The sequence below is a fragment of the Indicator indicator genome, chromosome 4 (genome assembly GCF_027791375.1).
Source record: "Indicator indicator isolate 239-I01 chromosome 4, UM_Iind_1.1, whole genome shotgun sequence".
Classification (NCBI taxonomy): Eukaryota; Metazoa; Chordata; class Aves; order Piciformes; family Indicatoridae; genus Indicator; species Indicator indicator.
The window spans coordinates 39,812,744-39,947,743 of NC_072013.1; the positions used below are offsets into that span (position 1 = coordinate 39,812,744).

Sequence of the window (135,000 nt, forward strand, 5' to 3'; positions counted from 1 at the left end):
CACCTTGAGTCCTGTGTCCAGTTCTGGGCTCCTCAATTCAAGAAAGATGTTGAGTTACTGGAATGTGTCCAGAGAAGGGCAACAAAGCTGGGGAGGGGTCTGGAGCACAGCCCTGTGAGGAGAGGCTGAGGGAGCTGGGGGTGTTTAGCCTGGAGAAGAGGAGGCTCAGGGGAGACCTCATTGCTGTCTACAACTACCTGAAGGGAGGTTGTAGCCAGGTGGGGGTTGGTCTCTTCTCCCAGGCAACCAGCACCAGAACAAGAGGACACAGTCTCAAGCTGCACCAGGGGACGTTTAGGCACAAGGTGAGGAGAAAGTTCTTCACAGAGAGGGTGATTGACCATTGGAATGTGCTGCCCAGGGAGGTGGTGGAGTCACCATCCCTGGAGACATTCAAGATGAGACTGGATGAGGCACTTAATGCCATGGTCTGGTTGATTGCTTAGGGCTGGGTGATAGGTTAGACTGGATGATCTTGGAGGTCTCTTCCAACCTAGCTGATTCTATGATTCTGTGATATGTTGATGTGGCTCAACTTCATTTGCCAGTACCCTAAGTGCAGCCCCATGCCCCTTGTTTTCGTTTAAAGAGCAGACAGATAAAGTTTTACTCCCAAAGCAAGTAAAATAAAGACTCTCTTTCATTGAACTGGAGAGAAATATAAAACATATAGGAAAATACAGAACACATGAATCCTTAACAGCTAATACATACACAGGTTACATGAAAACCCCAAAACCCTTCCTCCAGCCAGACTAAACCACAAGCCCCAGTGCTCCTTTTCTCCCCTCCATGCCTCCCAGACCAATATTGTGCAAGGAAAATGGAGAGCTGACAGGAGGGAGAAAAGAGACCAAGCTGGCCTTGCTGCCAGCTTATAAAGAGATAGCAGAATTATGGAACTGAATAACAAAATTACAATTTCCTGGGACCACTTGCTGGACTGTCTAGGCCCTGGGGGGACTTTCTGTCCCTATGGTTAAGACTTCCAGCGCTTAATCCCTGCTTCGAGGGATTTGGCTGGCTGCTCTCAAATGCAGTTTGCACAATGTGGGTTCAGACTGTTTGGAAAAGTCTTCTGTGAGAAAGAACTGTAAGAAGGGGGATGGTTGTACTCCCCTTGCTCAGAAGCTGCTTTCAAGCCCCTGCCCTTCCTTTTGGTCCCTGTCAAGGGTCCCTGCTCATGTATCACAGGATCACAGTATATCAAAGGTTGGAAGGGACCTCAAGAGATCATCAGGTACAACCCCCCTGCCAGAGCAGCATCACTTAGGGTAGTCCACACAGGAATGCATCCAGGTGGGTTTGGAAAGGCTCAAGAGAAGGAGACTCCACAATCCCCCTGGGCAGCCTGCTCCAGGGCTCTGTCACCCTCACTGGAAAGAAGTTTCTCCTCATGTTGAGCTGAAATCTTCTATGTCCAAGTTTGAACCCATTGCTCTTATCACTGTGAACCACTTAAAAGAGCCTGGCCCCCTCCACTTGACACCCACCCCTCAGCTATTGATAGACATTGATCAGATCCCCTGTACCCTACTGACCCACTAACTTGACTTTTCAGTTTAGACCTGCATCTGTCTCACTACTACAGATTTGTCTGGCAACCCCTAACTGTTGGCTGATCCTCATTACCATTACTGGACCTTCGTTAGTACAATCACAGCCCTGCACCTGCCTTGGGCCACCCTTGGCTCTTGGCTCACTTTCCTTTAGAGAGCTTCCTGCTCTTGCTGCTCCCTGACATCTTTCTGTGTTGTAAGAAGTCCAGGTGTAACACATCCTCCTTGGCCTCAAAAGAAAAAAAGACAAGAGGGGGAAAAAATAGAACACAAACACAGCAAGGGATAAAAGTCCTTTGCAGGTCACCTTAGGCATTGCTTTTTGGCAGAAACCAATTTGAGTATTTATAGCCAAGCTAAAACCCATTGAAAGCAGAGGTCAAAATGGAAACACTGACCCTTAGCTACTGCAGGGCATGTGAGCACCACCTCTGTCTAAGTACTTGTAAGCTGCTTGCAATAAAAAAACCTCTTAGTTTTAGCCCTCCAAGTGTCAGTCCTCTGCACTGGTTAATATTATCAAGGGAATCCTTGCCTGACAGAATGTAATTTAGGATCCATTAAATATGATTACTTGGCCTTGAAAATGATGGATATTGAACAGAATTACAGGATCACTTTACAAAAGAAAGGTCTCTTTTACATCCTTTCTTGTGGGGCATTAAATAAAGTCTGAGAAAACTCCTAAGGGATTCCTGGCATTTATAGGTTACATTTATGAAAAGAAGGATTGATATTCATAATAAAAAACTCCACAAAAATCTCACAGGGTGTTGTGGCAAGCACGTGGACAGCTGTTACATGCCTAAAAAGTGAGTGACATGTTCACCAACTGTTTTCCTTGCTTCAGTTATACCAGAGATATGAAAAGTGCCTTTAATTTCAGACTAATCTTTCATGTTCTTTGTTGGAATATTAACCCCAAGTGGTCTCCTTGGTTTTCCGTACTTCTCACCACATCTTCATTTTTAACTGTGTGCCAGTGGTTTTCAGGTTTCTCAGGTCACTCTTTTCATCATACCCCTTTTACCCTTTTAGCCATATGCTGAAAGCGAGTTTGTATGAAGGCTTTAAACTAACTGAGGTCTAATCTTAAGGCTATAATTTAGGTACAGACCAAGCCTGACTTTATGACTGAAGGATCTGCCCTGAAGTTCCAACATACAATGAAAACAGACAGTTTGATCTTACTCACACTTCTCCCACTTGAATTTCTGATCAAAAGTGATAAACTGAATTCAACTACCATTTCTTTTTATTCCTTTTACCATGGAAATATGGCCCCCAAAATTAGAAACATAAGATCACAGAATCACAGAATGGCTTAGGTTGGAAGGGATCTCAGCAGGGACGCCTCTCAGCTAGACTTGGCTGCTCAGGGCCTCATCCAACCCAGCCTTGAACACCCCCCAAGAAGGAGGCATCCACAACCTCCTTTGGAAGCATATTCCAGAGTCTTACCACCTTCTTCTTAAGAACTTCTTCCTAAGATCCAGTCTAACCCTGCTCTCCCTCAGCTTAAACCATTCTCTCTTGTCCTGTCACTAGACACCGTGATGAAGAGTCCCTCTGCAGCCTTCCTGTGGTATCCCTTTACGTACTCAGAATGACATGAGAAAAAGGAAAAAATAGAATAAAATAAATCAGGAGATCTAATTTTTCTTTGATCTTCCTCAGCTGACCCTCTTTCTATATACCAAGCTGCCCTAGAAAGCACAGTATACTAAAATGAGCATCTTCACTCCAGTTAGTCTCAACAGGTAAGAGTTCACTATACAGACAGACATTCCAGATGCTTTACCTGAATCTTCCTCATTAACCACAAGGCAGGAGAGTCATCACTAAGCCAAAAGCACATTCAGCATCTACTTCATAACCAACAGTTCTGGGCTCCTCAATTTAAGAAGGACATTGAGATACTTGGACATGTCCAGAGAAGGGCAACAAAGCTGGGGAGGGGTCTGGAGCACAGCCCTGTGAGGAGAGGCTGAGGGAGCTGGGGGTGTTTAGCCTGGAGAAGAGGAGGCTCAGGGGAGACCTCATTGCTGTCTACAGCTACCTGAAGGGAGGTTGTAGCCAGGTGGGGGTTGGTCTCTTCTCCCAGGCAACCAGCACCAGAACAAGAGGACACAGTCTCAAGCTGCACCAGGGGAAGTTTAGGCTCGAGGTGAGGAGAAAGTTCTTCACAGAAAGAGTAATTGGCCATGGAATGTGCTGCCCAGGGAGGTGGCGGAGGTGTTCAAAAGAGGATTGGATGTGGCACTTGGAGCCACAGTTTAACTGTCAGGAGGTGTTAGGTATTAGGCAATAGGTTGGACTTGATGATCTCTGAGGTCTTTTCCATCCTGGTTGATTCTGTGATTCTGCAAACATGAGGAGGAACTTCTTCACTGTGAGGGTGACAGAGCACTGGAACAGGCTGCCCAGAGAGGTTGTGGAGTCTCCTTCTCTGGAGACTTTCAAGACTCATCTGGATACACTCCTCTGTGCCCTGCACTAGATTCTCTGGTCCTGCTCTGGAAGGGGGGCTGGACTTGATGATCTTCAGAGGTCCCTTCCAACCCCTAACATCCTGTGAAAGCTGGGAACAGCACAGGACATGCCCCACTGATAAATTTTGGCTTATGTGCTTTCTACTTTGAGATGAGGAAGAGATTTAATGCCTTATAGATGCAAAATTTTCAAGGCAGTATTAGCAATTAATTCCTTGACAACTGATTTTTGATTGCAGTTTGTATGTTGAGCACAGACAATACAAGACAGTTGATGCAGGCCTTGAACCATTGGCATCCACTGGCATCTACATTTTAGACATCTTAAAAATGCTAATAGGTCACCTCACATAGAATCACAGAATGTTAGGGGTTGGAAGGGACCTTGACTGATCATCTAATCAAACTCCCTGCTAGAGCAGGATCACCTAGAGCAGGTCACACAGGAATGCACTCAGGAGGGTTTTGAATGTCTCCAGTGAAGGAGACTCCACAACCACCCTGGACAGCCTGTTCCAGGGCTCTGTCTGGGTCTCTTAGTTCAGGAAGGACAGACAACTGCTTGTGCAGAGCCACAAAGATGCTGAAGGGAGTGGAACATCTCCCTGTTGAGGAAAGGCTGAAGGAACTGGGACTCTAGAGTTTGCAGAAGAGGAGCCTGAGGGGTGACCTCATTCATGTTCACAAAGTTGTGCAGGGCAGTGTCAGGAGGATTGGGCCAGGCTCTTCGCACTGATCTCCAGTGATAGGACAAGGGGCAATGGATGCAAGCTGGAGCAGAGGAGGTGCCATGGGAACATAAGGAAAAACTTTTTCCCTGTGAGGGTGACAGAGCCCTGGAACAGGCTGCCCAGAGAGGTTGTGGAGTCTCCTTCACTGGAGACATTTAAAAGCCAACAACATTAAATCACCTCTCTGGCTTCTTAGGTCTGACTACATGCAGCACACATCTCAAGCAAGTCTGACTGCTTCCAGAGGCAGCCTTTCTGCTACTTCACATTATGTATGATCCTTTTTACCTGTGTAAACATGGCACAGTATTTTATGGGACTACAATGCTTTAATTTACACAGACAGCAGCTACAACATAAACCTAGAGCTGGGCAGATTTCAGGAAATCTGATTCTACAGCAAAGTAGGTTAACTCTGAGCTGTTAGGGTTTTTTTTTAAGTAGTGGAAGAGTGACACTCAGCAGCCTCATGCCTCAGGCACACATCACATACATACACATGGATTTAAATTCCAGTTTTGCCAAATTCAGGGCAGAGATCTGCACTGGGATTTTCCACATCCCCTATGAATGCCTTAGCTGTTTGTTTATTTGGGAACAGGGGCAATTTCACTTTCCTGTTTCAGCCACAAAACTTCACAAAAAAAAAAAAAAAAAAAAAAAAAGAGTTGTGTTAAAACTGATAGATAGCTCCAAAAAAAAAAAAAACCCACAAATGACAGTTTTTAGTGAATGAGGGTTTTCTGATCAAAAGTTGGCTTCACTAAGCAGATTTTGACCAGTTCTACTTATGTGAGCTTTGCACTAATTTTGGTAACTTCATAATATGTAAGAAAATTAGTAATGAAGGCCCCATTGAATTCAATTGATAATTCAATTGATACAAAAGCATTTCCTGATACCATCCTTCTGATTTCACAGCCCTTAGCTTGCAGACTAATCACAAAATCACAGAATGCTAGGGGTTAGAAGGGACCTCCAGAGATCATCGAGTCCAACTCCCCTGCCAGAGCAGGATCACCTAGTGCAGATCACACAGCAATGCATCCAGGTGGATTTTGAAAGTCACTGGAGAAGGAGACTCCACAACCTCTCTGGGCAGCCTGCTCCAGTGCTCCATCACCCTCACCATAAAGAAGTGTCTCCTCGTGTTGAGGTGGAACCACCTGAAGTACTTAACCTCTCCCTTTTTTAAAGGAATCTGTTTACATACCTGGGAATATTTAGCAACATATGGAGATTCTTTGTGTTTCGTTTTTCTTTTCATTCTTGGAGATAACAATATCTGAAAAGTTCTATCAGCCACTTGACTGCTAGAAGGAGATGCAAAGGGAAAAAAAAATAGTTACAGAATCATAGAATGGCTTAGATTGGAAGGGACCTTACAGATCATCTACTCCAACCTCCCTGCCATGTTGAAGTGAGTCCAGAGGAGGGCCACAAAGATGATCCAAGGGCTGGAACACCTCTGCTATGAGGATAGGCTGAGGGAGCTGGGGGTGTTCAGCCTAGAGAAGACTGGGGGGACCTGAAGAGCTGCCTTCCAATATCTGAAGGGATCCTACAGGAAGGCTGCAGAGGGACTTTTCATAAGGGTGTCCAGCAATAGGACAAGGGGGAATGGTTTGAAGCTGAGGGAGAGTAGGTTTAGACTGGATCTTAGGAAGTTCTTCAGGGGTGGTAGTAGGCTGCCCAGGGAGGTTGTGGATGTCTCCTGCCTGGTGGTGCTTAAGGCCAGGTTGGATGAGGCAAAGAAGCAAAGAAGCCTTGTTGCCCTTCTCTGGACATGTTCAAGTATCTCAATTTCCTTCTTAAATTGAGGAGCCCAGAACTGGACACAGTACTCAAGGTGTGGTCTAACCAGTGCAGAGTCTAGGGGAAGAATGACTTCCCTGTTCCTGCTGGCCACACTATTTCTGATTCTTCTTGGTGGTCCACTGAAAGGACAAGAAGCAAGAGGCACAGACTGAAGTGTAGGAAATTTCACCCAAACATGAGGAAAAAAAAAAACAGGGAAAAAACCACCACCACCGAAACAAACCACAAACCTTCTTTGATTTGACAATGGTAAAACACTAGAAGAGGTTGACCAAAGAGGTTGTGGAGTCTCCATCCTTGGAGATATTCAGTACCTGGCTGGAACTCTGCTTGAGCCAGCTGCCTACTCTTGCTGAATGTTTTGGGCAGAGATTTAAACTATAGAATTTCCAGACGTGCATTTCAGCCTTGGTTGGTCTGGTATCAGGTTTAAGGCTCATGTTAGGGGCTTGAAATACTACATTTTAAAAATTGCTTTCTAGTCATGAAGTGTGTAGGCTCTTATCTTTAGAAGCAGTTGGTTTCTGAGGCCTGTGTAGTCAAGGAAGCAGGTGCAAGAATCTTCACAACACTACCTTGAAAATCAGGAACTCTCACACAGAGTTACAAATAGTTAAAAGTATTTCTGACAACACAAGAAATATGTTGGAATTTGACAAATGTACTTGATGTCAGCTAAAGCCATATTGCTGGGAGCATAAAAATATTAACTTGGAGGAAAATAAACTTTTGACTTCTAAGGATAGATTTTTACTCACATAAGGTCTGTAGGACTGGATATTAAGGTAAAAAATATTTTCCATCTCACAGTGCTTCACCCTCCTGACTTCAGCTCTAAATGACCTTCATTTTTGTAACATGAGTTACAAAAATAGTTGTGCATCCTTGACTACTCCAAAATTGTCATGAGAGTGTAAAACCTTTCCACTTAAATGCCAGCCCACAGGTGTCTACTACCCTTTGCATCTGAAAGCTAAAACCCACTGATTTTTCAGGGTCCCATTCCTGCCTTCCACAGACTGTCAACCTTTTACCATATGTTACTGAAGTTGTCAGCTTTCTATTTGTAGTTTAAGTGTTCTTGAAGTCCTTTAAGCAAAGGAATAGAGCTTAGATCATAGAATCATAGAATGGTCTGGGTTGGAAGGGACCTCCAAAGGTCATCCAGTCCAACACCCTCTGCAGTCAGCAGGGACATCCTCCACTAGGTCAGGTTGCCCAGAGCCTTGTTGAGCCTCACCTTGAATATCTCCAGGGATGGGGTCTCAACTACCTCCCTGGGCAACCTGTTCCAGTCTTCCACTACCCTCATGGTGCAGAACTTGTTCCTAACATCCAGTCTAAATCTCCTCTTCTCTCATTTCAAACCATTGTCCCTCATCCTGTCCCTGCAGGCCTTTGCAAGCAGTCTTTCTGCAGCCTTCTTGTAGCCCCTTCAGGTACTGGCAGGCTGCTCTTAGGTCTCCGTGAAGCCTTTTCTTCACCAGACTGAACACCTCAGCTCCCTCATCTTGTCCTTATAGCAGAGGCCTTCCAGCCCCCTAATAATTTTGGTGGTCCTCCTCTGGACCCACTCCATCAGGTCCATGTCCTTCCTGTGTTGAGATCTCCAGAGCTGGATGCAGTACTCCAGATGAGGTCAATCCTAGGAGCTCCATGTGATCCTTTGAAAATCTGGAAGTAGTCGTATTTCCATTTTTGGTAACCTGACTTTCAGCTGTTCACAAACCCAATCCTTGCCCTAGTGGGGATGTTGAGACTCTTTCAGGACAAAGTCCAAAACACCTTGTTTGCTTGACATCAGTCATCTAATATCACTGCACAGACTGGTGGCATAAGCGAGCTGCCAGGCTTAGGCATGAAGTTCCAGAAAGTGTCTTCACATAAGGTATATCATTGAGTTATTCAGAAGAAGCAGCTTTCTTACTAATAGTACTGAGTGGGTTACCTAGAGGTAACCCTTAAGGCTTTCCAGTAGTTAAACAGTTCAGATAAATTGCATGTTTGGCTTCAAAAGTGACACTGAAACTACTTGTGCCCAGCAGCATGATCACTGATATATGGGGATTCTGAAAACCTTGATGCATTTCTTAATTTACAGCTCTGGCTTTTTCTCTTAGTCAGAAAGCAGGCCCCATCCCTGGAGATATTCAAGGTCAGACTCAACAAGGCTTTGGGCAACCTGATCTAGTGGAGGATGTTCCTGCTGACTGCAGTGAGCCTGGACTAGGTGACCATTGAAGGGCCCTTCCAATCCAAACTATTCTATGACTCTATGATTCTGTGAGTCTATGACACATCTCTAAATTGTCTCACCAAATTAAATGTTTTTCTCTTCAGCCTGGGTGGTGCAGGTTCTTGTTGGGTTCACTTTGAGAAAGGAGAAAGAAGAGGGATGTGCAAAGTGAATGTACACTGCAATAAAACTGGCTGGACTACTTCAGCACCATAGCAGCATATCTACAGAAACAGAACCCTGAAAACCATGTAATGTGTTAGAATCTTAAAACATATCCAATATATATGGCAAACCCTAATCAGCCAATCCTGTTGTATTCTACTTGTGTGTTGTTATCTACTTTCCTGCCATGCAGCCAGCTTGTGACAATATCCTTAAGGGACTAGATGCAGTTGTTTTGAAATCTGATTATAGCCTTTGCCTTTGAAGTGCTAAGGTTGTGTTAGCACTTCCATTAGAAGCTCCTGTTTGCCAGGGTTTATGTTGTACCATAAAAATATGATTCTGACCCATCTGGCTGCCTAAGGAATAATTAAAACATGCCAAATTAAAAAGATGGTTTTATGTGCATTTCCATACATTGGAACATAGGTGAGGAGAAAGTTCTTCACAGAGAGGGTGATTGACCATTGGAATGTGCTGCCCAGGGAGGTGGTGGAGTCACCATCCCTGGAGGTGTTCACAAAAAGATTGGATGTGTCACTTGGAGCCATGGTTTAGTTGTCAGAAGTTGTTAGGTATTAGGTAATAGGTTGGACTTGATGATTTCTGAGGTCTTTTCCAACCTGCTTGATTCTGTGTGATTTTGTGTAACTCTGGCTCCAGGTTCTTTACTCCCTCCCATTACGTATTCATCCACATTGATAAGACCATCCTTAAGCTATCTCTTCCTGAGGCTAAATAGTCCCAGCACTCTCAGCCTCTTCTCATGTAACAGATGCTCCTTAGTCATCTTAGTGGCTTTTTGCTGGACTCATTCTTGTATGCCCACCTCTTGCAGTGGGCACAGGACCAAGAACACATTGCTTATCTCCAGTCCTGGTTTTGTTTGTGTTCATTTCTCTGGTTCCATGAGAGGAATTAATTTCCATTTTACTTAGTTTTTCAGCTCCACTCCTGCATACATGGGCAAGATATTGAAAAGTTTAATGTTTCTGTGCTGTAAGCAATGCTTCATCACTCAGAGGCCACCTGGGCCAGCAAATGGCATTGAATGTGCAAAGTCAGACACAAAAGCTTACACATTACACACAGCATGTGCAATTGCATTTTGCATTTGATTTTTTTCCCCTTCTAGACCATCAGAATTCCTTTTCAATTGAAACAAACGAATCTACAGGAAGAGGGTGAACAGAAGGGGAACTTTCTATGGAGTGTGTCAATCTGTAGATTAATTAATACATTGATTTCATTTGAGAGCCTTCATGTACCTGTCTTCCCATTGAGATCCCTACTGTGCAATCAGTGGTAATTTAAAAATCAATTGCTCTTCTGTAGTAATTAAATTTGTCCATTTAAATAGATATAATTGATAGAGCCTGCAACTAATTTCAAAGCAGTGATACTTAAGGGATTCTAGAGATCAAGAGCTGTGAGACAGCAATTTCAGGGTTTTTTTTACTCACCAAATGAGCACCTAAATAAACCGGGCTTGTATATCAATTTAAAAACACTATACCAGATACGAAATTTATCTTAAAAGATAGTGTTATACAAAGCAAAATATGTTGCTAGGCAAAGCCAAAAAGTTAAAGGAAGTGACTTTACTTAGCTGCTGTTACATCTTAAAGGTATTGAAATATAAGTGTTCTTGTATTTTACAAAACTTAAAGTGTTGCCTGTGAAGCCTTCTTTTTTTTTTTTTATGATACGAGTCTCTAACATTTTATAAGTCTGGTTTAATAAAGTTTGCTTTTCTCTAAAATGTCCTTAGAAGTTGCTTTTTTGGTTTTGAGCATTCAGAAAGAATTTATTACTTTTGCCATGCATTCTCACAGAATCACAGAATGTTAGGGTTTGGAAGGGACCTCGAAAGATCAGTCCAACCACTCTGCTAAAGCAGCCCACACTGGAATGCATCCAGGCAGGTTTTGAGTATCTCCAGAGAGGGATACTTCACAACCTGCCCTGGGCAGCCTGTTCCAGAGTTCCATCACCCTCACAGTGAAAAAATGTTTCCTCATGTTTGCATGGAACTTCCTATGCCTCAGCTTCCACCCATTGCCCCTTGTCCTGTCTGTCTGAACAGAGCCTGGCTCCATCCTCTTGGCACTCACCCTGCACATCTTTATAAACATTCATGAATTCACCTCTCAGTCTCCTCTTCGCCAAGCTAAAGAGCCTCAGCTCCCTCAGTCTCTTCTTATAAGGAAGATGTTCCACTCCCTTAGGAATTTTTGTGGTGCTCTACTGGACTCTTTCAAGCAGTTCCCTGAGATCCTTCTTGAACTGAGGGACCCAGAACTGGACACAGTATTCCAGATGCAGCCTCCCCAGGGCAGAGTAGAAGGGGAGGAGAACTTCTCTCAACCTACTCAGCACACCCCTTCTAATACACCCCAGGATGTCATTGGCTTTCTTGGCCACAAGAGCACATTGCTGGCTCATGGTCATCCTTCCATCCACTAGGACCCCCTGCTTAATCAAATAAAACACAAAGCTTGCACATGCAAAAGAAGTATTTCTGATATTCATTAAACAAATATCTCCCCTCAAGGCTTTTCAATGTTATTCACCAGAGGGCTTTAAGATGGACTATTAAGGGAGGAAAAAAGTAGAAAATAGGGCAAGAGGAAAAGGGAGAAACCTAAAACTAGCATGAAATGAGTATTTACAGTTTTAAAAGTCTTTGCAATTGAGTTCAGCCCTGAGGTGGCATTAATTGACACATTAGCAAGTTATATACTGTGCTATGTGCCTATTTAGCCTGGAATTCAATAAAAATAACACCAGGGGAATTGCTGTTAACACACTGCACATACAGCATGTGTTTGAAGTAGGGAACACCTTACATAAGCAGACACAACATTAATGATAACATCTTGCAGTTAACCCAGGGACTGCCCCTGCCACTCCTGTAATTGAATTGCCAACTGTCAGTTCACAGAGGCATCTTTACAATGCTGTGAGGCAAAAACCTTAGGATTCCTAAAAATTAATGAGAATTGAAATTTGTCTGAAATATCACTGAATGTGAGGGGCTGGAAGGGACCTCCAGAGGTCATAGAGTCTAACCCTCCTGCCAGAGGAGGATCACCTAGGGCAGGCTGCACAGGAATGCATCCAGGTGGGTTTTGAAAGTCTCCATAGAAGAACACTCCACAACCTCTCTGGGCAGCCTGTTCCACGGTTCTGTCACCCTCACCATAAAGAAGTGTCTCCTTGTGTTGAAGTGGAACCTCCTGTGTTTCTGCTTGTACCTGTTGTTCCTTGTTCTAGCACTGGACACTACCAAAAATAGCCTGGCACCTTCATCCTGACACCCACCCCTCAGATATTTATAGATGTTGATAAGATCCCCCTCTCAGCTTTCCCTTCTCTAGACTAAATAGCCCCAGGTCTCTCAGCCTGTATTTATAGCAGAGATGAGTTCAAGTCCCACAATCATTCTTGTAGCTCTCAGTTGGACTCTCTCTAGCAGATCTCTGTGTCTCTTGAACTGGGGATTCCAAAACTGGACATAACATTCCAGGTGTGGTCTCAACAGGGCAGAGCAGAGGGGCAGGAGAACCTTGCTAGACCTTCATGCACCCCAGGCTGCCCTTGGCCCTGTTGGCCACAAGCCACATTGCTGTCCCATGCAGAACTTGCTGTCCACTAGGACTCCAAGGTCCTTCTCCATGGAGCTGCTTTCCAGCAGGACAACCCCTAGTCTGTACTGGTGCCTGCTATTTTCTGATTGTGGGAAAGAACAAGGCCCACCTCCAGAGACCAAGTCCAGCGCCCTGCTAAAAGAGATTTGCCTATGTCAGGTTATACAGGAATGTGGTCAGGCAGGTTTTGAAAGTCTGCAGAGAAGGAGACTCCATAACCTGCTTGTGGTAAGATGACAAAGGGAATCACCATCCATCTGGAAAGGCTGACAGCAGGGCAGACCCTCCACTTGTAATAAGCTGGTGAAGGGAACAGGAGAGTTTGCAATTTCATAAAATCCTGGAGATCCCAGGATGCCCAAATTCATTATGATGTGCAGAAAAGCAACATCTCAGTCATAGGCTAAATACAGCTCTCTCTGTGTGTTATTTGCTTTTGCTTAGTGAGCTTTGCTAAATCCTGTGAATTATTGTATTAAATATAACCAATTATTGATTTTTGACTGATTTCTGTTGCTGTTTTCTAAGTGACCACAGCAGTGCTGATGCACTATAAATGCTATTTATTTACTTAAATGCTGCTGCCTCAAGTGTACGTAAGAAACACAATATTACATTAAAGTACTACACTGAAGTCCCAATACCCAAACCCTCTTAGGCATAACCTGTTGACCACATCTGGGACTAGGGGTAGATCTAACCATATTCTCTGAAGGAGTTTGGAAAGCAAGGGGGTCTGTTCTGAACCTCATGACCAAATGGAAGGACTTCCTTTAGCTCTTACTCTCCCAATCTCCCCATACATTTATTCATAAACTGTTGACCAGGTCTAAGCTTGGATCTAGCCACACCTAGGTTCCTCTCTGCGGAGTTTAGAGAGCAAGGAAGTCTGTTCTGGAAACCTGGTATCCTGGGTTGCATCAAGAAGGGTGTGTCCAGCAGGTCTAGGGAAGTTCTCCCCCTCTACTCTGCCCTGACCACACCTGCAATCCTGTGTCCAGTTTTGAGCTCCCCAGTTCAAGAGAGACAGAGACCTGATGGACAGAATCCAACAGAGAGCCAGGAGGATGCTTAGGGGACTTGAGCATCTCCCCTGTGAAGAGAGACTGAGAGCCCTGGGGCTCTTTAGTCTGGAGAAGAGAAGACTGAGAGGGGATCTGATCAATGTCTCTCAATAGCTGAGGGGTGGGTGTCAAGTGGAGGGGGCCAGGCTCTTTTCAGTGGTTCATAGTGATAAGACAAGGAACAATGGGTTCAAACTTGAACACAGAAGATTTCACCTCAACATGAGGAGGAATTTCTTTACAAGGAGGGTGACAGAGCACTGGAACAGGCTGCCCAGGGGGCTTGTGAAGTCTCCTTCTCTGAAGACTTTCAAAACACCCCTGGATGCATTCCTGTGCAGACTACCCTAAGTGATCCTGCTTTGGCAGGGGGCTTGGACCTGATGATCTCTTGAGGTCCCTTCCAGCCTCTGATACACTGTGATACTGTGAAACCTAATAGCTCAACCACTGCCCTTCTATTCCCAGTTCTGATGAAAATCAGCCCAACTCCAAGTATCTTTCTGATACGTATGTTCACATATGTATTTTATTTCAATCAGTTGAATCCATTTTCTTTGTAGTAAGTAACATAGTGACCTTCCCAGCAAAGTGAACCTCCATTAATCTTTGTCTATTTTTGGCCTATCAAATTCATTTAAGCTGTGTACAATTATTAACCTACCTCAATAAAACTTACTGCTCCCTTTTGTTATGTGAGGTGCAATTTGCTCATTCCACAGCAAGAAGAGCCTCAGACTAGGATTCTGCAACACGTGATTTAAGGGATTTAAAGGGGAATCATTCAAAATCCCTGTGACAAGATATCACTAGAGCCAGAGCTGTTTAAGCTCTCAAGTGCCAACCCAGATCACAATTACAGAGATTATTTCACCACACTCCTGTTTTATTTGCCTGTGCTCTTGGGCTTTGGCCAGAGACCTCATGAAGTGGGGAAGGGATTGCCTCTGTGCTTTCCTTCAATCTCCATTCAGTCATGCCTGGCTCATTTAATACTTGGAAAGTACTTCTTTAAGAGATGCTGATTTACCCAAGACACATCTGAGGTGCAAACAAAATAATTTCTTTATTAAAAGTTAGGTAAATACTTCAAAATTCCTCCGTGTTCCACTTTTGTGTAGGTCTAGCTGTCATTTCTGTGCACAAAACAAAATGTGCTTAATAGAAATCAGCTGAATGCAGGGAATTGCAAACTGTAAATGTGAAATCACACGGCTTTGAGAGAGCTGCTCAGTATTTTAAATTACTTTCTCTGCCCCCCCTCCTATTGCTGTTAGTGTGATTTTTTTCCCCTTTACTCTGCTCTTGTGAGACCCCATCTGGAGTACTATGTCCAGAAATATTTTTTCCCAGCAAGAGTGGTCAGGCATTGGAACAGGTTGCCCAGGAAGGTGGTTGAGTTCCCCAACCTGGATGTGTTTAAAGGTGGTTTGGATGTGGTACTTGGAGATATGGTTCAGGGGTGAACCTTGAAGAGCAGGGTTAATGGTTGGACTTGATGATCCTGAGGGTCTTTCCAACCTGAATGTTTCTGTGATTTCTGTGAAACTTCTTTGCTGTGAGGGTGCTGGAGCCCTGGATCAGGCTGCCCAGAGAGGTTGTGGAGTCTCCTGCTTTGGAGAGATTTCAAACCCACCTGGACATCATGATCCTGGGATCACAATGATGATCACAAGATGTAGGAAAAAAGTGTAAGTGAATGACCAAAATCAGTTTAGAGTTAAAATAAATCCACTTTCCACTCATAGGTAGTCCTGCATTGTTGCTACAACATTGCAACATTATCTCCTGCACACCCTGCATGTTTTATTTTTGGTATCATAAAAGCAAATAATCGATTGCCTCAGTTTATGCTTTCTACTAAAACATATTGAACAATTTCACCTGTTTTGTTATAATTGGGCTAACACTGAATTTAGTATTTTTGGACTACACTCTCTGCTAACTCCCCAAACTATACAAGCAGACCTTCAGCTGGTATCCATTGCTGCAGCTTTATTAAAATCCAAAGAGCTACAACAATCTACAGTAGCTGTGGATCTGCTATATTAGTTTCTTACTCAGCTGCTTGCATTCTTGCTCAGAACAAGCCAGAGTTTTCATGAAGAACAGACTGCTACTACTGGTTATAATTTAAAATAAAAGAGTTGCTTTAAAAGGAAGAAGATATATAATCAAGTGATCTGCAGTTATTAAAGGATTTTTTTTCTGAATAGCTTTATGAGATGCATGTGGCAAGTATTAGGCATTCTTTATAGCTGAGAAATTGATATTTAGAAGGCTAAGTGGCTTGCCTGTGGTCACATAAGTGTTTCCAACCTTTCAGCTCGAAGTTGTCACAATCTCCATTTTAACTCCAAGACTTGGCTGTTTTTCAATGAGGTTAATAAATGATGGCATGTTATTGAGACAATGATCAACACTATTCAAGCCATGCTCTTGAGCATTTCAGCTTAACTGCAATTTTTGTTCCATGTTGTTAAAATTTGGCTTATGTGTTGCAAACTATGTCAGATATCGGACTAGATGATCTCTCCAGGTCCCTTCCAGCCCCTAACATTCTGTGATATTCTTTACTACCACTGGTGATGAGAGTGAGTTGATTTCTAATACTGCTAAATGCAGAAGTAGTGATTGTTCAGCACTTATTTCCAGGTATCAAAACATACACCTCAGGCACAGTTCTGCGGGGATATGAGGGCCTGCAAAAATTTTCTTATGCATAGGCCTGTAAATGCTGCCAACCTCTTATTCATCAATGTACCTCACTATATTGTCTTCTCAGGTACTTGTAGAGGGTGATAAGGTCTCCCTTTATCCTCCTCTTCCACAAACTAAACACTCGCAGTTTCCTCCACTGCTCTTCCTCACACTCATTCTCTGGGCCCTCCACCACCTTAGTTGCTCTTTTTTGCACCCACTCCAGCCCCTCAACGTCTTCTTTGTATTGAGATGTCCACAACTGAAGCCAGCACTGAACGCAGAAGGTGAACCTGGGCAAGCCTGTTCCTTTCGTGCCCACGTTATTGGACTTCTTTAGACTTCCGGAAGCGATGTCTCCTTCCCCTCTCCCTTCCAGGCACCACTTCCCAGCTTGTTATGCAGCTGGGTTTGACCTTACGGTACATTCATCGCGCAACCGGGTAACTCCATCACCATGCTTTAGCTGCAAACCCTGCAAGCACCGAGAATCCCTTCTTTGCTTTTAGGATGCCGAAGTAGCAAATGCAGCTTTTCTCTCGGGAATAACGAGTCACCAGCGCCTCTTAATTCAGCAGCAGCGCCTGGGGACGTTTTCTGCCCGGACAAAGATGAAGGGCCGGGAGCACCTTCCCTGCGTCCCGGCCCGGCCGCAGCCCGGCCCGGCGCCTCGGAGCGGCGGCGGAAAGGGGGCAGGATTGTGAGGGGAACGGAAAGCTCCGGCCCGGGTTTCCCGGCGTCCCGGTGCCATCCGGGTGGGAAGCATTTAAGTGGCAGCAATCCCGGGAGGAGTGGAGGAACGTAGAGGTGTGGTAGTTGTCTCTCCAGGTCGTTTCCTTTTTCGTCCTGAGGCCCCCGCTTGTCGGCCTTCCCTGCGAGCTCCGCGGTGGCCTCGGGCCGCTGGGCCAGTAACGGCCGCGGCGCTGCCGCCCGCCGGTGCCGCGCGTCTGGGCAGAGCCTGTGAGCATCGCCGGGCGCGGGTGCGACTGCCGGGGGCTGCCGGTGGCCGTCCCGCAGGCGGCCGGGGCTTGCACGGCGCGGTGGAGGAGCCGCGGCCGGGCCGGCGCGGCCTCAGCAGGGAGCCCGCTTCCCCCTGAAGGGACGCGCCCGCCGTCTGTGTCTGTTCGCGGCCTGCTTGCTGTAAGAGCTGCCTCGCCGGTTGCTTTTCAGTTTTGACCTGGATTTGAGTGTGTCCTGCTTGGGGGGGTGTATGTTGGGGGGAGGAGGGTGTCACTACCAGGGGTTCGGGTCCCTTTCAGCACAACTTGGGTTTGTTCTTAAGCCAGCCCTCCTTCACCACCGTGTGATGTTTTGCTTTGGAAAACGTTTCGGAAAATAAATGGAAAACGGGGAAGAAGGAGAGGGGTTAGCTTTGAGCAGCTGGTGTTGATTTTTGTATTAATTTGCAGGTGAAGGTTATATTTCTGTTGTAGTTTTTTGGTTTTTTTTTTTTTGCCTTTATTGCAGCAGTCTAAGCTTTTCCCTAGGGAAAGGGGGTGAGGAAATCTAGCTTGCAATGTGTTCGCCTCATTGCTCAGATACTTCTCTATTGCATGCTATATATACTGCGTAAATCACCAGTTAGATTTTTCCCTTTCTAGTCTGCAGTTAATGTTACAATAGGCACCTTAAGTTTCCTTACACAGTTATTTTTTTTGTCATTGTGTCTAGAAAACTATAATCATTAGCATCTCTCAAAGATCTGAGGATACATGAAGAAGAATAACGTGGAAGAATCCTTCAGTGGCAAATTTGGGAATATATTGAATTTTAGATTTCTTAAGTGGCTGCTTTTGTGTTATGTTAATGAGTCACAGGCAAACAAGCCAGAATATTGATCATGTGTAGGGTCAGCTATATGTGTGTGGGAATTGGAGAGAAAATTGTGCAAGTTTTTTTTTTTGAGACTTCCAGTGTTGGAGATTGAGTGATGTCCCCACACAAGTTATTTGTGAATTCATTAAGAAAAACTTTGCAGCTGTAAGACAGTAATGTACTTGAATTGTCTGTGCTATGACTTGAAGCCATTTCTAGCCAGTTGTACATGGCTTGAGGAACAGCTTATTCCTGTTTTCTTTTTCTTTAAAGCTGGTTCTTGTGGTTTGGTTTGCTGTCTTTCTTTTTTTTTTTTTTTTTTTTTTAACCAGGTCTCTTAATTTAAACATTAGTAGTTACTTTAATCTTTCCCCTGTATGTTATGCATTTAAGCTCTGATCATTCTTGATCCTCTTCTCTGAATTCATTCCAATTAGCTCATCGGCTTGACTCAATTTGAAAGGCAGTATTCAAAACTGGATAGGGTATTCCAGATGAATGCTAAACAGTAGTGAGTAGTATGGAAAATTTATGTGCTAGTAAAGCTTTACATCTGTTTGTGCACCCTAGTATGGATGGCATGCTGTTGGCAAATTCCACTTCTGTTCCAGTTTAGATTCTAGGTCTTTCCTGCACCACAATAACCTAATATGTTGACTATTCTTGCTTACATTGAAGATCTTGCATTTCTTCTTAACATGCCCATACTGCTTATTTTTTAACGTTTCTTTTAATTAAAAAACAAGCAACAACAAAAAAAAAAAAAAACCAAACCCAAAAGCAATCAGAAAAAAAGCCCACCCCACCTTTTCTGATTAATTCTAATCTATTCTTTCATAGTTTTCTTCCATCAAGTTTCATTTTGTTGCAACTTGCTGCCATCTGTAATATTAATAACCATAATCTTTACTGATTTATACTAGACTTAGGAGGTTTCTTTGTGAACCTTCAGTGGCCTGCATTACTTCTTGATTCTATGTTTCGGCATGACCTTGCAGCCAAGATGAAAATGAGCATCCTGTTAGTATTAAATTGGACCTATGCCACAAACAAAATCTTTTTCTCATAGGGAAGTACCTTTTATGACTCTAATTAGGATGAGCTTGTGTACTTCCAAGGCTGGCAGGAGGCAATATTCCAAGCTTATCTTTTGCTCTTTGATCTTTAGCAGCAGCATGTTTGTTCCTTAGATGTGCAAGGCACAGAGCTCCCTGAAATAGATGTGGAGAAGTCTGTCCTTAGTAAATAGGATTTGAAAATACATTTGGGGCAGGCAATAATGCCCATCTCAGTGCCTTTCTCCTTCCTCTGCATACCTTAAGTTTGCCTCATCTGAGTCTTTAGTCTTTCACAGGGCAAAAAGACCCCCACTCTGATTTTAACACCTTGTACTTTAGAGCATTTTTTTCATTCACCAAATAGAATCTTTAAAAAGTTGCTAAGCTAAATATGAAATCCCTTGTGGAATATGCCACAGCTGCCTCTTACTTTGGCCTTTTTTTCTTTACCTGTCATTAGACTGCTTGAGCATTTTCCCAATCTGTAAATTAGATCTGTATGACAGTATGTTAACTAAAACTCATCAATTTTTACAGCTCTTTCTCAGGAGGCTTTCCTTCCCTGCTAATGGAGGCTGCCTTGAGCTGCACAGAAACTTTCAACAGAACAGAGAAGCTTTTCTCATTTTCTCAGCCTACCTGTCTTGAGCTTCACAGCACAAACTAGAAAGCATTTGGTGTCACACACAGTCTCTTTAAACTTCCAGCTTTCACATGATATGACAACAGCTGGGAGAAAAAGGGGGTCTCCTAAGAGTGGTGTTTTCTTGCATCTTCAGAAGAAAACTGAAACTAAGTAGCTGTTAAAAGTCTATGGGAAAAGACAATAGGAAGGGAAAAGTTGACTTTCTCCACTGCTTCAGAGCATTGAGAAATTCCATTCTGAACTATTTCAGTGAGATTAGGTAACTCCTTACTACTGTAGTGACAACTGCAGCTAAGGTGTACATCCAGATGTTTAATAAAGCCCACATTTATGTAGAATCATAGGAATCCTAAGATGGTTTGGGTTGAAAGGGACGTCTAAAGGCCATCTAGTCCAACCACCTGTGATTATATACAGAAACATATCTGTTAGAGGTAGAATGACCCTCCCAGGTGGCCAGGTTTCTTACCATTAAGCTTAAGAAAAATCTTGGTTCAGTAAATATTTTCAGACTTCTGTGCAGGTGTCGTGAATCTTTGTAACTTGCTTTACATTGTGTTAGGCTTTTATTCTTTCTTATCACTTTGAATGGACTTTTTAGCTGCTTCTGAATTTTTTTTTAAACTAGGGAAATTCATTCTTTGTGAAGGGACAGGGCTTTTGGAGGTGCTGATTAGATATTTTTTTTAATTCTGGTAGGCAGAAAGAATATACAACTTATGAGTTGTTGTATCAAAATATCACAAATCATAGTAAGTAGAAATGTCCTAACAATTATGCTGTTGCTTTAAAGTTTGCTCCCTCCATTCATTTTCTCTTTTATAGGGGGATAGAGGTAATACCATAGTCGTATGCTGCAATTTACCAATTGAAGTTAATTCAGAGACAAAATGGCCAAATGGTTCTCTCTTGGTTTGGTGAGGTTTGTGGAGTTTGGTTTTGTTATGTTGTTCGTTTGGTTTTGGTTTTGTGGCTGGTTGTTGGTTTGATTTTTTTTTTTTTCCCCCTCTTTTTCTCCCTGGTGGGCTTAAAAACTATACATAGAAAAAAAGCCAGATTTCTCCTAGTTTCCTAGAAAAAGAGAAAAAAGAAATTTTGAGTACTTAAATTTGTGACAGAGAACACTTAGTTTCAAGGTTCATAAGGGGAAGGACAATGAAAATAACTGTGGTAAAGAAAGGATCAGCTGAGAGCAACAAAAAGCTTCATGAGAGCATTGGAGCAGGAGCCCTGAAGGTCAAAGAGCCTCCTGCAGCAGAAGCTAAGACTACTCTGGAGGCCATCTAGACATGAGTTGGCTTCACAGTGGATAGCTTGGGCAAAGTAGTTGCTTTGGGTGCTTTCTAGCTGTTCTGTGAGTATTTGAATAACTTATTATGCACTCAGGTACTTGTGAAGTTATTGTTACTTGGTTTTAAGTCATTATGGCTTAGCTTGCCCAGGTGTGTTCTGTCTGTTAAAAATTCAAGGAAAATTAAAACTATTTCAAGACTTTGGTTTATACTCCAAATTCCTTATGATGAATTATGTTATCAACCCTTATTGATGCTGACTTAAGAGTATATGCATGGTTAGGTATCACAACTGATACTCTTCCTGGCTCTGTGGGTGAGATAGTGACCATAGCCTGTGCTCATTCTTACTCTGGGGGTTATCCTTGTTCTGCTCATAGTTTATGATTAGAGTGTTGTTCTTCCTGACTGGTTCTGGCATTTGCCATTTTGAGAGAGTAAAAGCTATTGCATTACTGGATACAGTTGATAGGCAGCAGAAATGTGAACAGTAACTTTAACACTGCATTGAAACTAAATATTTTTAATTCTAACTAATGCTGCACTTAGTTATTTTTTATTTCTGTAGCCCGGGAATCCCTTGTTCTTTTTTCTCTCATTTTCATAAATACTATGTTAGAATTACTGCTGTAGGGGAGAAGTTTATTACAGTAAGTTCTTGTGGGTTTCATTTGGGTTTTAGTTTTGTTTTGGTTTTTTCTTTTTTAAGAAAATGCCTTTTTTATATATATATATATATACTGTGTGTGTATATATATATACTGTAGCTGAACTGTATATTATTTGGAAATATAGCTGCATTTACAGCACAGATGACTTAAGCTTGTTTCTTCTGGAAATCAGTTCAATTTTTCTATATCTTGTAACATACTGATTAATTCCTCTGTTTATAAAGAAAGTATTTTAAGCTAAGTTAAATCAGGAGTATTCTGATCTAGGTGCTTTTGGTCTCATGTAGAAAACAAGAGACAAGCTTAGGCAATTATGTGTTAATATAGGCTAAAATAATACTCTTTTTCTTATTTTAGGGACCTGTGGGATTTAAGAATATTTCTCCTAAGAAAGTTTCCTGCTTCTACAGCCTTCCACCTTAGCATGCAATTGATGATTTCGCTTGAGATACCTGTCTGAAGAGCCTAACGCTAGGCAAGCTGTAATTGCTGTTTTAAAAATGTTAAAGGTTCAGCAGCGTGTAACAGCTGACAGGATACCCAAGAAAAAGCCATACAGTTGTGACATTTGCTATAAACAGTTTGAAACTCCATCAAAATTAGCTAGGCATTTTCTGATACATACTGGTCAAAAGCCATTTGAATGTCACGTATGCCATAAAACATTTAGGCAGTTAGTCCATCTGGAGAGGCATCAGTTAACCCATAATCTGCCTTTTAAGTGTATTGTTTGTTACAGAAACTTCAAAAACTTAATCACTTTCTTAAAGCATCAGGAGCTTCATAATGAGAACTGTCAGAATGATACCAAGCAAGCAGAAAGCTCTGTGAAGACTGAGCAAGACAGAGTCACTTCTGGTGTATTTCAATGTTCTACGTGCTGGAAATCTTTCACAACTGAAGAGAGGTGGATGTTGCATCAATGTCTGAAAGGAGATCATCTACATGGTGCCAGAAGGAGAAAGAAAACTCATGCTTGTGAATCATGTAAGAAGACATTTCCATCAAGATCTAAGCTAGCAAGACACTTCCTTATTCACACCGGCCAGAAACCTTATAAGTGTTCTCTGTGTGGTAAATGTTTCAGACAGTCAACACACTTGAAAATCCATCAGCTCACACACACAGAAGAAAGGCCTTTTCAGTGCTGCTTTTGTCAGAAAGGGTTTAAAATACAGAGCAAGCTCATAAAGCACAAGCAGCTCCATGCCAGAAATAAGACTTTTCCCAATATTGTACACAGAGCAAAGAGTCTTAAATATCCCAGACCACACAACCTGGTGGAAGGGAAGAGGAGTAGTTTTGAGAATGCTGACGCTTGTGAGCTGCAGGAGAACGACCCACACGATGTTCACACAATTTACATTGTACCCTTTCAGTGCCCAGTGTGTGAGCAGTGTTTTGAAACTGAGCAGGTTCTAAATTTGCACAAGTGTTATCCGAAGGTTGGCAAAGGTTCAAATGGTGGTACGGCGGCGTGCAGCCAAGCGGTCAGCATGAAGAATAAGGTTCTAATGAAGCTGAAGCATACTGGAGGAAAGGCAACAGATTTCTCTCTGCCTGGCAGAAAAAACACAAAATCGGGTCACTTTAAAAGTCCTGACCTGGTTGCAACTAAAGATCAGCGTTCAGATCAGCATTCTTCCACTAAACCTTTCAAGGATTGCTGCAGCAAGCTTGACATGTGCAAGGTACTTAGTAATCGGATGAAGCGAACATTTGCTGTGCCACTACCTTGGCAAGAGCACCCACAACCTTCTGACTTGGGAATCCATTTAAAAGGTATGCTCGCTGGGGAGAGTGTGTTAAACATCCAGGATTCGCTGGATAATAAAGGTGATGCTTTTTATGGTTCTTCAGATGATAGTCTCTTTGATAAGCCAGAGGTACTTCGCTGCGTTCTTTCGGCTTCTGCTAAAACTAGACATAGCAGACACAAAGTGTGTAAATGTGACAGATGTGAAAAGAGCTTTCCCTCTTCATCCAAACTTCAAAGGCATTATCTTACACACACGGGACAGAAGCCCTTTGGCTGCAATATTTGTGGGAAGGCATTCAGACAGTCAGCTCACTTGAAAAGACATCAGCTCACCCATACCAGAAAGAGACCCTATAAAAGCCCTGTTCGCAGGGTAGAATGTGAAAACCTGAACAAACTTCTCAATCAGCAGGGAGATGACATTGAATTGAAGCCTTTTCAGTCTCCTCAAACACCTTCACAACCATCTAGCTTTCAAGAATTTGAGCTGGTTCAGTCAAACCAAGCAGCTGAAATCAAAGTTGAAATCAAGTCAGAGGACTTTGTTCTTGACACCAGCAGCAGAGACTCACAGCCTTACTTGTGTGGTAAATTGGTGGAAAAGGAGCAAAGCCATTCCAGCTATCTGCTTAATTTTTCTGAAGATACTAAAAAAAGCGTCATTGGTAACAAATTCTATCAATGCAGCATCTGCTATAAAGCTTTTAAGTCACCTTCCAAGCTTGAAAGACATTACTTAATGCATGCTGGACAGAAGCCATTTGAATGCTTAGTTTGTGGTAAAAATTTCAGGCAGGCCCCACATTTGAAAAGACATCACCTTATTCATTCCAGAGAGAGCTTAAAACTGGGTTCCACTGAGCAAAAACCAGAGAATATATTTGGTTTGTCAAAAGTGGATAATGGCTTATGAAATTAGATATTAACCTTTTGTTGCAGAATTATTAAAAGGCTTATTTTAGACTGAACAATTGAGTGAAGGGAATTATCCTTTGCTGTTGTGGAGACTACCTGGTGAAGAGTTAATTTACTGTCTTCACAACTTCTCTCAATTAGTTCTGATGAATGTGAGATGTTTAAAACAAAAAATCCACTTTGCATTTCTTTTTCTTAATTTATAAATACATATTCTGCATTAGTAGTGTTGTAACAATCTGCTGTGCTCTATGGCTCAGATATTTAAAGTTCTACCTTCTCCCATATAGGATTTTATGACTTTATGCTGTCTAGAGATAACTATCAGAAAATAAAGACACAAAAAGGTGATTTCCAGAATACAGAAAAAAAATTGGCCCTTCTACTTTCTTCTGGCTCCCTAGATGTTGCAAACAAAGAACATTTGCTGTACTTAATACTTTTTAAAAAAAATAAATGCTTATTTTAAAAAAGCGGGGGGGGGGGGAAAGGTAGAAAAAGGGGAAAATAATGAGGCAAAAGAAAAAAGTTGTGGCATTACAGGATAGTGAATAGAAGAAATTAAACTGCTTTGTAATGTGCTTCCAGATCTGTGGATGAGGAATTAGATCATTTTCCCTTGAAATGATGAAATATTAAGCAGACAATGCTAAAATAGCAGGGTTTATAATCAATGAATCCATTTCACCACTTCATTATCTCAACTTGTTTGTATGTTTCTTGCCTTTCCTAATTTTTTTTTTTTTGTCTAATTCATACAATACTAAACTATGCTTCTGCAAGAGAACAAGAAATTATCACAAACATTACAAATCTGTCCTGGTCTCCTTTCCTTTTAGTGTAGATACTGTACCAGTAGAGGAAATGTTCTCTAAGATGTGATAATAACTCAGAGGAGTAGTTTTGTTGGGAAGTCATATTCTCGTTAAATACAAGAGTTTAAAAATTACTCTCAGCTCAAATTAACTAATTCCAATTTTATGTTAATAGAATCTGTAGTTAAACTTTCTGGTAAATACAGAGCTTCGCCCATTGTAGCTGTGGGGCTGGCAAAAAGTGTGAGTGCAGTGGAATTTTAATCATTATGAAAAATGAAGTTTGTTTTGCTTTTTTTCCTCTTAAAAAAAAAAGTAACCTTTAGGATATTTTCCTTTGTTATGCAACTTTTCACTAGTTGAAACCTGAAGCTTTTAATTCTAAATCAACATGGCTGTAAGATACATGGCATTCTTTTTACTATTTATATAGATCCATATTTATTGAAGTAAGATGGTTTGGTTTTGCTGTGGCATGAGCTTTGTAGTATTTGGTATAAATGAAGTGAAGGGAGAGGGAAGCTTTTATTTTCCTACATGCTATTCTTCCCATTTTCAGAGACAATAAAGACAGGAAAGATACTCAAACAGTCTGTAGGTGCTATGGGTTTTGTCTGACAGAAATTCAGTACATTAATAGACTACAGTTATATATTAAGACTTATTTCCTCCCTATGTGAATTGTTTCATATTGAAAGACAGAATACTGTATAAAATGATTTGAAAGTGTATTGTAGAGCTCTTCTAAAATACTTCTAATAAACTATTTTATTTATATTGTACTTTTAATTGTATACTTTATGTGCAAATCAGAGTTTTGGAGGTATATGCAGAGAAGCTACCATGATCTGGTAGGGCACTGATGCAGCCCTAAAGGGCTACATCAGAGGAGTGTGGCTAGCAGGGCAAGAGAGGAGATTCTGCCCCTTTACTCTGCTCTTCTGGGACCCCACCTCAAATACTGCATCAGGTTCTGCTGTCCCCATCATAAGAAGGACACAGAGCTGTTGGAATGAGTCCAGAGGAGGGCCACAAAGATGATCCAAGGGCTGGAGCACCTCTGTTACGAGGACAGGCTCAGGGAGTAGGTTTAGACTGGATCTTAGGAAGATGCTCTTCAGTACGAGGGTGGTAAGACTCTGGCACAGGCTGCCCAGGGAGGCTGTGGCTGCCTTCTCCCTGGGGGTGTTCAAGCCTGGGTTGGATGAGGCCTTGAGCAGCTGAGTCTAGTTGAGAGGTGTCCCTGCTCATGGTGGGGAGGTTGGAGTAGAAGATCTCTGAAGTCCCTTCCAACCTAGCCATTTTATGAATTTTGGATGTTAGAACAATAGGGTTTGTTTCAGATTTTTGTTTTGGGAATAAAATAGAAATACATTTAAGCATAATAAGGTCTTTCTTAAGGAAAGTAGTTTAAAAAAACGCTTTGTTTGAGAGTCTTTGCTTAGAGAACAGCAAACCTGGTATGTTTTAATAAGACCAGTTTCAGTAAAATGAGGGGATGGTTCAGGGATGAACGACATACATGGGAAGTGTTACTGTCTGATTAATTTGGAAACTAATGTTATTTGTGAGCTCCAGGGGATTTCAGAAGGGCAGTAAGGGCCACTTTGTTTATCTGTCTCTCTGTGAAAAGTTTCTAGGGGGACTAGCATAAACTAGCTCAGAAGAGGTAAAGCTCTTCCTAAGAGTCCTGTAGAAAAAAAACAAGGCTGAAATCTTGTTTCTTTTGAAGTTCACAGTAAAATTCTCCAAGTCCCTTGGAGAATTTGAGCTGGAATGGTTTTTCCCAGTGTTAACAATAACACTTTGTGTGGTTCATTAATATGTTAGTCATTTTTCCACAATGCTTCAAGGCAAGTTCAAGCCATCAATCTTTGAAGTATCTCTGGTGACAGAGACATGGCCTGTGGTTTTGGAAGAAGGAGCTGATAGCAAATAATAACAATCACAAAGTACTGAAGCAATGATTTTTTTTTTTAAGACTATATGAAGAAATAAAGCATATTGTAAGGAGGAAAGCAGTTCTGTGTTAATACTGAGCTCCCCTCAAGAAAAACCTCTCAAACTGCATTGGTTCTGCTTTGAGAGAATTCTAGGTAGAATAAAAGAAGGGTCAAATGTTTTAAAAGAAGCAGAAAAAGGTAAAAGGGATTTTTTTTTTCCAAGACTAATTAATGCAATGTGAAGTCCACTGAAACTGCAAGACTAACTGATCACATCATTCATTTTCTATCTAGATAGGTAGCTGTTGGTAACTCTTGAAACATTTATTAATTTGATTGCTCTTTTACCTGTGCAGTTCTTGCAGGAAGTCAAGACTTGGGAAAGTTGTGGGCTTCTAGGTTGGGGTTGTTTTTTGTGGTTTTATTTGTTTTGGTTCAGGTTTGGTTTGGGGTTTTGTTGTTGTTGGTTTTTGTTTGGTTTTGTTTGGGGGGTTTTGTTTGTTTGTTTTTCCTGTAAGTATTCCTACATATGTCTAAGGAAAAAAAAATCAAAAAGGAAGGAAGCCAATCATAAACGACACCATTTAAGCACTTCGGTAGCTGCTTCTCACTATTTGGTTTCTCACTTGCCTGTGATCTGCTCTCACTATTGTACCCAGAGTCAACAGGAAAAGTGAGGCAAATAGGAGATAAGCACAAAAGAAACTCAGCTGAGGTTAATGAGACCTTAGGCTTCAAATGAAGATGCTGGATCTAGTGTGTAGTTTTCCTGGCTGCCTTCTAGTGTAAGTGTAAAACTGGAAGTCACAGTCTCACAATAGTTCACTTGAATAACACTTGGCTAAGTACAGCTGGATGACTCTTGATCATGAAGTGAGTCCTTCTAATAGCCCCTTGTAATAATGTTGGAAGTCCTTAGGTCTCCTAAATAACTAAAGGGGGTATGGTTCATATTCCTAGCGTGAGGTGTTGTGGATTTTTAAAAAGCAAGTTTTAACTTAATAGAGTAGTTTTATGGTCTGATGGCTATGAATGAGATGTCTGAGTAACAGTTATAAGGAAAATTGAAATTACAGAAGTGTCTTTTCTATGCTCTTATATACTTTATTTTCTCCAGGCTGAGCATATGAATTGCACTTTTGCTATCACGATTAATACTGTCAAGCAGTTTTTAAACAGCATCTTTTTTAGCATGTTAAAAAAAATAATCTTCAAAGTCCATGTAAGTGGAGGAGAAATCAGCCTTCTGCCAGCAAAATCAATCACAAGTAGAACTGATCATTTCCTTCTTCAGAAACTGCCATTATAACGTGAAAGTGTCATATTGTCAGCCCTGAGTTGTCACAAGTCTTTGAATGCTGTTTTACTTCTCTGCTCTGCTTTTCTCATTCCTGTCTGCTTCCAGGATATACTAATCATAGAATTGTGCAAGCTGGAAAAGACCTTTAAGATCAAGCCCAACCATAATGTGTGGCTTCATTCTGCCACGCACCTGACATAGTTTGGATACATGGCTGAAATTTTTCATCTTCACTGGAATCCTGCCAGTGTCCCTGGTCCCAGTATGGATGGATTTCTGGAACCCTGTGTGTGACTACACTCAGTTGCTATTGGCACCAAGGAAAATCCATCTTCCTGGTATGCATACCTGCAGTATTTCATTGGTGTGTTTTTAAGAGAGTATAAATGCTTGGTATGTGTTTGCAAAAGTAACTTGCTGAGCTACAGAAGCTCAGATGATTTCCTCAATTCCTACTTCAGGATCTTCTTATAATCAAAATGGAAATACAAGCAGAGAGGTCCTGTTCCCTGCAGGGGGTTACAAGAAGGCTGCAGAGGGACTGTTTGCAAAGGCCTGAAGTGACAGGACAAGTGGCAAGGGTTTGAAATGAGAGAAGATTTAGACTGGATGTTAGGAACAAGTTCTGCACCTTGAAGGTGGTGGAACATGAGCAGGTTGCCCAGGGAAGCAGTTGAGGCACCATCCCTGGATATATGCAAGGTCAGTCTGGGCTGACCTTGCAAGGGCTCTGAGCCGCCCGATTTAGTGGAGGATGTCCTTGCTCAGTGCAGGGAGGTTGGACTAAATGACCTTTGAAAGTCCCTTCCAACCCAAACAATTCTGTATTTCCATTACATATGCTTTACTTTTGTCTGCAGTCTGCTTTTTATTTTTATCATGTGAAAGACTGTGATTAAGAATCTACTTTTGCAGTGATGCTGCAAATAGGCTCAACTTTCCATAACATTTCCCATGCTAGCACTAGCAGAAAGGAAATTATTAATCTTACAACCTCATTTCAGTGATGAAGGGCCTCATGTTTCTCTACCAAACATACTAAACTCTTTGTTTGTTGGTGGTTTTGTTTGTGGGTTTTTTTGTTGTTGTTGTTCTTGTTCCACAGAAACTTTATCCCATAGCCTCTCACAGGATATCTAGCAAAGATTTCTAGAGCCATAGTGACTATTGTTCTCTCATTCTGCATCATTCTGATGCATTCTGGCCTGCATTGGAAATAGTGTGGCCAGCAGGAGCAGGGAAGTCATTCTTCCCCTATACTTAGCACTGGTTATTGTACCCAGTTCTGGGCTCCTCAATTTAAGAAGGACATTGAGATACTTGAACATGTCCAGAGAAGGGCAATGAGGCTGGGGAGAGGTCTGGAGCACAGCCCTGTGAGGAGAGATTGAGGGTGCTTGACTTGGAGGAGGCTCAGGGGAGACCTTATTGCTGTCTACAGCTACCTGAAGGGAGGTTGTAGCCAGGTGGGGGTTGGTCTCTTCTCCCAGGCAACCAGGGACAGAACCAAGAGGACACAGTCTCAAGCTGTGCCAGGGGAAGTTTAGGCTCAAGGTGAGGAGAAAGTTCTTCACAGAAAGAGTAACTGGTCATGGAATGTGCTGCCCAGGGAGGTGGTAGAGTCACTGTCCCTGGAAGTGTTCAAAAAAAGCTTGGATGTGGCACTTGGAGCCATGATTTATTTGTCAGGAGGTGTTAGGTAATAGATTGGACTTGATGATCTCTGAGGTCTTTTCCAACCTGATCAATTCTGTGATTCTGTAATCTTCACACCACTGTTCTGCTCCTGTTGGTAGGAACCTAGCTCTGCATGTCTGAAGAGAATTAGAATAGCCCAGTCTGTTCTAACTTGAGCTGTTACCCAAATGTGTGCCCAGCAACAGAAAGCTAAGAATGACATAAGCTCTCATATTTCCCCTCCTCCTTCACTAGAGGCACTGCTTGCTATTCTGGGATGTAAAAGCAGCTGGGTTGCTGAATTAACCATATTTTTCTGCAGTCAAAGCTCAGAATTTCCATTGAAGTTACTGTAAGTTTTGCACAAAAAAGCAAGGGCAGTACATTGGCCAGAACGTGTGCTAGATAAATATTTATACACAAATCAGAATGCTACTGACGGCTTCTTTACACTTTAAAATTCTAAATATTTTAAGAAGCATCTGTTACTAAACTGAGGCATCATTTTTGAAAGTCCCCATATTTACTGAGTGGAAGTACACATATTTACTGAGTTAAGTACCCATATTTAATGAGATGAGCACAGTGACAAACTCTTGGACTAGGAGAACGTACATAAATAAAATAGTAAAAGCAATGAATTAAAGCTATAAGCAGCCTGAACCTGTAGTTTGTGACTATTAACCTTTAGAAGGCTAAGCTATAACCAAAGGAATTATCCTTGTCATTGTGCCTAAGCATTTTATACACTGAAAGATTCCTCTGATCTTTTTTTGAGAAGCTATTCTGAATTTTGTTTACCTGAAAGCAGGTTAAATCACTGTGTTGATTTGAATAGGTAAGACACACAGGAGGTTTCTGCTCTCCGCTGAATAATGTACATGGTTCCATCTCTATTCATCCACCCCAATCCCTTTCAAAAACTTAGTTCATATAACTTTGTAAGTAATAATTTAAAATGCTGCATATTCATAGAATCACAGAATGGCTCAGGTTGGAAGGGACCTCAGAGATCGTCTACTCCAACCTCCCTGCCATGGACAGGAACACCTCTCAACTAGACTTGGCTGTTCATCCAACCTGGCCTTCAACCACCCCCCAAGGAGGAGGCATTCACAACCTCCCTGGGCAGCCTATTTCAGAGTCTCACCCCCCTTGTACTAAAGAACTTCCTAAGATCCAGTCTAAACCTACTCTCCTTCAACTTCAAACCATTCCCTCTTGCCCTGTCACTGGCCACCCTTACGAGAAGTCCCTCTCCAGCCTTCATGATATTCATAATCCTCCTTTGGTTAGAAGAAAAGCTGTATGTGCAAGTTTGTACATATGCATGATAAGACTTGAAATGCTCATGTTTGGAGCTTTGTTTCAGAGTTTTTCAAAGGGATGCCTCTCAAAACCACTTGTGTTTGTGTGTGTGCAAGTCTACAAGGCAGAAAAGCTGATTAACAAAAGAAATGCAGTCTCCTAAGCTTTACAGCCTTGCTTCACAGGAAGCTAACCCAACCTATGGCTGAATGTCACAAGGGCTGGGATTCACCTAACCTAAGGTAAGGTATCTAGTGTGGAGTCAGGTACTTCATTTAACCTAATCGTATGCATTTAGTATAATGCAACTATATTACTTGGGGGGGGGGGGGGGTGGGGGAGGGAGGGAAGGCATGTGGATTTCCCTTGGCCACTGACTTATGTGCCATGAAGTCCAAGAAACAGAGTGCTCAACATACATAGAGTGAAAACTCCTGTTGTAACTGGAAGTACAGCCACATACAATCATTTTAGAAGGAAGCAGAAGTGCCTGCATCTCTGCTGGGAGCAGGTGTTGATCTGTTAGAAGGTAGAAGTGCTCTGCAGAGGGACCTTGACAGGCTGGACAGATGGGCAGAGTCCAACAGGATGGCATTCAACAAATCCAAGTGCCAGGTGCTGCACTTTGGCCACAACAACCCCATGCAGAGCTACAGGCTGGGGTCAGAGTGGCTGGAGAGCAGCCAGGTGGAAAGGGACCTGGGGGTACTGGTTGACAGCTGCCTGAACATGAGCCAGCAGTGTGCCCAGGTGGTCAAGAGAGCCAATGGCATCCTGGCCTGCATCAGGCATAGTGTGGCCAGCAGGAGCAGGGAGGTCATTGTACCCCTGTACACAGCACTGGTTAGGCCACACCTCGATTACTGTGTCCAGTTCTGGGCCCCTCAGTTTAGGAAAGATGTTGAAATGCTGGAGCATGTCCAGAGAAGGGCAAGGAGGCTGGGGAGAGGCCTTGAGCACAAGCCCTATGAGGAGAGGCTGAGGGAGCTGGGACTGTTTAGCCTGGAGAAGAGGAGGCTCAGGGGAGACCTCATTGCTGTCTACAACTACCTGAAGGGAGGTTGTAGCCAGGAGGGGGTTGGTCTCTTCTCCCAGGCAACCAGCACCAGAACAAGGGGACACAGTCTCAAGCTGCACCAGGGGAGGTTTAGGCTGGAGGTGAGGAGAAAGTTCTTCACAGAGAGGGTGGTTGGCCATTGGAATGGGCTGCCCAGGGAGGTGGTGGAGTCACCATCCCTGGAGGTGTTCAAGAGGGGATTGGACGTGGCACTTGGTGCCATGGTTTAGATAGTCATGAGGTGTAGGGTGACAGGTTGGACTCGATGATCTTTGAGGTCTCTTCCAGCCTTCTTGATTCTATGATTCTATGATTCTAGCAAGAAGTAATACAGGCCCAAGCCTCAGCAGCCTTGATCATGCACTGGAACTTTAGGCCTAGCTTGAAACTGTAGTGGTGGACCAGCAGGAGAAGAGCCCCTGCGTGGGAGAGCATGGCGCGATACAATGCTGCCAGTGAGACACTCCCTGTTTGATCAGAGCAGTGTTAGCATGCTCTCAGCTTGAGAGAACAGAGTTCTCACCCAGCAAGAAGGTTTTCATAGCTTCATTTCCATCTTCTGTCAGGGGAACCTCTGCTCCCTAATGATAGTAGAGTTGTGATAGTTCTCATCCTGTTGTTCCAGATCAAAGCTGCAGCTGTACTGCAGTGACCAGCTGAGACACATGGGGAATCATCTATGCTCATATTTGTTACCTGCTTTGGAACAAAGCTTTCCCACCAGAGTTTACCTAGGTGCAAGATGGCACCCATACTAAATCTGCATCTCTCAGTGCAGGTTTTATGTCTAAGAAGCTGAAAGATGGAAACTTCAAAGGATAAACCTCTGCATTTGTGTGAAAGAGAAATAGTAAAAAGTGAAACTGCTTTTATATTAGATGTAGCTGCTCAATCTAATTTCACTGGTCATGTCTCACTGAAAACCCTAAAACTAAAGCAAACCTTAAAATTAATTAATACTAGAAGAACTTAGAGATTAATTGTTTGGAATTTTCATTGCTAGAAATGAATAATTTCTATGACTCTAGGAGGAAAATGTTTTCACTGTAAGGGTGACAGAACACTGGAACAGGCTGCCCAGGGGGATTGAGGAGTCTCCTTCTCTGGAGATTTTCAAAACCTGCCTGGATGTATTCCTGTGTGATCTGCTCTCTATGTGATCCTGCTCTGGCAGGATCTGGGGGTTGGACTGGATGATCTTTCAAGGTCCCCTCCAATTCCTAACATTCTGTGATAAGCTAAAAGGTAGACAGGACAGAACACAGAATCAGTCCCTGCTGCCTGTCACTAGATACTTCCTGACCCACTGATAACTGTGTTTAGAAGAGTATTATTGAGATAAAAGCAGTGGCCAGCTTATTGATGATCTTGGTTTGTATGGTTTATGAAGAAGGGGAGAAAAGCCTGTTTTTCCTGGCTACAATAACCATGGAAGGGCAAGCATCCAAAACAACCAGAGCTAATTAAGCAAGCAGCATTGAATATAAATTGACCACGACTCTACACAGCCTAGAAATGAGTAATAGTCTTGAAAACTGCATCTACTCAAATGTGTGACTTTTTAAATAATACATGGCTTCATGAATGAATTAACATATTTTTTTTTTCTGAAGAGAAAGAATGTTTGATTATTCTTGACATGTTAAGTCAATGAGTACAGAAATAGGGAGAACTTCACAGAAGGCTGTGGGGACAACAGGGTGCAGGGGTTTATTTTACCCCTGACTACAAAGCAGTTTGGTAGTGGAAAGTGACAGATGTGCCTCCACTCTGGGGGAAAATGAGCCTAGCATTCTAGAGAGCAGTCTGGAGGCAGTTGTGAGCTGAGGTGAGAGACATGGGTACAACACTGCGTGTCATTATTGGTCTTACCACAACTTTATAAAGGTTCAGCTGGTCCTGAGGCATGGAAGCAATGTTTTCTTCCAAAGCTCTAGTTTATACTTTTGCTATTCATTTCTAATCCTTCTGTCCCAGCACACTGCAACTGAATACCCCACAAAGAGGAATATTGAATCCATTATTTACAGGGAGGAGATCTTCATCGCTTCATTTGACATTGATGCTGAGGGATGCAATCAATTTGCCTAACATTAGGCATCTAATATTAGTTTCTGATAGAGGAAAATCCTTCAGAAAAATGAGTCAGAGCACTTCAGTTCGTTCTGATTTGCCCTCTGGAAGGCCCTCTGTCACCACATTGTGAAGTTTAATGTAACTGACCTCCTCACTGGGACACCCAAATGCCAAAAGTTTAGGTAAACACAAATTCCTCCTTGAACTTTCATAGCTTTGATACTATGTGGGAATTGGTGGGGTTTGACACAGGCCTGATGATCTATGAGAGATCAGAAGATACTCAAATAACACACTAATTGCAAGTTGGAGAGGACACTGTTGTTAGGAACAAATTCTTTACCATGAGGTTAGTGGAACACTAGAACAGGTTCTCTGGAGAGGTAGTTGAGGCCCCATCCTGGAGAGCTTCAAGGTGAAGCTGGACAGGGCTCTGGGCAACCTGATCTAGTGGAGGATGTCCCTGCTGACTGCAGGGGGGTTGGAATGGATGACCTTTGGAGGTCCCTTCCAACTCATACCATTCTATGATTATAAGCTAAGATGCAACCACACGTGAGCATGGCTCAGACAGACAGCTCACAGTTTAGGTCAGTTTTACTTCTATTTTCTACACCTGTCCATGGCTGCAAATGCTAGCAGTTGTACCAAGTAATGAAGAAGGCGTAGTTATAGTTGTGTAGATTTTTGATAAGCCCAATTCAGTCACCAAGCTGTGACCTCTAGATTGGATAATTTAAATTGAAGCATATTAATATACTGATTTTTGTGAACATTTAAGTGCCAGAGGGGGTGTCTTGGTTTAAGTGCATTGCATTTTTTTTTTCACCAAATACAGATTTCTCTGAAGGTTTGACTCAGTAGACAAGACAAAGTACAATTCTTGTTCTTTACAGAATTTCTGACTTGCATTTGTATGTTTTTGGGTTTAGTGGTGTCCCTACAGGAAAAACCTCTGGATCCTTTAAGGCAAAGGCATGCAGTAGGCATATTTATTTGAATGCAGCCATTGTCTGATCCTATTCAAGGCACTGCTGTGACTTTTTCCATTCCCATTGTCCATTCTAATTCATCTTCAAAAAGAATATTTAGTTTAACCTCTGCTTGAAGGAATGAAATGGAGATCACCTTGATATCAAAACAAAAGAAGGTCATATTCAACCAGACCTCAGTGGAATCCTGCCTGGAAGTTTAAAGTACTCCAAGGGCAGGTGTTGGATAATGAGCACAGGAACAAAGCCCTGTGACTTCTCTAGGGACTCTGTTAATTTCCTTTTTAATCTCTCTGTTTGCCAGAGTAAGTTAATTGCAAACCACTTTAAATCATTACCTAACTGCTGACTTCTGTGAGGCTGTAATTTTTCCCTTGTACCTGTGCCTCTCCTCCACAGATCGCCCAAGTGACAGGGACTGGGCACACAGCAGTGCTCACATCGAATCATAGCATGGTCCAGGGACCTCCAAAGCTCACCCAGTCTGACCTCTCTGCAGGCAACAGGGACATCCCCAACTGGATCAGGCTGCCCAGGGCCTCGTCCAGCCTCACCTCGAGTATCTCCAGGGAAGGAGCCTCAACCACCTCTCTGGGCAACCTGTGCCATCGTTCCGCCACCCTCATGGTGAAGAACTTCTTCTGGAGAGCCAGTCTGACATCCCAGTGGCGATTCTTTCGTGGATTTTTTTCCACCCGAGAGGGAGTGAAACCTTTGTTCTTATTTATTTATTTCTTGATTTATTTTTTTTTATTTATAAATAAAAGGAGTCATCCTAGGTGGACTTACAGAACGTTTGGAGGGTAAGCGTTGAAGCAGCTTCCCACTTCCTTGTCCTCAGCCTTTCGGCTTTCACGGGCTCCTGAAGAGCTGACGGGTGCGCTATCGGGGCCGGCCAGGCGTAGCAGGCACCCCGCTACTGACAGCCGCAGCCCGGACACCGTCCCCGCCCGGGCAGGAAGGCGGAGGCAGCTGGACCAGCCGCTCTGCGGCCGCCGGATGCAGTGGCAGGCAGGGCGCGGCAGGTGGCGCCTCTGCTCCCCGTGACGCTCTAGTTTTTGGCGCCCCGGAAGCGCTCCCCTGGGCGCTGCTCCTCAGCCGGGGGTTATTCCGGCTCGGTCTCCACTCCGGCCAGCGCTTCCCGGGCTGGGTACGGGCTGAGAGCAACGCGGGGATAGCGGGGAGTTGGGCCGGCGGCACCATGGCGGCCCCGGCGTCCTCGGCCCCGCCGAAGAAGATCGTGGCTCCCACCGTGTCGCAGATCAACGCGGAGTACGTGACCCAGGTAGGGCCGGCGGAGGAGCGAGCGGCCCGTGGGGGCTCCGGGGCGCCTCTCCTGTCTCCGCGGGCGCTGCCTCCGTGTTTAAAGAGTTCTTGCAGTCTGTGGGTGTTAAGAAAGGGCTCTTGTTTTGTTGTTAGTGGTGAGAGGTGTGCCTGCGTTAGCATATGAAAGGCTGCGTGCCTCCCGCGCTTTCAGACTAGAGAGATCCGCAAGAGCAGCACTACAAAACCAGCCAGAATTCGCTGCCAGCTTCTTGTAGCTGAACACTTGAAGCGGTTTTGTGCAAGTGGTTATTTTGTGTGTGTGTGCTGGAAATGCTGCTTTCCAACCTCTTCTACAGCTCATAGAATCATAGAATTTTCAGGGTTGGAAGGGACCTCAAGGATCAGCCAGTTCCAACCCCCCTGCCATGGGCAGGGACACCTCACACTACAGCAGGTTGCTCACAGCCACATCCAGCCTGGCTGCAAAAACCTCCAGGGATGAGGCTTCCACCACCTCCCTGGGCAACCTGTGCCAGTGTCTCACCACCCTCATGGGGAAGAATTTCTTCCTAACATCTGATGTGAATCTACCCATTTCTAGTTTTGCTGCATTCCCCCCAGTCCTGTCAGTAACTGACAGCCTAAAAAGTCCCTCCCCAGCTTTCTTGTAGCCCCCTTCAGATACTGGAAGGCCACAGTAAGGTCTTCTTGAAGCCATTTCTTCTCCAGACTGAGAAGATTGAATAAAGTTATGAAGCTCTGGCCACCACAATGGCTCAGGAATTTTGTTGAGGTGGTGGTGGCTACAGTAAATAGCCTTAAAATACCTTTATATATAGGTACAGTAGATAGCCTTAAAATACCTTTATATATAGCCTCTAGTTTGTGAAATTTCTCAACATGTAATTGTTTGCAATCTGGAATTCCCTTAAAAGATCATGATATATTTTTGAGGGATTTGCTGAGAGTAGCATAGCAAAAAAAAAAAAAAGTTTATCGTCTGTCAGTCTATACAGCAAAAACTTTTATTGAGGATCACACCTCTGATGGGAAAGGTTCAGGCATCAAATCTTCAGTGGTTCACCCACACTGCTGTTGAAAAACATTGTTTTGTTACCTGCAGTTGCTGTGACCTGCAGTGAAGCAGGATACTAGAGAAATAAGGTTTGGAGATGGGATGTGTTATGCAGTTATTGTATCACTACAACTGAAAATATGTATATAACCTTTTTCTTTTTTTTACTATTATTATTTTCCCTTCATACAGTTAGCAAATAAATACTGGGCTCCACACGTGAAGAAAAAGTTGTCTTTTGATTCAAAGGTAAATGCTTCTACTGGAATTGTTTTGGAGTGTAAATGAATGAAGATCAACCCTTGTCCGATGTGCCAACCTCCAGTGCTGTGTAGGAGACTGCTTGGAAAGCCAACAGTTTCCTAACACACTGTAATTTGTTATGCATCCATAGTTCATAAATGTAAGCACTGTTAGGGAGGTTTGCTGTAGCAGTGCAATTGTTCTGTGTGTTAGTTGTTCAGTTTATTTTGGTCAAGAACTTGTGAGAGCAGAGGACTGTTGAGCATCTCCTTTGAGATTAAAAGGTGTTGAGGAGGGAGTACTCTCAGAAAGCAATGGAGGATAAAAGGTGCAGGAATTCCTGAGGTGTATCCCTTCTTTCTAAAAACTTCAGAGAGTTTTGATCAGACAGCTGATCAGATCTGTGCTGTTCTCGTGGATATCTGTGTTTTCAGTGTTTAAAATTTGGCATGATGTGTTTGGTTTTCTCTTGGTGGTTTTTTTGATGTGTAGGATTCTGGAAGCCTCTTTCATTCTCTCATGCCAGCTTCAAGACTCTCTCATGCCAGCTTCATTTTACTCTCTTTGTGATACTGTCAGAACTAGAAGCTGAATTTCATTTCTCTCATAAGCCATTCAAAGCATGCCTCTTACAAGAGAGAGTGCAGATCACACACAATGACAGAATGGTCTGGGTTGGAAGGGACCTCCTAAGGGCATCGAGTCCACCCTCCCTGCAGTCAGCAGGAACATCCTCCACTAGATCAGGTTGCTCATAGCCTTGTCAAGCCTACCCTTGAATGTCTGCAGGGACGGGGCCTCAACTACCTCACTGGGCAACCTGTTCCAGTGCTCAACCACCCTCCTGGTAAAGAACTTGTTCCTATCATCCAATCTAAATCTGCTCTCATTTCAAATCATTGCCCCTTATCCTAACTCTGCAGGCCTCTGTAAGCAGTCTCTCTGCAGCTGCATTGTAGGTCCCCTTCAGGTACTGGAAGGCTACTATTAGGTCTCCCCCAAGCTTTCTCCTCTCCAAGCTGGACAACCCCAGCTCCTGTTGGGGAAACTAGGTAAAAGTGTTGGGATTTGATTAAATGTCAGAAAAAACCAGCAACAACAATTAACCAAGTTGATTCAGTCATGACTCTTGAAGACTGTTCTTGAAATTCAATAGTAAGCCTGAGATTAACAATAAAATGTTTGTCTTTCATAGAAAAATCTTGGTAAGATGTAGGTTAATCCTTCCAAATAATGGAATGAAGGCCCTCTCAGTTCCATGCCATTGTGTGCTGTCCCCTAAGTCGCTTCATTTTCTTGGTGACAGTGTATGTCTGTGAAGCTTTTGGACTCTTCAGAGCGAAGACATAATTGTTAACAATCATCAAGTAGCAGTAAGCAGAGAGCAAATAATTCAGAGTAACATTGAGTCTAGTAAGATGTCTTAATACTTTCTGAATCACTTTATAGAGTATATAAAATTCTTACCTTTTTTTTTTAATATTTTTTCCCATAGGTTATTGAAGATGTGTATATAAAAGAAATTGTCAGGTCCAAGTAAGTACAATAGTGACTTTAATTTGCAGGTATTCCAGTATGTCTTAAAGTAGTTTCTGATGTTTCATAGAACGTTTTAGAATGCATGAGCATGTTGAAAGTAGATGAAAATGACTTGGAGTACATTGGAGTCATTTAATCATTACTGTGTTTCAGAGTCTGAATGTGTCAAAAAGAATGTTCTTGAGCTCATAATCCTTAAATGTAGTGTTTGGATAGAATATTGTTTGATTCCATGATCTGGTAGTCTGTTGGCTGGGATCAGCAATGGTGTGACCAGCAGGAGCAGGGCAGTGATTGTTCCTCTGTACTCAGCAGTGGGGAGGCCACACCTCGAGTGCTGGGTTCAGTTTTGGGCACCTCAGTACAAGAAAGACATCAGGGGGCTGGAGCAGGTGCTGAGGAGGCCAAAATGGAACAAACCAACTCAATTAGAGTTTTGCACCCCACAAATCTTACTGGTGTGAGGCTTGTGAGCAGTGAGCAGCTTTTTCTGTTTGAGACAAACTGGAACAGGTGCCACTGAAGCTGTGTACCCCTGTGTTCAGCTATGTTGTCCTGGCAGGATCTGTGTCCAGCTCAGGGGCTTCTAACACAGGAGAGAGATGGACCTGCTGGAACAGGTCCAGAGGAGGTCACAAAGATGATCAGAGGGCTGAGGCACTTCTCATATGAAAACAGGCTGAGAGAGTTAGGGCTGTTCAGCCTGGAGAAGGCTCTGGAGAGACCTTAGAGCTACATTTCAGTATCTGAAGAGCAACTAAGCTGGTGGAGGGCTAGATGAAGTCTGATGAAGACTGTCTGAGGGGAGCTGGGACTGAGGAATATGAGGCTGGGGGGACTAAGACCTTGGAAACAGTGAGGCAGAAGTAATTCCTAGACATTTCTAGGGGTTTTGTCATTGAAGAAAATAAGGGAAAACACAGCAATTTTCCATGCAGCTGTGTATAGGAGGCTTTCTTTACTGTGCTAATTGTTTACTTTTTCCTTTTTAGGTTTGCTATTAGAAAGATAATGCTTCTTGAATTCAGGTAAGCTAACTGGAGTGGAATTTTAAGGTTTTGGGATTTTTTATAGGAACCCATAAAGATAAGAAATGAGTGCAGGGCAGGAAGTCAGTTAGAAGGTGATATACTAATTTTTTTTTCCTGCTTACTAAAGCCTAGGAAAATTAAAGTGAAGAGAGCTTAATTTAAGGCAGAAATAATTTCAAGTAACATATCAGAGTATCTTGGTTTATGACTATGAAATTTTAGTGTAAGTGAAGCACTGAAGAAGAGACTGGGAATGAAGTAGGTGAAAACCGTGGGTCTGTCATTTGGAATGTGTCATTTAACCTTCAATTTGAGCTCACTGAATTCAGGAAGTTTTTGGATTAAGTCCCTTACTGTGAGGGTAAAAATGAGTTGTGCTGCAGCAGCATCACTGACATTTTCTTCACTTGAAAAGAAACGGAAATCTGTTCCAAAGATTCTTACAGCTACTTCAGACTTCCCTGGAAGAACCTCTAAAGCATGTCTAAAATGATGTAAAATATATATTGGCAGTGTTTACATATTTAAACTCACAACATTTATTGTTCTCTTTGGCTCTGTTTCATCTCTCAAATCGTAGGAGCAAATAGATTGAGGTGATTTTTGGCCAAGACAGGCTCTTTGTTTCAAAAAGAGATAGAAGTAGTACAACTAACTACCAAAATAGGGCAAACTTTTCTCTGTTTCCTGCCTCTTTATTAGGAAAAGGCAGAAGAGAAAATACAAGCTATGGTTTGGGTTCAGTCTGGAGAGGAGAAAGCTCTGAGGAGACCTTAATGTGGCCTTCCAGGATCTGAAGGGGGCCTACAAGAAAGCTGGGGAGGGACTTTTTAGGGTGTCAGGTAGTGATAGGACTAAGGGGAATGGAACAAAACTAGAAATGGCTCGATTCAGATTGGATCTTTGGAAGAAATTCTCCCCCATGAGGGTGGTGAGACACTGGAACATGGTGGAAGCCTCATCTCTGGAGATTTTTAAGGCCAGGCTGAATGTGGCTATGAGCAGCCTGCTGTAGTGTGAGGTGTCCCTGCCCATGGCAGGGGCTTTGAAACTGGCTGATCCTTGAGGTCCCTTCCAACCCTGACAATTCTATTCTTCTATCTGTCTCTTGTAGCAGTTATGGAGTCTAATAAGTTTTGCTGCAGTGACCTAGATGAGAGGTAACTTCAGGAACTACTCACAAACTGTAAAGATGGGTTTAAGGAGAGAGAGGAAGAAACCCCTGTGGATAACTGCTCTTTTAAATGAGTGACAGATTATGTGGGTGGCAGCAGCTAATGAAATATTCTTTGTCTTTTCACAGCCAGTACCTTGAAAATTACCTATGGATGAATTATTCTCCAGAGGTGTCCAGTAAGGCATATTTAATGTCAATCTGCTGCATGGTGAATGAGAAGTTCAGAGAGAATGTCCCTGCGTGGGAGGTAACCAATTTTTGTTACAGCTGGAATTGATTTTTGATCTGCAAGTTGCAGCTTTTGTGGCGTGCTCACTTGCACTGACAGAAGTTAGCAAAGCCTGTAGTGGTGCCTCAGCTGCTGTGTGTTGTATGCAGAGAAAGCCATGGTCAGGCACTTGCAGAGAAGGTCTTCCTTTGGTGTTGAAAGAAAAAAAAAAAGCTTTTTACAGCTGTGGATATAAGGTGACATCACTGGAAGTCTAACATAGTATCCACTGGTGTCTTACTTAAAACCTGCAAATAGCATTTTGTAGCTTTCTTGCACGAAACTTTTATACTGAGATAATCTCTTACTCTGCTTTTGTGTATCCTGGAGTTTTGGAGTCCTAGGTTTAGAAATTACTTGGTCCAGTTTTCACAGGCCACCTCAGCACCACGAACCTCGCTAGAAATTCTATGTAAGCCTTACTTCAGAAGCACACTTACCAATGGCAGTGCCATTATTTTGGTGCTGGTAAAGCACAAAGGGTGAGGATAGCTTTTTCCTATAATGTTGGTGTCTTTCTTTTGTCCTGCTAGAGATACTGGGTGCAAAATAAATGCTGTGTGTTACTTTCCAGGCATCTTAATTAAATTTATTTGATGCATGGCTGCTCTTAAAGAAACCCTTTTATCTTGATGACTGTTTGGTTTACCTTTTTCCTGCTGAGGTGACAAAATGGAAGTTCCACAACCATAATTAATCTCTGGGGTTTTTTTATCTGCTTGCTTTTTGCAAGTCACTAAGCAGCTGCTATAGTTGTGGTCCAAATCTTCCAATGCTCTTCTAGTCTGTGTCATTTTACATTAAGTCTGTGCAGCCACCAGTTGAACATCTCCACACCATAATCCACTCATGCTTCTTGTTCAGTTTGTTCTATGCATCACCCATGTTAGCCTACACAGAAGTCAGTAGTGACACCAAGAGCCTTCCCCTAGTGTGAGGTATCCTTGCTCAGGAGGATTTCATTAGCAGTCAATAGTGACACCAAGAGCCTTATCTGTAGTGTGAGGATCCTTGATCAGGAGGATCTCATTAGCAGTCAGTAGTGACACCAAGAGCCTTATCTGTAGTGTGAGGATCCTTGCTCAGGAGGATTTCATTAGCAGTCAATAGTGACACCAAGAGCCTTATCTGTAGTGTGGGGATCCTTGCTCAGGAGGATTTCATTAGCAGTCAATAGTGACACCAAGAGCCTTATCTGTAGTGTGAGGATCCTTGCTCAGGATCCTTGCTCAGGAGGATCTCATTAGCAGTCAGTAGTGACACCAAGAGCCTTATCTGTAGTGTGAGGATCCTTGCTCAGGAGGATCTCATTAGCAGTCAGTAGTGACACCAAGAGCCTTATCTGTAGTGTGAGGATCCTTGCTCAGGAGGATTTCATTAGCATTCAGTAGTGACACCAAGAGCTTTATCTGTAGTGTGAGGATCCTTGCTCAGGAGGATCTCATTAGCAGTCAGTAGTGACACCAAGAGCCTTATCTGTAGTGTGAGGATCCTTGCTCAGGAGGATCTCATTAGCATTCAGTAGTGACACCAAGAGCCTTATCTGTAGTGTGAGGATCCTTGCTCAGGAGGATCTCATTAGCAGTCAGTAGTGACACCAAGAGCCTTATCTGTAGTGTGAGGATCCTTGATCAGGAGGATCTCATTAGCAGTCAGTAGTGACACCAAGAGCCTTATCTGTAGTGTGAGGATCCTTGCTCAGGAGGATCTCATTAGCAGTCAATAGTGACACCAAGAGCCTTATCTGTAGTGTGAGGATCCTTGCTCAGGAGGATTTCATTAGCAGTCAGTAGTGACACCAAGAGCCTTCCCCTAGTGTGAGGATCCTTGCTCAGGAGGATTTCATTAGCAGTCAGTAGTGACACCAAGAGCCTTATCTGTAGTGTGAGGATCCTTGCTCAGGAGGATTTCATTAGCAGTCAGTAGTGACACCAAGAGCCTTATCTGTAGTGTGAGGATCCTTGCTCAGGAGGATTTCATTAGCAGTCAGTAGTGACACCAAGAGCCTTCCCCTAGTGTGAGGATCCTTGCTCAGGAGGATTTCATTAGCAGTCAGTAGTGACACCAAGAGCCTTATCTGTAATGTGAGGATCCTTGCTCAGGAGGATTTCATTAGCATTCAGTAGTGACACCAAGAGCCTTACCTGTAGTGTGAGGATCCTTGCTCAGGAGGATTTCATTAGCAGTCAGTAGTGACACCAAGAGCCTTACCTGTAGTGTGAGGATCCTTGCTCAGGAGGATTTCATTAGCAGTCAGTAGTGACACCAAGAGCCTTATCTGTAGTGTGGGGATCCTTGCTCAGGAGGATTTCATTAGCAGTCAGTAGTGACACCAAGAGCCTTATCTGTAGTGTGAGGATCCTTGCTCAGGAGGATCTCATTAGCAATCAGTAGTGACACCAAGAGCCTTATCTGTAGTGTGAAGATCCTTGCTCAGGAGGATCTCATTGGAAGTCAATAGTGATAGCAAAAGCCTTCCCATAGTGTGAGGATCCTTGCTCAGGAGAATATCACCTGCCTGTTTTGAGTGTGCTGTCTGGTCAGAATAAATGAAAAAGAAATCTAACCTTTCCTATTCCAGACTTAAATGGATGTAGGGAACTTAAGCTATATGATGTGAATGAAGATTGAAGTAGTTTGTACCAGCTTGACCCAGAATCAGCTGTCTCTTCTTCTTCTATTCCTAGACATTCAAAAAAAAGCCAGAACATTTTCCCTTTTTTTTCAAATGCATTCTGGAAGCATCACTGGTGGAAAATGACAGTGAATACTCTCTGCATGAACAGACAGTCCTGCTGCTTTTCCTTGATCACTGCTTCAACAGTTTGGTATGTTACAAGTAACTCTGAAACTTCCACTGTCTTTATGCCCTTCTGTGTTAATAGGAGTTGGAGCAATTTCATTTTAAGATAGATGAAGCAAAATTTCCATTTGAGGAAGATGGTGCTGGAGGGCTTTTACCTCTCTTTTTGACTCTTGCTTTATCTGTCTCATCAGATTTGCTTTTCTCTGACACAAGGTCATAGACTTGAAATTGGATGACTGGCACTTACTGGAATTTATTCAGACATATTTAAAACAGTACTTTAAAAATATTTGTATTTTAAAAGGTATTTAGAAGGAGATTACTTACTACTGTGCTCTTTTTGGTTTGGCTGGGAAACTGCACAAAATTATTTACATTATCTATTGAGGAAGACTAATTCTTTTTTCACTTTTGAAACCAGGTTTAAGTAAGAGAGGAAAGAAAGAATCACAGAATGTTAGGGGTTGGAAGGGACCTCAAAAGATCATCCAGTCCAACCCCCCTGCCAGAGCAGGATCACCTAGGGTAGGTCACGTAGGAACACATCCAGGCAGGTTTTGAATGTCTTCAGAGAAGGAGACTCCACAACCTCTCATTGTGAGAAAACTTTGTGAATCCAAATCACAGTCAGAGCTGGAGAGAGAACATGTGAAAAAACAGTTACATGAATTATAGACAAAATCAGTTCCTTCGAGTGATCATAAAATCATAAAATGGTTTGGATTGGAAGGGACCTTCAAGATTATCTAGTTCCAACCCCCTGCCATGGGCTGGGATACCTTCCACTAGACCAGGTTGCTCGAGGCCTCATCCAGCCTGGCCTTCAACCCCTATATGGGAGCCCTAGAGCATCCACAGCCATCCTGGGCAACCTGTTCCAGTGTCTCACCACCCTCACTATAAATAATTTCTTCCTAATCTGCAGTCTGTATTTTCCCTCTTCCATTTCAAGGCCATTCCCCTTTATTCTGTCACTACAAACCCTTGTAAAAAGTCCCTTCCCAGCTCTCCTGTAGCCTTCAGGTACTGGAAGGTCTGTTTTAAGATCTCCCCAGAGCCTTCTCCAAGATGAACAGCCCCAGCTCTCTTGGCCTGTCCCCACAGGGGAGGTGCATCAGCCCTCTGATCATCTTCATGGCCTCTTTAGACCTACTCCAACTGTTTAATGTCCCTTCCTGTGCTGGGCACCCCAGCGCTGGATGCAGTGGGAAGAGTGCAGATGAAGTGGGAGAAACTTGCTAAATGAAGGGCTTCATGAGAGAAACAATAGAGTGAAAACAAACAGAGAAAGCACAGTAAGAAAGCTCAGTTCAGGAATGAGAAATGACTGAAGAGGGAATATCACAGGATCACAGGATGTCAGGGGGTAGAAGGGACCCAAATAGATCATCGAGTCCAACCCCACTGGCCAGAACAGGACCATAGAATCGAGCTCAAGTCACAGACGAACACATCCAGATGGGCCTTGAAAGTCTCCAGAGCAGAAGACTCCACAGCCTCTCTGGGCAGCCTGTTCCAGTGCTCTGTGACCCTTAGAGTAAAGAAGTTCCTCCTTGTGCTGAGGTAGAACCTCTTGTGCTGCAGCTTACATCCATTGCTCCTTGTCCTATCACAGGGAGCAAGTGAGCAGAGCCTGTCCCTTCCCTCCTGACCCCCAGCCCTCAGGTATTTATAAACATTTATTAAATCCCCTCTAAGTCTTCTCTTTTCCAGACTAAAAAGCCCCAGGTCCCTCAGCCTCTCCTCACCAGGCAGTGCTCCAGTCCCCTAATCATCCTCATAGCCCTCTGCTGGACCCTCTCCAGCAGGTCCCTGTCCCTCCTAGACTCATCAGCTGCTGTGCTAAAAATACTTCCATGGATAAAGCTGAAGCTTCAAGAACCGGCAGAATTCATGAAAAGAATCTTAAGATGTGGAAGTTGTCAACTGTTGTGCAGTTTCCTGTTAGGAACTTGAGCAATCTAATCCAACAGCCTATATATCTGTGAGGTGGTGCTGTACATTGATGGACTTTGTAAGACAGGCATGGCAGAAAACACAACCCAAAAAAACCCCAACAACCATTTTTCTGCCTTTATTTTTCTAACAGGAGGTGGATTTGATCAGAGGTCAGGTGCAGCAGCTCATCTCTTTACCCATGTGGATGGCTCTACAACCTGTAAGCATGACACTCTTAAACTGGAAAAAAAAAATCAATCTTCTAGGCATTATCCAAGTACTGTCCAGTCAATCCTTATGGAACACTCTTATGGCAGTGTAGTATTTAAAACTGCTATGGAATTATATTTTTGTCTGCTTGGTAAAACTAACCTTTCTTGTTTGTTATTGATTTCTGTGTAAGGATGATTATTAGATATATGAAAATTCCATAATCAAGTTTTGTTTGTAGCTTCTTCAAGCTATGATTTGTAGACAAAGCCATGAGATCACAGGGAGTAGGCAATGGAGCTGTTGTCTAGCCATGGGTGGACTTTCTGTCAGTGTTACCTTCTTGTTTTTTATCAATCTAGATTGATACTTAAGTAGATTGATACTTAAGTATCAATCTGAGACATTTCAGTTTGTTAGTTTGGGTTTTTTTTTGTTTGTTGTTTTTTTTTTTTTTTTTTTTTTTTGTTTGGTTTTGTGTTGTTTTGTTTTTTAATAAGACCAACTAGATTGTATTTTTCTCTCTTCTGAAAACAAGGATTCCTGCTGACTGAATAACATTCTACCATTTCAGAAACGCCTGGAACAAGAGCTGAAAAAGACACCAAAACTAAGGAAATTCTGGAATCTAATTAAGAAAAATGATGAGAAAATGGATGAAGAGGCGAGAAAGAAGTATGTTACAGAAACCTCTCTTCCTCTTAAATACAAAGCCCTTTTTAGCTGTGTTTCAGCTGAACTATGTTCTATCAATTAAAACTGAAAATTAAAATAGGAAGGTGACAAATGAGGATTGATCATATGTGGGCTCCTGGAATCTGTCCTGGTTTTCAGTAGTTACAATACGAAGAACTGTTACAGAACTTAACATTTTATTTGATCAGTGAATTCGTGATAGCAAATCTTAGAGCTATGGAATGGAAGCCATAAAATAATATTCATGTCTTACTCATGACCTTTAGCAGATGTTTAGCTCTTAAAGCAAACAGCTTATGCAATTACAGGCTCACAGAATGTTAGGGGTTGGAAAGGACCTCTGGAGATCTCTGAGTCCAACCCCCCTGCCAGAGCAGGACTGTAGAATCTAGCACAGGTCACACAGGAATGCTTCCAGATGAGTCTTGCAAGTCTCCAGAGGAGACTCCGCAACAATTCTGGGCAGCCTGTTCCAGTGCTTTGTGTCCACCACAGTGAAGAAGTTCTTCCTCATGTTGAGGTGGAACATTCTGTGCTGTAGTTCACATTCACTGGCCCTTGTCCTATCACAGGGCACAAGTGAACAGAGGCTGTCCCTTCCTTCCTGACACCCAGCCCTCAGATACATTTATTCAATCCCCTCTCAGTCTTCCCTTCTCTAGATTCAAAAGCCCCAGGTCTTGCAGCCTTCCTCATAAGGCAGTGCTCCAGTCCCACCTGCCTGAGTGCAGAGAGAAAAGTTACCATTTAAACAGTCTAGGTTTGTTCTAAAGGAACCTGCTAGCATTCTGTAAGTTTTAAATCAGGTAACTGTTTTAGTGAAAGATAGGATGTGCTCCTGGCTTGCCTGTAAGCAATATTCATGCTTTTGTCTTGTGTCTGATTTTAGAGCATACCGGGAGAGAAGATTTCTTTCACAGCTCATTCAGAAGTTCATTTCTGTGCTGAAATCAATCCCTGTCTCAGGTAACTCTGCTTCTTTCTTAATTATGTTACTTTCCTACCTACTAATCTGTCTTCTGTTGCTGAAGCAACTGCTCCTTACAATACCAACCTGAGGTTGGAGACTTTATCTGAATGGGGGTTTAGTGCCTGTGTGGATTTCATGTCACAATTAATATTCAGGCTGTATGTGCTTTGAAAATCATGGAATCACAGAATGGCTTAGGTTGGAAGGGACCTCAGAGATGATCTGCTCTAACCTCCCCACCACAGGCAGAGACACCTCTCATCTAGACTCAGCTGCTCAAGGCCTCATCCTGCCCAGCCTTGAACACCCCCAGGGAGGAGGCATCCACAGCCTCCTTGGGAAATCTGTTCTGGAGTCCCACCACCCTCATACTGAAGAACTTCCTGAGATCCAGCCTGAACCTCCTCTCCCTCAGCTACACACTATTCCCCCTTGTCCTGTTGCTGGACACCATTATGAATAGTCCCTCTCCAGCCTTCCTGTAGGATCCCTTAAGGTACAGGAAGTCAGCTCTAAGGTTCTCCCAGAGTGTTTTCTCCAGGCTGGACAACCCCAGCTCCCTCAGCCTATCCTCATAGTGGAGGTGTTCCAGCCCTTGGATTATCTTTGTGGCCCTCCTAAATCAAATAGCAGAAAGCTGCTTTAAACCTCTATTCCTGTTGGGTATGGACTTGATAAAAAAAAAAAAAAAATTCTGGTTACTGATCTTCTTTATTGTGTGCTTCCAGCTTTCCTGCAGCATTAAAGCATTTCTTACATACTTAGATGCCTTGTTAAACAGGTGGTATAAATGCATATCACAAGGCTCTATTCTGTCAGTCCTGTTGATTTATGGTAGGAACAAAAAAGTAAAGGGAAATTCTGTAAGATTTGACTGCTTTTGATTCATAAGTCACTGTGACAAGCAAAATTATATGCTTGCCCCATTTAAGAAGGGAAAGTGTTTATAGAGAAAGGTGTTAGCCTTTTGACAGAAAAAAAAAGGCTTATTATGCTGGAAGCACAGAGAATTTGGGTGAAATTACTCACTGCAGCTCGGCTTTTGCTCTTAAACTCTTAGCAAACTTCAGCTCTTAACTCAGCTGTAAGGGGAAATTCTCTGTGTTGTGTCGTCCTCAGAAAGGATACCTGTGCCCTCTGTTTGCCCAGGTAGGCTCAGTGTTAAACCAGACTTTGGTTTTATTGGGATTCTAGGGACTCCTTAGTAGTTACCACTGAGTACCTTTGAGTATCATAGAATCATGGAATGTTCTGGGTTGGAAAAGACCTCCAAATGTCATCTAGTCCAATCCCCTCTGCAGTTAGCAGGGAGATCCTCAACTAGATCAGGTTGCCCAGAGCCCTGTTGAGCCTCACCTTGAATATCTCCAGGGATGTGGCCCCAGCCACCTCCCCAGGCAACCTGTTCCAGTGTTCCACTACCCTCACGGTAAGGAACATAGAATACAGTATTGTGAAGACCTTTTGCACTCACCTTGGTTGCAGCTTTTAAACAGGTATTTTTGAGTACCCAGAGTTAAAACTTCTTGAGGAGCTTAGCAGGCCACTGGTATTTTGTGGAAGTGTGCAGTTTTGCATGTTGGCTTGGTTCTCTTTCTCAGAGTGGATAAAATCATTCTTGAAAGTCTGGTTCCATTACTTTCTCCTGTCTAAAAATTTTATGGTTTGCAATAAAGAAAGGATTGTTTCAGAAAGGGAAGGGTTGCTAGTTAATTTTTTTTATCTTGTTAAAGCTGATACGGGTGTCTTAGCAGGGCTTAGTAGAGTTTTAAAGAATAGTTAAAGTCCAAATATATTATGGTGGCAAAAAAAAATATATTTTTTCTTTCTAGGTCCTATTTCTATGGACAAAGTTCATTACTGTGAGAGATTCATTGAGCTCATGCTTGATCTTGAGGTAAGTTTTTGAATGGTTCCAACCTGGACTTTTGTAGATTTTAAAAGTGTAAAATCATTAGGACAGCTTCATTCCAATTTGCAGGTTGTTATGTCACAGTTGTGCCCATGGTTACTTAATGGTGCTTTTCCATCTGGAAGTAGGAAATTGCAGCAGTACATCCAGTGATGTTGAATGTCTTCATCAATGATCTTGACACCCAAATTGAGTGTTGCACCCCCTCAGCAAATTTGCAGATGATACCAAGTTGAATGTTGTGGTTGATAACTCTGAAGGATGGGATGGCATCTAGAGGGACCTGGGTAGGCTGGAGAGGTGGGCTGAGGAGAATCTCATGAGCTTCAGTAAGGGCTGTGTAAGGTCCTGGGCTGGGGCAATTCTAGATATCAATCCAGGTTGGGGGATGATGAAATTGAGAGCAGCCCTGCAGAAATGGACTTGGGGGTGCTGGTGGACGAGAAGCCAGCTGGTGGACAGGAGCCAGCAGTGCACACTTGCAGTCCAGAAGGCCAATTGCATTCTGGGCTGCATCAAAAGCAGCGTGGCCAGAGATGGAGAGAGGGAATTCTGCCACTTTGGTCTGGTGAGACCTCACCTGGAGGTCTGTGTCCAGCTCTGGAGTCCTCAACACAGGAAGGACATGGACCTGATGGAGTGGGTCCAGAGGAGGGCCACAAAGATGATCATGGGGCTGGAGCAGCTCTGCTATGAGGACAGGCTTGGAGAAGAGAAAGCTCCAGTGAGACCTAATAGCATCCTGCCAGTACATGAAAGGAGCCTACAAGAAGGCTGCAGAGAGACTGTTGGCAAAGGCCTGCGGTGACAGGATGAGGGACAATGGTTTGAAATGAGAGAAGAACAGATTGAGATTGGATGTTAGGAACAAGTTCTTTACCATGAGGGTGTTAGAACATTGGAACAGGTTGCTCAGGTAGGTATATGGGACTGCATCCCTGGAAATATTCAAGGTCAAGCTCAACAAGGCTCTGGGCAACCTGCTCTGGTGGAGGATGTTCCCTGCTGACTGCAAGGGGGTTGGACTTGATGACCTCGGAGGCCCCTTCCAACCCAAACCATTCTATGATTTTATCTTTAGAAGAAGCACAGTTTGCAGTCTTGAGAAAGACATGCTTAAAATTCATGTGTGGAAAGCAAGCATTTTAAAGAGTGCTGCAGCAGTTTGACATCTCTGGTTGTAGCACACAGTGATTATGGAGACACTTGATAGGAGAAAAGTGGCTTTATTTGATTTACTTTTCCAGCTGGCAGGATGCAATCTCACTAATGACAACTTTGTGCTGTGCCCCCAGACATCTAAAAGGATGTGTTCTTAGCAGCCTACCTGCAGAAACAAGCAGCAAATGTTCCTTTAATATGAGAACCTCTCTTAGGGTATTAGAGCTGAAAGTACTTGCACAGCAATCTATCTTGATATGCCTTCTGGAAATGGAAAATGAAGAGAAGCTCTGATTTCTTACACTTTGAGCAGCTGCTTGCCTTAATGTGAGGTTGTTTCCCACAGGCTTTGCTTCCCACACGGCGCTGGTTTAACACAGTGTTGGATGACTCCCATCTGGTTGTTCACTGTTACCTGTCCAGTCTGGCTAAAAGAGAGAAGGAGGGACATCTCTTCTGCCAGGTAAGTTTTCAGGTGACACCAAGCTGGGAGCAGGTGTCAGTCTGTTAGAGAGGAGGAGGACTCTGCAGAGGGACCTTGCCAGGCTGGATAGATGAGCAGAGTCCAAGGGCATGAGATTTAGCACATCTAAGTGCAGGGTTCTACACTTTGGCCACAACAACCCCATGCAACACTACAGGCTGGGGACAGAGTGGCTGGAGAGCAGCCAGGCAGAGAGGGACCTGGGGCTGCTGGTTGACAGCAGCTGAACATGAGCCAGCAGTGTGCCCAGGTGGCCAAGAGAGCCAATGGCATCCTGGCCTGGATCAGCAATAGTGTGGCCAGCAGGAGCAGGTAAGTCATTCTGCCCTGTGCTCAGTGCTGGTTAGACCACACCTTGAGTCCTGTGTCCAGTTCTGGGCTCCTCCATTCAAGAAAGATGTTGAGATGCTGGAATGTGTCCAGAGAAGGGCAACAAAGCTGGGGAGGGGTCTGGAGCACAGCCCTGTGAGGAGAGGCTGAGGGAGCTGGGGGTGTTTAGCCTGGAGAAGAGGAGGCTCAGGGCAGACCTCATTGCTGTCTACAACTACCTGAAGGGAGGTTGTAGCCAGGTGGGGGTTGGTCTCTTCTCCCAGGCAACCAGTGACAGAACAAGAGGACACAGTCTCAAGCTGTGTAAGGAGAAGTTTAGGCTTGAGCTTAAAAAGATGTTCTTCCCACAAAGAGAGATTGGCCATGGGAATGGGCTGCCCAGGGAGGTGGTGGAATTGACATCCCTGGAAGTGTTTAAGAGGTGACTGAATGAGGCACTCAGTGCCATGGTCTGGTTGATCAGATAGGATTAGGTGATCAGTTGGACTTGATGGTCTTGGAGGTCTTTTCCAGCCTGGATAATTTTTGTGAATCCTGGGATTCTCTGACATACAAAGTTGTTGGAAATAACTTTTTCATGCTGGTGCACCTCCGAGTACAGCAGTTTGGGTTGTTTTTTCTTTTTGATATTTATTTGTCAAGAGAGGTTTTTCTGGGTGATGTTTCTTTAAATCCCTTTCTTGCCTGTACCTGTGACTGCTTTTACATGGCTGTCTGGTTTTCAACAATTCTTAAAAGTGCCACCTAGAAAACAGTGCAACTTCTGGCATGCTTTACACCCCTGTGCAGCAGGAATGGTCACCAGTGCATTCTTCCATACTTCAGCTTGGCCTCAGACTGTTCTACAGTGCAGGTGGCTTTCACTGCTGTACCTCAGTTTACTCAATTACAGACAGTATGTTGTTTTTAGGGCAGAATCTGAATATTTGTCCCCATTCCTGCATCCCACCTGCTTTTCCTCCTGCTTGCTGTTCCCCATCTCTGGCATTTACTCAATTTCTCGGAGGGGCAGTGTTAACACAACACAAAGCCAGCAGCACATCTGAGTAATTTTCTTCTTCCAAGTTAAATAGTACCATTGAAAGGTAGGATGAATTCCAGAGCTGGCAGGAGGGATCCAGCCCTCTCCCATTTGGTAGCAGTGACCTGCAGTGGCTTCAGTGTTTCAGTGAGAACCTCTGGCTAGATCACCTTAGTGCAACCAGTTTTTGTTTCAAGGCCTAGTATGTGAAAGAACCAGCACTGGTTGTGAGCTGTGCTGTAATTTCTGTGCCTTGTAGATGAGATACCTAAACAAAATGATTTGTGCGTGACTCAAGTATAAAATTTGGATAGTAGTACTTTGTCTATTTCTCCAAAACCTTTGAGGAGCTTTTGTATGTACATGGTGCCCAGATTTGTCCTCTTTAATAGTCTTGTTGTTTGTGATAGGATGTCTGTTCTTGTTGACCCACTAATTTGCATGGATGATGTCTCAGCTTTTAGATATGCTTAAATTCTACACTGGCTTTGAAATCAATGATCAGACTGGAAATGCTTTGACAGAGAATGAGATGACAACAATTCACTACGACAGAATCACTTCTCTGCAGGTAGGCAGGTGGCAAAAGTGCTTATGGGAGAGGGAGGATTTGGGTTTGTTGTTGCAGTCTAATTTACATCTGGAATAGACATTGAGTTGTTTCCCAAACCAAACCTCCTATTTTTCCTATTGGATTACAGAAATAGTTTTAAGTTGACATTTTGTGCCATGTTGAAGACAGTGAACACTTCAATGTTATCTGTGTGACTATGACTAAATAATGTGCTCTAGCAAAACACCACCACTTGTGATCTGCTGATTGTGATAGGCAGAGGGAGCTGGAGTTCAGCCTAGAGAAGAGAAGACTCCAGGGGGACCTCAGAGCCTTCCAGTTCCTGAAGGGATCCTGTGGGAAGGCTGCAGAGGGCCTTTTCATCAGGATATCTTCAAAGACAGGACAAGGGGGAATGGTTTGAAGCTGAGGGAGAGTAGGGTTAAGACTGGATCTTAGGAAGAAGTTTTTCAGTGTGAGGGTGGTGAGACTGTGGAATAGGCTGCCCAGGGAGGTTGTGGATGCCTCCTCCCTGGGGGTGTTCAAGGCCAGGTTGGATGAGGTTTTGAGCAAACAAGTCTAGCTGAGAGGTGCCCCTGCCTATGGCAGGGAGGTTGGAGTAGATGATCTCTAAGGTCCCTTCCAACCTAAGCCATTCTATGATTGTTGATGAACTGCTCCCAGTAAATTATTCAGAAGGGAAAATTAAGTGCTGCAGCAACTTAACTTAGGATTCTGCAGTAGGTGGCACCATTTCTTCAAGATCAGTACACACATGTAATAGCAGCAGTAATATTCCCTTGTACATTAGAGACAAAAATTCACATAATTTCTAGTCCTGTAAAGATAATTGCACTTTTCAGCCATTTTCCTATCAATTTAGACAAAAAAAAAAAAATCAAGGGAGATGGTTAAATTCAACTTGTTCCATGTTTTTCTTAGCTCTCTGCAGGGCTACTTGTCTGTCCCCTTATGTTTTGTTTGAAGGATGATAGGAGGATGCTGGAGCGTGTCCAGAGAGGGGCCATGCGGATGATCAGAGGGCTGGAGCTCCTATGAGGACAGACTGAGAGAGATGGGGCTATTCAGTCTGGAGAAGAGAAGGCTCCAAGGAGACCTTATTGTAGCCTTCCAGTATCTGAAGGGGGCTACAAGAAAGCTGGGGAGGGACTTTTTAGGGTGTCAGGGAGTGACAGGACTAGGAGGAATGGAGCAAAATTAGAAATGGGTAGATTCAGATTGGATGTTAGGAGGAAATTCTTCCCCATGAGGGTGGTGAGACACTGGAACAGGTCACCAAGGGAAGTGGTGGAAGTCTCACTCCTGGAGGTTTTTGCAGCCAAGCTGGATGTGGCTCTGAGCAACCTGATCTAGTGTGAGGTGTCCCTGCCCATGACAGGGGGTTTGGAACTAGCTGAGGTCCCTTCCAACCCTAACAATTCTATGATTCTGTGTGTAAAAAAGATTCTGTGTTGGAAGCACAGACGTAGCAAACAGGTGGTGCTAAGGAAAACAGCTACCCTGGCAGTGTCCACAGGTTGCTAGGTGCTATAAATTAGAAGTTGTGCTTTGATATAAATATTGAGAGGGATATTGTTTCATTGATATGCTTACATTCAGGGCTGGGGCTTGGGTCTTTTGTAGAGAGCAGCCTTTGCACATTTCCCAGAGCTCTATGACTTTGCACTCTCCAACGTAGCCGCAGTAGACACTCGGGATTCACTGGTGAAGTTATTTGGGCCTCTTAGGTAAGTTCTCAAAATGAACTGCAACATGAAATTGAAAGTCTTTGTGCACAGTATGTCTTAATTTAACAGACTTCTGGCCTTTTTTTTTTTCCCCACTTTCTGATTTCTCATGTGCCTTCTCAGGTCTTTCTGACTTAGCATGGTGCCTTTACATCTACTGAAAGAGGAAGGCAGGGAGAGCTTGCATCCACTAGTAGTGAAGTACTAGAAAAATATAAGAATAATATATAAGAAAAATACTTTCTTTTCCTTTTTTTTTCCTGGTGAGTGCATAAGAAAAATACTTTCTTTTCCTTTAAGAGAAGAAATAAGAAAAACACTTCCTTTTCCTTTTTTTTTCCCCTGGTGAATGCAAGGAAGTACTAATTTTCTGGAAAACAACTGCTTAAAGTATTTGTAGCAGTAGTTCCAGTAGTTACTCTCTAACTGTTTAAATATTGATTTTTCTACTCTGTTCTCTACAAAAGCTACAACAGAAACAGTAAAGACATGGCACTGTGTTTACTGTATTGTAAATGCTGTGGCTAAAAGGGTACCAGTCTGTGGTTTGACAAAGAACAATGTCTGCTCTGTTGTTTGGTTCTGTTTTCAGGCAGATGTCTTGAAACAATAAAAAAATTGCTCACATCTTGCTCTGTTTGTTGTTGATGAAGGGTTCCTCTTACACCTGTGGCTGAGCACTCTTCACCCATGAAACTGCTCTAGAGCACTTTGTACCAATTCCAAAACCAGCTGTTACAAATATCTCAGCACTTCACTTAAACTACTGATCTGTAATTGTTTACGTGTGATGAAATTCATAGATTCATAGAACGGTTTGGGTTGGAAGGGACCTTAAAGATCATCTAGTTCCAACCCCCTGCCATGAGCAGGGACACCTTCCAGTAGCCCAGGTTGCTCAAGGTCTCATCCAGCCTGGCCTTCAACACCTCCAGGGAGGGGGCTTCCACCACCTCCCTGGGCAACCTGTTCCACTGTCTCAGCACTTTCACTGTAAAGAATTTCTTCCTAATCTCCAGTCTAAATCTACCCTACTCAAGCTTAAAATGCATAGTTGGAATTCTTCTTATTTTTTTAAACAGAAGTGTGCTGTCTTAAGAGGGTAGATTTAGAGTAGATACAAGGAAGAAATTTCGTAGAATGAGGGTTGTGAAGCACTGGAGCAGTTTGCCCAGAGAGGCGGTGGCAGCCCCATCCCTGGAAGCATTCAAGGTCAGGTTGGACGAGGCTCAGAGCAACCTGATCTAGTTGAAGATGTCCCTGCTTACTGCGGCGGGAGGGGGTTGAAATAGATGACCTTTAAAGGTCCCTTCCAACCTAAAGCATTCAGTGATTCTCTGCAGCTTCGCTGTGACTTTTATCTTCCGCTCTGCAGTTCGGACACTCTCCACCGGGTGGCGTCTTACCTGTGCCTGCTGCCGGCCCTGGCTGAGGGGGAGAGCTCCACCTATGAAAAGGACTTTCTGCTGGAGCTGCTGGTAACTTGCCTTTTTTCTTTTTCTTTTGCAAACTCAAGACACAGCTAAATCTAGCAACTGGGCCGTGGTTAGGCAGCCATTTAGGACCTTTTGTTGAAGCACCTGGGAAGCACAGCAGTGTTGCAGCAATAAATGGCATACTGAGCTGGGATTTATGGCCAGATAAATTAAGTGTTTGAAAATGTTCATTTCTAAATGTGATTGCCCCAAACTGGTATTTGTGTGTTTGCTATAGTTGTAAAGGTTGGTTACAAGTGACAGGAGCAGAGGAAATGGTTTCAAGCTGCACCAGGGGAGGTTCAGGCTGGATATTAGGAAATATTTCTTCACTGAAAGGGTTCTCAAATGTTGGAATGGTCTGCCCAGGGCAGTGGTGGAGTCACTATCCTTGGGGGGGTTCAAGCAGCCTGTGGACTTGGTGCTTAGGGACATGATTTGGTGTAGACCCTTCAGTGCTGGGTCAAAGATTGGGCTGGATGATCTTGGAGGTCTCTTCCAACCGGATATATTCTGTGATTATTGGTAGGTTCTTAGAATGGTTGTTAGACAGAAATTCTTTGCAGTGAGGGTGGTGAGACACTGGAAATGCTTGCCCAGGGAGGTCATGGATGCCTCCTCCCTGGAGGTGTTCAAGGCCAGGTTGGATGAGGCCTTGAGCAACCTGGTCTAGTGGAAGGTGACCCTGCCCATAGCAGGGGGGTTGGAACTAGATGATCCCTTCTAACCCAACCCATTCAATGAATATGAATCTATGAACCTATAACCAGACTCTTAGAAAGAGTTTTGAGTTCTTTTGGAAAAATCATTGCTACTTATGTTGTGACCTCTTTGTTCCCTTTAAATGAAAACAAAAAAACCCTGCTAGAGTAGATTAAGTATTCAGTACCTATCTGATTCCTCAAGGCAATTTAAAATACTGTTTGATGCACATATTTTTTTTCTGAATATTGACTGTATAACAGTGTTACCACAGGCACTATTAAAATAGCATAGCTGGGGTTTGAATGCTTTTTCACAGACCTGTTTAAAAATTGTTCACATAATTGGATGAATTTATTTCTTTTTCTCCCAGAGAGAGGGAATTATTAGGACTAAGTGGTACTGAGTGAGCAGCATTAGTTAGCTATCGACCACATGCTAAATGGAAAGCAAAACGAACGTTATTAGAAGACATAAAATCATTTAGATTGGAAAAGCCCTTCCAAGATCATCCAACCATTAACCCTACTCTGCCAAGTCCACTGCTAAGTCACATCTCCAAGCACCACATCTCCACAACTTTTAAACCCCTCCAGGGATGAGGACTCCACCATCTTCCTGGGCACCCTGGTCCAATGCCTGACAATCCCTTGCCTGACAAACCCTTTCAGTGATGAATTTTTTCCCTCATGTCCACTTTGAACCTTCCCTGGTTCAGCTTGAGGCCATTTCAACTCCTTGTTGGTAGGGAGTCAATTCTGTGCTAAGCCCTTTTGACTCATGGGAATTGAAACTTCACTCTTCCTTTAGGTATCTCGGCACGAACGGCGAATATCTCAAATTCAGCAGCTCAACCAGATGCCTCTTTATCCCACAGAGAAGATTATCTGGGATGAAAATATTGTACCAACTGAGTATTATTCTGGAGAAGGTATGACTAGTAACTCAGTAAGTGCTGAACAGGGCACTAAATGCTGCCCAAAAAGCAGTTCTGATGTCTTACATTCATTATGCCTTCAGAACTTGTTACAGTGTAGGATCTTAGAATGGGTTGGGTTAGAAGGGACCTCCGAAGGTCATCCAGTCCAACCCCCCCACAGTCAACAGGGACATATTTCACTAGATCAGGTTGCTCAGAGCCTTGTCAAGCCTGACCTTGAATATCTCCAGGGGTGGGGCCTCAACTGCCTCACTGGGCAACCTGTTCCAGCGTTCCACCACCTTCATGGTGCAGAACTTGCTTCTAACATCCAGTCTCATTCCACTCTTTTCTCCTTTCAAACCATTGCCCCTCATCCTATCACTGCAGGCCTTTGCAAACAGTCCCTCTGCAGCCTTCTTGTAGCCCCATTCAGGTACTGGAAGGTCATTATTAGGTCTCCTTGGAGCCTTCCCTTCTCCAGACTGAACAAGCCCAGCTCCCTCAGCCTGTCCTTATAGCAGAGGTGTTCCACCCCCCTGAGGTACTATTACTTGCCGTACATTTGATTGTTGTAAAATCAGTTTTGTTGTATTCTGAATACAGGGAAGAATTCAGTCTTTGAATAGTTCACTGTATTGCTGCCAGGATGAAAATGCCTTACATCTTGTACAGGTTCATGTAGCAAAACTCCAAAAGCTGTGGCTTTTAGTGGCATGTGTTTATAAAAGAGTAGTTCTTAGACACTCCCAGGATAACAACTAATGACAATGCTGGAATAAAATGTGAATGCATTTATGAATCCAATGCATAGAATAGACTAATTCCCCTTCTTTGTGCTGATGTACCAAATTCCTCTTCCTTTCCATCTCTACTTCCTTAGGCTGCCTTGCACTTCCCAAACTGAATCTGCAGTTTCTGACTCTTCATGACTACCTGCTGAGGAACTTCAATCTTTTCCGACTGGAGTCTACTTATGAGATCAGGCAGGACATTGAAGATAGTGTCAGCAGGATGAAGCCATGGTAATTATTGATAACTGATGCAGAAAGTGATTTCCACTCCAGCTGTAATCAAGAGTGCAGTCCAGAATGAATAGCTGTGTACTACATCCATAGCAACCAATGTGTTTGAAATTCCTACCTAGATGCTGTGTTTTCTTCTTCTTTCATAAGGTGTTGCCATCCTGTGGGATGATGTTATAGGGATGTGTTGTTATGTGTCCTTTTAGGTATGTTGGATGCTAACAACCAACCTTGGTTAAGATGGCTGCTGAGATAGTTTACCAGAAGTTCTGTGCCCTGGCTGACATTACAGAATCTGGAAACTTACCACCAACTCTTCTGAGTTATGAGAGGTGTTACTGAGGAGTCTTGAATTTGCTACCTGCTACATTTTTCATAGAACCACAGAATTAAGTTTGAGTTGGATCATTTTGAGCCTCTTTAGATTTGAAGGAATACCATAGTGTGGTATCTCTTATGCTCTGTAGTTGCTTTTTGCTGTCTTCCCTTTTTCTTCTCTTCCTGTGAGGTTGATTTGAGGGTGGTTTTTTTGTTTGTTTTGATTTCATTTTTTTCTATAATGCCAACCTAAGTTTCTTTTGTTTCTGGAAACAGAAGAATAAGTCAATTGATGTTATTCTTGAGTTCTAAAATGCAGAATTATGTGAATCTACTTCAGGAGAATGCAAAATTAAGAGCTCTACTTTTGTCTTAGAGCTGACTGTGAGGTAAATCATTTCAAGAACTAAACCTGTTGCAACTAACAAAACTTTACTGCTTGGGCTTTTTCTTTTTTTCTTTTTAGGTTGTCAGAATATGGAGGTGTAGTCTTTGGTGGATGGGCTAGGATGGCACAGCCCATTGTGTCTTTCACAGTGGTGGAGGTGGCAAAGCCCAATATTGGTGAAAACTGGCCTATGAGAGTACGAGCAGATGTCACAATTAACCTGAACGTCCGAGACAACATCAAAGATGAATGGGAAGGTATTTACATTCTCTGAGGGAAGGTGCTCAGAAGAGGTGCTCATCAAAATACATTTTGATGTAACCTGATCTGTGAGAAAGGCATCTTTTATCTAAGAGAACAGATTTATGAAGTTTGCTACACTGTTTAAAGTCAGTTGCATAAATTCCAAATCTAAGAAGTTTGTTTTTACAGAATTGTCAGAGTTGGAAGGAACTTCAAAGATCACCCAGTTTCAACCCCCCTGCCATGGGCAGGGACACTTTCACTAGATCAGGTTGCCCAGAGCCACATCTGGCCTGGCCTTAAAAACATCCAGGTATGGGGTTTCTACCACCTCCCTGGACAACCTGTTCCAGTGTCTCACCACTCTCATGCTGAAGAACATGGTCGAATGGATCCAAGCTGGAGGAGGAGAGATTTAGATTAGACCTTAGGAAGAAGTTCTTCCCCTTGAGGGTGGTGAGACACTGGAACAGGTTGCCCAGGGAAGCGGTGGAAGCCTCATCCCTGGATGTTTTGCAGCCAGGCTGGATGTGGCTCTGAGCAACCTGATGTAGTGTGAGGTGTCCCTGCCCATGGCAAGGGGGTTGGAACTGGATGATCCTTGGGGGCATCCCTTCCAACTTCGATAATTCTGTGATTCTGTGAAACTGATTTTTGACTGGACACTGACTTTGGGAGATGTTAATCTGATGCATAATGAGAAATTATTTGTCTCATAGGAAAAGTGCAGCATGTGTTTGCTAAGCTTTGAAGGTGATCTATGAGAATCTGTGAGTGTAGTGGAGACAAGGATTTGTGTTCAAAAATTACATGTGAATTGGAGAAATTGCATTGTGAAAGTAGTAGCTGAGTAAGGAAAAGGGGCAGTGGGTGCAACCTGCAGCAGAGGAGGTTCCATGTGAACATAAGGAAAACTTTTCACTGTGAGGACGACAGAGCCCTGGAACAGGCTGCCGAGAGAGGTTGTGGAGTCTCCTTCTCTGGAGACATTCAGAACCCACCTGGAGGTCTTCCTGTGTGACCTACTCTAGGTGATCCTGCTCTGGCAGGATTCTGGGGGGGTTGAACCGGATGATATTTTGAGGTCCCTTCCAATCCCTAACATTCAGTGATTCTGTGAAATCCTAGCAGATACTGTTGTCCAGGAACAGTGGAAAAGATGCCAGTACCCTGTGGCTCTGTATCCTCAATGTTGAAGGCCTCTTTTGAAACAGAATGCACTATGTGTTCTCAGGGGAGACCTTACTGATCTCTACAACTACCTGAAGGGAGGTTGCAGCCAGGTAGGGGTAGGTCTTTTCTCCCAGGCAACCAGCAACAGAACAAGAGGACACAGTCTCAAACTGTGCAGGGGGAAGTTTAGGCTTGACCTTAGAAAGAAGTTCTTCCCACAAAGAGAGATTGGCCATGGGAATGAGCTGCCCAGGGAGGTGGTGGGGTCGATGTCCATGGAGGTGTTTAAGATAGGACTGAATGAGGCACTTAGTGCCATGGTCTGGTTGATCAGATAGGGTTGGGTGATGGGTTGGACTTGATGATCTTGGAGGTCTCTTCCAGCCTGGGTGATTGTTGTGAATTCTGGGATTCTCTGACATACAAAGTTGTTGGAAATAACTTTTTCATGCTGGTGCACCTCCGAATACAGCAGTTTGGGTTGTTTTTTCTTTTTGATATTTATTTGTCAAGAGAGGTTTTTCTGGGTGATTCTGTGATCCTATGCTTTAAACAAGCGGGGGTGGTATTTAGGAGGAAGTTTTATGTCTGTGTATTAAGGACCAGAGAAGGAAAGTGGTTTTGAGTCTGACTGAGTGCTGCTCTCTGGGATCAGGGCTGCGTAAGCACGACGTCTGCTTTCTGATCACCGTGCGGCCAACGCAGCCGTACGGCACCAAGTTCGACCGACGCAGACCTTTTGTGGAGCAGACTGGCCTGGTCTATGTCAGAGGCTGTGAAATCCAGGGCATGCTGGATGAGAAAGGCCGTGTCATTGAGGAAGGTATGCATCTACCAACTCTTCTTGTTGGTTTTTTATGTTATTTTATTTTCCCCTCATCTTTTTTTTGTTGTTTATGTTTACTGGTAACAGCCTAGTTGTTGACTTGCTGCTTCTTGAAGCAATGTTCATTTAGTGGGTTGAGATTAACCCCCCAACATAAAATTGCCAGACCAGCTCAGTTGGAAGCAAATGAAGCTGTGTTTACAAGCAAAACTACCATCTAGAAACATGGAATGCAATGAATATGTACAAAATATACAATATTTACTTGTATGTACAATTTATAAATGGCACAAGAATCCCCCCTGGAGAAAACTAGGGTGTTACTAACAGCTTCCCTCTTCCTGTTCCCTTCCCCCCTGTACAAGATAGAAGAGCAGAGAGTAAGCTGTTGGTACTTAACCACAACAAGGAAATGCAGTTAAGGTCAGCAAGCCAGCAAAAGCCAGAGCTAATATCTGCCAGAGCAAAGGAAGCTGAAAGGAGAAAGAGTTACAAACTGACTGTGTTAGTAATCAGCCCAATGGGATTTAGACCTTATTATTTTCCCTTTGCATCCAATGGTAGTTTATTTACATTCTACCACTTTCTGTTCAAGATCTGTGGAAAATTTTCTAGGCACAGCCTAAAACTGCCACACGACACTTGTTTGAAAGGTTTTATTACATTATTCTTTTTTTTCCCCTCATATTTTATTTTATTTTATTTTATCTTATTTTAACTTATTTTATTTCTCTTTTTTTCATTTTATTTAATTTCATTTCATATTGTTTTATTTCATTTTACTTTATTTCATTTTATTTTATTTTATTTTATTTTTTATTTTTACTGTTAACAGCCTAGTTGGTGACTTGCTGCTTCTTTGAGCAATGTTCATTTAATTTGCTGCCTCTTTGAAAACATAATTCCATAAGCAGCCTGAGAAAGGTTAACTGAGGGTCCTCTGGTAAAATTTCATGTCATTAGATTAATTAAAGAAATCTGGCATGTTTTGAGTTTAGAAATAAAATAGCTGATATTCTAAAACTGACATTAGAAACAGCATGAAAACAGTTAGGGATTACCTCTTTGACTGATAAACTGATTTTAGCACTACTCAAGTTCTAATCTTACTGTTTCATGATGAGCAGGACCTGAGCCCAAACCAAGACTTAAAGGGGATTGCAGAACCTACAGAGTATTTCTGGACCCAAACCAGTATCAACAAGACATGACCAATACAATCCAAAACGGAGCAGAAGATGTTTATGAGACATTTAATATAATAATGAGAAGAAAACCAAAAGAAAACAATTTCAAGGTGTGTTGCTTTCTCATTGACCCTTAGGATAAGAGTTTGTATGACTATTCCAGCAGGACTGAGACTTGTTCATTTGAGATGCATGTAATTAGGCTTTTTAGGTGGTGTTGCATCACTTCAGAAAGCTAGAGCATGGCACTAATTCCCCCTTTTCTTGCTGTGAGGGTGCATGATTTTGTACACCTGAAAATCTTTCTCCTGTGCATACTGAGCTTCTCTGCTGTTAGATCGTTTAGACCTGGGAGTCATAGAATGGCTTAGGTTGGAAGGGACCTCAGAGATCATCTGCTCCAACCTCCCTGCCATGGGCAGGGACACCTCTCAACTAGACTCAGCTGCTCAAGGCCTTGCATTCCTACCTGGCCTTGAACACCCCCAGGGAGGAAGCATCCACAACCTCCCTGGACAACCTGTTCTGGAATCTCCCCACCTTGGTACTGAAGAACTTCTTCCTAAGATCCAGTCTAAACCTCCTCTCCCTCAGCTTCAAACCATTCCCCCTTGTCCTATTGATAGACACCCTTATGAAAAGTCCCTCTCCAGCCTTCCTGTAGGACCCTTTCAGGTATTGGAAGGCAGCTCTATGATCCCCTCAGAGTCTTCTCTTCTGTAGGCTGAACAACCCCAGCTCCCTCAGCCTGTCCTCATAGCAGAGGTGTTCCAGCCCCTGGGTCATATTCATGGCCCTCCTTTGGACCCACTCCATCAGGTCCATGTCCTTCCTGTGTTGAGGGCTCCAGAGCTGGCTGCAGTACTCCAGCTGAGGTCTCAGCAGATGCAGTATATGCATCTTGACTCAATCTAACATCACAGCTGTCAGTTAAAGGCTGCTCTATGCTGGTGCCTTAGAGCAGACTTGAGTAGGGTATGGTATGTCACATAAAAGTCAATCTCTCCAATCATGTCTTTCCCACTTCTGTAATTTGCAGGCTGTTCTGGAGACAATTAGGAATTTGATGAACACAGACTGTGTGGTTCCTGACTGGCTGCATGACATCATTCTCGGATATGGAGACCCAAGTAGTGCACACTATTCAAAAATGCCAAATCAGATTGCAACTCTGGATTTTAATGACACTTTCCTGTCCATTGATCACTTAAGAGCCAGCTTTCCTGGATACAATATTAAAGTGACTGTTGACAATCCAGTTCTGCAAGTACCCCCCTTCAGGTGATCTCAGAATTTCAAGTACTCACAGTCTGGTATTCTTGGTCAAGTACATTGGCAGGTGGAGTAGAGTTCAGTGTTTGAAGGGAGGAGCTCTGTCTCTTAAGAAAAGATGTTGTTAATATGTTAAGATTTAGGTACTTCTGTAGCAGTTAACTGTACTACAGTTAGGACTGCACAAAAATGCATCACAGCATTGCTTGTCTTAATGGTGACAATACAAAAAAGTCTTCCTGTAGAAGTTTCTAAAACAATCTGGTGTCACAGCTAACCTGTTCAAGTCTGGTTTTAAATGATGTGTTACAGGATAACTTTCCCAATAAAGGGAGGTAAGGGAAAGAAAAGAAAAGAGGAGGATGGGAATGAAGAGAAACCTGAAGAAGCTAAGACACTGATTGTAGAGCCTCATGTCATTCCAAACAGGGGACCATACCCATATAATCAACCAAAACGGTAAGAAAGAGTTGAGAACTTCTTCCCAAATGCCAGCATCTGAGCAGAGCAGCTGATTTTCAGAAACACTTCAAAAATAACATTGTTGGTTCTAAGTGAATTGTCATTTTGATGTGACAAAAAGAAGAGCTGAATATGCAGCTGGTTTGGTTTATATTTAAATCAAACTATTCTGTTACCCATGCTGCTTAAAAAGTCCCTTAAAGAACCATGTGCAGTGCTCTTTTATAGACTGCACTGGATAGAAAGAGATCTCTAGAGGTCACCTAGTCCAACCCCCCCTGCAGTAAGCAGGGACATCCCTAGCTAGATAGATCAGGTTTCTCAAAGTCCCATCAAGCCTGACCTTGAATATCTCCAGGAATGGGGCCTCCACCAAATCCCTGGGCAACCTGTTCCAATGTTCCACTACTCTCATAGTAAAGAGCTTCTTAAACCCACCTATGTTGTCAAACAGAGAAACAAAACAAGCCTTGTAATTGTTTTTTGTGTTAGACTTGTGTGAAAGCAGCCCACCAGGAAGAGGGTTTCACCATGCCAGCTTTTGAATAGTAAAGCACATCTATGTGGCTTCATAAAAGGAAGCTTCAAGCTGGCTTACAACTGCTTGCAAATAGGCAGGGACTGCTGCCTGTGAAGTTTGTTACTAAGCAGTGGTAGTCTTAAGGCTTTTATACTGTAAGCAGGGTAAAATTTACTTACAGAACTTTTCTAGAAATTTAACACTGACAAAATAATCTGAGAACAGCTGCAGTATGTAGCTTTAAACAGACTAAGCCTCAGGTTGATGGTTTATCATTGAAGTGAAACAAATAAATCTCTAGGTCTGTATCCAAATCTCTCTTTAAAGCATTGAAAGAAATTAATATCACAAGGGAAGGAAAACAACAGCTATTTAATGTTTACTAATACAATTTAAGACTGGTTCTGTAGCAGATGTTGAGAGGAATCAAAGGAGATCTGGAGCCTTCGTGGCACTTCAGTACTGTAGTAAGGAGAACCCCACAAGAACCCACAAACCCCTTCCTTCCCAGGAGCAGCACCACTCAATGCTCCTTCAAACAAGCACCCCCATGACCTCAAAACCTTGCAGGATTCTGTCATGACTTGGAAAATTAGGAGAATCATACCTAAATAATTGCCCAGCAGGCTCAGCAAATAATAACCAAAGAGAAGCAGCCTTTGTCATGCAGCCAGTGTGATTTACTGTCTTGCTTAGAAATGGCAAGGTGGTCATCTTTATAAAGAAGGTAGCTGTCATGTTGGCTTAATATATAGAAATGTTTGCAAGCCTTTAGTTCTGGAGAAACATGTAGCCACTTAATTGAAATCAAGCTCGTTAAAACCATTGCATTTATCAAATTTTTGGGCAAACTCTGTCAATTCTTTGATCTTTATTTGCTTTCACAGCAATACCATTCAATTTACCCACACTCAGATTGAAGCTATACGTGCAGGAATGCAGCCTGGACTAACTATGGTAAGATTATTTTTAAGGACTTTTTACTCTTACTTATTTGATGTATTTCTTTATTTTTTTTTTTGCCTTTAGGTATATTTAATAAAATACCAGGAATGTCCATTTCTGTAGCCTTGCTAAGTTCACTTCTATTAACAGTCCTCACTATCAATAGAGACTGGGGGATGAGGTGTTAGAAAGCAGCCCTGAGGGAAAGGATTTGGGAGTGCTGATGGATGAGAAGCTGGACATGAGCAGGCAGTGTGAGCTTGCAGCCCAGAAAGCCAATCCCATCCTGGACTGCATCAAAAGCAGCATTGCCAGCAGAGCCAGAGAGGTGATTCTGCCACTTTGCTCTGCTCTGGGGAGACCTCACCTGGAGTACTGTGTACAGGTCTGGAGCCCTCAATGTAGGAAGGACATGGACCTGATGGAGAGGGCCCAGAGGAGGCCATGAAAATGATCAGGGGGTTGGAGCACCTCTGCTATGAGGACAGGCTGAGGGAGCTGGGGGTGTTCAGCCTGGAGAAGAGGAGGCTCCAGGGAGACCTAATAGCAGCCTGCCAGGACCTGAGGGGGGTCTGCAGGAAGGATGGAGAGAGGTTGTTTGCAAAGGCCTGAAGTGGCAGGATGAGGGGCAATGGCCTCAAACTAGAGAAGGGCAGATTTAGATTGGATATCAGGAAGAAGTTCTTCACTATGAGGGTGGTGGAACACTGGAACAGGTTGCCCAGGCAGGTGGTTGAGGCCCCTTCCCTGGAGATATTCAAGGTGGGGCTCTATGAGGCCTTGGGCAACCTGATCTAGTTGGGGATGTCCCTGCTGACTGCAGAGAGGTCAGACTGGATGACCTTTGGAGGTCCCTTCTGGCCTGGACCATTCTGTGATTCTAATAGTTTTAAAATATGAAAAATTAAGATACAAAGGTTCATCATTCTCCTATATATCTTGTGCAAAGTCATACAGAAACACACATTTGATCTCTGTGGAACTGCATTCTGTGTTTGAGTGGCTGAAGCCTTTCCACAACAACTGAACTTAATTTTTTCAGTGGTTGAATTGCTAGTTTTAGAATGTAAAGCATCTGCCACTTTGACTTGCATATTTTGTTTTGCATTTTGATTCTGCCACTTTACTCACACGCTGGATTTCCACATTCCTTTTAGGCAGGAATCTGCTTAGCTCATCTTCTGTGATAGATTGTGTTTGTTCTTGGAAGTTCACAGAAGCTAGAAGGTAATTCCTAGATTACATCATTCCTCTCAGGCAGGAGTCTGCATTAGCATTGAGCTAAGTCTTTCCTGGTGTATATCTATGTCTTCTTGAAGTTTACAGAAGCCAGCAAGCAATTGTACATGAGACAGAAGTTTTTTTTGTTGTTAATGTATATGATATTAGTGTCTTGTGAGAATGTTCTGTTACTTTCCCAACTGGTTCTATTTCTGTGTTGTGCAGTATTCTGATAAATTGTTTCTTGCTTTTGGTTTTAGGTAGTGGGGCCACCTGGAACTGGAAAAACTGATGTAGCAGTCCAGATAATATCCAATCTTTATCATAATTTCCCAGAACAACGAACTCTTATTGTGACCCACTCTAATCAGGTAAAGTGTCAGCACCATGACCTTTTCCTATCATTAAAACCAAGAAGAGCAGCAGAAGGTTTGGGATTGCAGTTGTCTTCCTTGGACACTGCTTGCTCTGTGCTTCATGCTTCTAAGGGAAGGCCTCTTCAGCAGAATGCTTGCTTCACATTCATAAGAGATGGAGTCTCTTACATTTCTTTTTTAATCATTTTATAATGATAAAAATCTTAAATATTACCCTAAATCTGCAGCTGATTTGGAAGCATTTGTTTGGAAACCAGGTTAATCTGTTTCCTGGCCTCTGTAGTTAGCCTAGCCTAATTAGTTATGAGCTGCTTTAACTGAACATTTCAAAATGTTCAAAAACATTTCATTTTTTCCCATCAAAGCATGAGGAGGAACTTCTTGACTCTGAGGGTCCCAGAGCACTGGAACAGGCTGCCCAGAGAGGTTGTGGAGTCTCCTTCTCTGGAGACTTTCCAGCCCCATCTGGATGTGTTCCTGTGTGACCTGTGCTGGATTCTCTGGTCCTGCTCTGGCAGGGGGGTTGGACTGGATGATCTTTGGAGGTCCCTTCCAACCCCTAACATCCTGTGAGCCTGTGATCAAGCACTTACACTGTAGGTAGAAGAATGGTGAATAGAGCTTCATTTTGATGAGGACTTTCAACCTGGAGTAATGTAGGCTAGTTCAGAATGGATTGTAGGAGAGCAACACAGTTAAGTTCAGAGTAAAGGTTGAGAACTTGTTCGCTGGGGAGAAAAGGAAGGAGCAAATTGTAAGCAGGCTCACAGGATGTTAGGGGTTGGAAGAGACCTCCAAAGATCATTGAGTCCAACTCCCCTGCCAGGCTTTGATCAGACAAGATGTACATGGGAACAGGAACTTGAAATTGTACTTGGGGAAATAAAGTTTATCTCAGCAGGGTTCATTCCCTATGCCTTGACCCTGTGCTTCAACATGCTTGCACGACTTTCCAGCTGACTTGAAATGCAAGTGGAGCTTGCTCATGTTTATTCTTAGTTTCATAACTTGATGATCCAGTGTTTACAAACTTACTGCTTTGAAATGCACCCAACTGGACAATGAATAGTAAAGCTGTGAGAGAATTGTGAAGAGTTTAAAGCAAGAGATGTAACACACCTTGATGTTTAGCTCAGCAAAATGTATTTATCGAGGTGGAGTAGAGTCACCTGCAGCCAGTACCAGATCACACTCTTCTAATGTGAAGTTCAGTGGTTTAAAATTGTCCCCCCAAAAAATCAGTGTTTGCAAAGTGTGATTCTTAAGGTGTTTTTATAAACTGGCTTTATTAGCTAGGTGGTAGAGTCAGATTTTTAAATCAAATTGCTGCATCAAGCTTGCAAACAGAAGAGTTTTAGTGACCCAGTTTCCCTGTTGACAAGAGCTTGAATTTCAGTATTAACTTCATGTTTGCTTTGGCTTCCATTTATACCAAAAGAGGCAGAATTTCCTAGCTTCCTTACCAGTAATTCTTCAGTTTCCCCTGCAAGAGCCTGTCAACTTCTAAAAACTACCTTTTGTCCTGTCCTTGTCAATCTTTAGGCCTTGAACCAGCTGTTTGAAAAAATCATGGCTCTAGACATTGATGAACGCCACCTCCTGCGTCTGGGTCATGGAGAAGAGGAATTAGAGACAGAGAAAGATTTCAGCAGGTGAGGAAAAGCTGCTAATGGTAAACTGTAGCAAAATGTGTTTAATCCATTCTGCCTCCCTTGTAAAGAAGCCAGGAGCAGTGCTTGAGAGGTTTTTTTCTTTCCCATGCTGTTGAATGCAGAGGTGCGCTTCCAGGGTTCAGTAATTTTCAGTCTTATTCAGCAGAGAAACTCTCGAGAATCCCAAGGCAGAATCAGGCAGTTGCTTGTTCACAAACTCAACAGCTTGAATAAAAGTAGTTAATTTTATTTTAGGCCCATCCACACTTTATAGAATCAGTTTTGGAAGAGAAGGTTGAATGATACAGGCCATTTTTTTTGTGCTCTCACAGCCTCACTGCTGTTGGTGTGGTGAATACTGCATTGAGAAATGCAAACACTAAGTTAAGCTTCCTGCTTTTAATTTTTTTAGAGCATTGCTTAACCAGAATGTTTCTTGTTTCATTGGTAAATAGCACATTTTGAAGAACATAAACATAAGGAAAGCTGTCAACTCTGCATCACTACAAAGACTTAAAGACCTGCTTTTGCAACTCTTTGTTTATTTGTTTGTAACGTTTGTTACAAGTCCAGCTGATGTCAGCAAGATTGCACACAGGCATCAGTGTAAGCAGGGCTATAGTGGTGATGCACTGGAAATAACTGTCTGAAAACTGGATCATTATAGCAATACTTTGACTTCAAAAACTGTAGTAAAAATCCTATATAGTTACTAGAAACTACTCACATATGCATGCTTGAGTTTCATTTGGCAAAATAAACATCTTGTGCTTTTTAATTATTGTGATTTTATTTTTCTAAGTGTGAATGCTTTGGCATAGTCAAATTATTTCAGAAAACTGAGAGCCAAAATCTTAGTGAAATGATGCCATGGCAGATATTATTTGTTACTATTCAGAGTTCAGTAGATTCCTTGAACAGGAGTGAGTGCTCATCGTGTGAAAAAGAACTGTCTTTGAGGCACTCTATATTATAGAATCATAGAATGGTTTGGGTTGGAAGGGACCTTCAAAGATCATCTACTCCAACCCTCCTGCAGTTAGCAGGGACATCCTCCACTAGATCAGATTGTTCAGAGCCTTGTCAAGCCTGACCCTGAGTATTTCCAGAGATGGGGTCTCAACTACCTCCCTGGGCAACCTGTTCCCAGTGCTTCACCACCCTCATGCTGCAGAACTTGTTCCTAACATCCAATCTAAATCTCCTCTCCTCTTATTTCAAACCACTGTCCCTCATCCTGTCCCTGCAGGCCTTTGCAAACAGTCCCTCTGCAGCCTTCTTGTAGCCCCCTTCAGGTCCTGGCAGGCTGCTGTTAGGTCTGCCTGGAGCCTTCTCTTCTCCAGGCTGAACACCCCCAGCTCCCTGAGCCTGTCCTCGTAGCAGTGGGGTGTTCCAGCCCCCTGATCATCTTTGTGGCCCTCCTCTGGACATGGTCCATGTGCTTCCTGTGTTGAGGGCTCCAGAGCTGGACACAGCACTCACCAGATCAGAGTAAAGGTGGCAGCATCACCTCTCTCTGTCTGCTGGCCACGCTGCTTTTGATGCAGCCCAGGCTGCCATTGGCTACCTGAGCTGCAAGCTCACACTGTTGGCTCCTGTCCAGCTTCTCATCCACCAGCACCCCCAAGTCCTTTTCTGCAGGGCTGCTCTCAATTTCATCATCCCCCAGCCTGGATTGGTATCTAGGATTGCTCCAGCCTAAGTGCAGGACCTTATGCTTTGCCTTACTGAAGATTCTCCTCAGCTCACCTCTCCAGCCTTTTAAGGTCCCTCTGGATGGGATCCTGTCCTTCAGATTTACCAGCTGCACCACTCAACTTGGTATTATCTGCAGATTTGCAGTCTCCTTTCATTCTTTTTCAAGGTAACTCCAGACCTATGGGACATTCCTGCAAGTCCTATGGATTCCTCCAGTTTGGGAGGGATAAGGGTTGAGGATTATATTTACAAGTGAGCTGCACTAGTGTGAGAAGAGAAGTTGATTTCTTACATAAACTTCTCTTTGTGTTTAGGTTGCTTCTGAGTCTATGACTTTTTTTTTTTCAGGCTATCTTTAGAGAGCAGAATCCTGCTTAAGGAATTTTTACTACTTGCAAGCTTTGTGTTCTTTTTTTTGCTCCCTTTGCAGTCACAGCAAAGCTGGGCAGGGGATTTTAAGAACCTGAGTTGGAGAGGAGCTGATTAAACTGGTACTGACTTGAACACAGAGGGAATTACAGCTGAAGAAATTTTTTTGTAGCAGTAAATTAAGAGATAAAAGAGAACATATGCCTTGAATTGTGAGAAATAAGAGGACACTGGAAATGTGAGGGGAAAAAGAAGCCCAAACAAACTGGTTGCAGTCACTTGCAATTATAGTGGATTAGTTTTGTTGAAGAGGAAAAAGGCTATTTAGTGTTCTAAGGACCCTAACTGTCATTGTTCCTGAGGATCTTGTTTTGTCCAGTTGTGAACAATATCACATTCAGTTGTGTCCTAGTAAATTCAAATCTCCAGCTGCTCTCACTCTTATAATCAATACAATAGAACCCATTGTGATTGCCATGGATTGTGTTGTGGGTTTTCTGTGCTGAAAATGTATTTTATAAGAAGTAAGTTTAGTAAGACCTTTAAAGTTGGCCTTTGTTCACCTCTGAGCTTCTAACTGCATATGCATTTTAAAAATAGGATGTCCTGTCCACTTCTTTAACTCAGTCACTTTTTAATCTGTTTTTTTTCTTCTTTAGAAAATGTAATTCATTGTGGTTTTTTGTTTGTTTTTCTTGTACTGCTTCTGAGAAGAGTGTGTATGAAATAAGAAAACTGATTTCTAAAGGGAAAAAAAATGGGCTGGAATTGGCCTAAGAGGAGGAAGAATGAAAGGAGTTGGCTACAAACTAATCATAAAAGTCATAAAAGTTATTGGACAGGCAGCTATGAGTGCAGGACCTCCTCCTATATGTGGATGCAGAGCTGTCTGTTACAGTGTGCTAAACATTGCAAGACATTTTGTATGTTGCCAGAGGAAGTCAGTCTTAAGGTAGAGACTTGAGGTATAGGCTCTACTGATGATCATGGTGGTAAGAGCTCACCTGGAGTACTGCCTCAGCTCTGGAGACCTCAACACATGAAGGACCTAATGGATTGGGTCCAGAGGAGGACTGTGAAAATGACTGGGGGCTGAAACCCCTCTGCTATGAGGACAGGCTGAGGGAGCTGGGGGTGTTTGGCTTGGAGAAGGGAAGGCTTCAGGGAGACCTTGATGAACTTCTTGGTGAACTTTGTAGAGTAGGGTTCATGGTTAGACGTGATGATCCCAAGGGTCCTTTCCATCCTGAATGATTCTGTGATTCTGTGGCCTTATAGGAGCCTTCCAGTACCTGAAGAGGGCCTACAAGAAGGCTGCAGAAGGACTGTTTGCAAAGACCTGCAGTGATAGCACAAGGGACAATGGTTTGAAATGAGAGGAGAGCAGATTTAGACTGGATGTTAGGAACAAGTTCTTTACCATGAGAAGACTGGAACAGGTTGCCCAGGGAGGTAGTTGAGGCCCCATCCATGGAGCTATTCAAGGTCAGGCTGGACAAGGCTCTGAGCAACCTGTGTTATCACAGTCTCACAGTATATCAGAGGTTGGAAGGAACCTCAAGAGATCATCAGGTCCAACCCCCCTGCCAGAGCAGCATCACCTTGGATAGTCTGCACAGGAAAGCATCCAGGTGGGGTTGGAAAGGCTCCAGAGAAGGAGACTCCACAACCCCCCTGGGCAGCCTGTTCCAGGGCTCTGTCACCCTCACTGGAAAGAAGTTTCTCCTCATGTTGAGCTGAAATCTCTGTTCAAGTTTGAACCCATTGTTCCTTGTCTTATCACTGTGCACCACCCAAAAGAGCCTGGCCCCCTCCTCCTGACACCCACCCCTCAGCTATTGATAGACATTGATCAGATCCCCTCTCAGCCTTCTCTTCTCCAGACTAAACAGCCCCAGGGCTCTCAGTCTCTCTTCACAGGGAGATGCTCAAGTCCCCTAAGCATCCTCCTGGCTCTCCCTTGGACTCTCTCCAGCAGGTCTCTGTCTCTCTTGAACTGTGGAGCCCAAAACTGGTAGTGGAGGATGTCCCTGCTGACTGCAGGGGTGTTGAGCTGCATTACCTCTGGAGGTCCCTTCCAACCCAAACCATTCTGTGATTGTCCATAGACTTGTATAACTTGTTCATGCTTGTGTGCTACGAAGGGTACCACAGCTCCTAAATAGGACCTTGGAGGTAATGGTTTCCTGCTTTACAGGTACATCAGGAGGCTGCTTAACTAACACAAAGTCTCTGTTGAAGTGATAGGACTAGAGGAGCCTTTTTACAGTACTGGCTCTTGCATGGCTTTTGAAATTGTTGAGGTGCAAAGTGATAGGAATAGAGGGCATGGAGCAAATCCTTGTGCTTTAGGAACTGTGGTGGTCATGGGGGAGTTTATTGGAGTGGGATAGGGTGTGTTGATTTTTTTGATTTTTTTTTTTTTAATGATCTGTCATTGTGATACTTAGACAAAAGCATTTTTAATAGATTGACATACCAATTATGCTCTATTTAATCAATTTTGTAGGTATGGAAGAGTTAATTATGTGCTGGCTCGAAGACTTGAACTTCTCCGAGAAGTTGGGCGGTTGCAAGAGAGTCTTGGAGTCCCAGGAGATGTTTCTTACACTTGTGAAACAGCTGGCCACTTTTTCTTATACCAAGTAAGGACTGAAATCCTCCTACAGAGATTCTGTGACCTCAATATGTTATGAAGCATTTGGTAAAAATTGGAGTGAATTTGTCAGAATTGGGTCTAAAAAAGCTTCATGTGGTGGTTCAGAACCCAGTGCCAGCTCAAACTGTGCTTGCAGCATTACTGACTTGTCTTGCTATTGTTTGAAGGGCTAGCAGGGCTGCTGTCCATGGCTGCTGGCAAAGATTCTAACCTGATGTTTCTTCTTCAGATGGGAAAATCTGGGTGCTTCTTTACACATTAGCATTAGAGCAGCTACTTGCTGAGCTTGCTGGAAAGCTTTTTAGTGTTAAATGCCAGTGTGAAGTCAGATGCACAGTGGACAACGCAGGGATTTTCTGTAGATCCTTCATTTCCCTTCCATGGATTTCTCAGGGATATGGTGTAGGTTAGCAACTAGTGTAGCTAAAGCAGATTCATAGAGTGGTATTTAGGATCTGAATGTATGTGGTTGGAAGAGGCCTCCAAGGACATCCAGTCCAACCTTCAACCCAGCACTGAAGGGTCAACACCAAACCATGTCCCTAAGTGCCAGGTCCACACACTGCTTGAATGCCTCCAAGTATGGTGACTCCAGCGCTGGCCTCAAACATTCCAGTGTTTGAGAATCCTTTCAGTGAAGAATGTTTCCTAACATCCAGCCTGAACTTTCCCTGGTGCAGCTTGGAACCATCTCCTCTGGTCTTGTCACCAAGGAGAAGAGGCTGCCCCTTCATCACTCCAGCCTTCCTTCAGGGTGTTGTAGAGAGTAATGAAGCCTCCCTTCAGCCTCCTCTTCTCCAGCCTGAACACCCCCAGCTCCCTCAGGCCCTTCTCATAGGCCAGGTGCTCCAGGCCCTTCTCCAGCCTTCTTGCCTTTCTCTGGACGTGTTCCAGCCCCTCAATGTCCTTCCTCCAGTGAGGGCCCCAGAGCTGAACACAACACTCGAGGTGTGGCCTCCCCAGTGCTGAGCACAGGGGGATGATCAGCAATCTGTCCCTGCTGGCCACAGTGTTTCTTATCCAAGCCAGGTTGCCATTGGCTTTCTTGGCCACCTGGGCATACTGCTGGCTCAGGTTCAGTCAAGCATCAACAAATACCCCCAGGTCCCTCTCCAAGTTGCAGTTTTCCAACCACAGATCCCGAAGTCAGTAGCTTACCGTGGGGTTGTTGTGTCCCAAGTGCAGGACCTGGCTCTGGGCCTTATTGAGCTTCACACATTTTTTTTTTCAGCAGTTCCTCATGGCTAGCTGGAGTGTGGGCCTGAAGAATAAATGGCCGTTAGGTATGGAGAGTGCTAGGAGCACTACTATAGCTCCTTATCTGCTTCAGTTTCCTCCCAAAGCAATCCCACTTACTATTTGAACCAAAGCACTCTAAGTGGAGTTAATCAGGTTTGCTTCTGTATTGGGTTTGTACAGCAAGGTTTTGGTAACAGCAGGCTGCAGGGGTCACCTCTGAGAAGAGGCCAGAGGCTACCCTGAGCTGGACACTGCCAGCTCCAATGAACCTACTGCTGGCCAAAGCTGAGCTCATCAGTGACACCCAAGGCACCTCTGTGAAAACATCTTTGAGAAAAGGTCAGAAAATGCTGGGCAGCAGCTAGGGGCGGAGAGGGGAGTGGGAGAAACAATTCCACACACCAAGGTCAGAAGGAAAAGAAGGGGCAGGAGGTGCTCCCAGCACTGGAGCAGATTCCCCCATAGCTCATGGAGAGGACCGTATTGAACTATGCTGTCCCTGGGACTCCTGCAGAGCCAGTATCTCAACACTGTAGCCCATGAAGGACACCATAGTGGAGCAGGTAGAGATACTCTGGGTGAAGCTGCAGCCTGTGGAAAGGACATGGCAGAACAGAGCAGAAGTGTGAGGAGGAAGGGGTGGCAGAGATGTGGTTTTATGAACTCAAATGACAAGCACTGCTCCTGCACTGCTCAGAGTGGGGAGAAGGTGTGAGAGTTGGGAATGAAGGAGTGAAATTGAGCCTAGGAAGAGAGAGTGGAGAAGAAAAGTGATTTTGGTTTTGTCTGTTTCTTGCCATTGTACTCTGGTTTTGATCAGCAAAAAATGAAATTTATTTTCCCCAAGTCAAGTCTGTGATCTGTCTTCATCTCAGCCCATAAGTTATTTCCATCTTACATTCTTTCCCTGTCATGTTGAGGAGGGGAGAGTAAGAAATGCTGGGTGGGAATCTGGTAGCCAGCCAAGGCCAACCTACCACAGCTTCAGAAATGTCCTCCTGACACAAGCTCAGGGGCTGATTTAGAGACACCTTGCTTGTCCGATCATTCTTCATGACCGTTTTTTTTTTTGCCCTGTCTGCAAGACTACACCTTGCCAATGTTTTTGTGATACAGGAACATGTCTGTGTGACCCCTTTTTTCTTTGCCACAGGTAATGTCTCGTTGGGAGGAGTACATCAGCAAGGTGAAAGTCAAAGGTGGGAAGCCACCGGACGTGGCGGATGTTTCCAGTTTGTTTCCTTTTCACCAGTATTTTGCAAATGCTCCTCAACCAATTTTCAAAGGCAAATCCTATGAAGAAGATATGGAAATTGCTGAAGGGTGTTTTAGACATCTTAAGAAAATATTCACTCAGCTTGAGGTAAGACATGCAGCTCTTTCAGGTAAGGGGAATCTGGCTAATCCTATAAAAGCTTTGCACGGTTCTGAAATTCTCCTTTGTCCCCCATGCTGAAAGGAATCTGTTCCTCTAGGCAGTTAGCTTGCAAGGCAGGGCAGGGAGAATTTCCACTTCTGGGTAAGATAGGGATGCTTCACAGCAGGGACAGGAGTCTAATCTGGTTTATTTTGATCTGAGGATGCAGCCATTCTGCATGTTCCATTTTCACAGAATGACAGAACATTAGGGGTTGGAAGAGACCTCAAAATATCATCCAGTCCAAGCCCCCTGCCAGAGCAGGGACACTTAGAGTAGGTCACACAGGAACACATCCAGGTAGGTTTTAAGTGTCTCCAGTGAAGGAGGCTTCACAACCTCTCTGGGCAGCCTGTTCCAGGGCTCTATCATCTTCACAGTGAAAAAAAATTTCCTTACCTTCACATGGAACCTCCTCTGCTCCAGCTTGCACCCATTGCCCCTTGTCCTGTTATTGGGCATTACTGAGCAGAGCCTGGATCCATCCTCTAGACATCACTGAGCAGAGCCTGGCTCCATTCTCCTGACATCCCTGAGCAGAGCCTGGCTTCATCCTCCCAACACTGCCCTTCACATCTTTATAAACAGGAATGAGGTCCCCTCTCAGTCTTCTCTGCCCCAAGCTGCGGAGCCCCAGCTCCCTCAACCTTTCCTCAGCAGGGAGATGTTCCACTGCCTTCAGCATCTTTGTGGTTCTGTGCTGGACTCTTTCAAGCAGTTCCCTGAGGTCCTTCTTGAACTGGTTAGGTTCCTAGGGTTGGTGTGCCTATCACTGCTCCTCTGATTCTCACAGGAGCTTTCTATTTACATTAAATTGCCTGTAATCACATAACCTGTAAGTAACTTAGACTATGTTCTGGTCTTCCCAGAATTGCTTGGGAGGCTTTTAAAAGTCAGAGTGAAGGTGATCTGTGTATCATTTTGGTCATGGTAACTGTATTGCTCTTTCTGATACTTAAATTAGACGTGACATTATGACACAGTAAAGTAGGAAACAAGAAGACAGGGTAAAAAATTTTGGGGACTGGAGAGGGATTCTCATAATCAACTGAATAATTGTGTGCAAATTTATATGTGCTTGCAACTTGAAGAATCCTTTGTGTGTTAAAAAGATTGGGTTTGAAATGTTGTTTCCAGGTTTAGCATTAAAAACAATTATTCAAATGGGATTGTTAACAGCAGAGAGACCTTCATAACTTTCTTGCCTAATTAGAGACCTTCCTAACTTTCTTGTCTACTTATGGGCTGGGCTGATAATTTGAGTCCATACATTTTATGAACAATAACTCTTAATTTTCTGACTTCTCCATAGGAATTCAGAGCATTTGAACTTCTCCGCAGTGGCCTGGACAGATCCAAATACCTGTTGGTGAAAGAAGCCAAAATCATTGCCATGACTTGTACCCATGCTGCTCTGAAACGACATGACCTGGTTGAATTAGGTTTCAAAGTAATGATTATACTAATTGTTTTTTGGGGGAGGTTGGGTTTTCCCTGTTCCCCCCCTTGAATAAGTTTTTTAATCTGTCCTAAATCTAGGACAGATAAAAGTTGAATTATTTTTTTAATAGTATGTTTCAGTTTGTAAATTTTACCAAAGGAAAATGTAACTCCTGTAGGATGAGATCACTGTTATTATATATAAAGAAAATGCTTAATGGTTCATATCTATTTAAAAAAAAAATAGTTTTGCCCTATTAGATGGTGAACTGCAGAGATATGATTGACTAATAAAATAAGGGCAGAATTGGGGAATAAAATATGAACTTTATAACTCATTACCAAAAAAAGAAAAACAATCTTAGAATCATAGAATGGCTTAGTTGGAAGGGACTTCAGAGATCATCTACTCCAACCTCCCCACTGTGAGCAGGGACTCCTCTCAAATAGGTTCAGCTGCTCAAGACCTCATCCAACTTGACCTTGAACACCCCCAGGGAGGAGTCATCCACAACCTCTCTGGGCAGCCTATTCCAGAGTTTCACCATCCTTGTACTGAAGAACTTCTTTCTAAAATCCAGTCTGACTCTGCTCTCCCTCAGCTTCAAACCATTCCCCCTTGCTCTATCTCCAGACACCCTGATTTAAAGTCCCTCTGCAGCCTTACTGTAGCATTCCTGTAGCTGCCTTCCTTCAAGGCAGCTCTGAGGTCCCCCCTGAGTCTTCTCCAGGCTGAACAACTCCAGCTCCCTCAGCCTGTCCTCATAGCAGAGGTGTTCCAGCCCTTGGATCATCTTTGTGGTCCTCCTCTGGTTACTCCAGCAGCTCTGCGTCCTCCTTATGCTGGAGACACCAGAACTGAAGGCAGTATTTGAGGTGGGGTCTCAGCAGAGCAGAGTCAAGGGGCAGAATCCCCACTCTTGCCCTGCTGCCCACACTCCTCTTGCTGCAAGCCCAGCACACAGCTGCCTTCTGGGCTGCATGAGGGCAATGCTGGCTCATGGGGAGCTTTTTATCCCAAGTCTCTTTCTTCAGAGCTGCTCTCAGTGTTCAATGTGAGAAGAACTATGATGTTAGACTGTTTTCACTCATCAGTGTTAACCATAGGTATTAGTTTAGTACAGACTGTTACCTGACAAACAAAACATGCAGTATTTTTTTTTGTCTGAGAGTGGACTGGATCACAAAAGTGCTCCTTGCTGCTTCACTGCACAGATACCAAATCATTTTGCTTCACTGCAGAAAGCTTTTCTCTTGCGGATGGGTTATGGCATGTGGGAGCATGTCTTGAAGTTCAATCATGGATTCCTTCTAGGTGTAAGCCCTAATTGATGCAGTTAGATCTGCCATGGATGTAGTAGGATTTCACCCTCTGACACTGCTATTTCACCCATAAGGTAAAATCCTCTGTCCCCCTCTTCAAAAGCTGAGGGAGTAACTGATGCTTTGTTTTGGTGGGCTGAGGAACAGCATTCATTTGCATTAATTGGTTGATGGTCATCCCTTTCTTTTTTTGTCTTTCTCAGTATGACAACATCTTAATGGAAGAGTCTGCTCAGATTCTGGAAATAGAAACCTTTATACCTCTGCTGTTGCAGGTGAGACCTGAAGTAGAAAACATATTACAAAAAATGATAAATGAAAGTCTGTGTTCTTGAACAATACAGAAGATTAAAAGGGACACAGGAAATAACCTAGGACTGATATTTGCCATTGTTCTACATTAGGTGGTTATCCTTGGGTTTTAATATTGGGGAGTAAGCTAAAAGGTTCTGAACAGTTGCTTTTATTATCATAGAATGGTTTGAGTTGGAAGGTACTTCCAAAGGTCATCTAGTCCAACCCCCTGCAGTCAGCAGGGACATCCTCCACTAGATCAGGTTGCTCAGAGCCTTGTCAATCCTCACCTTGGATAGCCCCAAGGATGGAGTCTCAGCTACCTCCTTGGGCAACCTGTCTGAGTCAGGAACGTGGCAAGTCACCTGCTGTAGTCAGGGTCACCTCTCAACTAGGCTCAGCTGCTCAAGGCCTCATCCAGCCTGGCCTTGAACACCCCCAGGGAGGAGGCATCCACAACCTCTCTGGCAACCTATTCCAGAGTCTCACTACCCTTGTACTGAAGAACTTCTTCCTAAGATCCAGTCTGACCCTACTCTCCCTCAGCTTCAAACCATTCCCCCCTGCTCCATCACTAGACACCCTCATGAAAATTCCCTCTGCAGCCTTCCTGTAGGATCCCTTCAGGTATTGGAAGGCCTTGGAGTCTTCTCCAGGCTGAACACCCCCAGCTCCCTCAGCCTGTCCTCATAGCAGAGGTGCTCCAGCCCTTGGATCATTTTTGTGGCCCTCCTCTGGACTTACTCCAGCAGCTCTGTGTCCTTCTTACAATGGGAACACCAGAACTGGACACAGTATTTGAGGTGGAGATCAATCAGGAGCTCTGTCAGTATGTAGCAGAGGTACACAAAGATGATAAGGAACTGGAAAGAAATTTACCAAACACACTGAAGAGCATTCAGTCCAATTAATTAGGGACTTATCCCAGTCAAGGAAGAGGAAATGTGTGCATTCCAGAGGTAAACAGATGAAGCACATGAACTACAGAGACATTGAAATGCAGTTTCAGTTTGTACCTCAGACTTTTGAGCACTAAAACTGTTTCAGATGCTTCAAGCAGTTCATATCCACTAGCTCAGGCTCTAAAAAACAAAGTTTAAAGGGCTGTCCTAGGGCAAACACTACTGTGTAGAAATCATTTTTTTGTAACTGTATCTTGTCTAATTGTTCTACTTTTTTTTTCCCCACCCTCTGCTAATATGTGACTTTTGCCCTTTAAAACAGTGTAGTATGATCTTTATCCTGATGTTCCTGTACTGATTGAAGAGAGAAATCTACCCTTTGCTTTATAAGAAACAAGAATTTATATAAAAACAACTAAGTTGGAAAGGAGTTAACAGTCTTTAAAATGCATTCTATGAGTCTTTAAACTGACTACATTCAGTGTAGCTTAAGAGCAAACATAGAAATTGCAGTCTTAGAATAAAGACAACCAATTAATTTAATAACAATTGAGTGCTTCAGTTGTATTGTAATAGCTAAAACTGTGCCCTTGTTTCATTCTAGAACCCCCAGGATGGATTCAGTCGTTTGAAGCGCTGGATTATGATTGGTGACCATCACCAGTTGCCACCAGTCATTAAGAACATGGCTTTCCAGAAGTACTCTAACATGGAGCAGTCTCTTTTTACAAGATTTGTGCGTGTTGGAGTGCCAACTGTTGATTTGGATGCACAAGGCAGAGCAAGGGCAAGGTGAGGCAGAGAAAATGGCATGTCTAGCATGTACGGAAATAGCAGGTTGAAACCTGGAAAAGAGCACATATCACAGCATCACAGGATATCAGAGGTTGGAAGGGACCTCAAGAGATCATCAGGTCCAACCCCCCTCCCAGAGCAGCATCACTTAGGGTAGTCTGCACAGAAATGTATCCAGGTGGGTTTGGAAAGGCTCCAGAGAAGGAGACTCCACAACCGCCCTGGGCAGCCTGTTCCAGTGCACTGGAAAGAAGTTTCTCCTCATGTTGAGCTGAAATCTTCTCTGTTCAAGTTTGAACCCATTGTTCCTTGGCTTATCACTGTGAACCACCCAAAAGAGCCTGGCCCCCTCCACTTGACACCCACCCCTCAGCTATTGATAGACATTGATCAGATCCCCTCTCAGCCTTCTCTTCTCCAGACTAAACAGCCCCAGGGCTTTCAGTCTCTCTTCATAGGGGAGATGCTCAAGTCCCCCAAGCATCCTCCTGGCTCTACAAAGTTGGAAGCTTTGTTTTCAGTCACAGATGGCATGGGGTTGGAAGGGACCCTCTCCAACGTATCTGCAGTCAGTAGGGACATCTCCAGCTAGATCAGGCTGCCCAGGGCCACATCAAGTCTGATCTTGAATGTCTCCAGGGGTGATGCCTGGGCAACCTGTTCCAGTATTTCACCACTTGCATTGTGCAGAACTTCCTCCTGATGTCCAGCCTATATCTCTCCTGCTCCAGTTTCAAACTGTTGTCCTTCATCCTATCGCCACAAGTCCTTCTAAACAGTTCCCCCCAGCTATCCTGTAGGTCCCCTTCAGATACTGAAATGTAGCTCTAAGGTCTCTCCAGAGCCTTCTCCAGGCTGAGCAGCCCTAACTCTCTCAGCCTGTTTTCATATGAGAAGTGCCTCAGCCCTCTGATCATCTTTGTGACCTCCTCTGGACCTGTTCCAGCAGGTCCATCTCTCTCCTGTGTTAGAAGCCCCTGAGCTGGACACAGATCCTGCCAGGACAACATAGCTGAACACAGGGGTACACAGCTTCAGTGGCACCTGTTCCAGTTTGTCTCAAACAGAAAAAGCTGCTCACTGCTCATAAACCTCACACCAGTAAGATTTGTGGGGTGCAAAACTCTAATTGAGTTGGTTTGTTCCATTTTGGCCTCCTCAGCACCTGCTCCAGCCCCTTGATGTCTTTCTTGTACTGAGGTGCCCAAAACTGAACCCAGCACTCGAGGTGTGGCCTCCCCACTGCTGAGTACAGAGGAACAATCACTGCCCTGCTCCTGCTGGTCACACCATTGCTGATCCCAGCCAGGATGCCTTTGGCTTTCTTGGCCACCTGGGCACTCTGCTGGCTCATATTCAGCTGCTTGTCCATTAGAACCCCCAGGTCCCTTTCTCCTGGACAGCTTTCCAGCCACACTGCCCCAAGCCTGGAGCGCTCATGGGGTTGTTGTGGCCCAAGTGCAGGATCCAGCACTTGGCCTTGTTGAAACACATCCCATTGACCTCACAGCCCATTGATCCAATCTGTCTTAAGTGTCTGTGTAGAGCCTCCCCACCCTCTGGCAGATCAACACTCATCCCTAACTTGGTGTCATCTTTACTCCTTCCTTTGTGTAAAGAAGCCTTTAATACTCCTCAAGTTTTATTACTCAGGAAACATTCCTGCTAGATTTCTTCACAAGGTTTGCACCTTTCAGTGTAGAACTGATCCAGTGGAAGAGGCCTCAGGCTGACTGGTCTCTGTGTGTGTTTCTGGACAGTTTGTGTAACCTTTACAACTGGCGCTACAAGAACCTGGGTAACCTGCCTCACGTCCAGCTTCTGCCGGAGTTCCGAACGGCCAACGCCGGCTTGCTGTACGACTTCCAGCTCGTAAATGTAGAAGACTTCAACGGTGTGGGGGAGTCTGAACCCAACCCTTACTTCTATCAGGTAAGACAAATAGTACATGTGTAGTTTAGTTGCTCTGGATATGTACCATAGTGTCTTGGTTTTACAGAAATCACGGAAACATTCAGCTTGGAAAAGCCCCTCAGGATCACCAAGGCCGATCCAGAACCCTACTCTACAAGGCTCACCCCTAAACCAGAGCCCCAAGCACCACATCCAAACTACCTTTGAACACATCCAGGCTTGGGGACTCAACCACCTCCCTGGGCAGCATAATTCCAGTGCTGACCACTCTTGCCATGAAAAATGTTTCCTAATGTCCAGTGTAAACCTACCCAGTTGCAACTTAGAATCATAGAATCAACCAGGTTGGAAGAGACCTCCAAGATCATCCAGTCCAACCAATCACCCAGCCCTAAACAATCAACATGAGGCCATTCCCTCTTGTTCTGTCACTAATTACCTGTGAGAAGAGACCAGCACAGCACCAGCCTCTCTACAACTTCCTTTCAGGTAGTTGTAGAGAGCAATGAGGTCTCCCCTCAGCCTTCTCTTTTCCAAACTATCCATCCCCAGCTGCTTCAGTCACTTCTCATAAGATTTATTTTCCAGGCCCTTCACCAGAGGAGCAATGACAGGCTCTCTAATTGTTCTCAGAGTACTTAAAATCTCTACACAGGGTTGGTTAGAAATACAGAATTTTATTGGAAATTTAAATGGAAATTCTATTCATAACTAACACTACAGTGCAAAGCAGATAAAATACACAAATATCCATAGTCTGGGCTTAACACAGAAGCCCAATAAACCAAGGCTTTCCCCAGCCTCCACCAAACCAGGCCCAAAAATCCAGGCCACTAATATCCCCCACATCATACCTCTCTGCACCCCCAAACCCGTGATGCAGCTGAAATTGTGCTTGCTACCCCAGACCCCTGCCAAGGCTGCACTCCCCTGAATCGTAAAAATACGGGAGCAGCATCAGGAGGGAGAGAGAGGGAGGGAAAGGGGGCAGAGGCAGCTTGTGCTGTCCCCTTATAAAGGCTAGATGCAGGCCTTCTGGAAGGGAAATAGCACAAATTACAATTTCCTGTCCATCTCCTGGGTGTATCTAGGCTCTGGAGGTCTGTAACTTTATGTTTTAAAGGCACTCATGCCAAACCGTGACATGTAAGAGATAAACAAGAGGGAATGGCCTCAAGCTGTGACTGGGTAGGTTTACACTGGACAATAGGAAACATTTTTTCATGGCAAGAGTGGTCAGGGATTGGAAGGTGCTGCCCGGGGAGGTGATCCCCAAGTCTGGATGTGTTTAAAGGTGGTTTGGATGTGGTGCTTGGGGCTATGGTTTAGGGGTGAGCCTTGGTGATCCTGAGGGTCTTTTCCAACCTGAACATTTCTGTGATTCTGTAAAAATAGGAGGCAGAGCTGTTGAGGCTGAAAGAAATTGTGAAAAAAAAACCCCAACCCTTAGCTCTGGAATTTCTCACCTGAATTTTCAAATGAATCCACAGCATCCATGGATTTAATTTAAATAGAGGAAAACCTTTGACATTTGTAATGAGATTCTTTTCTTTTCAGTCCTCTTACCTTGTTTGACAGTGATAAAACAAACTCTGGTGCCTAAATGCAGAGTTTGAGTTTGGGAAAAATTAGAAGCTGGAACTGTGCACAGGTTAATGAGTTTGAATTAAATTACCAGCCTTATGTTTTGTGTGTCATGGAAAGCAAACAATATACTTCAAGATTCTGATATTCATGGTCAGTTTGTTTCCCCATGGAGATAATTGAGAGTTATGTTAATGTATTTTAAATATATATTTAAAAGCCTGAAAGTTATTAATAAGTTTTGCTTGTTTTCCTCTCGTTGTTTTCTTTTCTTTTTAGCACAAACCTAGTGTGCTGTTAGTGAAGAAAGCAATGGGTGTCACAGTCCACTTCAGTGCACTTCTAGAGTGAGGACAGAGCTGTTTGGAGGGGAAAGTTTCTTTTGGTTTTGTTTTTTTAAGCAGTCACACTGTAATGTGTAGTAAAAAGTCATCCCCTGGAACAGGAGCAGTTGGTTTTTGAGCATCAGAGCACTGCTTCAGACCACTCCTGGGCCAAAGATGACTGAGAATACTCAGGCCTGGACACAGAACTCCTTTGTCATTGCAGCAGTGCTTTCATGAGCAAACTTTTCTGATACTTCTTACAGTTACATCTCTTTTTTTTTTTTTTTTTTGAGACCTGAGTGATATTAGCAGAGTATGGCAGTGGCATTGCATGGATTTTCATGAGCTAACAGGTTGCCATCACAGATTATTTCTCTTTGTGAATTTGGGCATTTCTTTGGAGATTTAGAGGGGATTAAAATGTGTAGAATAGCTTTACACCCACAGGTGTGGGTGACTGACAGCTGCATTTTCCATGTAATGCAGAGCACACTTAATAGGAAAAAATTAATGAGCCTGCTATGTCCAGCCTTAGTCAAACATGTGCCAAGTGGGGATAAGATTCCCAGTATAAATAGAGCAGGAATAAATGTCAGGAATAGAGAACAACTTTTTAACCTGAAAGATAATTTTGGTTGCCAGCAAATGGATTTAAAGAGGCTATGAATAACTTCAGTCTGTAGATTTGACAAAACTTCCTGCAGCCAGAGGAGTGATTCTGTGGGGCAGACATTAGGATCACAGGGCAAAAATAAAAAAGAACAGTCCCAAAATCCAAACTAACAGCTTGAATAGCTTGGGCTTGCAGTAGGAATAACTGCATTTGATAATCCAGATGTCTGTCTCCTAATTAGTAATTGAAAGAAGTTTAATTATTCTTACTTCTGCTTGCTGGAGAGTGAGTCACTGCAACTTTTTTTGCATGGTTATTTGGAATCAAGTTACATTGCTGCTGATTTTTAAACACTTGTCTTGAAATAAAAGGTATCTGTAGATTATCAGCTTCTAATAGTTTTTGACAAATAATTCTGCAGTGTTACATAACAGGTTTTTGGGGTTTTTTTTTTGGCATCTGGCCTTTAGGAAGGCAAAAAATGAAATATTGTTTCATTTGAGGTTTATAATAATGCAGTTAAGGTGGCAGTTCCTTTGGGCAGGCAGCTATAAGCTATAGGCAGAGAAATGCATTTAGATACAAATCATAGAATAAGAGAATGCTTTAGGTTGGAAGGGACCTTTAAAGGTCATGTAGTCCACCCCCCACCCCTGCAGTGAGCAGGGACATCTTTAACTAGATCAGATTGCTCAGAGCCTCGTCCAACCTGACCTTGAATGCTTCCAGGGATGTGGCATCTACCAGCTCTTTGGGCAACCTACTCCACAGTTTCACCACCCTCACTGTAAAAAAAAAAAAAGAAAAAAAAATCTTCCTTTTGTCTAGTCTAAATCTACCCCCTTCTAATTTAAAAGTGTTACCCCTTGTCTTACCACAGCAGGCCTTGCTAAAGACACTGTCCCTGTCTTTCTTGTAGGCCTCCTTTAAGTACTGAAAGCCCACAGAAAGGTCATAGAATCACAGAATTGTTAAGGTTGGAAGGGACCTCAAGGATCATCCAGTTCCAACCCCCCTGCCATAGGCAGGGACTCCTCACACTCGATCAGGTTGCTCACAGCCACATCCAGCCTGGCTGCAAAAACCTCCAGGGATGAGGCTTCCACCACCTCCCTGGGCAACCTGTGCCAGTGTCTCACCTCATGGTGAAATATTCCTTCAGCCTTCTCTTCTCCAACTGAACACCCCCAGCTCCCTCAGCCTGTCCTCACAGAAGAGATGCTGCAGCCCCATGATCATTTTTTGTGTCCCTCTTCTGCATCTGCACCAACAGGTTCATGTCCTTCTTGTGCACAGTCCTCCAGGTGAGGTCTCACAGGAGCAGAGTGGCAGAATCCTCTCTCTCCATCTGCTGGCCACACTGCTTTGGATGCAGCCCAGGATGCCATTGGCCTTCTGGGCTGCAAGCTCACACTGTTGGCTCATGTCCAGCTTCTCATCCACCAGCACCCCCAAGTCACATGTGTACCTATTTCATAGTCCATAAATATAATTAAAATGCTTTAACATTTAATTAGTGTCCTATTTAAGGACTATTAAATATTTAGAATTCAATCTTCCTGAGATCAAACTCAGGGCTTCTGAGTAAACACTGGAAAGTTTTGATCAATAATATCGATGTAGGTGTTTTCAGCTGGAGGCATCAGAATGAAGTTCTTAAACCTACTTGTGGTTCTTTTATTCTTTTCACATGGTTTTTATTAAGTGAGCAAAGCAACATCAGATCCAGAGGCATTCCTCTCAGCACTGAGATTTTTGTCTAAATACTGTGTCCAGTTCTGGGCTCCCCAGTTCAAGAGAGACAGAGACCTGCTGGAGAGAATCCAAGGGAGAGCCAGGAGGATGCTTAGGGGACTTGAGCATCTCCCCTGTGAAGAGAGACTGAGAGCCCTGGGGCTGTTTAGTCTGGAGAAGAGAAGGCTGAGATGGGATCTGATCAATGTCTATCAATAGCTGAAGGGTGGGTGTCAGGAGGAGGGGGCCAGGCTCTTTTGGGTGGTTCACAGTGATAAGCCAAGGAACAATGGGTTCAGACTTGAACATAGAAGATTTCAGCTCAACATGAGGAGAAACTTCTTTCCAGTGAGGGTGACAGAGCCCTGGAACAGGCTGCCAGGGGGGTTGTGGAGTCTCCTTCTCTGGAGCCTTTCCAACCCCACCTGGATGCATTCCTGTGCAGACTACCCTAAGTGATGCTGCTCTGGCAGGGGGGTTGGACCTGCTGATCTCCTGAGGTCCCTTCCAACCTCTGGTATACTGTGATGCTGTGATGCTGTGATATGAAGTCACAGATAACTCTTTCCAATTTTACAGGTTGAGTAACTTTTTCTCTTCCCCCACGCCTTTTATTTATTTTTTTTTCTTTTTGTCTCCTCTTTTAAACTTCAGAATCTTGGTGAAGCAGAGTATGTGGTGGCCCTCTTCATGTACATGTGCCTGCTTGGGTATCCTGCAGACAGGATAAGCATCCTGACTACATACAACGGCCAGAAACACCTGATCCGGGACGTCATTAACCAGCGCTGTGGAAGCAATCCACTGATTGGGCGGCCCAACAAGGTGCCTTGGACAATACAGCACTCACTGGAGTGCTTCTGCTTGCTTTGGGTTTAAGTTGTCATATTAATGGAATTCAACCAGGGCAGGTGTGGAGTCTTGCATCTGAGAAGGAACAGCCCCTTGTATCGGTAGAGATTGGGGACTGACCTGCTGGAGTGAAGGGGAAAAGGACCTGGGGGTCCTGGTGGATGGAAGGTTAACCATGAGCCAGCAATGTGCTCTGGTGGCCAAGAAGGCCACTGCCATTCCTGGGTGTATTAGAAGGGGGATGGTCAGTAAGGCAAGAGAGGTTCTCCTCCCCCTCTATGCTGCCCTGGCGAGGCCACATCTGGACTGTTGTGTCCAGTTCTGGGCCCCTCAGGTCAAGAAGGACCTCAGGGAACTGCTTGAGAAAGTCCAGCACAGAACCACAAAGATGCTGAAAGGAGTGGAACATCTTCCTTATGGGGAGAGACTGAGGCAGTGGTCTGGGTTGCAAGGGACCTTCAAGATCATCTAGTTCCAACCCCTCTGCCTTGAGCAGGGACACCTCACACTAGACCAGCTTGCTCAAGCTCCAATCCAATGTGGTCTTCACTTCCAGGCTTGGAGCTTCCACAACTCCCCTGATCATCCTGTTCCAATGCCTCACCTTCCTCATGGGGAAGAATTCCTTCCTCACGTATCATCTAAATTCAGCTTCTTCCGTTTTAGAAGCCATTACCCTTCATCATGTCACTCAATGCCTTTGTCAAAAGTCCCTCTCCAGCTCTCCTGTAGCTTACTTCAAATTCTGGAAGGCTGCTCTAAGGTGTCCCTGGAGCCTTCTCTTCATAGACAGCCTGGTATTCAGGAGAGATACATCACAGAAGCTCCTCCCAGCATCTCCCAAAAAGAACAGGCTGATGATATTTGGTTAGAGGCCAAGTAAAAAGGAGTTAAAGCATGAACTGAAATCACAGTCCAAAGTTGATCTTACAATTTTACTGTCCAATGTTAATTGAAATGACAAAGATTAACCAGAGGTTTTTTTTTTTTACGTGGTTTCTGATTCTCTAGGTAACAACAGTGGACAGATTTCAGGGTCAACAAAATGATTACATTCTCCTTTCACTAGTGAGGACCAAAGCTGTAGGCCACCTAAGGTATGTAAGAAGATACTCTTACAGCATCATTTAAATGTGTTTTCTGAGACACAGTGATGTTTATAGTACATTATATAAAAGCATTCAGTTATTACAGTATGAAGTTTAATGCTGTGTGTTGAATGAAGTTCAGACATAACTTCCTCTTTTAAGTGTCTGGTACCCTCTTCACAACCACTTCAGCATTCAGGAGTGGCTCTGATACTATAATTAGAATCATAGAATGGTTTGGGTTGGAAGGGACTTCCAAAGGTCATCTAGTCCAACCCCCCTGCAGTGAGGAGGGACATCCTCCACTAGATCAGGTTGCCCAGAGCCTTGTCCAGCCTGACCTTGAATAGCTCTAGGGGTGGGGTCTCAACTACCTCCCTGGGCAACCTGTTCCAGTGTTCCACAACCCCCATGCTAAAGAACTTGTTCCTTGACATCAAATCTACATCTCCTCTGCTCTCATTTCAAACCATTGCCCCTCATCCTGTCATTCCAGGCCTTTGGAAACAGTCCTTCTGCAGCATTCTTGTAGGCCCCTTTCAGGTGCTTGAAGGTTCCTGTTAGGTCATGAGATTTCTCTCAGCCCACCCTCTGTAGCCTGTCCAGGTCTCTCTGGATGACACCAAGCTGGGAGCAGGTGTCAGTCTGTTAGAGAGTAGGAGGACTCTGCAGAGGGACCTTGCCAGGCTGGATAGATGAGCAGAGTCCAAGGGCATGAGATTTAGCACATCTAAGTGCAGGGTTCTACACTTTGGCCACAACAACCCCATGCAACACTACAGGCTGGGGACAGAGTGGCTGGAGAGCAGCCAGGCAGAGAGGGACCTGGGGGTACTGGTTGACAGGAGGCTGAACATGAGCCAGCAGTGTGCCCAGGTGGCCAAGAGAGCCAATGGCATCCTGGCCTGGATCAGCAATAGTGTGGCCAGCAGGACAAGGGAAGTCATTCTGCCCTGTGCTCAGCACTGGTTAGACCACACCTTGAGTCCTGTGTCCAGTTCTGGGCTCCTCCATTCAAGAAAGATGTTGAGATGCTGGAATGTGTCCAGAGAAGGGCAACAAAGCTGGGGAGGGGTCTGGAGCACAGCCCTGTGAGGAGAGGCTGAGGGAGCTGGGGGTGTTTAGCCTGGAGAAGAGGAGGCTCAGGGGAGACCTCATTGCTGTCTACAACTACCTGAGGGAGGTTGTAGCCAGGTGGGGGTTGGTCTCTTCTCCCAGGCAACAGTGACAGAACAAGAGGACACAGTCTCAAGCTGTGCAGGGGAAGTTTAGGCTTGAGCTTAGGAAGAAGTTCTTCATAGAAAGAGTAATTGGCCATTGGAATGAGCTGCCCAGGGAGGTGGTGGGGTCCATGTCCATGGAAGTGTTTAAGAGGTGACTGGATGAGGCACTTAGTGCCATGGTCTGGTTGATTAGATAGGGTTGGGTGATCAGTTGGACTTGGTGATCTTGGAAGTCTCTTCCAACCTGGGTAATTCTGTGATTCTGTGAATTCTGTCCTTTGGATTTATCAACTGCACCACTCAGCTTGGTGTCACCTGCAGATTTGCTAAGGGTGCAGCAGTCAGTCTGGCTGTTGATATCACTGATGAAGATACGATGAAGATATTTGGGCTATTACTGCAGAGAGGCTGATCTTGGTTCCAACCTAGTAGAACAATGGGAATGTGATGCTTGTTGAACAAATGCTGGCCTAAATTTTTTCATAGATTCCTCCTTCTGAGCAAGCTTCTAATTTGTTCTGCATCAGAAGTGTTTGATCAGTGCGTAAGCTGCATTATGAATGTTTGCACTTGTTGCAAGTTTGCAGTTTGGGGATGGGCTGGAGGAAGTCTTGTCTAACCAGATAAGTTGTCTAATCAGATGAGTTACCAATCTCATGTTTGCTCCACAAAGCTGCTGTGATTAGTTCTCAATGTAAATCTTTACCCAGGAAGTCTAGATTAAGATGATTATAGGAAGGGGTGATTTTTTACAGAATCACAGAGTATTAGAGGTTGGAAGGGACCTCCAGAGATCATCCAGTCCAACCCCCCTGCCAAAGCAGGATCACCCAAGGTAGTCTGCACAGGAATGAATGCATCCAGGCAGGTTTTGAATGTGTCCAGAGACAGAGACTTCACAACCTCTCTGGGCAGCCTGCTCCAGGGCTCTCTCACCCTCACTGTAAAGTTTCTCCTCATGTTGAGGTGAAGCCTTCTGTGTTCAAGTTTGTCTCCATTACTGTGCACCACCCAAAAGAGCCTGGCCCCCTCCCCTTGACACCCACCCCTCAGCTATTGATAGACATTGATCAGATCCCCTCTCAGCCTTCTCTTCTCCAGACTAAACAGCCCCAGGGCTCTCAGTCTCTCTTCACAGGGGAGATGCTCAAGTCCCCTAAGCATCCTCTTGGCTCTCCCTTGGATTCTCTCCAGCAGGTCTCTGTCTCTCTTGAACTGGGGAGCCCCAAACTGGACACAGGATTGCAGCTGTGGTCTCAGCAGGGCAGAGTAGAGGGGGAGAAGAACCTCCCTAGACCTTCTGGCCACACTTTTCTTGCTGCATCCCAGGATCCCATTGGCTCTCTTGGCCACCAGAGCACATTGCTGTTCCATGGAGAACTTGCTGTCCAGCAGCACTCCAAGGTCTTTCTGTGTGGAGCTGCTCTCCATCAGAGCAGCCTCTAACCTGTCCTGGTGCCTGTTGTTATTCCTCCCCAGCTGCAGGACCCTGCACTTGTCCTTATTAAACTCCATGAGGTTTGCCTGCAGCCAGCTCTCAGCCTGCCCAGATCCCATTGGATGGCTGCACAGCCATCGTTATTGGTGCAGTGAGCCCTTATTTATGCAAGGGTTCTAGGCTATCTTAGCAGATGGGTTTGTATTTCCTTTCAGTAAGTCTTCTGCCTGCTTCTGGTTACTTTTATTGCAGCTCTGATTACCAGTGCAAAAGGCAGTGATGGGTTTTGTTTGTCTTCTGCAGGGATGTCCGACGGTTGGTCGTTGCCATGTCGAGAGCCAGACTTGGGCTTTATATCTTCGCAAGGGTGTCCCTGTTCCAGAACTGCTTTGAGCTAACCCCAGCTTTCAGCCAGCTCACAGCTCGACCACTTCACCTCCACATTGTTCCCACAGAATGTTTCCCAACAGCAAGACAGGTAGGAACAGCTGACAGGTAGGAGTTTGCTGTCTGGTGTGTATTTGCCCACTTATTTGGAGAGGACTGGAAGAGGTGGGAGTCTCCTCTCTGCTAACCCAGTGCCTCTTGGATAATAATGTCCCTAAAGGTCACCTTGACCCTCCAGCTGTTTAATTGGGTTTTCCACAAGCCTCAATTATCCACATAACTCAGTTGTGCTTGCTTTTTCCTGTCTTCTGCCTCTGCAAGTGATTTAATGTTCTTTTTCTGTGTACATTTGTAGTGTGCTGCATGGTTTTTGGTCTTGTTATAAAACTAAAAACCTATTCTTTCTCAGGGAAAAATACCCAAACTACACAAAGCTAAGAGTTTTCTCATTAAAAGAAGAAATTTGAATGAGTGATTCAGGATAATGAGTTAAAAGTTTGGGGGTTTTTTAATTGGGTCCAGAATTGCAAAATAATTTTGTTGCTGAGCTAGGTTCAGAAAGATGAAAAAGAAATTTGTAATATTGGACTGGATCTTTAAGGGAAAGGTTTGTGTTAAGGATCTAAGCACAGGACACTGTTACAGTTTGAAGGGGGTGCTTCTGAAGTAATTGGAACTGAGTCAGACACACAAGTCAGACACACAAAGTAGGATTAAATGGAGAAATGAAGGAGCATTATCTGCTCTGCTGCCTGGAGCTTTCAGATGAGGTGCCTACATAAACCTGAAGTTCAGTCACAGATCTTTCCTGGGTCTAAAGTGTTGTTAAAAAGTTTGGGAGGGAATACTTCAGTTCATCATAGAATGGCTTAGGTTGGAAGGGACCTCAAAGATCATCTACTTCAACCTCCCCCCCATGGGCAGGGGCACCTCTCAACTAGACTCAGCTGCTCAAGGTTTCATCCAACCAGGCCTTGAACACCCACAGGGAGGATGCATCCACAACCTCCCTATTCCAGAGTCTCACCACCCTCATACTGAAGAACTTCTTCCTCAGATCCAGTCTAACCCTACTCTCCCTCAGTCTCAAACCATTCCCCCTTGTCCTATTGCTAGACACCCTGATGAACAGTTCCTCTCCAGCCTTCCTGTAGGACCCTTCAAGTATTGGAAGGCAGCTCTAAGGTCCACCCTGAGTCTTCTCTACTCCAGGCTGAACACCCCCAGCTCCCTCAGCATATCTTCATAGCAGAGGTGTTCCAGCCCCTGGATCATCTTTGTGGTCCTCCTCTGGTCACCCCAACATCTCTGTGTCCTCCTTATGCTGGGGACACCAGAACTGGAGGCAGTATTTGAGGTGGGGTCTCAGCAGAGCAGAGTCAAGGGGCAGAATCCCCACTCTTGCCCTGCTGCCCACACTCCTCTTCAGTTGAAACTTTCAGGTCCACTGCATGATAAAAGATGCAGTATGCATGGTCAGTGAGTGTGAGCAAGGAGGAGCTGGACTGTGGTGGACAAGTAAGCAAAGTCCTAATCTGACTGTAAACTGTTTGGGCCTTTAGTATGTGAAATGATTCACATCTGCAATGTATTTTATGGAGTAAGCACCAGAACCCAGCCTTTCCTGCAGAAATCTCTTGTGGGGCTGCAGTGTCATGATGAACCCAGCTCCCCAAAGCGTGAGACATGCACTGCCTGTCTTTCCAAAGAATCCATCCACGTTCTTCTCTGATATTTCATCTCTTTATGTTTACTAATGTATGTAGGTCAAGAACCTTTGAATAATGGCTGGTTTGCTTTGCTTGCTGATTGTCTGCTCATATTTTTTTTTTCTTTTCCTTAGAATGGGGAAAGACCATCTCACCAGATTCATGTGATTAAGAACATGCCTCAGATGGCTAACTTTGTGTACAACATGTATATGCACATGATCCAGAGCACACGCCACTACCAGCAGGTGAGGACCATCTAACCTCTGCCAAGTCTGCATTCAAACTAAATATGAAACTGTGTGGTCACAGGTCTCAGGATCACAGGATGCTAGGGGTTGGAAGGGGCCTCCAGAGATCATCGAGTCTAATCCCTCTGCCAGAGCAGGACCATAGAATCCAGCACAGGTCACACAGGAATGCATCCAGATGGGGCTTGAAAGTCTCCAGAGAAGGAGACTCCACACCTCCCTGGGCAGCCTGTTCCAGTGCTCTGGGACCCTCACAGTCAAGAAGTTCCTCCTCATATTGAGGTGGAACCTCCTGTGCTGGAGTTTCTATCCACTGCCCCTTGTCCTATCCCAGGGTGCAGCTGAGCAGAGCCTGTCCCTGTCTCCTCCCTCATGACCCCTCAGCTATTTATAAACATTTATTCAATCCCCTCTCAGTCTTCTCCTCTCCACACTAACCACCCCCACGTCTCTCAGCCTCTCCTCCCCAGGCAGGGCTCCAGTCCCTTCAGCATCCTTGCAGCCCTCCCTTGGTCTCTCTCCAGTAGACCTCTGTTCCTTTAGACCTGGGGAGCCCAGAACTGGATGCAGTATTCCAGGTGAAGTCTCAGCAGGGCAGAGGTTCACTCAGTTCACTGCACATGTTAGATAAGATAGTCAGTAGAGGTCAAAACACAGAACCTCACCTTCAATTGCAGAGCAGACTTTAAGATGGAAAAATTTTTTTTTTCTGCAGTCCTTATCCAGTGAATCTTGGCTTATTTGTTTAATATTTTTTTCTCCTGGGAGGACAAATTTGAAGGGTTTTGGTACCCAGAAAAAGCCTTCCATCTACTTCCAACCTCCCTGCTATGGGCAGGGATGCCTCTCAACTATACCAGGTTACTCAAAGCCCTATCCAACCTGAACATCTCCAGGGAGGGGGCATCTGCAGCCTCTCTGGACAGTCCATTCCAGAGTCTCACCACCCTCATAGTGAAGAATTTCTTCCCAAGATCCAATCTGAATTTATTCTCCTTCAATTTAAATCCATTTCTCCTTGTCCTATCGCTGGACACTCTTGTCAAAATCCCTCTCCAGCTTTCCTCTAGGTTCCACTCAGGCACTGAAAGGCAGCATGGAGGTCCCCACAGAGCCTTCTCTTCTCCAGGCTGAAAAATCCCAGTTCCCTCAGCCTGTGGTGTTCCAGCAGAGGTGTTCCAGCACCTTGAATACCTCCAAGGATGGGACCTCAACCACCTCCCTAGGCAACTTGTTCTAGTGTTCCACCACCCTCACGGAAAAGAACTTGTTCCTAACATCCAATCTAAATCTCATTTCAAACCATTGCCCCTTGTCCTTTGCAGGCCTTTGCAAACAGTCCCTCTGCAGCCTTCTTGTAGGCCTCCTTCAGACAGTGGTAGACACAAAGCACAACATGCCTCAAATGAAATCACAGAAGTGATAGTATCATAGAATGGTCTGGGTTGGAAGGGACATCCAAAGGCCATCTAGTCCAAACCCCTCTGCAGTCAGCAGGGACATCCTCCACTAGATCAGGTTGCCCAGAGCCTTGTTGAGCCTCACCTTGAGTATCTCCAGGGATGGGACCTCAACTACCTCCCTGGGCAACAAAGTGTGAGTTTGTGTCTTGCATCAGAAGGGGTTTTATGTAATTAAAGGATCACTGGTTTTAAAATACATTTTTTGTGTGAACAAATGGATTGTAGAGACCAGAAGGATAAGCTCAAAGCCTGTAAAAAATGCTTTTCATAGCTCTGCTAGTAGCCATTCAGAGCTTTGCCTGTGCTTGTCAGAAATGTGTAATATTAGTGTCACCTAATTGAAGCTAAGATTTACTGTAATTAAACCCTTCCTCTCTCATGTGAAGCCAAGTTGCCTGTAAGCAAAACAAAACTAAACCATCATCCATGGGAGGTTTATCAAGCTTTCATTTCCTGAAAATACTTCACAGTATTCCAAGCAAATATCCATCATGTCATTAAATGTCAGGCTGCAAGGAGTATGAGTGCTTCTGTACAGCCTGCAGTTAGATGGCATTCAGTTCTACTCCTCAGCTCAATGGATTCTTGGCTATTTGGTTTTTCTTCCCCCAAGTCTACATAATACATCTCCCATTGCTGCTTAGAATGTGTTGCATACTCATTTTTTGATTGCATGCAAAAACTCAGGGAAATGCTTGAGAGAGTCCTGCACACAGCCACAAGATGCTGAAGGGAGTGGAACATCTCCCTGCTGAGGACAGGCTGAGGGAGCTGGAGTTCTGCAGCTTGGAGGAGAGGAGCCTGAGGGGTGTTTATAAAGATATGCAGGGCATAGGAAGCTGAGGCATAGGAAGTTCTATGGAAACAGGAGGAAAACTTTTTTCCCTGCGAGGGTGACAGAACACTGGAACAGGCTGCCCTGGGAGGTTGTGGAGTCTCCCTCTCTGGAGATATTCAGAACCCACCTGGATGTGTTCCTGTGTGATCTGCTCTAGGTGACCCTGCTCTGGCAGTGGGGTTGGACTGGATGATCCTTGGAGGTCCCTTCTGGTCCCTAACGTTCTGTGGTTCTGTGATTTGTTCTCAAAACTGAAAATCCTCTTTTTCAATCCTCTCCAGCGTTTACTGCCCCCACCTGCCATGGTTGAAGAACCAGAAACCACACAAACTCCCGAGATGGAAGCAGAAGGTGAAGTGCAAAGCATGCAGGAAGATGCAGAAGAAGGAAATAAAGCAGTGGAAGAAACAACGAAGGAAGGAGACTTGAAGGTGGCCGAAGGGGATGAACATAGAACAATGCCAGAACACCCTGGCAGAGACAGTGACAGTGGAGAAAGTGAACCTGAGAATGAGACTGAGAAGTGATCCTTGGGATCTTTGTCCTCTACATGTTTTGGACCACCAACAGGGAGGGGAGGGGGGGGAAAAAGCAGTTAGAGAATTTCTACTTTTACTTTTTTTTTTTTACATTGACTTTTTTTAAAATGAGTAATGTGACCTCCTTGTTACATTTTATTTTTGCTGGATGCTTTGTGGTCAAGCAGGACCTTTGGCAAACGCTTCCCTGAGTTCTTGTCACTATCAGGAATGTCATTTCCTTAATGGCCTCAAACAAGACACAATTTCCTTGTGCTAAATTCTTCAGTAAGGATGCCTTTGGGTTTTTTTTATGCCAGGTTTGAATGTTTGACCTTTTAATTCAATCACTGAGCTATCCATTAAACCTCGCGGATCAATTATCTCCAATATTAGTCAGACACTTTTAGTAGTTTCCTTATTATTTTGCAGTCTTTAGGCAGAGCTGAGTGCATGTCCTGGCTTTGATTTGGCTGGCAGCTGAGTCCCAGCAGGCCAGTTACAACAGAGGGTTTTTCTCCTTCTCCCCTCTTTGGGTGAGCAAGGAGGAAAGGAGCAGGGAAAAAGCCAAAATGGCAGCTGAGATAAGGAAGGTTTCCTGCCCAGTTGCAGGGATATCAGATTACAGAAAGGGAAGCAAAAAACCAGGAGGAAAGGTACCAGTGTACACAAAAACCCAGCACTGTCAAACTGAAACCACTTCCTCTGGTGACATCCCAAAGTCTCTCTGCCTTCTGGCCAGTTTGTGACGACTTCTAAGATTCCTGGGCAGCTGGGGCTCCCTCTTTGAGCCTGTTGTGTTATCAGTGTGATCCACTTGCCCAGTGTGGCATCTAATGCTTGATGGGTATAGAGGAGACTCTTTTGCCCATTGGGATGGGCTGCCCAGGGAGGTGGTGGGGTCAATGTCCCTGGAGGTGTTCAAGAAAAGACTGAGTGAGGCACTTAGTGCCAGGGTCTAATTGGTTAGATAGGGTTAGGTGATTGGTTGGACTTGGTGATCTTGGAGGTCTCTTCCAGCCTGGTTGCTTCTGTGATTCTGTGACTGTCCCTTTGAACATTCAGCCCAGCACTGGCATTCAGGGTGCCAGGAGGTGTTTCAGTACCAGTCACCTCCAAGGCAGCTCCAACTCCTTCATGTGCTGCCAGTTGCTCTTTTTGGAGTGGAGTTGGCCTCGGCTCCTTTGTAGCTTCAACTCAGAATCCTAGGGGTTGACTCTGCATCTCCCCAGATGTTTTCTGCCCAAGGCTCCATGTGGGCTGCAGTGTAGAGCACATTTGTAACTGTCTTGTCTGGACTGGCCCAAGGCTCCTGCATGCACAGTCTCCTGTTTGCCTTGTTCTAAGGCCTGTTGCTGCTTGGGGCCCTACTGGAAATCTTTCTTCTGAGTCACTTGGTAGAGAGAGCTCACAGTCAAACTCTAGTCTCGGATATGCATCCTGCCAAAACCCATGACACCCAAGAAGGCTGGGGTTTGCTTCTTACTGGTGGGTGGATCACAGGATGTTAGGGGTTGGAAGGGACCTTCAAAGATCATCCACTCCAACCCCCCTGCCAGAGCAGGACCAGAGAATCTAGGCACAGGTCACACAGGAATGCATCCAGATGGGGCTTGAAAGTCTCCAAAGAAGGAGACTCCACAACCTCTCTGGGCAGCCTGTTCCAGTGCTCTGTCACCCTCACAGTGAAGAAGTTCCTCCTCATGTTGAGATGGAACCTCCTGTAGTTTATATCCATTGCCTGCTGTCCTATCCCAGGGTGCAACTGAGCAGAGGCTGTCTCCTCCCTCTTGACACTCAGCCCTCAGATATTTATAAACATTTATTAAATCCCCTCTCAGTCTTCTCCTCTCCACACTAAACAGCCCCAGGGGTCTCAGCCTCTCCTCACAGGGCAGTGCTCCAGTCCCTTCAGCATCCTGGTAGCTCTCCCTTGGACTCTCTCCAGCAGATCCCTGTCCCTCTTGACCTGGGGAGCCCAAAACTGGACACAATATTCCAGGTGAGGTCTCACCAGGGCAGAGTAGAGGGAGAGGGTGACCTCCCTTGATTTCCTGGACACATTCCTGTCTGCTGGACACACTCCTTGAGTGGAGACATAGCTGTGATCTTGTTGATGACATCCATTGGGCTCTGGTGACACCCATCCTGCCATTTTATCCCTAGGAAATGGAGCTCTCGTGCAGGTCCCTTGACTTTGCTTCCTGCCTGCAGAAGGATCTGGATTTCCTTCCCCCTCAGAACCTTCTGCTGCTGTGTCACCCCACACCAGGATGTCATCAATGTGCTACAAGTGTTTTGGAGCTACACCCTGTACCAGTACAGTCTGGCTCAGCCCATGGGAGTGGTGGGGCTGTGTTTGCACCTCTGGGCAAATAAGCAAGAGGGACAGGGATCTACTTGAGAGGGTCCAACAGAGAGCTACCAGGATGCTGAAGGGACTGGAGCACTGCCTGAGAAGTTCGCTGCCTGAAGGTGAGGTTCTGTGTTTTGACCTCTACTGACCATCTTATCTAACATGTGCAGTGAACTGAGTGAACCTCTGCCCTGCTGAGACCTCACCTGGAATATTGCATCCAGTTCTGGGCTCCCCAAGTCAAAAAGGACAGAGATCTACTGGAGAGAGACCAAGGGAGGGCTACAAGGATGCTGAAGGGACTGGAGCCTTGCCTGGGGAGGAGAGGCTGAGAGCCCTGGGGCTGGTTAGACTGGAGAAGAGAAGACTGAGAGGGGATTTAGTAAATGTTTATAAATATCTGAGGGCTGGAGGTGAAAAGGGGAGGGGACAGGCTCTGCTCAGTTGTACCCTGGGATAGGACAAGGGGCAATGGATAGAAACTCCAGCACAGGAGGTTCCACCTCAACATGAGGAGGAACTTCTTCCCTGTGAGGGTCACAAAGCACTGGAACAGGCTGCCCAGAGAGGTTGTGGAGTCTCCTTCTCTGGAGACTTTCAAGCCCCATCTGGATGCATTCCTGTGTGACCTGTGCTGGATCCTCTGGTCTTGCTCTGGCAAGAAGGCTGGACTTGATGATCTTCAGAGGTCCCTTCCCACCCCTAACATCCTGTGATGTTTAGGTTCTCAGAATTTCTGAATTCCCAGGTACTTTTCAGGTGCTGGTTTTGTTGATCATTATCTCCATCCTTGGAGATATTCAAGGTGAGGCTCGACAGGGCTCTGGCCCTCCAAGGGTCATCCAGTTAAAGCCTCTCTGCAGTCAGCAGTTGCATCCTCCACTAGATCAGGTTGCTCAGAGCCCTGCTGAGCCTCACCTTGAATATCTCTGGGGATGGGGCCCCAACTGCCTTGCTGGGCAATCTGTTCCAGTGTTCCACCACCCTCATGGTGAAGAACTTGTTGGTCCTAACATCCAAACTAAATCTTCTCTAGTTTGAAGCCATTGCCTCTTGTCCTGTCACTGCAGACCTTTGCAAACAGTCCCTGTCCATCCTTGTAGCCCCCTCCAGGTACTGGAAGGTCACTATGAGGTCTCCCCAGAGCCTTCCCTTCTCATGTGAAAAAGCAATAGGATAAAGTTAAATGTGAGCCAAGCTCCATGAAATGTGTCTGTTGCATGCTGAAATCTCATCTGACCCTTCCCCATCAGCTTAGGAAGCTCAAGAGGAGCAAATCCTAATGCTTGCTCTTGATTCACAGTCTTCTTTTATGTTTTTCTCAGTCACTGAAATGAAGATTTGCCAGGAAAACTGTGAGCAGAATCTGTGCTCTTCATGCCTTGGTTGGATTGCAAGGGTTGTGTACTGCTTATTACCAAACCCTTTGCCTTGGGAGAACAAATACTGCAGTACTGAACATGGGGGTGTCAAGTCCCACAGAGTCACATTCCCATGTTCATGCAGGGTCAAATAACAGAGAGCCTTCAGGCAAGGAGCAGCCAGCTCAGCTGAGGCTTGTGGTCTTTGTTTCCCAGGCTGTTCTCTGTAAATATTTGAGTCTGATGATGGTTTATTGTGCTTTAGTGGTTTAGGAATTAGAAAAGAATTCTAAAATGAAAAATTTACCTAGCAGGGATTCCATCAATAATCACAGAATCAGAGAAGGTTAGGGACCAGAAGGGACCTCCAAAGCTCATCCAGTCCAACCCCCCTGCCAGAGCAGGATCACATAGAGCAGATCACACAGGAACACAGCCAGGTGGGTTTTGAATGTCTCCAGTTAAGGAGACATTCTCAACCTCTGTGGGCAGCCCTGGCTCTGCCACTCTCACAATGAAAACCTTTTTCCTTATGTTCCCATGGCACCTCCTCTGCTCCAGCTTGCACCCATTGCCCCTTGTCCTATCATTGGACATCACTGAGCAGAGCCTGGCTCTGTCCTCCTGACACTGCCCTGCACATCTTTATAAACATGAATGAGGTCACCCCTCAGGCTCCTCTTAGTCCAGCTCCAAGCCCCAGCTCCCTCAGCATGTCCTCAGCAGGGAGATGTTCCACTCCCTTCATCATCATCTTTGTGGCTGTGTGCTGGAGTTTCCTGAGGTCCTTCTTGAACTGAGGAGCCCAGAACTGGGCTCAATATTCCAGATGTGGCCTCAGCAGGTAGAGTAGAGGGAGAGGAGAACTTCTCTGGACCTGCTAACCACAGCCCTTCTAATACACCTTGGGATGCCATTGGCCTTCCTGGCCACAAGAGCACATTGCTGACTCACAGTCATCCTTTTGGCCACTAGGACCCCAGGCCCCTTTTAATTTTAAAAGACATAATCTAGAAGGAATTGAACAAAATCATTGCTCAAGAGAGTCCAACAGAGAGCTACAAGGATGATGAAAGGACTGAAGGGTCTGATGAGAGGCTGAGAGCCCTGGGGCTGGTTAGTCTGGAGAAGAGAAGACTGAGAGGGGATTTAATAAATGTTTCTAAATGTCTGAGGGCTGGGGGTCAAGAGGGAGGGGACAGGCTCAGCTCAGTTGCACCCTGGGATAGGACAAGGGGCAATGGATAGAAACTGCAGCACAGGAGGTTCCACCTCAACATGAGGAGGAACTTCTTGACTGTGAGGGTGACAGAGCACTTGAACAGGCTGCCCAGAGAGGTTGTGGAGTCTCCTTCTCTGGAGACTTTCCAGCCCCATCTGGATGTGTTCCTGTGTGACCTGTGCTGCATTCTCTGGTCCTGCTCTGGCAGGGGGTTGGACTCAATGATCTCAGGAGGTCCTTTCCGTCCCCTAACATCCTGTGATCCTGTGTGATCCTGTGAACCAGTTCTGGCTTTTCTTCATGTTAATTTAGCAAACACATCCATGAATTGCTTAGTTTTCCTGTTACACTGAGCCTGTAAAACAGCTTGGGTGCTACTTTCCAGATTTATTTCAATAGAGACTTGTTTAGAAACGGCTCAACCCTTGGGCTCTAACATTCTGCTGATATGACTGATACTGGCACTGCACTGTTAATTGCTGTAACAGCCAGAAAAATGAGGGCACAGAGCAATTTACTTCAGGTTCTGTCACCCATAAAGAGCTGAGATAGTCCTGTAAAACACAGGCCTGGCTGTGACTGAAGTCCTTCAGCAAGTGGAGGTTTAGCTGTGACCCAAGAAACTGCCTTAGTCACACTTGGAGCATGGCTTGCCTTGGCTTTAGACTTTGGAATGGCTTAGCAATGTGGCAAAGACTCAAGGTAAGGTCTAAAAAGTTCATGACAAAGTGTGCCAAGGGATAGAGAAGAGACAAGCTGTTGGTCTCATTCCTTCTTGTAAACTGCTTAACATTGCCAAAAGAGCCTAAAACCAAGGTCATTACCTTGGCCTTGCCTACTCTTATTTTTATAGTGGATACCAAAGGCTGTTCTAGACGTTGGGTAAGGTAGATTCTAACTTCCTTCAAAAAGCAAACATCTGAGCCCTCCTCATCCTTCTTGGAATGGATCTCTGTGGTTTGCTGGGACAAAAAAGGATATGAAGCATAAGGAAAGTATTGTCACTGGGGGCAGAAGTTAAATTTCATAGAATTAGAATCATAGAATTGTTAGGGTTGGAAGGGACTTCAAGGATCATCCAGTTCCAACCCCCCTGCCATGGGCAGGGACACCTCACACTACAGCAGGTTGCTCACAGCCACATCCAGCCTGGCTGCAAAACCTGCAGGGATGAGGCTTCCACCACCTCCCTGGGCAACCTATGCCAGTGTCTCACCACCCTCATGGGGAAGAATTTCTCCCTAACATCCAATCTGAATCTCCCCATTTGTAGTTTTGCTCCATTCCCCCCAGTCCTGTCACTCCCTGACACCCTAAAAAGTCCCTCCCCAGCTTTCTTGGAGCCCCCTTCAGATACTGGAAGGTCACAAGAATGTCTCTTTGGAGCCTTCTCTCTGCAGACTGAACATTCCCTGATGGAAATTTCCCTGATGGAATGGCTTTGCTGACAGGACAGAAGAGAACAATTTTATTTCCCTGAAACCCCAGAATTCTTTTTAAAAAGCTTGGCTAGAGGCAATGTTGATCACACCCTGGGCAACCACGATGGCACACAGACTACTGAAACAACAACTAGGGAGCATTTGACAGCTTGTAGAGCAGGCAGACAAAAGCAGCCCTCCTAGCCAGCAAATGAATCACAACCCACAGCAGTGGAGAGGCTGTGAATGCCACTCAGACATATGGCAGTGTAGTTTCCTTTGCCAAACATGGTCATCCTCCCACCAGAAATAATCAATAGAAAATGAATGCCTTTGGGGAGGATTTTGGAGGCTGGCTTTGTGGGCCTTGGTGCTTCCCCTGCTGTGTGGTTCAAATGTGGTTCTCCTAACAATCCTTTTTCTCAGAGGACTTGGTTGCTTAGGCATCTTCAAATAAAAGCCCATAATGTTTATGTGCTATGCTGCTGATAAACACTTTTTAAAAAGGCTCTTTGCATTACAAATTGAAAAAGCACCTCCTTAAAAAGACTTTCAGCTAAGCATCCTCTGCATTTTCCTGCTTTTTGGGAGGCTTCTGAAAAAGTAGCAGAGTTCAGGCTTCCAGAATAAAAATCCCTCCTGGCCAATACAGGCATCTACAAAATTACTACACTCAAGAGATTGCAGGAAAAGGAGAGACAGTGCTTGCAATACTCAGCTATACCCTCTCAGTTTGTAAGCAAGAATATTTCAGGAGACTAAATACTACTGCTGCAATGAGCAAGTGATCTTTTCCCACTCCTATGGTAGGTAAAAAAGAGATTTATTTCTGTGGGCTTTGCTCTGGCAGGGCTTTAATCAGCTTAATCTGGCTCATAGCAGGGATAATGTAATATATTGCTGTTAAGAAAAATAGTACCTTTCATTTAGCTTCCATTGCAGTTTTCACTCACCTTGAATAAGACAAGGAGCAGGGAAGAGGTGATGGCTTCACTGTCCCTGGAGGTGTTCAAAAAAAGCTTGGATGGGACACTTGGAGCCATGGTTTAGTTGTCAGGAGGTATTAGGTAATAGGTTGGACTTGATGATCTCTGAGGTCTTTTCCAACCTGGTTGATTCTGTGATCTTTGAATCAAATCATAGCATTACTTAGGTGTGATAAGCCTACTCCTGCCCTGTTAACATCTGCAAAACAAGATAAAACCAAAAAACTGAAGGAGAGTTACTTCACCTGTAGGTAAGAAACTTTCCAGAGAGCCCAGGCATTATCTCTCTGCTTGAGGAACAGCATCAGAGCAAGCAGAGTGTGTGTCTGTGTGAGGATATTTTAAGAAGATGTAGACCCAAGCAAAAATTCGGAGCCAGCCTCTGTCCGTTACATCGTTCAGCTATAGATGTCAGCCAAAAAAACCCAAACCCCCACAAACTTCACTGCATGTTTGCTTAACCAAACTGAAGGAATTTTATGATTCCAGCTTCGGAAAAAAAAAAAAATAAAATTTCAGCTGGAGAGCCAAATAAGGGTCAAGATTGTCTCAGTCCTGGCAGCGTTTTGGAGAGATAAAACGAAGCCGCTCTTGCTGCACTTATCAAGTGTGAATTCCTCAATTGCTGCAGCCTGCTGTAAGAGAAGCCCTGCTACACATCTAGAGACGCTTCAGCATCCTGCTGTGCTAGCCTGACATCTCCCCTGTGTCAAGAGCACTTATTTTTAGATGGGACAGTCATTGGGGACACAACGTATCTGAACTACTGTAAAGGAAGCAGTGCAGGGGCAGCCGGAGCCAGTAGGCAGAAGCCCAGCACAGAGTGGCTGAGATTCTGTTTCTGACCTTAATCCCCAGCAGTGTGGAGGGATGTGCCCTATTTTTTTTTTTTTCCTGAGGGATTTTGTCTTTTTTTTTTTCCAGAGGGATTTTTGGCAGCAGCAGTCAGGTCCTGTTGGGCAATAGCACGTTCTCTAAAATGAGCCATACCACATGTTTTGCGTGCTGAGTCAGAGAGGGGAGAAAAAGCCTCACCAATAATCCTCTTGTGCTGAGGACACAGGAGAGAACATTGCAGGCTGTGTGGGAAGAGGGGGGGGAAAGAAAAATTGTCTTTCTATCTGTCACTGTCCAGCTCTGGCAACATCAGCAGAGTTAAATAGATGGCTGCTGTATGGCAGCCTATGTTTAAATGGAGCTCAGAATCACAGAATAATTACTGAGGCTGGGAAACACCTCTGAGGTCATCAAGCCCAGCCTAAAACTTGTGCATATCCAAACTGTGCCTCTCTGTGTGGCTCTGAATTAAAGTCTAACAATGATTAAAGATGAGATAAGAGTTTTGCTTATCAGAAAGGTACTGACAGTTCATTGAACATGAGCCAGCAGTGTGCCCAGGTGGCCAAGAAAGCCAATGGCATCCTGGCCTGGATCAGGAATAATGTGGCCAGCAGGAGCAGGGAAGTCATTCTGCCCTGTGCTCAGCACTGGTGAGACCACACCTTGAGTCCTGTGTCCAGTTCTGGGCTCCTCCATTCAAGAAAGATGTTGAGGTACTGGAATGTGTCCAGAGAAGGGCAACAAGGCTGGGGAGGGGTCTGGAGCACAGCCCTGTGAGGAGAGGCTGAGGGAGCTGGGGGTGTTTAGCCTGGAGAAGAGGAGGCTCAGGGCAGACCTCATTGCTGTCTACAACTACCTGAAGGGAGGTTGTAGCCAGGAGGGGTTTGGTCTCTTCTCCCAGGCAACCAGCACCAGAAGAAGAGGTCACAGTCTCAAGCTGTGCCAGGGGAGGTTTAGGCTGGATGTGAGGATGAAATTCTTCCCAGAGAGAGAGATTGGTCATTGGAATGGGCTGCCCAGGGAGGTGGTGGAGTCACCATCCCTGGAAGTGTTTGAAAAAAACCTGGATGAGGCACTCAATGCCATGGTTTAGTTGATTAGATGGTGTTGGGTGATAGGTTGGACTTGATGATCTCTGAGGTCTTTTCCAACCTGGTTAATTCTGTGATTCTGTACTTCTGATTCTGTGATTGATAAAAGTCTTCACTGAAACTCAAATCTCTCTGGTTTCATGCAGATCCTAGAGGAGAACATTCCATATTCAGCTAGAAAATGTGGAGTTCTTCTTTTGCAGACTGGCTTTAACTGATACTTTCCATGCATTTGTCTGGATTTTCTCATCTGGACTCCTGGTTAGTTCTGTGCTTCTTATTCCATTGTATCTACCCTGCTGTAATGAATGCAATTTACATAAACCTTAAGCAATAAACTAGGGATTGTCAGAACAGAAAACAGGGAGCTAGGAAATTTTTGTGACCTGTTTGAGGGAATGAGGCAAGCTTGTAAAGCTGAAAATCATTTTCTCAAAGCAATGGTTTTCCTAAGAGGTTAGTTAAGCATTTCACCTCCCTGGTATCATTTCAAAACAAACAAGCAAAGAAACAGTTCAAGCAGCTGGCTTTAGTAATGCCCTTTTCCCTTGCATGAAGTCATACACTATCAGAAAGTCAAGTGAGAAAACAGAGAGTAAAAGACACAGCATTCCCAATTTATAAAAAACAAAACCAAAACACACACACACAGGAAAGCAGAACAAACCAAAAAGCAACACAAAACCAACAAAACAACCAAAACAAGCCCAAATTGAAGATAAAAGGGGGAAAATCAAATCAAAGAACTGCTTGAAAGAGTCCAGCACACAGCCACAAAGATGCTGAAGGGAGTGGAACATCTCCCTGCTGAGGACAGGCTGAGGGAGCTGGAGCTCTGCAGCTTGGAAGAGAGGAGCCTGAGGGCTGACCTCATCCATGTTGATAAAGATGTGAAGGGTGAGTGTTGGGAGGATGGAGCCAGGCTCTGCTCAGGGATGTCCAATGACAGGAGAAGGGGCAATGGGTGCAAGCTGGAGCAATGGAGGTTCCACAGGAACATGAGGAAAAAGTTTTTCACTGGAGCAGGCTGCCCAGAGAGGTTGTGGAGTCTCCTCTGGAGACATTCACACCTGGGTGCATTGCTGTGTGGCCTGCCCTGGGCGATCCTGCTCTGGCATGGGGGTTGGACTGAATGATCTTTCAAGGCCACTTCCAACCACTAACATTCTGTGATTCTGTGGAAGACTCCTCCCCACTCCACCCCACCCCAAAGAAAATCACATTTCAGTGTTTTAAAAAAAATCTTATTATTTGTTTGTTTGCTTTTCCAATTAGCACTGAAAGGAAATTTTTAAATGTGGAATTTTATATAAAATGAAAACTTGAAGCTCTGACCAGCTCTGATCAAAAACGCTTGGATGTTGAACCTTTCTTGTAGTATCACTCAAGTTTCAGTGGTGACAACTGACCTGCACAGATGCAGAGGGTAGGTATAGGTTAGATATCATGGAGAAGTTCTTCAACATGAGGCTGGTGAGACACTGGAACAGATTGCTCAGAGGTTGTGGCTGCCCTGTCCCTGGAAGTGTTCAAGGTCAGGTTGGATGTAGGACTTGGAGCAATCTAATCTAGTGGAGGATGTCCCTGCCTGTGTGTGATGGTTTGAAAGTGTCTTCTTAATTTTTCTTTGCAAAGTTCAAGCAGAGAAAGCTAAAGAGTGCAAATAAGTCACTATTGGGTGTAAGAAAGCAAAATAATGATTGTTCTAAACACTTCCATTGGAGAGATAGAGATGTTTAAGAACCACTACTGAAAACAAAGTGGGGCAGTCAGGGTCTGAGCTCTGGGCTTCCTTGCTGGGCTTCTGTCTGGCTGCTGCTGCTTCTTCTTCTGGCTGGAGATAACACACTGGCCTTGGCCAGCTAAGTTAACAACCTCTCTGCTTCTTAACTTCTCTGCTTTCTGCCAGAGGGGTCTGGGGGGAGGCCCCTTTGGAGGTCCCCTCTTTAGGGGAAGCAAAGGGAGCTTGGTTGTGCTTTTCTGTTGATTGTATATATTTGTAAATGCTGTGAATTGTGTCTATTTGTACATACTCATTGCATTTCACCACAGATTGTAGATTTGCTTGTAAATACAGCTTTCATTTGCTTCCAGACTGAGCTGGCCTGGTTATTGTCAGTGGGGGGGATTTCAGCTCTCACAGGATTAGAAGTAGACAATCTTTAAGGCCCCTTCCCACTCAAACCATTCTATGATTCAGTACCATCCTCATGAAATTCAAGCTGTTAAAATTGCCCTCAGTGTCCTGCTTGCTAACCCTGGTTCAGGGTGCAGTAACATCCTCTTTCTTTCCATCTTTGGACCGACCACGTTTGAGGCACCTGCTGGTTTTACTCAGTGCTAAGAAACGTTCCCTAGTAGCTGATTGTTTTCACAGCCTTTGTTCTTTATCTCATTTGATCTCTAAAGTGCTATGAACTAATCCTGCTCCTGCACACACAGATACTCCAACGATGGGGCAGTTGTCCTAGGTTGCTCCCAGCTCCTGCAATGTTCACCCACTGGCATTCTGTCAGTCAGAGCTGTGTCATGAGATGAGGCACCGAGGACAGCTGCTGCCCCTGACTCATCTTAGCACTCAGCCCTGTGCACAGGACCTTCCTGTAACTCTAAGCTGAAACAACAGTTATAAATGGAAAGAAAACTGGGCAAACCCAGTGGGTTTCCTGGTTTAAATGTTGTTTACTGAAACAACAACTAGCAGCAGAAATATGCATGCATAAATTTGGCCCTTAAGACAATCTCTTCCTATGATCACAAATGTGCTATGCCTAATGTTGGCAATAGGCTCCCTGATATTTTCTTTATTATCAGGGATCATTTTAGTATATATGGATGAGATTCTGGCCAGCCTGATCTAGTGTGAGGTGTCCCTGCCCATGGTAGGGAGGTTGGAACTAGATGAACCTTGTGGTCCCTTCCAAACCTGACTGATTCTATTCTATGATTCTATATGGGACTAGGAATGAGGTTCAGTAAGGCAAAGTGTAAGGTTCTGCACCTGGGCTGGGGCAATCCTAGGTATCAGTTGAGGCTGGGGGATGATGAAATTGAGAGCAGCCCTGCAGAAAAGGACTTGGGGGTGCTGGTGGATGAGCCAACAGTGTGAGCTTGCAGCCCAGAAGGCCAATGGCATCCTGGGCTGCATTAAAAGCACCCAGGCCAGCAGATGCAGATAGGTGATGCTGCCACTTTGCTCTGGTGAGCCCTCACCTGGAGTACTGCATCCAGCTTTGGAGTCCTCAACAAAGGAAGGACGTGGACCTGATGGAGTGGGTCCAGAGGAGGGCCATGAAAATGGTCAGGGGGCTGGAACACCTCTGCTATGAGGACAGGCTGAGGGAGCTGGGGGTGTTCAGCCTGGAGAAGAGAAGGCTCCAGGGAGACCTAATAGCAGCCTGCCAGGACCTGAGGGGGGCTACAAGAAAGCTGCAGAGGGACTGTTTGCAAAGGCCTGCAGGGACAGGACAAGGGACAATGGTTTGACATGAGAGAAGAGGAGATTCAGATGGGATGTTAGGAACAAGTTCTGCAGCATGAGAGTGGTGGAAGACTTGTGAGGCTTGACAAGACTGAGCAATCTGCTCTAGTGGAGGATGTCTCTGCTGACTGCAGGGGGGGAGTTGGACTAGATGCCCTGTGGAGGTCCTTTCCAACCCAAACCATTCTATGGTTATGGATTTAGATTTTGCTGTTCTTGTGGCTACAATGGCATGTATGTATTTGGTTTTTTTCCTTTTTTTTTATTCAGATCTATCTCCAGGCTTTAGAGCTATCCCCATAACAGAAACAGCAGTGCCTCTTGCAGCACGCTTTTCACACCAGCAATCTTGCAGACAAGGAACAACTCTTCCTGTTTTTTTTTTTTCCATAATTCCTTGAAAGACTTGAATGTATTAAGTGTGTTTTCATTAAATTTGGTGGGCTCTCAACATTTCAGATGCCCTAGCAAAATCTACTTAAAAGAGTGATGTCATTCAGCAGAACAACAAACCTGGAACTTGTCTTCTCCAGCTTGCAGCCAGATTTAGGTCGTCTTGAACATATTGGCAACCGAGATGTTTGAAGACAGTTTTAATTAGCCATTTAACTCCATTGTTTATCAAAGGCAATCAGAAATTGAACACTAATTGGCAATATTATTTCAGTGAATGCATGTTCAGAGTGAAGATGAGCCTGTTTGTTTTCTAAGGGAAAAAGGAAAAAAAAACCAAAACAATCCAACTGTCTGCAGCAGAATTGGAAGGGCCTCTGCTGCAAAGAGATGACTGAAGACAGAGCGCCATTGTTTTGGGATGTCTTGTGCAGCTTCTTCATTTGAATTCACCCTGCTTAGGCTGACTGAGTGCATAAAAATTTCCAAAATTAAAAAACTCCTGACATTACATCATGACATTTTTAACCATGATGTTTTATTTTTAACCATGATGTTGGTGTAGCAACTTCAGCGCTGAAAAAATGATGACAGCCTCCCTCCCCCCTGCAACAACACACACACTTCTTCAGGGACTCTGTAGAAATAATGCTGGTGTGATGGAGACATGATTTGGAGGTAATTCTGATCACTATCATAGAATCATAGAATGGTTTGGGTTTGAAGGGACCTCCCAAGGTCATCCAGTCCAAACCCTCTGCAGTCAGCAGGGACATCCTCCACTATTACTCCTCCACTACTAATCCTCCACTATTGTTCCTCAACTACTAATCGTCCACTAATACTCCTCCATATTACAAGAGGGATATGGACATGCTGGAAGGTGTCCAGAGAAGGGCCATGAGGATGATCAGAGGGCTGGAGCTGCTCTGCTATGAGGACAGACTGAGAGAGTTGGGGCTGTTCAGTCTGGAGAAGAGAAGGCTCCCAGGAGACCTTCTTGTGGCCTTCCAGTATGTGAAGGGGGCTCCAAGAAAGCTGGGGAGGGACTTTTTAGGCTATCAGGTAGTGACAGGGCTGGGGGGAATGGAATGAAGCTGGAAGTGGGGAGATTCAGACTGGAAGTGAGGAAGAAGTTCTTCCCCATGAGAGTGGTGAGAGCCTGGAATGGGTTGTGCAGGGAGGTGGTTGAGGCCCCATCCCTGGAGGTGTTTGCAGCCAGGCTGGATGAGGCTCTGGGCAGCCTGCTGTAGTGTGAGGTGTCCCTGCCCATGGCAGGAGGGTTGGAACTGGATGATCCTTGTGGTCCCTTCCAACCCTGACTGATTCTATGATTCTATGATTCTAGATCAGAGTGTTGCCAAGCCTGACCTTGAATATCTCAACTACTTCCCTGGGCAACCTGTTCCAGTGTTCCATCACCCCCCTGGTCAAGAACCTGTTCCTAATATCTAATCTAAATCTCCTCTTATTTCAAATCATTGCCCCTTGTCCTATCACTACAGGAGTGCTTTCCTTAGCTGCTCCCACGTGACAGAACTCTACACCTGCTTTCTGGGATCCTACAAGAAAGCTGAGAGGGACTTCCACCACCCTCAACAGTCCACCACCCTCATGGTAAATGCTTGGAGCTTTGATTTTAACATTTGTTTGTATTTTTGCCATGAAAACTCAGGTTTTGAACTATTAAAAACAAGACACTAAGAAATGTTTCCACGTTTTCTGTGTGATCAATTCCTTTTTTCCTGTGTTGACTTTTCATGGTTTATTTAGCTACTGAACATCTCAAAATGCCAGGCTGTGTACTGGATGGTGCAGCATTTTCATGCAGAGGGTATCTGCAGTTTTCCAGGCTACTGAAAGAATGAACAAGGCAGAAATAAAATGCTCTGACAGCTCACAACACATCTCGGTCTTTGGGGAGATAACTGTTAATAGCTTGGTGGATAATAGGCTTGATGGATCTGTTAAATAAAGCAGAGTCTGAAAGCTCAGCACAGGCAGTAGGTGATAATGAAACAGAACCAGCAGATAGGCAAACTCAATTAACCTGGTACCAGCTGTGTGCAGCTTGTTTCTCATGACAGCAGAGAATAAGCAATGGAAGGTCTCCTTCCTAGGTTGCTTGTTGATGACCTAAGAAGTTTTGCAGCATTAAAGCTGGGCATAGGCTGGACCTCTGGACAAGGGGCAGTGTAAACTCCAGCACAGGAGGTTCCACCTCAACCTGAGGAGAAACTTCTTCACTGTGAGGGTCACAGAGCACTGGAAATGGCTGCCCAGAGAGGTTGTGGAGTTTCCTTCTCTGGAGACTTTCAAGCCCCATTTGGATGCATTCCTGTGTGACCTGTGCTGCATTCTCTGGTCCTGCTCTGGCAGGGGGTTGGACTCAATGATTTCCAGAGGTCCCTTCCAACCGCTAAAATCCTGTGGTCCTGTGATTTTTCTTAATGTATTACATCCCAAGTGTATTATAGTCCAAATATTAATTGTAATCATCATCTCTAGCCATATTTGTCCTGTGTTGAAGGAACATCGCAACTGATCTTTGTAGAGCTGTTAAAAGTTTGTATCCACATCATTCTAGTCTAGAAAAATAGTCATTCAGGTGAATCCTTCCCTTTCTTCATTAGGAAGGCTGAGGGAGCTGGGGGTGTTCAGCCTGGAGAAGAGAAGGCTCCAGGAAGATCTAATGGCAGCCTCCCAGTACCTAAAGGGGACTACAAGAAGGCTGCAGAGGGACTGTTTGCAAAGGCCTGCAGTGAGAGGACAAGGGACAATGGTATGAAATGAGAGAAAATTAGATTTAGTTGGATGTTAGGAACAAGTTCTGCACCATGAAGGTGGTGGAACACTGGAGCAGGTTGCCCAACAGGGTAGTTGGGGCTCCATCCCTGCAGATATTCAAGGTGAGGCTCGACAGGGCTCTGGGCAACCTGATCTAATGGAGGATGTCCCTGCTGACTGCAGGGGGGGAGTTGGACTGGATGACCTTTGGAGGTCATTCCCAAACCAGACCATTCTGTGATTCCTAGGAGGCATGTGTGACTTGGTATTCATTACACTAGACCTTTGTTAAATATAGGAAACAGATTATTCCTGGCTGAAAATATCTTTCTTTCTTTTTTTTTTTTTTTCAAAAAAAGTAAAATTTTGAGACACAAGAGAGTTCAATCTATATATTTCTGAGAGTTCTCTCTATCTATTTCTCTGTACACTTGCAGTCAAAATTAACCCTTCCTTTCTGTGTCACTGGGTTTCAGGTGGCAGACTGCAACTGCTTAGTGTGGGGATTATTTTCACAGAATCACACAGAAACATTCAGGTTGGAAAAGCCCCTCAGGATCGCCAAGGCCAACCCAGAGCCCTACTCTGCAAAGCTCACCCCTAAACCAGAGCCCCAAGCACCACATCCAAACCACCTTGAAACACAGCCAGGCATGGGGACTCCACCACCTCCCTGGGCAGCACATTCCAATCCTTGACCACTCTTGCTGGGAAAAATGTTTCCTACTGTCCAGTCTAAACCTACCCAGTTGTAGCTTGAGGCCATTCCCTTTTGTTCTATCACTGATTACCTGTGAGAAGGGACCAGCAGCAGCCTCTCCACAGCCTCCTTGCAGGTAATTGCAGAGAGTTGTCTCATTGTTGCTGGTGTTTCGTGGCTGGCCCACAGGCACAGTCTTGTGCTCCCTCTATGGTTTCCTTTCTCCACTTGAATAGGACCAGGGGAATAAGAGGAATCATTGCCACAGGCTCTGTGGCTGGGGAAGCAGCATGCTGAGAACATGTGCAATGGCAAATGCCTGTCTTAAGCCACAGAGACAGCCCTGCATCAGACAAGCATTCAGCTATATGCTGTTAGAATTCATGGTTTACTCTGTTAATCTCACTTTTCCTCTTGATCATCTCTGAGAAATCCTAACAATCCAGAGCTTTGTCTTCTCCAGTATAAGATAATATGCTGGGAGAAGGTAGCTATGTGTACATCTCTCAGGTTTTGAGCTCAGAATCAAACTCAGTGGTTAAAAGTGGTTTAAAATGCTGCCTGGCAGATGGAAGGTACCTCCTGGTTCTGATGAAGACACTTGGTAAAGAGTGGAGACTGAATGGGACATTTCATTGTGTGAGTATTTCCATCTACAGTGTACATTGCTTGGTGATAAGTGAAATCCTGATCTGATGTCTACAGAAGTAGTTTTTTGTTTCTTTCAATGAGAATAGCAAGGGGCTGAGCCCTTAGAAAGTGGTTTCAGGGTATGAATCTAGACTGGCAAGAAGGAGCAAAAGTGGTAGTTCAGGAAGATCCTTGTCCTCATTTAGCCTCAACCGTCAAGCATCATCTTATGCTGAATTAGATGATAGATAGGAGAAGTTTTATATTTTAGAGGCTGGGATCAGAGAAAACACAATGCTGACTGCAGTGATTCACTGGAGGATTTTTTTTTTTTTCTGATTCTGTCCTTTGAAACATTTAACTTCCCTTGTGTATTAACATTGGATTTAGGAGCTGTGAATTCTGCTAAGGCAGAGCAGACAGCTAAAAAACATATTAATGTAAAAGGTGGAAATTCGAGAATGAGGTTGACCACAGCACGTGCTCTGGATATGGAAAATGGAAGAAGGAAATGCACCCAAACTCCAACCTTTAAACTAGTTTCAGTATCACAGCATCACAGGACATTAGAGGTTGGAAGGGACCTCAAGAGATCATCAGGTCCAACCCCCCCTGCCAGAGCAGCATCACTTAGGGTAGTCTGCACAGGAATGCATCCAGGTGGGGTTGGAAAGGCTCCAGAGAAGGAGACTCCACAACCCCCCTGGGCAGCCTGTTCCAGGGCTCTGCCACCCTCACTGGAAAGAAGTTTCTCCTCATATTGAGCTGAAATCTTCTATGTTCAAGTTTGAACCCATTGTTGTCTTATCACTGTGAACCACCCAAAAGAGCCTGGCCCCCTCCACTTGACACCCACCCCTCAGCTATTGATAGACATTGATCAGATCCCTCTCAGCCTTCTCTTCTCCAGACTAAACAGCCCCAGGGCTCTCAGTCTCTCTTCACAGGGGAGATGCTCAAGTCCCCTAAGCATCCTCCTGGCTCTCCCTTGGATTCTCTCCAGCAGGTCTCTGTCTCTCTTGAACTGGGGAGCCCAAAACTGGACACAGGATTGCAGCTGTGGTCTCAGCAGGGCAGAGTAGAGGGGGAGAAGAACTTCTTCCACAGAATCACAGAATCAACCAGGCTGGAAAAGACCTCAGAGATCATCAAGTCCAACCCATTACCTAATACCTAACACCTCCTGACAACTAAACCATGGCTCCAAGCACCACATCCAACCTTGTTTTGAACATCTAGACCTGCTGGACACACTTAGTGTCTGGTTCATGTGATGGATTCCTTGTAGGGAGCCTCCCAAGTCCTGGAAGGACAGAGTATTTTTTTTTCTGTCTGACTTACTCAGCACTAACAGAATGACTTGGACATTTTCTCTTTGCTCCCTCTTTTATATCTGCACTGTAATCAAACAGAATTGAAACAGACTCCTGACAAATCTGAGTGTTGAAAGCTACTTATGAAATAGCTCTCTGTAGTTAACTTTTGCTGCATAGAAATAAGCTTTCTGAAATCAAAGTTATCATTGAATTACTTTCTCAATCATAAATTTTACTGCTTGACTTCCAGCAGTCCTTGTGCTACCTGGTAAAACAGAGCCTGAAATGTCCATTTTAAAGATCCTGCTTAAGCCTAACAGCCACATTCTGGTTTGCTCTTCCTTTTGCTTTTATTGCCTATCTGGTTGGTACCACAGAGCAGCTGCTGTGTCAAAGCTGTGATGCTGAGCCCCTGCAAGGTTTCTGAGCGATACCCTGGGAATTAGAATGCTGAGTGATCTCTAGGAGCATTCTTCTAAGTGGCTCTCCCCTCCTCATCTCTCTCAAATTAGAAATTAGCAGATGATTACTCAAATCTATTTAGAGTGCAATGAGCTGTTGGAGTCCAGCAAGCAAGAGATGTGAATGTTTGCCAGAATGAGCCTTCATTCTTCTTTCTTTGCTTTCAAGCTATTTGTCCATCTTTACCTCTTTCCTCTTTTTCTGTTGCTTTTTTATTTAATTATCATCATTTGCATCTTCTTATTACATCCTGAGAGACTTTCGATTCTTGTTTTACTTAGAATTTTATTACCTGCTGCTTCTTTCCTTCATGATGTTTTCTACCTTCCCCTTTATCTGCTTTACTTTGTTGAGTCTCCTGTTGTATTTATGAAGTTGCTCTTATGCCTGACATAACCGCTGCAGAATTTCTTCTGCTGTGTCTTGCGGGGTTGTTGGTTTGCTGTTTGGATCTCATTCTGTTAAACCTGGTGCTGTTCAGTTTACTTGCTCAGCTATCCTTGGTAAGATTTAGGACTCCCTCCTATTGTTTAGTATTTTCTTGTGGAATAAACCTCCAGCAGTCCTAGACTGGTGGTTTCCCAACATTTTTGATTGCACACCCTTATCAGTAAAACCTCACTTGGAATACTGTATACAGCTCTGGAGCCCTCAACACAGCAAGGACATGGACCTGATGGAGTGGGTCCAGAGGAGGGCCATGAAAATGATCAGGGCTCTGGAGCACCTCTACTATGAGGACAGGCTGAGGGAGCTGGGGGTGTTCAGTCTGGAAAAGAGAAGGCTCTGGGGAGACCTAATAGCATCCTATTAGTATGATTCCATGAAAACCTGGAATAGTGGTTTCCAAAGTAGAGTGTGAGCATCCCCAGGGATGTGCAAGACCATCCAGTGCAGTGCAGGAGGAAGATATTTTTTGCACCATTAATAAATAAAATCTAATTTTATTTTTAATAGTGTTTATTTAAGCTTAACTGACTTTTTAATTAAAATGAAATAACATTTTTAATTTTTAATCCGTTTTTTTGCATGCCTTGTAACACACACAATGTGATCCCTTCCAGCCCTGACTGATTCTGTGATTCTATGATTCTATGCTACTACAGTAGTACTTCTACATAATTTATACATTAATAAATAAATAAATAAATAAATAAATAAATAAATATAAAATCATAGAATCATAGAAGGGTTTTGGCTGGAGGGGACCTCCAAAGGTCATCCAGTCCAACTCCCCCCCTGCAGTCAGCAGGGACATCTTCCACTGGAGCAGATTGCTCAGAGCTTTGTTGAGCCTGACCTTGAATATCTCCAGGGATGGGGCCTCAACTATCTCCCTGGGCAACCTGTGCCAGTCTTCCACCACCCTCATGGTGCAGAACTTGTTCCTAGCATCCAATCTAAATCTGCTCTTCTCTCATTTCACACCACTGTCCCTTGTCCTGTCCCTGCAGGCCTTTGCAAACAGTCCCCCTACAGCCTTCTTGTAGCCCCCTTCAGGCACTGGCAGGCTGCTATTAGGTCTGCTCAGAGCCTTCTCTTCTCCAGGCTGAACACCCCCAGCTCCCTCAGCCTGTCCTCGTAGCAGAGGTGTTCCAGCCCCTGGTCATTTTCTTGCTCCATCAGGTCCATGTCCTTGCTGTGTTGAGGGCTCCAGAGCTGGACACAGTACTCCAGATGAGTCTCACCAGAGCAAAGTGGCAGCATCACCTCCTTTCATCTGCTGCCCTTAGTGCTTTTGATGCAGCCCAGGCTGCCATTGGCTGCCTGAGCTGCAAGTGCACTCTGTTAGCTCATGTCCAGCTTCTCATCCACCAGCACCCTCAAGTCCTTTTCTGCAGGCTGCTCTCAATTTCATCATCCCCCAGCCTGGATTGTTATCGAGGATTGCTCCAGCCTAGGTGCAGGACCTTACCCTTTGCCATTTTGAACCTCATGAGATTCTTCTTGGCCCACATCTCCAGCCTGTCCATGCCTGTTCCTGAAACAAGCATTGGCACCCCTAATTCTTCAAAAAGCACCTGACTTCTAGAAGTGTTCTTAAATTTTTGTTGCCTTTTTTTTCCTTTATCTGATCAGAACAGCAGATTTTGCAGCAGCTCCAGAGCAGCTAGCACAGCAGTGGAGGTAGCTGAAACAATTTCTCCTGTTCACCTTCCTCCCCTATGTTCTCACTGCTTTTGTGCATTTTTTTTTTTTTGCCCATCCTTTTAAAGTGAACAATTTAATGCGTTCACAAGCCCCTCCCCCTTTTACACAAGGCCACAGACATTTCTGCTGAATTAATAACAATTCCTGATATATTCTGAAGCAACCCACGCTCCATGCCTTCCTAATGGTGTAATAAAACATCTTTTAAATTCATCCTGCAGAACTTTTTGTGCAGTTCTGTGCTAGCATTAGAAACTGTTTTGGTCTGCATTGCAACTGTGTCGTTCCACAGAGGAATTATCAACCCTTGGTTGCAAGAGGATTTGGTGCCAAAGGATGCCAGGTACTTTAGAATGAGTAGCACAGATGCTCTTATTGCTTTGCCCATTTTGTTCTGTCCTTTAATGAAAGGACCAGGAAAAAAATAACTGGAATCTCCCACAATGAATTCAGAGCTCATTACTAACCAGGCTGTGGATTCTGTAATGCTTTAAAACTGATTTTCTTTCATTTCCTGCAAGAACAATGATGCATGGCAAAGAGGTAAGGGTCATGGAGCCTGATGTGTAAACCTGCTATATATGATCATTTCAATTATGCATTGCCAATAAAAGGCCATTGAGACTCATGAATATTCAAAAGCAATAATCTTGGGGTTAGCTTTATTAAAATTTTACTTGTAGACATTTACATTTTGTGACATTCTTTCCCCTAGCTCAAATTTCTATGGCAGAATGCAGAACCAGGATCTTCTCTTCAGACATGCAGCAGGGAAGGGATGCCATCCAGAGGGACCTGGACAGGCTGGAGAGGTGGGGACAAGCCAGCCTCAGGAGGTTCAATAAGAGCAAGTGCAGGGTCCTGCAGCTGGGTCGAGGCAATCCCAAGCACAAATCCAGGCTGGGCAAGGACTGGCTGGAGAGCAGCCCTGAGGAGAGGGACTTGGGGGTGCTCGGGGATGAGAAGGAGACTCCACAACCCCCTTGGGCAGCCTGTTCCAGGGCTCCGTCACCCTCACTGGAAAGAAGTTTCTCCTCACGTTGAGCTGAAACCTTCTCTGTTCAAGTTTGAACCCATTGTTCCTTGGCTTATCACTGTGAACCACCCAAAAGAGCCTGGCCCCCTCCACTTGACACCCACCCCTCAGCTATTGAGAGACATTGATCAGATCCCCTCTCAGCCTTCTCTTCTCCAGACTAAACAGCCCCAGGGCTCTCAGGCTCTCTTCACAGGGGAGATGCTCAAGTCCCCTAAGCATCCTCCTGGCTCTCCCTTGGATTCTCTCCAGCAGGTCTCTGTCTCTCTTGAACTGGGGAACCCCAGACTGGACACAGGATTGCAGCTGTGGTCTCAGCAGGGCAGAGTAGAGAGGTCGAAGAACTTCCCTAGACCTGCTTTCTTGATCCATCCCAGGATCCCATTGGCTCTCTTGGCCACAAGAGCATTCCAGGTGCAACAGCTGAATTCTTACAGCAGCCATTCAGAGAATTTTCACCTGAATTATCAGAGGGTCTTCAATGGGAACCAGCATGACCCTCAATGAGAGGAAAAGAAAACAGTGCGGATGAGCCTTGGAGAATACAAAGCATTTATTGTCAGTTTCCAAAAGCATTGACAGAATTTGCACTTCAGGAGAGGGTCTGTCTTTAGGCCTTTGCCTTTAAAACTGTGCACTTTCTGAAGGCCACTAGGGATCTTAATGGCTCCTTCTCAAAAACAGAATGGTAAGGGTAAGGAAGGCTGGAGGTGCCTTAGCTGTACCTCATTCTTAGTTGCCTGTGACTCAGAGAGGAATCTGGAGAACTGGCATGGGTGTGGAGCTTCCACCTAAGATATGTGAGATGATTCAGGCACTGGAGTATGCCAGAGGAAGCTCAAGTGAGGAGAAGACATTTAGAGCAGATGTATTAGAAGCACTGAATTGGGGGACACAGCTGAAACTTCTTTCCTTTCTGGAGTGAGTGTGTTTGAACTGAAGAAGCTGGGATGTAGATACTGTGCTCCCCTGGGAGCCAGAACCTGAAATCCTTGTAGGAATTGTTGGTGTCTTTTCTTCCTGAGGGGTAGAACTTGCCCTTCCTCATTCCTAGGTCAGGCTCCTTTTCATGTGCCACCTGGACATTAAAAATGAGATGGAAGTAGAGAGGAGGCTATTCCTGCTCCCTTTGATTACAGATTAGAGGTCAGAGTACTCTTCTGGGATGTGAGATACAACTTTAATTCAGATCTTAAGTCAGCATCCTAATGCCTTTGAAGCTTAACAGATAAAATTCTGCCTCATTCTGTTTCATGTGGGCCTCTGGGTATGAAAACGCAAGGGAAGAGAAAACAAGAGCTGAAACATGAATGCAACCTACCAGCTCTGCTTGTGAAAGTGTCCTGGGTGTCTGCTTTGCTTTTCTTTAACCCAATGTCTACATAAACACCCTGTAAATGGTGAGGAGCAGAGTAGAGCCAAATAATATATTGGCTAGAAAAGCTCAGCAGTGACATGGCTGGCAAAGAGCAACAAGGAATGGGTGGTGCAACCACCAGGAAGGTCATCAGGAAGGCTTTTGATGCACCCTCAATACAGCACATAGGGAATCATCTGGGGGGTAACATGGCAGGCAGAGCAGGGCAGGGCAAGGGTACCATTAGATAGATTGGATCCATGGTCCATGTTACCAGGATGAGCTTCAACAAGGCCAAGTGCCAGCTCCTGCACTTGGGTCACAACAATCCCAAGCAATGCTACAGCCTTGGGGCAGTGTGGCTGAAAAGCTGCTGGAAGAAAGGGACCTGGGGGTGCTCATGGACAAGCAGCTGAACAGGAGCCAGCAGTGAAGAAAACCAAAGGCATCCTGGCTGGGATCAGCAATGCTGTGTCCAGCAGGAGCAGGGAGGGGATTGTCCCTTGGTGCTCAGCTCTGGTGAGGCTGCACCTTGAGTATTGTGTCCAGTTTGGGGCACCTCAAGACAAGAGAGATGTGGAGGTGTTGGAGCCAGTGGGCATCCAAGCCTGGCTGTGTTTCAAGGTGGTTTGGATGTGGTGCTTGGGGCTATGGTTTAGGGGTGAACTTTGTAGAGTAGGGCTCTGGGTTGGCCTTGGTGATCCTGAAGGGCTTTTCCAACCTGAATGTTTCTGTGAATTCTGTTAATATGGGGCCTGCAGTTCAGATGGCAACATGGGAGGCTTGCAGTTCCAGTTGCCGCTTCGTGGCTTCTTGGCTGTTGGCTGTTTCCTGCAGGGATGGCAGCCAGACATGTGGGTGTGGAACAGCTCACTGGGTTTGGTTTTCTCTTCTATGCTATTTTTTCCCCCTGTATTTTACTGTGTTTCTTCTGCAAATAGGGTAAGCAAAGGTAATCATGCATGGTATTATTAGGTTAATTAGATTATTAGCAAAGGTAATTATGCATTGTGATTATGATACCTTTTGTTATATTAAACTCTTATCTATGTTATTTTAGAGGATTATTTTATGCATTCAGAGGAGTGTGTCCAGCAGATCCAGGGAGGTTCTCCTCCCCCTCTACTCTGCCCTGGTGAAACCTCACCTGGAATATTGCATTCAGTTCTGGGCTCCCCAGTTCAAGAGGCACAGGGATCTGCTGGAGAGAGTCCAAGGGAAGGCTACGAGGATGATGAAGGGAGCAGAGCACTGCCTGGGGAGGAGATGCTGAGAGCTCTGGAGCTTGTTAGTCTGGAGAAGAGAATTCTGAGAGGGGATCTGATTGATGCCTATAAATATCTGGGGCTGGGGGTCAAGAGGGAGGGGACAGGCTCTGCTCAGTTACACCCTGTGATGGGACAAGGGGCAGTGGATGGAAACTACAGCACAGGAGTTTCCACCTCAACATGAGGAGGAACTTCTTCACTGTGAGGGTCCCAGAGCACTGGAACAGGCTGCCCAGAGAGGTTGTGGAGTCTCCTTCTCTGGAGACTTTCAAGCCCCATCTGGATGTGTTCCTGTGTGACCTGTGCTGGATTCTCTGGTCCTGCTCTGGCAGGGGGGGTTGGACTCAATGATCTCTGGAGGTCCCTTCCAACCCCTAACGTGCTGTGATTCTGTGATCTTACCTCTTTATCTCAGCCCTGAGTTTTGTGTGTTACCTTTGTGCTGGGGGAGCCCTTGCACTAAACCATCACAACCTGCTTTATACTCTCTCAGACAGCCTGAACATAATCTGAATCCTTAGAAACCTTGGTCCTCAGCATCTCTGTTGGAGGCGAACGTCAATGCCAGCCCATCTGTGTGCCCCTGTTCTCCCTAGAGCATGAATGATTCAATACTTGGCACCCTCCCTCAGCAAGCAACTTTGCTCACTGATTTCTCAGTCTGGAGAGGAGAAGGCTCTGAGGAGACCTTCTTGTGACCTTCCAGGATCTGAAGGGGACTACAAGGAAGCCGGGGAGGGACTTTTTAGGGTGTCAGGGAGTGATAGGACCAGGGGGAATGGAACAAAACTTCAAATGGGTAGATTCAGAGTGGGTGTTAGGAAGATGTTTTTCACCATGAGGGTGGTGAGAGACTGGCACAGGTCACCCAGGGAGGTGGTGGAAGCCTCATCCCTGGAGGTTTTTGCAGCCAGGCTGGATGTGGCTCTGGGCAAGCTGGTCCAGTGTGAGGTGTCCCTGCCCATGGCAGGGGGGTTGGAACTGGATGATTCTTGAGGTCCCTTCCTACCCTAACAATTCTATGATGCTCTGATTTTTCACTGAGATCTGTGTCTCAGGGCCATTTTTCTGACTTTGAAGGACAGCAGGCTGGATTGGAATTCCTCTGCATGTCAAGCTTTGTTAAATGTCTCTTCAGTACCTTGGTTATCCAGGACATTTTGCACTGGGAAGCAACTGCTTATGATGGAAGTCATAACACTGAGGGTGACTGTGGTGGGTTGGAATTACCCCCCAGCTATTAACCCCCAAAATAAAAATTGCCAGACCAACTCAGTTGGAAGCAACTGAAGCTACATTTACAAGCAAAACTACAATCTAGAAATATGAAATGCAATGAATATGTACAAAGACACAATATTAGCATGTATTTACAATTTATAAACAACTGAAGAACCCTCCCCTGGACAAAACCAGGGGGTTGCCAACAGCTTCCCCTATCTGCTCCCTTCCCCCTGTACAAGGGAAAAGAGAAGAGCAGAGAGTTGCTTGTTAGTTTCTTAGCCACAGCAAGAAGGCAGCCAAGGACAGCAACACCAAGCAAAAGCCACCAGCAAGCATCAGCTAGAGAGAAGAGCCAAGAAAAGAGAGACAGAACAGTCTGTACAACTAACTGGATGTTTGTTGTCAGCCCAGTGGGGTTATTTAGACATTATCATTATTTCCCCTTTACATCCAATGGTAATTTTTTTGATTTCTACCACTTTCCACTCAAGATCTGTGGAAAATTTCCTGGGCATCAGCTCAAAACTGCCACAGCATCCACATACCTGAACACTCTTTTGCAAAGGAGGAAAAAGTCTTTGTGGGGACTGCCCTTGGTTGGGTTTTGTGTATTATTTTAGAGGATATTTTAGGGGAAAATAATTGCTTTATGAACTGTCACATTGACCTTTCCCCCCCACACACACACTCCAGAACATCTATTTTGCTTAAGGCAGCAAATTAAAACTGCATTTTCAGCAACATTTTCCCAGTTGACTTAAATGATGAACTTTGGACAAGGAGTTTTTACAGATGCCATCTGGTACTTCCTCTGATCATGAATTACTGAGAGTTTAGGTAGATTACCTGTTCCTTAAATATGCCTTTAACCTTTCCATTTAAACTCTCTTATATTTTTTACCCCAGAAATTTTTGCAGGTTTTGGTAATGGTTCAGACTCCCACCTGAAATCCATCACTGTTGCCAAGCTCGGGATAGTTGCTGTCTGGCCATGCTTTATGGAGAAAGTGTTCATAAACAGAAATTTTCTTGTGCCTTAGAGATAATTGGCAAGATCACAGAATCACAGAATCAACCAGGTTGGAAAAGACCTTCAAGATCATCAAGTCCAACCTATCACCCAACACCATCTGATCAACTAACCCATGGCACTGAGTGCCTCATCCAGGCTTATTTTAAACATTTCCAGGGACAGTGACTTCACCACCTCCCTGGGCAGCACATTCCAATGGCCAATCTCTCTTTCTGGGAAGAATTTCTTCCTAACATAGAATCATAGAATCATAGAATCAGTCAGGGTTGGAAGGGACCACAAGGATCATCCAGTTCCAACCCCCCTGCCATGAGCAGGGACACCTCACACTACATCAGGCTGGCCAGAGCCTCATCCAGCCTGGCTGCAAACACCTCCAGGGATGGAGCCTCAACCACCTCCCTGCACAACCCATTCCAGGCTCTCACCACTCTCATGGGGAAGAACTTCTTCCTTACATCCAGCCTGAATCTCTTCACTTCCAGCTTTATTCCATTCCCCCCAGTCCTGTCACTACCTGATAGCCTAAAAAGTCCCTCCCCAGCTTTCTTGGAGCCCCCTGCAGATACTGGAAGGCCACAAGAAGGTCACCTCAGAGCCTTCTCTTCTCCAGACTGAACAGCCCCAACTCTCTCAGTCTGTCCTCATAGGAGAGGAGCTCCAGCCCTCTGCTCATCCTGGTGGCCCTTCTCTGGACACCTTCCAGCATGTCCATATCCCTCTTGTAATAGAGGCTCCAGAACTGGATGCAGTACTCCAGGTGTGGTCTCAGCAGAGCTGAGCAGAGGGGGAGAATCACCTCTCTTGACCTGCTGGCCACACTTCTCCTGATGCAGCCCAGGCTCTGGTTGGCTTTCTGGGCTGCAAGTGCACATTGACAGCTCCTGTTGAGCTTCTCATCCACCAGCACCCCCAAGTCCCTCTCCTCAGGGCTGCTCTCCAGCCAGTCCCTGCCCAGCCTGGATTTGTGCTTGGGATTGCCTCGACCCAGCTGCAGGACCCTGCCCTTGGTCTTGTTGAACCTCCTGAGGTTGGCTTGTGGCCACCTCTGCAGCCTGTCCAGGTCCCTCTGGATGGATCCCTTCCCTCCAGCCTGTCTGCTGCACCACACAGCTTGGTGTCATCAGCAAACCTGCTGAGGGTGCACTCAGTACCACTGTCCATGGCACCAACAAAGATGTTGAACAAGACTGGTCCCAGGACTGACATCCAGCCCAAGACTGGTCCCAGGACATCCAGCCCAAACCTCCCCTGGCACAGCTTGAGACTGCATCCTCTTGTTCTGTCACTGGTTGCCTGGGAGAAGAGATCAAGCTCCACCTGGATACAACCTCTTCTCCAGGCTGAACCCCCCCCTGAGCCTGCCCTCACAGGGGTGGTGCTCCAGCCCCCTGATTATTTTGGTGGCTCTCCTCTAGACCCACTCCATCAGCTCCATTGTAGGCTACTGATTTTGTAAATATTTGAATATTCTTTATATAACACACTCTGTGCCACTGCTGATTGATCCTCTGAACTCTGTTGTGGAGCCAGTTTGCAATCCACCTCACTGACCAGCCACACTATGGTTCTTTAGATGATACAAAGTCAGCTTTGTGGAGCTTCTGCAGTCTTCCAGGTAACTGCTTAATTGCTAATTGCTTAATTTTCAAGGGATTATAATTGTCAGCAAGATTCCAGAGCAGCTTTATTTTTATCATGATTATTTTAGCTTTGCTTTTTTATCATGATTATTTTAGCTTTGCTGGTGAGGAGAAAGTTCTTCACAGAGAGAGTGGTTGGCCATTGGAATGTGCTGCCCAGGGAGGTGGTGGAGTCACCATCCCTGGAGGTGTTCAAGAGGGGATTGGACGTGGCACTTGGTGCCATGGTTTAGATAGTCATGAGGTGTAGGGTGACAGGTTGGACTCGATGATCCTTGAGGTCTCTTCCAACCTTCTTGATTCTATGATTCTATGATTCTATGATCTTTAAGGTAATTTTTCCATCTTTCAAAAAGGGTAAGATAAAGATATTTTTCTACTGTACTTGGCTAAGAGGTACACTTTCAGCCCAGAAAACCAAACATATCCTGGGCTGCATCAAGAGAAGTGTGGCCAGCAGGTCAAGGGAGGTGATTCTCCCCCTCTGCTCAGCTCTGCTGAGACCCCACCTGGAGCTCTGTGTCCAGTTCTGGAGCCTCTGTTACAAGAAGGATCTGAATGTGCTGGAACATGTCCAGAGAAGGGCCACTACAGGCTTGGGGCAGTGTGGCTGGAAAGCTGCTGGAAGAAAAGGACCTGGGGGTGCTAATGGACAAAAAAAAAATGAATAGGAGCCAGCAGTGTGCCCAGGTGGCCAAGAAAGCCAAAGGCATCCTGACTGGTATTAGAAATGCTGTTTCCAGCAGGAGCAGGGAGGGGATTGTCCCCTGGGACTCAGCTCTGGGGAGGCCACACCTGGAGTGTTGTGTCCAGTTTGGGGCACCTCAATACAAGAGAGATGTGGAGGTGCTGGAGCCAGTGCAGAGGAGGGCAAGGAAGCTGGGAAGGGCCTGGAGAATAAATCTGATGAAGAGCAACTGAAGGAGCTGGGGATGGTTAGTTTGGAAAAGAGGAGGCTGAGGAGAGACCTCATTGCTCTCTACAACTCCTGAAAAGAGGTTGTGGAGAGGCTGCTGCTGGTCTCTTCTCACAGGTAATTAGTGATAGAACAAGAGGGAATGGCCTCAAGCTACAACTGGGTAGGTTTAGACTGGACATTAGGAAACAATTTTTCATGGCAAGAGTAGTCAGGGATTGGAATGTGCTGGCCAGGGAGGTGGTGGAGTCCCCAAGCCTGGCTGTGTTTCAAGGTGGTTTGGCTGTGGTGCTTGGGGCTATGGTTTAGGGGTGAACCTTGTAGAGTAGGGTTCTGGGTTAGCCTTGGTGATCTTGAGAGTCATTTCCAACCTGAATAATTCTGTGATTTCTGTGATCTTCAGCTTCTCATTAGTAAAAGAAATATTGTTTTACAGATTCCTTTCCTCCTTACTCTGTACAGATGAAGAAATGTAGGTCCTCCTGTTGTGATACACAGTACAAGAGAGTGAGGTGAACAACAAAAAAAAGCTGTATTTGATTATTGCCTTCATTAAAAGATAATTCCTCAGCTGAATGCAATTCGAATAGACTGCTTCATTGTTGCTTCTCTTGTAATTATGAGACATCTGTCTCTGATTCTCAAAACTAAAAAGCAGCTGAGAAACAATCTGCAAACTCACACAGTGCTTTGCCGCAGATGGTAGGTTCAGGCTCCTATTGTTTCAGATTATTGAACCCTGCTCATTGTAGTGGACTTCAGATCTGCTTGTACAGATCACTGAGACCAAAGTAAATGTGGTGGATTATGAATAAGAAGACTGGCTTGTGTCATATGCCAGTAAAGACAAGATCATAGGATCAGAGGATAGCATCACAGGATGTTAGGGGTTGGAAGGGACCTCCAGAGATCATCCAGTCCAACCCTCCTGCCAGAGCAGGACCATAGAATCCAGCACAGGTCACACAGGAACACATCCAGAAGGGTCTTGAAAGTCTCCAGAGAAGGAGACTCCACAACCTCTCTGGGCAGCCTGTTCCAGTGCTCTGTGAGCCTCACAGTGAAGAAGTTCCTCCTCATGTTGAGGTGGAACCTCCTGTGCTGCAGTTTCTATCCATTGTTCCTTGTCCCATCCCAGGGTGCAACTGAGCACAGTCTGTCCCCTCCCTCTTGACCCCCAGCCCTCAGATACTGATAAACATTTATTAAATTCCCTCTCAGTCTTCTCTTCTCCAGACTAAAAAGATACATAGATTAGATTTCATTTTCCTGCAACTGTATGCTAGGTGGGGAAGAAAATGGATGCATTTCCTGTTTCTCTGGAAAGCTTTTCCTTGGCAGTTTGAATCCTCTTTTACCTTCACAGGGTCGATGTCTGCTCATTTTGCATATATGTGGCTGCACACAACAGTCTGCACATGATGAGGAATATAGAGCTGGAGAGCTTCACAGATACGTAGTGAAGAAAACAAAGATGGGAAATACAGGGTGAGGAAACAGAGGATAGTGGAAAAGTGAAAAAATATATAAAAGTAAGGGAATTTGGTGAAGAGGAGGACATCAGAAGCAGCAAAGAAGGGAGTAGATCAGTTCTTAGCATAAAACATCCTGAATGCTCCTCAACATGAGGAGAAACTTCTTTACAGTGAGGGTGGTTCACAGTGATAAGCCGAGGAACAATGGGTTCCAACTTGAACAGAGAAGATTTCAGCTCAACATGAGGAGAAACTTCCTTCCAGTGAGGGTGACAGAGCCCTGGAACAGGCTGCCCAGGGGGGTTGTGGAGTCTCCTTCTCTGGAGCCTTTCCAACCCCACCTGGATGCATTCCTGTGCAGACTACCCTAAGTGATGCTGCTCTGGCAGGGGGGTTGGACCTGCTGATCTCCTGAGGTCCCTTCCAACCTCCGATATACTGTGATACTTCTCACAAACTGTCTTTGATATGAATTGCCACAGAGGCTTTGCAGAAGGACTTAAAAGAAGAGAGGTAGACTAAATGGAAGCAGATTTGCATTTGCTCATGGCTGCAGTCTGGTAGCAGTTGTGATGCTAAATTTGAAAAGCAATACTCAGATAGGCTGTGAGGTCCTGATCACTTTCTATAGAACATGACAGGTGCAGAATCTATGGCAAATAAGACTGCAGCAAGCCTGGAGGAGACTGAAGGTGGAGTGGAACATAAATCAGGGTGAGGAAAGTGCCTTTGGCTGCAGATTTATGAGTCTCTTTCTTGAGCTCTTTCTCTCGCTGTTGTTCTTTGTCATCTTTAAATATCTAAAGACTAATCTGCATAATTTATATACTAAGGAAAGCTCTGCTAAGGTCCCATGTCATTTCATTACACTTCCTGGGTGACATTCTGAAGATATGATTTTTTTTTTTTTTTTTTTTTTTTACAATCACATAGCAGAAGGAAACAGAATTTGAATGAAAATAATTGGGAATTTCAGTTAACTGGGCAGAATTTAGCCTTGAGCACTGGTGAAGCATAGGAAGAAATGTTAAGATGTTGCCAAGCTATCTTTGGGACATCTAGCAATTGCCCATCACCTCTGGAACTGTTATTTATTGCTAATGAACTAGCAGCTACAGACTCATCAAGTACCAAGTGGTGTTTCTCTGGTAATGGACAAACATGTGGAAAGGTGAGGTTTGTGTTCCACCACAAGCCCACAGCAGGCATGGGAAATACTGCTAGACATACTGCCCACCAGCTTTCTAATCTAGGCAGGAACCTCTCAGAGACACTGCACAGCACTGGCAACTGGGGTACATAGAATCATAGAATTGTCAGGGGTGAAAGGGACCTCAGGGATCATCTACTTCCAACCTCCCTGCCATGGGCTGGGACACCTTCTACTACACCACGTTGCTCACAGCCATGTCCAGCCTGGCCTTAAAAACCTTCAGGGATGAGGCTCCCACCACCTCCCTGGGCAACCTGTTCCAGTGTCTCACCACCCTCACAGGGAAGAATTTCTTCCTAACATCCAATCTGAATCTACCCATTTCACAGGATCACAGTCTCACAGTATATCAGAGATTGGAAGGGACCTCCAGAGATCATCAGGTCCAACCCCCCTGCCAGAGCAGCATCACTTAGGGTAGTCTGCACAGACTCCTGTGCATCCAGGTGGGTTTGGAAAGGCTCCAGAGAAGGAGACTCCACAATCCCCCTGGGCAGCCTGTTCCAGGGCTCTGTCACCCTTTCTCTAAAGAAGTTTCTCCTCATGTTGAGCTGAAATCTTCTATGTTCTTCCTGTACTGCAGGCAGCAGTTGAAGTATTCAGGATGTATTTCTGTTCTCTTGAACTACTCCACGTCCCTCATGCAGAAGGCAGCCTGAAGGAGCCTGAATTGTAGCAGTGTCCCTGGGCTGCATTTCAGCTCAGAGCAGGCTGCAGCCCTCCCAGTACAAAACGCTGGAGTCCTCCCCTGCCCTGCCTGCTGTGCTCTGGCTTGTGAGAGATGCACAGCACTTCAGGAAGCAAGAGGTTCCTCCTGTGCAGGCACGGTGCTTTGAGGATCTGCTGGCACTCTCTGAGCCCTGCAAAGGGAGTGTAATGGGAATGAGAGCCACGACCTTTCTTTGTAAGTGATATGTGGCAAAGAATAATTCTGGAAAGGCAAGACTCAGGAGCACAGATGCCCTCCACTGCCACTCACCTCTACTTATGCCTTACCATGCCTTCCAGCTTCGTTACAAGATGTTTGAGCTCCATCTCTAGCTCCCACTGCTCACCCTCATGGTTCTACCATTTCAGCACACACTTAAGATGTTTTAGGTTAATTATAAATGTGCAGCAGTCCATGAGTGAGTGAGAGAAAGCTGCAGATTGATGATAACAGCCTGCGACTATGCAAAGAGTTTAAATGCTGGGAAGAGAGGGGACAGTTTAAGTATGAAACAGGGATTATCACTGGGGTGAATGAGACATAACTAAGAAAGGGAAACACTCAGTGAATTCTGTGGAGCAGTTTGCCTGACAGTGTGATTATTAAACTGGAGGACTCTATCACAACAGGAGAAAGATTTCTCACCTAAGAAGTTCAAAGCCTAAGTGGAAAAGTGGAATAGAGCTTTTCACAGGGAATGGCTTTCATGTTGGTGGTGGCTGCAAAATTGCCCTTGTTGGCTTCTCTTTGTATGCCTGCATGCACACAGAAACATTCACAATTGCACAGGCACACACAGCCATGTATGAGTTCTTCATGGCAGTGACAGTCATCATATGTTGTATGTTTGGCATTCTCATCTCATCAGGGCTCCTGCCCATCAGTGAGGTTCTGCTGCAATGCTGCTTGCATTTCTCAAGCCTCTATAGCTTCAAACAGCTGTCAAGGGGACAAAATAAAACCTGTCAGGGTGGCATTTGCTTCTAATTCTTGAAAAAGTAAAATCTCTTCCAAGGATTATGCTGGCCTGAGGCTGAAGAAAGGTAACATCTGGCTTTGTGTCAGGACAGATTTTATGTGTCAGCATCCACTGGATTTGGAAATAACAGGTTTTAAGTGAGAAGTTGTCTGCTCCATGACTTGCTAGGTCAGGGTATGCAATGGCTTGGTGTGTTTTGTTTGTATTAGAACATGTACAGAAAAGAAAAGAATAATCTGAAAGACTGAAAAAAAAATACAGAAATAGCTTGATCTTACACATTTGCAGTTTCTAAATGCTAACTTCACTATTCTAAATAATCTGACCTATGGTAATCAGTGTTCTAGGCTTTAAAGGTTTTGAAGAATCAATGGTTTTCTTTGTTTGGGGTATTTTTTGTTTGTTTTGGGTGGTTTGGTTTGGTTTTTGTTGTTTTTTTTTTCTTTCTTTTTAAGCTGAAGAGCATTTGTGAGGACTTCTGGACATCCTAAGATTGCAGTGTGATTTTTTTTTTCCCCACTCCCATTTCGACCATGAAGAGGTTCTGATTTTGGCTCCTGTCACAACAGTGTTTTTGGCTGAACAACGCATCCAGTTTTGCCTGTGTGCATGTGTCTTCTATATATATATAATAATATATTAAAATGAATTATTTTGAAATTATTATTTAAAATATTTATTATTAAAAATTATTATTATTTTTAAAAAATATTTGAAATTGAATTAAAATGAATTATTTTGAAATATTAGATATTCTTTTGCTACCCCATTAGTACTGTGCCATATTGAGGCTTCATACTCCTGTGTATTCAGGTTGGACTAGGGTGCATGCAGATCATGGCCACTGCAGATCTGTCTCCTCCATCATACTCCATCCTGCCTGTGTTTCTTTTGTCTCTGGGGTCACTCCCAACAGCTAAGTCATGAGAAATGTAGACAGTGTGTAGACCCTAGTCAGTCAGACATTAGAGTATTTTTCCTCTAGATGACACTGCATAACATACTTCAGTAGTTGGTGGGGGTTTTTTGCCTCTTTGTTTGCTTGGTTGGTTTATTTGAGGCTGTATTGTCACTTTATTGCAGAAAGCAGAAGGATTTTGGCCAAAGGAATGACTTTTGCTGGGTGCTTTTTGAATGGCTGACAGGAAGCAGTTGCAATTTTGGATTTAAGTATGTTGTGTGGTGCCCTTTTCATTTGACCTTGCAGTCTATGGGGGAAGAGGGCGGGGGCAGGAGGGGGCAGGAAGATTGATGAGCTCTCAAGATGTGAGTCTTGCTGGACTTGAAATTCAAAACTTGAGGAAAGAGTAGAGAAAGCAAATGTTTAGGTATAAAATAAAGAAGAAAATATGGGTTGTTTTGTGTGGTTTTTGCAGGGAGAGCTGGCTCCGTCTTATTTTCAGCAGTGTGTGTGTCTCTCTAGCCCAAGGGAATGTAGGATGTGACAGGAGGGTCTGATTGGGGAGGAATTCAATGCAGCTATCAACAGTGAGCTTCTATGTAAATACTGTAACACCTCTGAACTGAGGAACAGCTGAGATAACACTGTAAACTAATCTCTAGTGCTGGAGAAGCTGGCCAAGCCTTCACATTATACAGTTTCTGTAGAAAAGATGGGCTAGGGGAAAAAAAAAACAAACAAACCAACAACCAAAAAACAGCAAAGCAGAAAGATATAAATTATATATGGCAGCCTATCATAGAGTAAAATACACTGACTTTTATAAAACTGGAAGCAGCATGTGGTAAAGTACTTTTTTTTCTTTGAAATGGTTCTCTGTGCCAGGCTCTGTGTGCCTGCATATATATGAATGCTCTTATAAATAGGCAACACTACCACCAAAATATTTTCAGCTCTCTATTACCTGTGCCTAATCGATTTAGATTTATATTTACTCATTTAGGGTTCTTATCCCATCAGTATTGGTCGTGCTTGATTTTTCATCAATACAAAAAAGCCCCAAGCCCCCAAGAGACAAAGTTTGTCCAGAGCAGAGGCACTGA

General features: G+C 44.5%; 2 protein-coding genes across 2 annotated transcripts; both read left to right on the forward strand.

Moving 5' to 3' along the window:
• Positions 1-22,385: 22,385 nt before the first annotated feature.
• On the forward strand, positions 22,386-24,591 carry ZNF770 (zinc finger protein 770). Its single transcript, XM_054400777.1, has one exon. It carries the CDS (start codon positions 22,398-22,400, stop codon positions 24,567-24,569), a length of 2,172 nt encoding a protein of 723 aa, XP_054256752.1. The 5' UTR covers positions 22,386-22,397; the 3' UTR covers positions 24,570-24,591.
• A 12,343-nt stretch (positions 24,592-36,934) lies between these two features.
• AQR (aquarius intron-binding spliceosomal factor) lies at positions 36,935-98,981 on the forward strand. Its single transcript, XM_054380702.1, has 35 exons — positions 36,935-37,024; positions 38,273-38,329; positions 39,819-39,859; positions 40,855-40,890; positions 42,197-42,317; positions 45,026-45,166; positions 47,234-47,302; positions 47,867-47,967; positions 48,878-48,954; positions 50,791-50,855; positions 52,378-52,494; positions 54,324-54,437; positions 56,064-56,167; positions 57,543-57,645; positions 59,155-59,275; positions 60,147-60,288; positions 61,073-61,251; positions 63,066-63,233; positions 64,364-64,533; positions 65,463-65,704; positions 66,008-66,154; positions 67,565-67,634; positions 69,104-69,214; positions 70,763-70,872; positions 75,449-75,584; positions 77,991-78,200; positions 79,567-79,704; positions 81,221-81,292; positions 82,818-83,005; positions 84,769-84,940; positions 89,834-90,004; positions 91,043-91,128; positions 94,084-94,258; positions 96,011-96,124; positions 98,710-98,981. The coding sequence occupies exons 1-35, from the start codon at positions 36,941-36,943 to the stop codon at positions 98,953-98,955; spliced, it is 4,398 nt and encodes a 1,465-aa protein (XP_054236677.1). The 5' UTR covers positions 36,935-36,940; the 3' UTR covers positions 98,956-98,981.
• The last annotated feature ends 36,019 nt before the right edge of the window (positions 98,982-135,000 follow it).

Coding starts and splice junctions, on each gene's coding strand:
- AQR (XM_054380702.1), top strand. CDS start 36,941: ATGGCGGCCCCGGCGTCCTCGGCCCCGCCGAAGAAGATCGTGGCTCCC. Junction 56,168..57,542: donor AAGTTATTTGGGCCTCTTAG/GTAAGTTCTCAA, acceptor TCCGCTCTGCAG/TTCGGACACTCTCCACCGGG. Junction 65,705..66,007: donor CTGCAAGTACCCCCCTTCAG/GTGATCTCAGAA, acceptor GATGTGTTACAG/GATAACTTTCCCAATAAAGG.
- ZNF770 (XM_054400777.1), top strand. CDS start 22,398: ATGTTAAAGGTTCAGCAGCGTGTAACAGCTGACAGGATACCCAAGAAA.